Source organism: Canis aureus, unplaced genomic scaffold (genome assembly GCF_053574225.1).
Source record: "Canis aureus isolate CA01 unplaced genomic scaffold, VMU_Caureus_v.1.0 ptg000124l_RagTag, whole genome shotgun sequence".
Lineage (NCBI taxonomy): Eukaryota > Metazoa > Chordata > Mammalia > Carnivora > Canidae > Canis > Canis aureus.
Window position 1 is genome coordinate 226072 of NW_027554438.1, and position 144179 is coordinate 370250.

General features: G+C 38.5%; 1 pseudogene; it reads left to right on the forward strand.

Annotated features, from left to right (window-relative positions):
• The first annotated feature begins 3139 nt into the window (after positions 1-3139).
• Positions 3140-113673, forward strand: LOC144309593 (vimentin-like; annotated as a pseudogene).
• Positions 113674-144179: the final 30506 nt, after the last annotated feature.

A 144179-nucleotide genomic window follows, 5' to 3' on the forward strand; every position in this document is an offset into this window, starting at 1 on the left:
TGAGACAGAAGAATATTCAAGCTTCACCCTTCGCATTCATATCTTCATCCAAGTCCATTATACTTAAATGAAAAGGCCCCATTTCAGATTTGTGAGGATCTTCTGGGGCTTCTTTTACCTATCAGTAAAATTTTACTACAATGGTGGAGTTTTTTTTTTTTTTTAATAAAAAGAAGTTAGAAATAGAAATGATAGAGAAAAGTTTTCCCTCTCTGTCTAAACAAATGCATTTCTCTTAACAGCTCTCTTGAATCTTGGTGAAGATAGAGACTCTAGAGCGAGTAAAACTGCTACTCTTCCCAACACCTGCTCTCACTGTATGAGGACTAGGGATAATCAGAGAAGTAGATCTTAATGTGCATCACATGCTTCACTAGACTGGCATTGTTCCAGACAAATAAATTACTTGACTACAGAAGGTGCAGTTATAATGGAATTTCAACTAAACAATAACAATGATAATGGCAAAAAATAACAATATTAATAACTATGGATTTGTGGGCTTACTAAATTGTTCAGAAATGTGAGGTCCACAACTCTGATGTGTCTGCTGTCCAACGCTTGATTTGTGGTATAGATCTAAAACTTTTCCCTGGGTGGCTCAGTTGGTTAAGCATCTGCCTTTGGCTCAGGTCATGAGCCCAAGACCGTGGGATGGAGCCCATCAGGCTCTCTGCTCAGTGGGTAACCTATTTCTCCCTCTCCCTCTGCTTACCACTCCACCAATTTGTGCTCTGTCTCTGTGTCAAATAAGTAAATAAAATCTTTTAAAAACATTTTCCTGGGGGATCCCTGGGTGGGTTTTTTTTGTACAATATTTTCAATTTTATTATAAAAATTCCCACACAACAAAGATTGTCATAAGTCATTTCTTGGCTCTACTTGCATTCAGCACTTGCTCTTGAGCAGCTCTTTTTGCTTTTACCATCTCGACAAGTTCCTTATATCGCTTCATGCAGTCCTTCTTTGTTCTGCCAGGCACTGCTTCTGCTATTTTTTCCCATCTTTCAGGTGTGTTTACTGGGTACGTTTTTAAATCCTGTTCCAAAAGCTTCTGTTCTTCCGTTGTCCAAGGGGTGAAATCTGTGCACGGGCCTTCACATCGTTCTGAAGGTGTTGCATTGTCAGCTTGAGGCACCACTCCATGCTCTTTTTTAAATTTATCAAAAGCCTTTTTGTTTATGTCATCTTTTTGATGAGGATCAATTTTTGAAGACTCTTTGCTTTGCCAATAACATCTTTGGCAGTTCTCTTGACTCCAGAAGAAGAGTGTATATTCATATCATTAGCGATAACTTCCCATCTTGAATTTGTTCCCGCAGGGAAGAGGTTCACAGCTTTAATTAGTAATTGCAAATCATCTTCTGACCAGTTTTTACTGCCATTTCCACTTCCACCAGTTGATTTCTCTGCATTCTTGGATGCTTGTCGCATTTGAGCCTCAGCTTCCTCTTTCTCTTTTCTAAACTGCTCATTTATTTCTTCTACCTGTTTTTCCAGAGCAGCAGCCTTTCCTACTTCCTTTGTAGATGATGTGAGTGTTTCATTCAATCACTGTAAGCTTAGGCACTTAGCGCCTGCCTTCTGCCCAGGGCATGATCCTGGAGACCCGGGATGGAGTTCCACGTCAGGTCCCCTGCATGGAGCCTACTTCTTCCTCTGCCTGTGTCTCTGCTTCTCTCTCTCTCTCTCTCTCTGTCTCTCATGAATAAATAAATAAATCTTAAAAAAAACTTTTCCTTGAAAAATCATGTGAAATTTACACACAGAACCCAATTTTTTATTGTCCATTTGGTCAGGGACTAATTGCCATATTAGTCCCTCTAATATGGCTCATTAGCTATGAGCCATAGCTCTGTCAGCTATTTTTTTCTAATGTATATTGGTTTCTTATTTAATCAGACTTACACACTTTATTTCCATTGAATATGGAATTCTAATTCCTTATTATTTAACCTTAACTCAAATCTTACCCTCTCTTTTAATAAATTAGGACATACTAGTCTTGTAAAATATTATTTCTAATTATTGGTTAGTACCTTCCACTCTCTTCTTTCATCTGACAGGTGAGACATACAATCACTCAATCTTCATGCAAAGATATATGATGATATAATACAGATTTTACAGAATACTGTGTATGTTATTTCTATTACATAATTCCTTTTAGTGTTTCCATCCATCAAAATATAGCATTCATCTGAAATTTCTCTAATAATTTGTTTGCCTCTTATGTACAGAGATAGATAAATGAAGTAACTGTCTTACAACATGTAATAGGTTGACTTATTTATTTGTATGTGGGGATTTATACAGTGATTTGTCTCTAAAGAGCAAGTGAAATAATTTTTAAAAATGGAAAACATAAAAATTTTAATGTGAAGACTACAAGGAAGACTTTAATGAAGGAGAAGGCTGACTTTTCCTGATAATGACAACACAGACATTGTTAAATTTCTTTGCGAGGACAATGAGAAAAAAGTTAGGAGGGTGCTTTTATAAAGTCCTTGTTATTATTACTCAAGTCAATGAGCTGTTAAGTACAAGCTTCATTATGACCTATGTTCATCATCTTGATACTTAATAATGCACCAGATGCACTTTTCCTGCTTTGTCAATTGCCTGGTCTATCAGTCGACTGAGCGTTCCCTGCCAAATGCGACTGTCTTCCATCTCCAGAGGAGAGAGTTGGTTTACCCACATCTAGACTTCATCGTTTTCTTCCCAAAGTATTTTGTTCCCTGAGACAGGTTCCATCGGAAATTAGGTCAGAAATTTGTTGTTTACTCACCACATCTTAGGTCAGAAGAACAAAGGAAACAATATCTCATCTTGATAAATAATTGAGATATGTCAGATGACATACTAATTTTAAAAGTGTGTTAATCCCACTTAAAGATAGATGAGGAATTAATTTAAACGTGGGCTAACCGGCCTGCTCTGCACTGCATCCGGGTAGTGCCTTTGCTCTCAAGTTAACCCGATTGCGCAGAGGTGCCCTTGTTTCCTGACTTCATCCCCAAACCATCATGATTATTTCAGTTTACCTTCTCCTTTTCCCAGAACATCCTGTTTGCAGTCATGCAAAGGGAGTGTTTGGTGCGAAGACGCCTAATTCATAATTAGCATCGTCGTTATCATGGACATACTAGTAGGGGAATGCCTCTGCTGGAAGTCACCCACCAGGACCCACAAATCTGTGGCCCACACCCGGGCTGGCTGGGCTCAGAGGCAGGTGGATCGCCGCTCCTTCCAGACCCAAGCCCAGGGCGCTGGATGGTGATGCTTCACCCAGGGTGGGGGCAAAGTGCCCAGGGTAGCAGCACTTCTTATTTTTGGTGGAAACTGCCCCTCGCTCCTGCTCTCAGGACCTGGGGGTGTGCGCACTCATCGCGACTGTCCCTCTCTTAAGTGGGGCACTCCGCGCGCCCCCCACCCCCCGTCACCTCTGCGCGCCCCCCTGCAGCCCTTGCAGCGCCCAGGGCACCCCAGCGGCGGCCACTGAGCTTCAGGCAAGTTCACCAGTTGCCTCCGTCGCCGCCTGGGAATCTGGGGCCCCCAGCGACTGCGAGCCCCGGTCTCCCTGGGACCCGGCGAGGGCGCGCGGCCGCTGTGCCTGCCCCACCCGCCACCCCTGCGAGCGGGGAGGCCCGGAGAGGCGGGGGCGGCCAGCGGCTGGCCTGGGGCAGGAGCAGCGCCGCCCACAGCCCGGGGTCTGGAGCGCAGGGGAGGGGGAGCGGCTGGGGGCAGAGCTCTCCTCCTCGGGGGGGACCCCAGCCGGGTGCACAGCAGCACCAGCCAGCTGCCCAGACGCGCGGGGGTTCCTGGAGCGGGGCAGCCCCGGCGCCGGGGTGGGGGGGGGGGGGGACAGCTGCAGCGGGATCAGGCCTCCGTGGAAGCGTGGCTGGTGATCACCGGGACTTCGCCTTCTCTTACTTTGTTAGGAAAGCCACCAGGTAAGGAGGGGACCCCGGAGGACGCGACTCCGTGGCCGGTACAGTCGAGACGCCCAAGCGTGGGGTCCATCCCACTTGCTCACACTTAGATGCAACAGTGTACAGGCCGGACCCCTCCCTCCCCGCCCCACACCCCCGGCTGCCCTGGCGATGCCCGAGGGCGACTGTTCACAGACACCCGCCTTCAGAGGCCTTCCCCGGGCCCCCTCTAGCCTCCGGGGCCCCCTAAATCTTAGCGCCCCCCAAACCCTCCCCTGCAGCTCCTCCGGGAGCACCATGTCCAGCCTGGTCGCAGCGGCTCCGCTCCGCCCGGCCCCCCTCGCCGGCCCTCGCGGGGCGGGGAAGCCGGCGGGGGAGAGCGGAGGAGCCCGAGGCAGCAGCAGGCGGCGTCCTCCCGGGGTGAGTGCGGTCGCCTGTCGCCCCCCGCAGTCCCTCCCGGGCTCGCGCGCTTCCTTCCACTCTAGGCTGCGCCCAGGGCTCCGCGGCGCGCACGGAGGCGCTGGGGAGGGCGGCGGCGGCGGCCAGCGGGGGGCTGGCGGGTCCGGGCCTGGCCAAGCCCGAGGCCGGCTCCTCCCGGTCGGAGCCCAGCGCCCGGGCGGCGGCGGCGGAGGGCGGGTGCCCTTTGGAGACCGAACAAGGTAGTTCCCGAGCATCCCCCCCTTCCCACTTCCCTTGGGGGCGCGGGGCTGGGTGCGGGGTGGGGGCGTCGGGGTCAGCCGGGGTGGGGGGCTTCCCTGGAAGCGGACTGATAGGTTTCTCTGCCTTTATTCTCTTCGCGTAGTCGTACTTTGGGATCTTAGAAGCGGCTCTTGTTTTTTTGTTTGTTTGTTTTTTCACAAAAGGCTGTTTCTCCTAAAGAGTTGGTGTCGCTGTCGTCACTGTCGGGGTTTGGGGACAGAGCTGTTGTCTTAGGGCAAATCTTATCTCCAGGGTTTCGTTACTCCGCCCTCCTTGTAAAGTCTTTAAAAATGACTTTTTTTAAAGCTACGGTTATTATATTATAGTTGTTGACAATAGACCGACCACTTTCTTTAAACCGTATGTGTGTGTATATACTCTTATATACCTATCTGTAAGAGTTCATGTTGAGTAAAAGTCAGAAAATGAAAGTGTAAAATATTTAAAGAGTAGTACAGGCCATTAATTTTAAGAGTTAAAAAGCACCTAAAGCTGTCAGTTTAAAGAATATAATCTAAGAGCTGTGTGTAGTCAGGGGTTCTGGTTTGGGCTTATATTTGGTGGCATTAACTGGAGATTTAAGAGAGATTAGACAGTAGTTGATTATAAAAATTCCAGATTTCTTTTTTTTTTTTTTATGATAGGCACACAGAGAGAGAGGAGAGAGGCAGAGACACAGGCAGAGGGAGAAGCAGGCTCCATGCACCGGGAGCCTGATGTGGGACTCGATCCCGGGTCTCCAGGATCGCGCCCTGGGCCAAAGGCAGGCGCCAAACCGCTGCACCACCCAGGGATCCCCCAAATTCCAGATTTCTAAACCCAGTGTGATTCATATGGTTGTGGTAAAAACTTATTGCAGACATTTTTACTTTAGAGCTAGGATTTTTTTTTTAACTAGAAGCTCACATTACTTTGCTTTTTTCCCTTTTGTTACACGCTGTAAGTGTAAAGTGAGTCTGTGATTCAGGACCCCATGAAACAGATCGTTCTGTAGAAACATTTAACATTTTTAAAATTTAAAGTAAATTTGGATTCACTTAGATTGGGCATCTGTGCCTGTAAACAGGCATGTTGATGGAATATTTCTACCTTATTTGATTTAATTGTTGTCATTTGACATTCATGCATGCTTTTTTATCCTATCCCCAGACTGATCAAACATTGATCTGCCCTCACAAGTAGTCCCTGAACAGGATGAAGGTTTCTGGCATTCCTAAATTCTTCTTTAAATACCTGTGAAGGAAAAATAAATAAATAAATAAATAAATACCTGTGAAGGGGATCCCTGGGTGGCTCAGAGTTCAGTGCCTGCCTTTGGCCCAGGGCATGATCCTGGAGACCTAGAATGGAGTCCCAGGTCCGGCTCCCTACATGGAGCCTGCTTCTCCCTCTGCCTGTGTCTCTGCCTCTCTCTGCCCCTCTCTCTCTCTCTCTCTCTCTCTCTCTCTCTCTCTCTCTCTATATATATATATATATATATATATATATATATATAATGAATAAATAAATAAAATTAAAAAAATACCTGTGACAATTGGTTGACCTTGAAAGGAGTTCTGCTGCTATATTACATTGTTTGTTATAACTTATCTTCAAACACAGAGCTAAGCACCTAGTTAAAAGCTACAAGCTTGGGGCATAGATGCTTTTTAGAAATCGCAGCCTCTTTATGTGAATTTGAGTGTCAGTTGAAGAATTCATAACATAATATAGGCAGAAAAATTATTTTGAGACTTGTAAACTACAACGTATGGAAAATCCCACCCTCACTGTTCTACCTGCCTGTGTACATACCGTGTTAATTATTTGATATTTTGAAAAAAAAAGTCCCCCAAATCAATAACTTATTTTTGAAAAAAAAGTAAGTTTTTGATAGTAATGAAAAAACAAGATATTTTCTTATATTTATTTTTCTCAACTATTCAGCTATTTTTATAAATTATTCAGAAAATTACATCATATATAGTGTAGTTATTAGTCTAGAGAGCCTTAATGATTTTTCAGTACTAAATTGAGAGAAAACAAGCATTGAAAAGACCATTTTATTCCTTTAAGTGTTTCTGTACAGATATTAGTGCTTTTAAAACAGGAGCCTAAGAAGCAGCAGAGGCTAACATCTAGTTGTTCTGTACAAGCCTCTTGAATAATTTTTATTTTTACAAGAAATCACTTTTGAAGGTATACTCCGTTTAATAATGTTTGATTAACTTAAAAGTAATAACTATCATGTATTAAAGACTGTATTAGGCATAGAGTTTGTCTGAGACTCTATGCTGTCACTTTATATGCATCATTTCCTTTAATTTTTAAAAAATATTTATTTTATTTTACTTTATATTTTGTGACTTTTTATTTTCATAAATCTATTTTTTATTGGTGTTCAATTTGCCAACATATAGAATAACACCCAGTGCTCATCCCGTCAAGAGCCCCCCTCAGTGCCTGTCACTCAGTCACCCCACCCCCTGCCCAGCTCCCCTTCCACCACCCTTATTTCGTTTCCCAGAGTTAGGGGTCTCTCATGTTCTGTCTCCCTTTCTGATATTTCCCAATTATTTTTTCTCCTTTCCCCTTTATTCCCTTTCACTATTTTTTATATTCCCCAAATGAATGAGACCATATAATATTTGTCCTTCTCCGATTGACTCATTTCACTCAGCATAGTACCCTCCAGTTCCATCCACGTTGAAGCAAATGGTGGGTATTTGTCATTTCTAATGGCTGAGGAATATTCCATTGTATACATAGACCACATCTTCTTTATCCATTCATCTTTCGTTGGACACCGAGGCTCCTTCCACAGGTTGGCTATTGCGGACATTTCTGCTATAAACATGGGGGTGCGGGGATCCCAGGGTTTCACTGCATCTGTATGTTTCGGATAAATCCCCAGTAGTGCAATTGCTGGACCATAGGGCAGGTCTATTTTTAGCTCTTTGAGGAACCTCCACACAGTTTTCCAGAGTGGCTGCGCCAGTTCACATTCCCACCAAGAGTGTAAGAGGGTTCCCTTTTCTCCACATCCTCTCCAACATTTGTGGTTTCCTGCCTTGTTAATTTTCCCCATTCTCACTGGTGTGAGGTGGGATCTCATTGTGGTTTTGATTTGTATTTCCCTGATAGCCAGTGATGCAGAGCACTTTCTCATCTGCGTGTTGGCCATGTCTATGTCTTCCTCTGTGAGATTTCTCTTCATGTCTTTTGCCCATTTCATGATTGGATTGTTTGTTTCTTTGCTGTTGAGTTTAATAAGTTCTTTATAGATCTTGGAAACTAGCCCTTTATCTAATATATCATTTGCAAATATCTTCTCCCATTCTGTAGGTTGTGTTTTAGTTTTGTTTACTGTATCCTTTGCTGTGCAAAAGCTTCTTATCTTGATGTAGTCCCAATAGTTCATTTTTGCTTTTGTTTCTCTTGCAAAATAAAAGAAAGAGAAAGAGAAAAAAAGAAAAAAAAGAGAAAAAAAGAAAAGAAAAAAACTGGGGGGGGGGGGGGAACCAAACAAATCAAAAAACAAAAAAACAAGGGGGAGTATCCTCTGATTCTGTATACTGTAAATCCCTCGACTTCCCCTGGAACTTTCCAGTGCTGCTTAGTCAATAATCTGTTTTCCCCCTGTCCCTCTAGCTTGTCTTCTGGGGGAGGGGCCTGTTGTGCTGATTTTCAGGTGTTAGCACTTGGGGGAGCTACTCAGCCCCCTGCCTGCTGCAAGGTTCAGTGCAAGATGTTTAAACTGTTTGTCCGGTGAGGACCCTGTGAGGCTCAGTGGGGGTTGTTTACCCCGTGAGGCCCCAGGAGGAACAACCAGAGTAGCGGTGGCCAGCTCTGGAGCCCTAGAGTCAGCTCCCGCAGTAACCCCGGAGCTCTCTGTCTGCAGGGCCTGGATGCTCCAGGGGCGGGGCCGCTGATCTGCTCAGCTCTGGGCAGGAGCGTCCTTGCTGTCCTTGGCCCTCCCGGGTTCTGCCTGTCCTGGGGGGAGGCCGGATCCTGGGCTGTGTCCTTGGTGCCCTGGGCTCCCGGGCCTGCGCTGTTGGAATCCTGCTCCCCCCATGCAGCCCCCTCCATGCAGAGTCCCCGCCTGAGCCCCTCCAAGCTGCTCCCAGGTCCAGCCGTGTGTGCTGCAGCCCTTTAGGATGCTCAGCTGCAGACTGTGGTGAGCTCTCCTTGGGGCCCAGGTGTCTGTTAGTGCCTTTGGGAGCCTGAGGGCATCCCCGCCCTCCTGGGGTCCTGCTCTAACTCCCTGCGAGTGCCTTTCCACCCGGGAAGATTGGTGCAGCTCCTGCTTCTCCGGAACGGGACTCTCCTGTCCTGGGGACACTCGCCCCAGACTTAGCTGGGCTCCTCGCGGCCCCTCCCCCTTGGATGCCTTTTGTTTCTTTATTTCTTTTTTCCCCCGTCTTCCTACCTTGATATAAGCATGAACTCTTCTCACTGTAGCATTCCAGGTGTTCTCTCTTTAAATCTCAGGCCTAATTGGTAGATTTTGAGGATTATTTGTAGGTTATCTTGGTAATTTGGTGGGGAGAGGTGACTTGGGGACCCTACTCTTCCGCCATCTCACCCAGAATACTTTTCTGATGTTCTTTCAGCTACACATATTTAGGGCACTAATTACTTGTAATGAAAAACTGACTTAATTTTTCACATCAACCCTTTTAAGTTATTTAACTTCCTGTGTATTATATTCTGAATGCTGTTCAGTTAAAAAGACTGCAATCTGTAAAAATCTGTGTTTTCTATCTGCTTTTCCATCTAGAGATAGGGGATTCCATGAGTCGGGGTTATTGGATAATACCCCTGGGGAAGATATAAACAGATAGGCCTCAGTGATATGTGTATACGTGTTTATAAGCAGAAAATAGGCAAGAATTTTTAACAGAATCCTCTGAAAAATCTCTAGGGGTGGTGGAAGGGGAGGAGGCTGGGGGGTGGGGGTGAATGGGTGACGGGCACTGCGGCGGGCACTTGACGGGATGAGCACTGGGTGTTATTCTGTATGTTGGCAAATTCAACACCGATAAAAAATAAATTTATTATTAAAAAAAGAATCCTTTGAAAAATCAAAAGAAAAAGCCCTGTGTCCTTTGCTGAGAAACTAAATCTCTACTGTCCTAGTGATGATCTTTGTTGATTTCTAAAAATGTGTCTCTCTTGGGTTTAAATCTGAGAACGGTGTGCTGTCAGAATTGATTACGTGAGCAGACTTTTTTTGTGTGTGTGTGCTTCTAAAGATATCCCGAGGTCTGTTTAATTAGACACTGAAGGCAGAGGATCTGGCCTAACTTCAGTTAAAAACAAAGGAAAAAATGCCTGTAATTTAATATAAAAATATGATGCCTTCAGATACTCCAAAGATATCCCTACCTTAAATATTAGTGCTTAAAACTAGCTTCTTTTTCTTTTATTTTCCTTCCCCACCTTAGCTAACTTTTTTTGTTATGTAACTGGCTTAGGAGGTCTGTGCAAATCAAACAGGGTTTGGGATCGAGATGGTTTTTACTGCAAGATGAGAACATTCACTCATTACAGGCCCCCAGGCATGTGGAAGATGATCTTCAGTAGGACAGTAACCAATACACTTCATCTTCATGAAAATTCAAATAAAAATGATGCTATTTGGAAGACCAGTTTTGACAGGAAAAAATATATTTTGGCTGCAAAGGTTAGTTAGATGCTGGAAAATGATACTAAGAGGAATATCTTCCTTATTCCTTAGACTTTAAAAATGTTCAATTTATTGCCTCAGGGTTTGGTATCATTACAAAATATATAAATGGAGACTTTAATAGTAGCCATCTGTTTGGAGAGTTTTTACTTGGTTAGTCTGGAGAGAGGAAGGATGGCTTAGATTATCTTTGAATGTCTCTTTTCGATATTTCATGAGGGGAATGCTGTGGGTAGGGTGGGAAGATACAAATCACATGAGCAGATGTTCTAACAGCTTCACTGAAGTGTTGAAGACTGGGAAGGGGAACGAGGCACTTCAGAGTTGGAGGGAACAGGTAGCCTGCAGAGAGGAACTCAGAAGTCATTTGGTTCAGGGTGTTTTGAATAAAATAAATAGTGGTTCTGTTAATGGACAAAAGAAGTATCTCAGCCATGAATATGTAAGCAACTATATAGTACATTGCTGTCTTTGACCTTGTTGCTATGAGAATATAAGTAATCCTGAATCGATATGTAATTTGGATGTATTGAAAGTGACAGGTTTCATCAGAAGTTTAATATAAAATTAAATGGTGCTTGTCTCCTAAGCTGTGATGTGGTGTGAGATAGTTATAGACGACCAGAGTGCATACATCTAATGGGCCGGAAATAAGTCACTAATACTGAATACTTGGACCTAGTTGGAGGCAAAGGGCCTGGGGAAAAAGCTGAAATATACAAAGAGCAAACGATGCCCCTGGTCGAGTGTGCTTACTCTAATAAGTCTCAGAGAAATCTTTGTTATGATTCACATGTTTGAGGAAAGAATCGCAAATGTCAGACACATCTGATATATGTTGTACTTCCTACTGGGCGACAAATGTATGACTTAGAGGTAGTTTCTGTAAGTAGTGCTATCCTCTCCAACGGAGATATGTCACTGACAGAGCCATTGGTGTTTCCCTACATAAAATACGTTGGATTGTGTGGATTCCAGCAGTAGTGGTGTTCCGGATGAGAGTGTCTGTTTGTGTAAATGGAGGCCTCAGTCCTCGGATTCACCAGAAGATTTATGTGGGGATCTGCACTCCAATAAAGATAGCCAGAAAGAATGTAGTAAACGCAAAGCAGTTCATTAAAGCAAAAAATGTACACCTCAAGGTGGGAGAACAGGCAGGTTCTGAGAAGTGGGACTGGCCCCTAGGTTGTTCTGGGATTGGGTATTACTGGGCCTCGCTGGGCTGGGAGGAGCTGTGATCTGCAGTGAGGTGGTCTCTTAATGGAGGCTGCCTCCAGTCATTTGGGAAACGCCTCCCACAGGTTGGGAGTGAGAGTTTGACCCTCTGAGGTTTGGCAGCCTTCTCCATGGGGGGGGGATAGAGAGGTGTACCCATTATGCAAATACATTATAATGAGTCTAGGGGTTACCTTGGGGCAGGGGTGGAAGGGGAGAGAGCATGCTCTACACCCGAGGTATTTGATCTGCTCACCCCAAGGTCTTAGAAACTACAAAGGAGGCCATTGTCTTCCCAGGATTTTAATGTGTAGCTTATCAATCACCAGCCTTGCCTCCGCTCCTCTCTCCATCATTCCCCTTTAAAGACTGGGGACCGTGCCTTAAGGGTGTTCCTTCCACTGCTTCCGTCTCCCTTCTGCGAAACAGTCGCAGATGTTAAAATCTGATTCTAAGAAAATTTTTCTTTCAAGTATCTAATGGCATTGCTGCTCATTCTGCTTCATTTAGCTCTTTGTCAAGGTAAACAGTTTTGTTACTGTAGCTACAGAGGAACCAGGAAAGGAGACTTCATACCCAATTATCTAACGTGATTATTTAATGATTTATTCACTGTCCTTGAAGAAAAGTGAGTTGATGTCCTCTTTGAGGAGGGGTATAGAGAGTTCTTTCTATCTATCGCAGCAGTGTTTCTGGACACTTCTGACGTTACCCAGTGGGCAGTGAGGGGTAAGCAGCAACATAGCACAGTTTTCAAATGCCTCCCAAAGGAGATCTCAGTATGAGCTTTCCTAGTCAGAAGTTACAAATTCCCATGGCTTCTCACCTAAACATATGAGATATAGATAGTAGGTGTTTATAGTCCTGAGTTCTTCTTTTAGCAATTATAATATCAAAAATTAAATTTCTGCTTCTCATTGAGGTCTCACATTTTGTCAGCAAGATTTTTAAATGATTATTGAGGATCCTTTGGCATTTAAGAAAACAGGAATTGTTAGGGAAACATGGCAGTGAATGTATGAAGACAGAACAGGCAAACTGTATTTTTTCTGGACAATACATGCTAAAATCTTGACATATCAGTGTTTGGAGCTCAAGTAGCAGATGTTTCAATGTAACAGTTTTTTGGAGGTAACTTAACCTCTGCAGATGGCTTCCTAGTCTGTACATCAGTATGTGGCTGGACCTGTGCAGTCTGTTTGATGTCCATGCCCCTCATTTTCTTGGTTGCTTCTGTGCCACTCCCGGGGCCTTTCTAATTGCCTTCTATGTGCTGTTCTCTCTGGGTAGGAGCACTCTATCTCCAGCCCTTCACTGGCCACTGGCCGGTGCCTGCCTTCTATAGAGCTCCTCTCAGGTCAGAGAGGCTGTATCATCTCTTCTGAGATTGCTCAGCTCCCCTCACTCTGCCTCCTTCTACTCTGCTTGAGTTGTCTTCACAGCTCTTACCTTTACCTGAAGTTATATCCTATGCTTGTTTGTTCTTTTTTTTTTTCTTTTTTTCTTTTTTTTTTTATTGGTGTTCAATTTACTAACATACAGAATAACCCCCAGTGCCCGTCACCCATTCACTCCCACCCCCCGCCCTCCTCCCCTTCCAACACCCCTAGTTCGTTTCCCAGAGTTAGCAGTCTTTACGTTCTGTCTCCCTTTCTGATATTTCCCACACATTTCTTCCCCCTTCCCTTATATTCCCTTTCACTATTATTTATATTCCCCAAATGAATGAGAACATATAATGTTTGTCCTTCTCCGACTGGCTTACTTCACTCAGCATAATACCCTCCAGTTCCATCCACGTTGAAGCAAATGGTGGGTATTTGTCATTTCTAATAGCTGAGTAATATTCCATTGTATACATAAACCACATCTTCTTTATCCATTCATCTTTCGTTGGACACCGAGGTTCCTTCCACAGTTTGGCTATCGTGGCCATTGCTGCTATAAACATCGGGGTGCAGGTGTCCCGGCGTTTCACTGCATCTGTATCTTTGGGGTAAATCCCCAGCAGTGCAATTGCTGGGTCGTAGGGCAGGTCTATTTTTAACTGTTTGAGGAACCTCCACACAGTTTTCCAGAGTGGCTGCACCAGTTCACATTCCTACCAACAGTGTAAGAGGGTTCCCTTTTCTCCACATCCTCTCCAACATTTGTTGTTTCCTGCCTTGTTAATTTTCCCCATTCTCACTGGTGTGAGGTGGTATCTCATTGTGGTTTTGATTTGTATTTCCCTGATGGCAAGTGATGCAGAGCATTTTCTCATGTGCATGTTGGCCATGTCTATGTCTTCCTCTGTGAGATTTCTGTTCATGTCTTTTGCCCATTTCATGATTGGATTGTTTGTTTCTTTGGTGTTGAGTTTAAGAAGTTCTTTATAGATCTTGGAAACTAGCCCTTTATCTGATATGTCATTTGCAAATATCTTCTCCCATTCTGTAGGTTGTCTTTGAGTTTTGTTGACTGTATCCTTTGCTGTGCAAAAGCTTCTTATCTTGATGAAGTCCCAATAGTTCATTTTTGCTTTTGTTTCTTTTGCCTTCGTGGATGTATCTTGCAAGAAGTTACTATGGCCGAGTTCAAAAAGGGTGTTGCCTGTGTTCTTCTCTAGGATTTTGATGGACTCTTGTCTCACATTTAGATCTTTCATCCATTTTGAGTTTATCTTTGTGTATGGTGAAAGAGAGTGGTCTAGTTTCATTCTTCTGCATGTGGATGTCCAATTTTCCCAGCACCATTTATTGAAGAGACTGTCTTTCTTCCAATGTATAGTCTTTCCTCCTTTATCGAATATTAGTTGCCCATAAAGTTCAGGGTCTACTTCTGGATTCTCTATTCTGTTCCACTGATCTATGTGTCTGTTTTTGTGCCAGTACCACACTGTCTTGATGACCACAGCTTTGTAGTACAACCTGAAATCTGGCATTGTGATGCCCCCAGATATGGTTTTCTTTTTTAAAATTCCCCTGGCTATTCGGGGTCTTTTCTGATTCCACACGAATCTTAAAATAATTTGTTCTAACTCTCTGAAGAAAGTCCATGGTATTTTGATAGGGATTGCATTAAACGTGTATATTGCCCTGGGTAACATTGACATTTTCACAATATTAATTCTGCCAATCCATGAGCATGGAATATTTTTCCATCTCTTTGTGTCTTCCTCAATTTCTTTCAGAAGTGTTCTATAGTTTTGAGGGTATAGATCCTTTACATTTTTGGTTAGGTTTATTCCTAGGTATCTTATGCTTTTGGGTGCAATTGTAAATGGGATTGACTCCTTAATTTCTCTTTCTTCAGTCTCATTGTTAGTGTATAGAAATGCCACTGACTTCTGGGCATTGATTTTGTATCCTGCCACGCTACCGAATTGCTGTATGAGTTCTAGCAATCTTGGGGTGGAGACTTTTGGGTTTTCTATGTAGAGTATCATGTCATCGGCGAAGAGGGAGAGTTTGACTTCTTCTTTGCCAATTTGAATGCCTTTAATGCCTTTTTGTTGTCTGATTGCTGAGGCTAGGACTTCCAGTACTATGTTGAACAGCAGTGGTGAGAGTGGACATCCCTGTCTTGTTCCTGATCTTAGGGGAAAGGCTCCCAGTGCTTCCCCATTGAGGATGATATTTGCTGTGGGCTTTTCATAGATGGCTTTTAAGATGTCGAGGAATGTTCCCTCTATCCCTACACTCTGAAGAGTTTTGATCAGGAATGGATGCTGTATTTTGTCAAATGCTTTCTCTGCATCCAATGAGAGGATCATATGGTTCTTGGTTTTTCTCTTGCTGATATGATGAATCACATTGATTGTTTTACGGGTGTTGAACCAGCCTTGTGTCCCAGGGATAAATCCTACTTGGTCATGGTGAATAATTTTCTTAATGTACTGCTGGATCCTATTGGCCAGTATCTTGTTGAGAATTTTTGCATCCATGTTCATCAGGGATATTGGTCTGTAATTCTCCTTTTTGGTGGGGTCTTTGTCTGGTTTTGGAATTAGGGTGATGCTGGCCTCATAGAACGAATTTGGAAGTACTCCATCTCTTTCTATCTTTCCAAACAGCTTTAGTAGAATAGGTATGATTTCTTTAAATGTTTGATAGAATTCCCCTGGGAAGCCATCTGGCCCTGGACTCTTGTGTCTTGGGAGGTTTTTGATGACTGCTTCAATTTCCTCCCTGGTTATTGGCCTGTTCAGGTTTTCTATTTCTTCCTGTTCCAGTTTTGGTAGTTTGTGGCTTTCCAGGAATGCGTCCATTTCTTCTAGATTGCCTAATTTATTGGCGTATAGCTGTTCATAATATGTTTTTAAAATCGTTTGTATTTCCTTGGTGTTGGTAGTGATCTCTCCTTTCTCATTCATGATTTTATTAATTTGAGTCTTCTCTCTCTTCTTTTTAATAAGGCTGGCTAATGGTTTATCTATCTTGTTAATTCTTTCAAAGAACCAACTCCTGGTTTTGTTGATCTGTTCCACAGTTCTTCTGGTCTCGATTTCGTTGAGTTCTGCTCGAATCTTTATTAACTCCCTTCTTCTCTTGGGTGTAGGATCTATTTGCTGTTTTTTCTCTAGCTCCTTTATGTGTAAGGTTAGCTTTTGTATTTGAGTTCTTTCCAGTTTTTGAATGGATGCTTGTATTGCGATGTATTTCCCCCTTAGGACTGCTTTTGCTGCATCCCAAAGATTTTGAACGGTTGTATCTTCATTCTCATTAGTTTCCATGAATCTTTTTAATTCTTCCTTAATTTCCTGGTTGACCCTTTTATCTTTTAGCAGGATGGTCCTTAACCTCCACGTGTTTGAGGTCCTTCCAAACTTCTTGTTGTGATTTAGTTCTAATTTCAAGGCATTATGGTCTGAGAATATGCAGGGGACAATCCCAATCTTTTGGTATCGGTTCAGACCCGATTTGTGACCCAATATGTGGTCTATTCTGGAGAAAGTTCCATGTGCGCTTGAGAAGAATGTGTATTCAGTTGAGTTTGGATGTAAAGTTCTGTAGATATCTGTGAAATCCATCTGGTCCAGTGTATCATTTAAAGCTCTCGTTTCTTTGGAGATGTTGTGCTTGGAAGACCTATCGAGTATAGAAAGAGCTAGATTGAAGTCACCAAGTATAAGTGTATTATTATCTAAGTATTTCTTCACTTTGGTTAATAATTGATTTATATATTTGGCAGCTCCCACATTCGGAGCATATATATTGAGGATTGTTAAGTCCTCTTGTTGAATAGATCCTTTAAGTATGATATAGTGTCCCTCTTCATCTCTCACTACAGTCTTTGGGGTAAATTTTAGTTTATCTGATATAAGGATGGCTACCCCTGCTTTCTTTTGAGGACCATTCGAATGGTAAATGGTTCTCCAACCTTTTATTTTCAGGCTGTAGGTGTCCTTCTGTCTAAAATGAGTCTCCTGTAGACAGCAAATAGATGGGTCCTGCTTTTTTATCCAGTCTGAAACCCTGCGCCTTTTGATGGGGTCATTAAGCCCGTTCACATTCAGAGTTACTATTGAGAGATATGAGTTTAGTGTCATCATGTTATCTATTCAGTCCTTGTTTTTGTGGACTGTTCCACTGAACTTCTTCTTAAAGGGGAATTTTAAGAGTCCCCTTAAAATTTCTTGCAGAGCGGGTTTGGAGGTCACATATTCTTTTAGTTGCTGCCTGTCTTGGAAGGTCTTTATCTCTCCTTCCATTTTGAATGAGAGCCTTGCTGGATAAAGTATTCTTGGTTGCATGTTCTTTTCATTTAGGACCCTGAATATATCCTGCCAGCCCTTTCTGGCCTGCCAGGTCTCTGTGGAGAGGTCTGCTGTTACCCTAATACTCCTCCCCATAAAAGTCAGGGATTTCTTGTCTCTTGCTGCTTTAAGGATCATCTCTTTATCTTTGGAATTTGCAAGCTTCACTATTAAATGTCGAGGTGTTGAACGGTTTTTATTGATTTTAGGGGGGGATCTCTCTATTTCCTGGATCTGAATGCCTGTTTCCCTTCCCAGATTAGGAAAGTTTTCAGCTAGAATTTGTTCAAATACATATTCTGGCCCTCTGGCCCTTTCGGCGCCCTCGAGAACCCCAATTAAACGTAGGTTTTTCTTTCTCAGGCTGTCATTTATTTCCCTTAATCTATCCTCATGGTCTTTTAATTGTTTGTCTCTTTTTTCCTCAGTTTCCCTCTTTGCTATCAACTTGTCTTCTATGTAACTCACTCGTTCTTCCACCTCGTTAACCCTTGTCGTTAGGACTTCTAGTTTGGATTGCATCTCATTCAATTGATTTTTAATTTCTGCCTGATTAGCTCTAAACTCTGCAGTCATGAAGTCTCTTGAGTCCTTTATACTTTTTTCTAGAGCCACCAGTAGCTGTATAATAGTGCTTCTGAATTGGCTTTCTGACATTGAATTGTAATCCAGATTTTGTAACTCTGTGGGAGAGAGGACTGTTTCTGATTCTTTCTTTTGAGGTGAGGTTTTCCTTCTAGTCATTTTGCTCAGTGCAGAGAGGCCAAAAGTAAGTTGTATTGGGAAAAAGAGAGGAGAGAGAGAAGGAAAGAAAGGAGAAAGAGGAAAAAAAAGGGAAGAAAAAAAACGAAAAGAAAAAAAAAGAGAGGAAAAAGAGAAAGAAAAAGAAAGGAGAAAAGAAAGGGGGTGGGAGAAGGAAACAAATCAAAAAGCAAAACAAAAACAAAAAAACAAAAAAAAACAAAAAACAAAAAAAAAAAAAAAAAAAGAAGAACCACCGGGGGGTATCTTCTGATTCTGTGTACTTTGAAGTCCCTTGGCTTCTCCTGGAAGTTGTCAGTCTAGCTGGTGTTCTGGGGGAGGGGCCTGTTGTGCTGATTCTCAGGTGTTAGCAGTTGGTGGAGCTGCTGTGCCCCTGCCTGGTGCAGGGCTCAGTGGGGGTTGTTTACCCCGTGAGACCGCAGGAGGATCAGCCCCAGTGGCGGGGCCAGGTCTGGAAACCTGGATTCAGCTCCGGCAGGAACTCCGTCTGCAGCGCCTGGAGGCTCCGGGGCGGGGCCGCTGATCTGCTCAGCTGGGGCAGGAGCGTCCTTGCTGTCCTGGGCCCTCCCAGCCTCTGTCTGTCCCGGGGGAGGCCGGATCCTGGGCTGTGTCCCGGCGCCCTGTGCTCCGGAGCCTGCGCTGGTGGATTCGCGCTCCCGGGCCGCGCAACCCCCTCCGCGGAGCTGCCGCCCGAGCCCCTCCGAGCTGCTCCTGGAACCGCGCAGCCCCCTCCGCGGAGCCTCTTCCTCCGCCCGAGCCCCTCCGAGCTGCTCCGGGTCCCGCCGTGCGCGCTGCAGCCCTTAGGGAGCTCGGCGCACTCTCCTGGGCGCGCAGTTGCTGTTACTGTCCCGGGGAACCCGAGGGCATCCTCGCCCTCCTGGGTCCTGCTCCACCTCCCCGCGAGCCCCTTTCCGCCCGGGGAAGGTCGGTGCAGCTCCTGCTCCTCCGGGACGGGGCTCTCCTGTCCTGGGGACACTCGCCCCGGCCTCAGCCCGGCTCCTCGCGGGGCCCCTCCCCCTTGGAGGCCTTTGTTTCTTTACTTCTTTTTCCCCGTCTTCCTACCTTGATAGAAGCGCGAACTCTTCTCCCTGTAGCATTCCAGCTGGTCTCTCTTTAATTCTCAGGCCGAATTCATAGGTTTTCAGGATGATTGGAAGGTTTTCTAGGTAATTTGGTGGAGACAGGTGATTTGGGGACCCTACTCTTCCGCCATCTTGCTCCTCCCCCCTGCTTGTTTGTTCTTAAGTGCTGCAACGATGTCCAGTTCCAGCTGTCTTGTTCACTGAAAGATTCATAGTGCCTTAAGTTGTACCTGGCACATGGTAGGGACTCAATGAACTATGTCCAGTGAATGCATGATTGTCCAAATGAATCATTTGGAAATTCAGACCTTATTAGGCTGATGGTGCTTTATTTTATTAAATGAAGTTTTGGAGATGTAGAATTTGTTTATCCCCACCCCAGGTCTGCAAAGGTGAATTTATATTCTTATATTTGTGTTACTTGGTATTAGAGATCTGAAGTGCTGATCACTCACTCCTTTCCTCCTCCCCTGGATTCCAATGGAATTTAAACACATAGTGAGTTGGATGGAGATTGATATATGCATTATTAAACTGAGCACCGCCTGATAACCTACAGTGTGGGGGCCTTGGAGAAGCTCGATTTGAAGCAACTTGGTTTCCAGAATGTAAAATGAACTACCCACTCCTTTGGCAGTTACCTCTCTCCCTCCAACTGAATGTTGAGTGGGTCTGACCAGGAGGCCTTATGGCATGAAACAAAAGACAGAGGGCCCACTGACCTCAACAAGCCATGAGCAGGCCATGAAAAGACAAAATGGAACCTATTTTATTTATCTACTAGTTAGAAATATGAAAATGTGGCTCAGTGGATGTCAGATTCTACTGGTTTCATTAGCAAGTTCTCTTCACATGGAAGTGATTCAGGAAACAGGTGGAGAGTGAAATTGAAAGGATTACTCCAGCTCTGCCCCCCTCAACTGGGAACCAAGCAGTATCCCCTTTTCAGTGGGAAAAAGGGGACAGGTTGCAATTATGGTTGTCCCCTGGGTGATTGCAGTTGCGACACATATATTACAATATACGTACTTACAAATAATTTTAACCAGAAAAGAGCTATCAACTCTGAGAGTTGCTTGCAATTGTGAGTCATCTAGACATCTGCCAAATAAAATAGTAGGTTCTATTTGTACGTATGTTTAAGGGGAAGAATGGATGTTAATCCAGCATCTATTCAAAACCTGTCAATAAGAAATGTGTATCCTTTTGAGAAAATATCATATCCTACTCTTGATAGGTTTAGTATGACTAATACTAACTTCATGTACAAACTCGGGAGCTTTTTATGTTTCAGGTTCGTGGGAGTAAGGGAGAAGTTCTATACATTTTGGATGCTGCCAACCCTTGACACTCCAACTGGCTTCGCTTTGTTCATGAGGCACCATCTCAGGAGCAGAAAAACTTGGCTGCCATTCAAGTAAGCTTATTTGCTTATTTGTACTATGTACTGTGAGAGGAATGAACTAATTTATAACTGCACTCCCTGTTTTAAATTTATTCCCAATGACCTGCTTCAAATAACAGTAACTAACTCCTAAAGCAGAGAAATCTCATCTATTCAGCATATGCAGAAAAGGGTAAAATCTAGTTGTAAATTGACACCAGATTATTCTCTTTATGAGAATTCTTGAGGGAATGAATCACATGGTCTGATATTGTCCTTGGCAGATCTTGTTTTCAAGTACTTTTGATTCATTCAGTGAACATTTATTGATAGTTTCTTTATTTGATGGTTTATTTGGCTCATAGTACAATATTCTGTGTTATTATTTGGGAAAGGCTTGATGGAGAAATTTTACTTGGGTATACCCTCATTACTAGATTTTGAGCTTCTCGAGGACAGTGTATTAGCCAGGGTTTCCCAGAGAAATAGAACCGATAGGATCTATATATCTGTCTTTCTGTCTATCTATTTATATATCTCTCTATCTATCGAAAGGTTTATTCTAGGGAATTGGCTCACGTGGTTATGGAGGCTGGCCACGTCCAGAATATGCAGAACAAGTGTCCCACTTTGAGTCTAGAGGCCACGGGCTGATGTAGAAGAACCAGTGTCCCACTTTACACACTGTTAGGCTGGAAGAGCAGATATTCTAGTTTGAAGATCATCAAGCAGGAGAATCCTCTTATTTGGAGGAGGATCCCCCTGTTGTTCTGTTCAGGTCTTCAACTGATAGGATGAGGCTCACCCACACTGGAGGACAATTTGCATTAGTCAAACCCATCTATTTAAATGTTAATCTCATGCCAAAACACCCTCACAGAAACACCCAGAATGATGTTTGAACAACTATCTGGTGATCCTGTGGCCCAATCAAGTTAATACATAAAATTAACCATCCTCAGTAGGAACCGTATTTTATTGAATTCCATATCCCTGTATCCTAGCATAGTGCTACACATTACATTGGGCTCTGATAGAAACTGTGAGTTGAACGTAGCTGATTCCTCAGCAGAAATTCAGCCAAGATGAGAAAAAGTTAGGCAATAAGTTTTTAGAGGAGTCCTCTAATTAAAACTCCTTGATCAGATGGTTAACAGAACAAAGAAACATTGCAATTTATTGGGAAATTGGTTGATTGCATGTGAAAGCACAGCTCCTGGTACCTAAGCTGCAAAAAGAAAAAGCAAAGCAATGGTTGGCAGAAGGAGAGAAGGAAAAGAATAAGGGAACTAATATTTATTTTAGAATTTACCATGTGCGGGCAGCCCCAGTGGCTTAGCGGTTTAGCACTGCTTTCTGCCCAGGGCGTGATCCTGGGGACCCGGGATCGAGTCCCACGTCGAGCTCCCTGCATGGAGCCTGCTTCTCTCTCTGCCTCTCTGTCTCTCTCTCTAATAAATAAATAAATAATCTTAAAAACAAAGAATTTACCATGTGTATTGTTCTAGAAGCTTCATTGTACATCATGTCATTTACTCTGATCAGAAAGGCTGTAAGTTTAATAATTTGCTGAGAGTTATGCTGATTTCACTCAATTCTGAGTGTAAACCCCACACTCACAAGAGGGAAAATGCACAGAATTAGGTTTTAAAGTAACCAGAAAGGATAGTCATCTAGAATATTCCATTTCCTGATGTTATTAGCTAACCATATTTTTTCCATACAGATAAGCATTGGATAACCAAAGTAATTACTGTCTTTTTTTGGTCTGGATAAACGAGAGATGCCTCTTACAAAAGGCTAGATTGGGCTGTAAAAAAGAATCTTTTTTGCAGCTGGAGATATTCAAGCCACTTTTTAGGTTATTCATGATATACATTGATCCAACCACAAATTTCAACTGATCTTTTTAAATGTGTATACATTAATTTTTTTAAGCATTTTGTATTTTTTTATGGCTTCCTGATGCAGTCCTCTTACAGCACCTCCAGCGTGACCTCACAATTTTAATTTACAAACTCAGTTCAAGTGTCTCCTTGTGAATGTTACTGATATCAAAAAGCCTACATGTAGACTCATGGAATTTACTTTAAGCAAACCCACTGTTTTGAGTTCTTTCTTTATTATGTGTTTTAGAGAATGTTATTCTGTTTAAACTCCATTTTTTCCTTATGCTTAAATAGTAACTCTAACCTTTGCTCAGATGCCTTTTGTTTGTGACCTTTCTTCCTATTGGTGGTTATGTCTGTATCATCGATAACACTCTACGTTTGCCCAGACTCCCAAAGTATTGCCTGCTCAGCTTTGAGTTCCCTTTAACTGTATATTTTGCTTGCAATGATCCCTTTAGGTAATGGAATACTATGTCGGTAGGTGTTTATCTCTACCTTTTACCCACATCACTCCTCTAGGCCCTACTTATGTATTTCTTTATATGGAAACCACCTGCACGTCTCTCTTGTTTAGTAGCCAGTGTTGCAAAGACTCACACAGTTCTCCCGGTCATTCGGTCATTCAGTGTAGTACCTGTCTTCTGCTATGTCAGGTGCCCTTCCTTCCTTGAAATAGAGTAGGAATCTACAGAAGATGACTGTTGGCAACTTTGATACTCTCAGAAATTATTGTTTGATTTAAGAGGAGGCGAAGTGGGGGTGGGATTGGAATAGGATTCATAAACTAACTAGAAGATCTGTGAAGTTTCATATTCAAATTAATTAGAATCTGTTCAGAGGCCACTCTGAGAGTCTTTTGGTGCACAAGTGATGACAGTGTCTTTAATTCCTTTTAACGTTATTTTGACTTTTCCTTAGAGTGGGATTGAGCACACTCTGTGTTACTTGCCACAGAACACAGTATGGATCTTTGTTCGCTCCCTTGGTGGAACGTCTGTTTTACTTGAATGGTAGCTGGAGTAGCAGACTGTTCAGGGTTCAGAATCACATCTGGGCTGGGAGCAGAGGACATTATAGTTGGGTCACAAGGCTGATGTCAGCCTTCTGATTCGGTGGAATAATCTCCTGAGGGTTGCATTTCAGAAACATTGAGCTGGTAGGAGAAGACCATAATGTTTCCTGCATAACATTATGAATCACCTACATTCCAAATTGTATCTGAAATTTGGGGTATTCAGGAAATTTTTTATTTGACCTATATGTCCCAGGAGTGGAGTAAATGAGAAACATTTGTGGCTATGTGGCTTGCTTGGTGGAAAATGTCAATAGTTGGTCCAAATTTTTTGGACAAGGGATTAAGAATGTGAAGTCTGTTTTGGCAGAGAATTGGAACTCCTTTTTGGAGACTTAGTTTACTTGTAGTTTTGCAATTTATTTGATTTTGTAAGATTTGCTTTGGAAATGATGATTTAAATAAATGAATTATTGAAGGATCTTGTAAGCAAAAAATTCTTCCCACTTGCACACATTTCAGAACAATTCATTGAATTATAAGTTAAGACTTCTGAAAGGTATTTCCAACTGAACCAGAAAATTCTAAGTGTGAAAGATGTGGCTTAAAATGAACCAAAAGAATTCTTAGGCTCCATAAAAAATGGGTGATTCTTACTAATTATTAATTTCATTACACCAAAGGAAAAATGTAATATTTGAAGAAATATTTGACCTCCTCAGTATTTTACAGGCTTTTAAAAATTTCTGATCTTTTTTTTTTTTTTTCATCTCCACCAACTCCAACCTTGGTTTATTTTTATTTTTTTTAAATTTATTTTTTATTGGTGTTCAATTTACTAACATACAGAATAACCCCCAGTGCCCGTCACCCATTCGCTCCCACCCCCCACCCTTCTCCCCTTCTACCACCCCTAGGTCGTTTCCCAGAGTTAGCAGTCTTTACGTTCCGTCTCCCTTTCTGATATTTCCCACACATTTGACATGAACAGAAATCTCACAGAGGAAGACATAGACATGGACAACATGCACATGAGAAAATGCTCTGCATCACTTGCCATCAGGGAAATACAAATCAAAACCACAATGAGATACCACCTCACACCAGCGAGAATGGGGCAAATTAACAAGGCAGGAAACAACAAATGTTGGAGAGGATGCGGAGAAAAGGGAACCCTCTTACACTGTTGGTGGGAATGTGAACTGGTGCAGCCACTCTGGAAAACTGTGTGGAGGTTCCTCAAACAGTTAAAAATAGACCTGCCCTATGACCCAGCAATTGCACTGTTGGGGATTTACCCCAAAGATACAAATGCAATGAAACGCCAGGACACCTGCACCCCGATGCTTATAGCAGCAATGGCCACGATAGCCAAACTGTGGAAGGAGCCTCGGTGTCCAATGAAAAAATTTCTGATCTTTTCATAGAAAATTAGTTAAGTACAGAATTATGTCATTTAAAGTCAAGACTTTGAATTCTTGGAATATTTTAGATATAGTGCTACATCTCATGTTCTTAAGGACATAGTTCCAGGCATCCCTTCCCTGGGACTTTTTTGCAGTATATTATCAACATAAATGAAAAGGTGGCTTGGTGTTATAAGAAAAAGGAGCATATGGAAAAACATTTGGGTTTTTGGTACCCCACATGAGGGATGTCAGGTTGTGGTACACCACATGAGGGATGGACTGAATATGTTGAGAGAGCACTAGGTATTGAGCCAAACTTGTGATGTCAACAAAGTTTTGTCCCAATTCTGATGTCTGTTTAGTTTTCCCATTACCAGGAGAGCTATTTTATTACATATTATTTTCTATCCTTTCTCTGCCTTGTGCAAGGAAGGATAGTCTTAGGCAGTTTATCTTGGAGTCTTCTGGTGACACATGATATTTCAAAATGGAGGAGTCGAGAGATCAAATGTGGATTTCCTGTGAGAGAAGCAACTTGAATGTTTCTAAAGCACAGACAAGACTTTCTCCATTGTCATCAAGACACTGAGATCCACGGGCTTATTAAATGTTGTTGATGCAGCATTCATATCACAGGGGCTAGCAACCAAAAAGAAAATCAAATGGATTTTTCATTCATACCAAAAATTATAAAGACTTTTCTCTAATTCAGTTTCTTTTCTGTTTTTTTAATCAGATTTATATAAATGGTTTTTATAATTTTTCTAGACTGTGTTACAGAATATTAAGGAGCAGCTGTCTAATGATTTCTTTAGTAATACCATAATAATATCAGTTAAATTACTTGCAGATCTTTTAATGGATTATCTTATAGTAAAGTGCATATTTGTCTTTCATTAGGTAAAAGTTTAAAATAAGTACAATTACAAGCAGTTGGTCCTATGAAATTTTATGTACTAGCCCTACTGTGGCTACATATTCCTATGGAAAGTAAAATTATTATATTACTTATAAATATTTTAATTCAATTGTAGTTTATCAGCAAGTCAAATGACTATTTTTAGAAATATCCTTAAGCTGCATAGAGTGATAACTTTGAAATACATCAGTTAATCCTTAATAATGATGATGGTGATGGCAGCTAGCACAGAATACATACTATATGCCAAAAAGTGGTCATGTGTATTATGACTTTAATATGTACCATGAATATGTGAGGAAGGCGCTAGAATCGTCCCCTCCTTTGTCAGGTGAGGTTGCTGATACAGAGTCTAAGTAACTTGCCTGAGCCACATGGCCATTGAGTAGCTGGATAGGAACTGAGGCCAGGTGCTCTGTCTTCCCTGTCCACCGTGTAAACCTCTGTGCTCTAACACCTTAGAGTTAATTTGCAAAAGAGCAAACACAGATTTTAAAAGCCTTCCATGCTTCTGAATTTATTATTTAGGTATTTTTGAAACTACTCTACATTTGCAAAACAGTTTCGTTTAAGAATATACATATTTTAGAGTTATTTAGAACTTATGTTCCTTGATTTTTTTAAGTTCTCAAAACATCCTGAATTCATTCAAAAGCATTGCACCTTATTTTCTTTTATCCAAAAGTCATGCTTAGGCAATATGTGTTTTAGCCTCTTTTTCTCTTTGGTGAGGGAAATTAGCTTTGTTGGAGGATGAGGAAAAGTTAGAGTCAGTGGACAAAACAAACACTTGATATAGAAGTAGAAAGAATGCATAACTGAGCCCAGTTTGGATTCTGTTAAGAAAGGCAATTTAAATGCCTAATTTCTGGCCCTGACCCTTGTTGGCTGAACACTTCACTTGATGCATTCATTCAACTGATAGCTCTCGAGCATCTGCTGTGAGCCAGGGCCTATACTCAACACTGGATATATTATGTTCAAAAGATAATCTAGTCATTGTTTCCGTAGTGGTAAAAATAATCTTGGAACTCTTCCTTTTTATGTGAATTAATGATGATAATACCTACCTCATTGGATTTTGTGAAGATTAAATTAAATAAGATAACATAAGCAAAACGTCTGGCCCCTATGTGTGCCAATATAAGTTAGCAAGTATTTTTATCACAACTCTGCCATGTGTATAGTTTTTGTCTCTGTAGTTTTGTTTCTATATAAAACAGAGTAAAGTCTGTTTTATTTCTCTAACATCTCAAGGTAGCTGGTATAAATTCTAAGCATGCCAAAGACATTTTAGTAAATAATCACCACTCAAGGAACAACATGCTATGTGGATGACAGTCCTAACAGGCCTACTCCCAATTATGACAGCAGCAGCCTAGTGCCATGCTCCTGGGCTCCTCAGTTAGATGCACAGGGAAGCATGTGTTTGCTTAGGCCACTTGAATATTGTTTCCTGGGGCCATCGTACTGGCTATGGCTGGGTGGCCTGTCTTCTCTTTGGAAAGGTTACTAGGACTTTATAAATGTAAGACATTTCTTACATATGGTGGTTAGGCAGCTTTAGAGATAAGTTTAAGATCATTATTATGCTAAACTTCTTTCAGCTTTTTAAGAGAAGCAGGTTTTGTGCAAGCCGATTGTTTCTTAGTCAACGTTCTGCCTGCTGTCAGCTACCTTTCCAAATGGGGAATGCTGGATGTTAGTAGGTAGGGTCTTTAGAGATCACTTAAGGGAGCCTACACCTTCATAATTTGTAAGCTAGTAAATTCTACCGCTGAGGCATCAACCAAAGAGAAGCTAGAGTGTTTGTTTCCTAACCGAGCTGCGGCCTTTGTTAACAGGATTGGTGATACTGAAAGTATGAAATAGAATTTAAAATAGGAATTCTGTGAAATTCTTCTTTTGGGAGGAAAAGTGCTGAGTCTTCGATTTTATATTTAAATTTATTATTATTACTAATTTAAAATTAAATTCTATTTAATTTCTAATTTAACATTTTAAGTGAATTTGAAACAGAATTGTTTAAGATTTTCCCAATACCTCTAGAATAGAAATCCAGACTTAGTAATATATCCATGGGCTCACTAAGAGAAATGATTTACTTATATATGTGTTTTTGTCACTGAACTGAGTTCCTCAAGAACTGAACTGAGGAACATAGAACAGCTATGTTTATTTTCCCACTGCCCACCCTGGCAGTCGAGGCTCAGTGAATGCTGGGTGACCTGGCATCCTCCATTCCCTTTTGCTTCTCTCCTAATGCAGTACATCTAGTCCAGTGTGCCTTTTCATTTTTTTAATAAATTAATTTTTTATTGGAGTTCTATTTACCAACATACAGAATAACACCCAGTTCTCATCCTGTCAAGTGCTCCCCTCAGTGCCCCTCACCCACTCACCCGCACCCCCCACCCTCCTCCTGTTCCACCACCCCTAGTTCGTTTCCCAGAGTTAGCAGTCTTTACGTTCTGTCTCCCTTTCTGATATTTCCCACACATTTCTTCTCCCTTCCCTTATATTCCCTTTCACTATTATTTATATTCCCCAAATGAATGAGAACATATAATGTTTGTCCTTCTCCGACTGGCTTACTTCACTCAGCATAATACCCTCCAGTTCCATCCACGTTGAAGCAAATGGTGGGTATTTGTCGTTTCTAATGGCTGAGGAATATTCCATTGTATACATAAACCATATCTTCTTTATCCATTCATCTTTCGATGGACACCGAGGCTCCTTCCACAGTTTGGCTATCGTGGCCATTGCTGCTATAAACTTCGGGGTGCAAGTGTCCTGGCGTTTCATTGCATCTGAATCATTGGGGTAAATCCCCAACACTGCAATTGCTGGGTCATAGGGCAGGTCTATTTTTAGCTCTTTGAGGAACCTCCACACAGTTTTCCAGAATGGCTGCAACAGTTCACATTCCCACCAACAGTGTATGAGGGTTCCCTTTTCGCCACATCCTCTATAATATTCATTGTTTCCTGCCTTGTTAATTTTCCCCATTCTCACTGGTGTGAGGTGGTATCTCATCGTGGTTTTGATTTGTATTTTCCTGATGGCAAGTGATGCAAGGCATTTTCTCATGTGCATTTTGGCCATGTCTATGTCTTCCTCTGTGAGATTTCTGTTCATGTCTTTTGCCCATTTCATGATTGGATTGTTTGTTTCTTTGGTGTTGAGTTTAAGAAGTTCTTTATAGATCTTGGAAACTAGCCCTTTATCTGATATGTCATTTGCAAATATCTTCTCCCATTCTGTAGGTTGTCTTTGAGTTTTGTTGACTGTATCCTTTGCTGTGCAAAAGCTTCTTATCTTGATGAAGTCCCAATAGTTCATTTTTGCTTTTGTTTCTTTTGCCTTCGTGGATGTATCTTGCAAGAAGTTACTGTGACCGAGTTCAAAAAGGGTGTTGCCTGTGTTCTTCTCTAGGATTTTGATGGAATCTTGTCTCACATTTAGATCTTTCATCCATTTTGAGTTTATCTTTGTGTGTGGTGAAAGAGAGTGGTCTAGTTTCATTCTTCTGCATGTGGATGTCCAATTTTCCCAGCACCATGTATTGAAGAGACTGTCTTTCTTCCAATGGATCATCTTTCCTCCTTTATCGAATATTAGTTGACCATAAAGTTCAGGGTCCACTTCTGGGGTCTCTATTCTGTTCCATTGATCTATGTGTCTGTTTTTGTGCCAGTACCACACTGTCTTGATGACCACAGCTTTGTAGTACAACCTGAATTCTGGCATTGTGATGCCCGCAGATGTGGTTTTTTTTAATTCCCCTGGCTATTTGGGGTCTTTTCTGATTCCACACAAATCTTCAAATAAGTTGTTCCAACTCTCTGAAGAAAGTCCATGGTATTTTGATAGGGATTGCATTAAACGTGTAAATTGCCCTGGGTAACATTGACATTTTCACAATACTAATTCTTCCAATCCATGAGCATTGAATATTTTTCCATCTCTTTGTGTCTTCCTCAATTTCTTTCAGAAGTGTTCTATAGTTTTTAGGGTATAGATATTTTACCTCTTTGGTTAGGTTTATTCCTAGGTATCTGATGCTTTTGGGTGCAATTGTAAATGGGATTGACTCCTTAGTTTCTCTTTCTTCAGTCTCATTGTTAGTGTATAGAAATGCCCTTGATTTCTGGGCATTGATTTTGTATCCTGCCACGCTGCGAAATTGCTGTGTGAGTTCTAGCAATCTTGGGGTGGAGGCTTTTGGGTTTTCTATGTAGAGTATGATGTGTTTGGGGAAGAGGGAGAGTTTGACTTCTTCTTTGCCAATTTGAATGCCTTTAATGTCTTTTTGTTGTCTGATTGCTGAGGCTAGGACTTCCAATACTATGTTGAATAGCAGTGGTGAGAGTGGACATCCCTGTCTTGTTCCTGATCTTAGGGGAAAGGCTCCCAGTGCTTCCCCATTGAGAATGATATTTGCTGTGGGCTTTTCATAGATGGCTTTTAAGATGTCGAGGAAAGTTCCCTCTATCCCTACACTCTGAAGAGTTTTGATCAGGAATGGATGCTGTATTTTGTCAAATGCTTTCTCTGCATCTAATGAGAGGATCCTATGGTTCTTGGTTTTTCTCTTGCTGATATGATGAATCACATTGATTGCTTTATGAGTGTTTTTTTTTTTTTAATTTTTATTTTATTTATTTATGATAGTCACAGAGAGAGAGAGAGAGAGAGAGAGAGAGAGAGAGAGGCAGAGACATAAGCAGGCTCCATGCACCGGGAGCCCGATGTGGGACTCGATCCTGGGTCTCCAGGATCGCGCCCTGGGCCAAAGGCAGGCGCCAAACCGCTGCGCCACCCAGGGATCCCGCTTTATGAGTGTTGAACCAGCCTTCCGTCCCGGGGATGAATCCTACTTGGTCGTGGTGAATAATTTTCTTAATGTGCTGTTGGATCCTATTGGCTTATATCTTGTTGAGAATTTTTGCATCCATGTTCATCAGGGATATTGATATGTAATTCTCCTTTTTGGTGGGGTCTTTGTCTGGTTTTGGAATTAGGGTGATGCTGGCCTCATAGAACGAATTTGGAAGTACTCCATCTCTTTCTATCTTTCCAAACAGCTTTAGTAGAATAGGTATGATTTCTTTAAATGTTTGATAGAATTCCCCTGGGAAGCCATCTGGCCCTGGACTCTTGTGTCTTGGGAGGTTTTTGATGACTGCTTCAATTTCCTCCCTGGTTATTGGCCTGTTCAGGTTTTCTATTTCTTCCTGTTCCAGTTTTGGTAGTTTGTGGCTTTCCAGGAATGCGTCCATTTCTTCTAGATTGCCTAATTTATTGGCGTATAGCTGCTCATAATATGTTTTTAAAATTGTATTTCCTTGGTGTTGGTAGTGATCTCTCCTGTCTCATTCATAATTTTAGTAATTTGAGTCTTCTCTCTCTTCTTTTATAATAAGGTTGGCTAATGGTTTATCTATCTTATTAATTCTTTCAAAGGACCAACTCTTGGTTTTGTGGATCTCTTCCACAGTTCTTCTGGTCTCGATTTTGTTGGGTTCTGCTCAAATTTTAATTAACTCTCTTCTTCTGCTGGGTGTAGTATCTATCTGCTGTTTTTTCTCTAGCTCCTTTATGTGTAAAGTTAGCTTTTGTATTTGAGTTCTTTCCAGTTTTTGAATGGATGCTTGTATTGCGATGTATTTCTCCCTTAGGACTGCTTTTGCTGCATCCCAAAGATTTTGAACGGTTGTACCTTCATTCTCATTAGTTTCCATGAATCTTTTTAATTCTTCCTTAATTTCCTGGTTGACCCTTTCATCTTTTAGCAGGATGGTCCTTAACCTCCACGTGTTTGATGTCCTTCCAAACTTCTTGTTGTGATTTAGTTCTAATTTCAAGGCATTATGGTCTGAGAATATGCAGGGGACGATCCCAATCTTTTGGTATCAGTTGAGACCCGATTTGTGACCCAGTATGTGGTCTATTCTGGAGAAGGTTCCATGTGCACTTGAGAAGAATGTGTATTCAGTTGAGTTTGGATGTAAAGTTCTGTAGATATCTGTGAAATCCATCTGGTCCAGTGTATCTTTTAAAGCTCTCGTTTCTTTGGAGATGTTGTGCTTAGAAGACCTATCTAGTATAGAGAGAGCTACATTGAAGTCACCAAGTATACGTGTATTATTATCTAAGTATGTCTTCACTTTGGTTATTAATTGATTTAAATATTTGGCAGCTCCCACATTCTGGGCATATATATTGAGGATTGTGACGTCCTCTTGTTGGATAGATCCTTTAAGTATGAGATAGTGTCCCTCTTCATCTCTCACTACAGTCTTCGGGTTAAATTTTAGTTTATCTGATATGAGGATGGCTACCCCTGCTTTCTTTTGAGGACCATTTGAATGGTAAATGGTTCTCCAACCTTTTATTTTCAGGCTGTAGGTGTCCTTCTGTCTAAAATGAGTCTCGGGCAGCCTGGGTGGCTCAGCAGTTTGGCGCTGCCTTCGGCCCAGGGTGTGATCCTGGAGACCTGGGATCGAGTGCCACGTCTGGCTCCCTACATGGAGCCTGCTTCCTCTGCCTGTCTGTCTGTCTCTCTCTCTCTTTCTCTCTCTCTCTGCCTCTCTTCAATAAATAAATAAAAATCTTAAAAAATTATATAAAATAAAATAAAATAAAATAAAATAAAATAAAATAAAATAAGTCTCTTGCAGACAGCAAATAGATGGGTCCTGCTTTTTTATCCAGTCTGAAATACTGTTCCTTTTGATGGGGTCATTAAGCCTGTTCACCTTCAGAGTTACTATTGAAAGATATGAGTTTAGTGTCATCATGATATCTATTCTGTCCTTGTTTTTGTGGATTGTTCCACTGAACTTCTTCTTAAGGGGGAATTTTAAGAGTCCCCCTTAAAATTTCTTGCAGAGCTGGTTTGGAGGTCACATATTCTGTCAGTTCCTGCCTGTCTTGGAAGGTCTTTATCTCTCCTTTTATTCTGAATGAGAGCCTTCCTGGATAAAGTATTCTTGGTTGCATGTTCTTCTCATTTAGGACCCTGAATATATCCTGCCAGCCCTTTCTGGCCTGCCAGGTCTCTGTGGAGAGGTCTGCTGTTACCCTAATACTCCTCCCCATAAAAGTCAGGGATTTCTTGTCTCTTGCTGCTTTAAGGATCTTCTTTTTATCTTTGGAATTTGCAAGCTTAACTATTAGATGTCGAGGTATTGAACGGTTTTTATTGATTTTAGGGGGGGATATGTCTATTTCCTGGATCTGAATGCCTGTTTCCCTTCCCAGATTAGGAAAGTTTTCAGCTAGGATTTGTTCAAATACATATTCTGGCCCTCTGTTCCTTTCTGCACCCTCAGGAACCCCAATTAAACGTAGGTTTTTCTTCCTCAGGCTCTCGTTTATTTCTCTTAATTTTTTAATTGTTTGTCTCTTTTTTCCTCAGTTTCCCTCTTTGCCATCAACTTGTCTTCTATGTAACTCACTCGTTCTTCCACCTCGTTAACCCTCGTTGTTAGGACTTCTAGTTTGGATTGCATCTCATTCAATTGATTTTTAATTTCTGCCCGATTGGATCTAAATTCTGCAGTAATGAAGTCTCTTGAGTCTTTTATGCTTTTTCTAGAGCCACCAGCATCTTTATAATAGTGCTTCTGAATTGGCTTTCTGTTATTGAATTGTAATCCAGATTTTGTAACTCTGTGGGAGAAAGGACTGTTTCTGATTCTTTCTTTTGAGGTGAGGTTTTTCTTCTAGTCATTTTACTCAGTGCAGAGTGGCCAAAAACAAGTTGTATTGGAAAAAGGAGAAAAAGAGAGGAGAGAAAGAAGGAAATAAAAGAGAAAAAGAAAAAAGAAAAAAAGGGAGAAAAAAAGAGAAGAAAAAGAGAAAGAAAAAGAAAGAAAGAGAAAAAGAAGGGTGGGGGTAACAAACAAATCAAAAAGCAAAAACAAACAAACAAAAAACCCACAGGGGAGTATCTTCTGTTTCTGTATACTTTAAGTCCCTTGACTTCCCCTGGAACTTTTCCTTCTAGCTGGTCTTCTGGGGGAAGGGCCTGTTGTGATGATTTTCAGGTATTAGCACTTGGGGGAGCTGCTCTGCCCCTGCCTGGTCCAGGGCTCAGTGGGGTGTTGTTTATCCCGTGAGGCCCCAGGAGGAACAACCCCAGTGGCGGGGCCAGCTCTGGAGCCCTGGCTTCAGCCCCCGAAGTAACTACAGAGCTCTCGGTCTGCAGGGCCTGGATGCTCCGGGCAGGGCCGCTGAGCTGCTCAGCTCGGGTCAGGAGCGTCCTTGCTGTCTTGGGCCCTCCCAGCCTCTGCCTGTCCCGGGGGCAGGCCGGATCCTGGGCTGTGTCCCTAGCGCCCTGTGCTCTGGGGCCTGCACTATTGGATTCGCTCCGGCAGGGCAACCCCCTCTGCAGAGCCACTGCCCTAGCCCCGCAGAGCTGCTCCTGGAGCCGCGCAGTCCCCTCCGCAGGGAACCTCTTCCTCTGCCAGAGCAGCCTCAGAGCTGCTCCCGGGGCCACCCCTCCACGCGGAACCCCCACCCGAGCCCCTCTGAGCTGCTCTGTGTCCAGCCGTGCACGCTGCAGCCCTTTAGGGAGCTGGGCACACTCTCCTGGTCACTCAGGTGTCTGTTAGTGTCCCAGGGAGCCCGAGGGCATCCCCGCCCTCCTGGGGTCCTGCTCTAACTCCCTGCGAGGTCTTTCTGCCTGGAAAGGTTGGTGCAGCTCCTGCTTCTCCCGGACGGGGCTCTCCTGTCCTGGGGACACTCGCCCTGGCCTTAGCCCAGCTTCTTGCAGGGCCTCTCCCCCTTGGAGGCCTTTTGTTTCTTTATTTCTTTTTCCCCGTCTTCCTACCTTGATAGAAGCATGAACTCTTCTCACTGTAGCATTCCAGCTGGTCTCTCTTTAAATCTCAGGCCGAATTCATAGATTTTCAGGATGATTTGAATGTTATCTAGGTAATTTGGTGGGGACAGGTGATTTGGGGACCCTACTCTTCCACCTTCTTGCCCCTCCCTCAAAACGGTAGGGTCTTATTAACACCATCTTTTATTTTATTATTTTTTAAAGATTTTATTTATTCATGAGACACACACACACACACAGAGAGAGAGAGAGAGAGAGGCAGAGACACAGGCAGAGGGAGAAGCAGGAGCCATGCAGGGAGCCTGATGTGGGATTTAATCCCGGGACTCCAGGATCATGTCCAGGGCTGAAGGCAGGTGGTAGACCATTGAGCAACCCAGGGATTCCCCATACTACCTTTTAAAATGAATTATAAGCAGAGCTCTGATTAGTGATAATGTTCGTGTTTCCTCCTCCTGAAACAACTACTGCCATTGGGTCGGTAACCACAAAAATGTATAAAGAAATGAAGTACATTTTAATCTGAGAGAAGATACTACCATAGAGTTTCTCGGGGAGTATATTCCATGGATCTACTCAACAAACATAGGTTGAATGGCTACTAGACAGCTCTTTTTTAGGAATAAAGGATACAGAAAGGAGCAAAACAGATGAATAGCCTGTCCTCATGAAATTTATGTTCTAATAAGACCAGGAACATATAATATACATATATATATATATATATATATATATATATATATATATAGAGAGAGAGAGAGAGAGAGAGAGAGAGAGGGAGAGAGAGAGATCTAAATATATAATAAAATATATAAAATGTTAGTAGTAATATGTGTTACAAAGATGAAGAAAAAAGTATTGGGAATTTAGAGAGAGTGTGTTTGCAATTTTAAATATGGTGGTTAGGGAAAATCTCATTAATGTCACTAAGAAGACATTTCCGTAAAGATCTAAAGGAACTAAGGGAGCTAGTGATGATGCTATCTGGGGGAATAGCATTCCAGGCTGAGAATGTCAAATATATCGGCTCTGAAGTGGGAGTATACCACGCATGGTTACAGAACAGTAAAACGAGGATGATTGGACTTTTGTGTGGTGTGGTGAGTGAAAAAGGTGAGTGGTAGCAAGAAACACTAAAGTAATTAGGTTGCATGACATTGTAGAGGATCATACACCATTTTAAGGACTTTGGATTTTACTTTTAACAGAGAAATAAGATCTAACTTACAGACCCATTTTGACTGCTGTGTGGTGAAGATTGAAGAGGAGGAAAGACTAAGATCAAAAGATCAGTTGGAAAGCTGTCTAAGTAATCCAGATGAGAGGTTATGGCAGTTTGGACCTGAGGGATAGTTGTGGGCTTGAAAGGCTCTGGTTAGATTCTAGATATATTTCTGAAGATGGAACTAACAGGATTTGCTGATGAATTAGATGTATTGAGGAAGAAGGGTGAAGAACTCTACAATTTTTGTACGGAGGGCTTGGAAGGATGTGGTTGTTAATTGAAACAGGAAAGGCAGGTCATTTCTATTGTTTTTGTTGGAAGGAGTATAGAAGATACTGGACTCAGTTTTGAACATGCTAAATTTGAGACGTCTCATATATATATATGTCTATTATATGAATATGAATGTGAAGGTAAAAGGTTAAAGCTAGAGACATGATTTTTTTTTTTTTTTAAAGATTTTATTTATTTATGATAGTCACAGAGAGAGAGAGAGAGAGGCAGAGACACAGGCAGAGGGAGAAGCAGGCTCCATGCACCGGGAGCCTGACGTGGGATTCGATCCGGCGTCTCCAGGATCGTGCCCTGGGCCAAAGGCAGGCGCCAAACCGCTGCACCACCCAGGGATCCCTAGAGACATGATTTTGGAAGAGAATGTGGTATCTAAAGCCATGAGACTGGATGTAGTTATCAGGAGTAGATAAATTTAAGGACTGAGAAGTGTTTCAAGGGCATTTTAATATTAAGAGGTCAGGGAGAAGAGGAAAAAGTAGATTGAGAAAGAGGAGGGCCATGGCTTGCATCGTTCCTATCACCTTCTGCATCATCCATAAGTCTGAGAAGTTGTGGCATAGCCTCTTGAAGGCCTTGCTGAGGGGCCAGCTCAGAGCTGACATCTGAGGAGGGAGAGGAGCTGTTCTTCAGGATGCAGTCAAGGGTCTCTGCTCATCATCACTCCCACTGACTCTCTTAGGGGGAATTTATGCTTCCATCTCTACTACTTCAGGCTTCATGGTCCAGCAGTCTTGTTTCCTAAGAGGACATAATTCTAATAGAAGATATAATAAAGGTCTCGATAAACTTAAAGGTATGGCTGATGCTCTTGAAGTTTGGATTCTTTGTATCAGCAGGATCAGCAGCTGAAGGAAGTACTCATCATGACATCAGACAGCAGAAAAACCAGGATGGTATGGTGTTGTGATTCAATTGAATGTAGGGGTTCAATCAGGAGGAAGTTATCAACCACCAAATACTTACTTGTTATATCAGGGAAATGTAGCCTGAGAAGTTCACCCTGGACTTGGTAAAATGGAAGTTGCTGAGGGTCTTGCTAAGAGTAGTTTCAGTAGAATGGTAGATGGAAAATTCAATTTAATTTAATTTTATTGCATTCATGAAAAGGTGAAAGAAAAATCAGAGAAGGAGTAGAGACAATTCTTTAGAAGCCTCTACTCTAGAAAAGAAATAAATAGGTCACTTGAGGGAATAATGGGGTTGTGGTTGGAGGGAGACAGATGGAATCAAAATGGTAAAAGCATACTAATGAGAGATCATGTAAGGACAGAATAAATGCTGAGGACAGATTAGCCGAAGCAGCTTTCTTAGGTAAACAAGGAGGAATGGGATTTAGTGTTCCAACGGAAAGATTGGCCACAGGAGCACCAACAGTTCATCCATAGTCAGAGGAGAGGAGGCAGAGAATATGGGCACAAGTGAATGCAGAGCCATACGTAAAGGGAGGGCTGTAGGGAGTTCCGTGGCAAATTCTCAGTTAAATAGGTGGCAAGGTCATCAAGTGAGAGAGGATTGCAGTTGGGGATTTGAAGAAATCCAGCACTCTAGGCTGAGAACTTTTGGGGCTTTTTTCCCCTACTTTTTCATACTTGATTTTCAATTTATTTTTTTTTAAGCTTTATTTTTTTTTTAATTTATGATAGTCACATAGAGAGAGAGAGAGAGAGGCAGAGACACAGGCAGAGGGAGAAGCAGGCTCCATGCCGGGAGCCTGACGTGGGATTCGATCCTGGGTCTCCAGGATCGCGCCCTGGTCCAAAGGCAGGCACTAAACCGCTGCGCCACCCAGGGATCCCTGATTTTCAATTTATTGTGGAATTCTATGCCAAAGACATGGAGAAGCCAAGCATCATTCATCACCTACGTCACTACCTTGCTGGTTCCAGTTGCACCATTCCCTTCTTGGATTATTGCCGTCATTTCCCAATCAGTGTCTTGCTTTCACCCTTGGTTTCCCTATGGTCCATCCAGAAAAACAGCCAGTGAGACTCTTTAAAAACATGTGAGATGACATCCTTCTTCTGCTCAAAGCCTCGGCAGCTTCCCTTCATTCTCAGAATGTAAGCCCAAACCTTAGCATGAATTTACAAGGACTTCCATGGTTTTAGCCACTGCTTCCTCTGGGACATCATTTCCAATCACTCTACCTGTTGCTCACTGGACTCTAGTGTTTCTGGAACATGCCTGATGTGTTCCTCCCTTTGGGCATCTGCCCTGCCCAATCCTGTGCCTAGAAAGCACTCCCACAGATGCTTGCATGACTAGGCACCTGGCCTACTTACCAAAATTTGCAAATAACACCCTTTCAAAAGCACATGTTCCTTTTCCTCCTTTCTTTTCGTAATATTTGAAGCTTCCTAATATATTAAATCACTTACTCATTTTAAAAATTTCTTCCCATGTTAGAATATTAACTCTACGAGGGCGTAGATTTTTGTGTTACTTCTGGCTATACCACAGTTCTTAGAACAGTACCTGAAATTTAGGGAGCACTCAATAAATATTTTTTGAGTGAATGGATTAAGGAATGCAGCAGGATTAATTGACAGTGTTAAGGGCCCACTTGAGACTAGCAATCACACATTAAACCTCCACCACAGGGTTGTGTTGGTAGGATTAATTGATAAGATGCTTGGGGTTAGTGAAGGGGTTAGGAAGTCTTGAGCTAATTCCAAAGGCCTTGCAGGAATAACAAAAGCAATCATGGATAAATTAATTGCCTTATGAGTGTGGGTGTGGTAAACTTCTGAGATTTTCTTTTGCTCTGTATAGGTTTGGGGCTAGTGCCAAATTGCTTCTGAAGATAGCTTATTGATTTGAAGCTGTTGCAAATTATTAGCCTTTCTGGAACTTCTTAATGTGCTCATCTGCCTCTGAGTGAAATCAGCTGTTGGCAAATATTTTGCCAGAGTAGAAAGTTTTAAAGACGTTCGTATTGGAATATTCTGAAAACAAAACAGAACAATCATTTATTGCTCTAAAAAAACAACCTTTGTACTTTGTGTGTGTGTGTGTGTGTGTGTGTGTGTGTGTGTTTCATTTATGCTCCAATATTGAAAACACTATAGAGCCCATGGAATGGTTCCCTTAATACCATGTAGGGAGTTTCTGTACAGTCTCACTTCCTGGACATCAAGCTGACTGGATGACTCTATGGTGTCACTGTTGTCTACACGTCATTATATTCAAGAAAAAAAAAGATGAGTTCAGTTTAGACTATATATAGAATGAGGATATGATAGTACTTTCAGGTATAAATTTCAATACATTTTCTTTCTTTAAGAAAAGCAGATACATTTATTTCTCCTCTTCAACTCTCTCCTCTCTCTTTTACACATACATACACACACACACACACACAGAGTCATAACCACAAACTTTGCATTTTTCAGATGATTAGAAAATGTAGCTGGAGCAATTTGGACATCTTAACTCTCTTCAAGGTTGTTTGGCAGAGTGGGGTGTGTGTGTAATTCCCTCATAGTCAACCAGCAGACATAGAATCCTGGGGGTGATATGATGGAGGTAAACATTTGCTAAATGTTGGCCCATCCCTTTAAAAATTAGCTTTTTCCATTAAGTTAAAGTGTTAATTATAATAAAGTGATCTATACTAAAATTGAAAAATGTCATAGCAGAGAGTCAAATAGCTCATTAATTCCTTCAACTTTAGGCACCAGATGATATAACCAACAATATTTATTTAAAAAAAATCTTTCAAATAATGTAGTTTTATTTAAAAAAAGATTTTATTTATTTGAGAGAGAGAGAGTGTGTGTGTGTGTGTGTGTGTGTGTGCACTCACTGAGGTGGGGGGCAAAGGGAGAGGGAGAAGAGAATCTCTTAAGCAGACTCTATGCTGAGGAAGGAGCCCAATGTGGGGCTCAATCCCAGAACCCTGAAATCATGATCTGAGCTGAAACCAAGAATCAGCCACTTAACCGACTGCACTACCCAGGCACACCTGAAATAATGTAGTTTTAAAAACGAAGCACTAAATTAAAAAAAAAAATTAAATAGAATTACTTTTGGGGATGTTATTTTGTGGAAGATAGCATGATGTCATTTTTAATCACAGAAAAGATTTTTTCTCCTGCTGTTCATTTTAGTGGAGAGAAAATTAATTTATAATCCCTTTGCTGGTCATTGTTTTCATTAATTTAATTTCCTTTACATGTTGAGATCAGAGATGCTGAAAGAGATGTCAGTGACATCATCTTTAGTTGTGAAACCAGCCCAGTGGGGGCTTTGATTTTGTTTTAATTTAAAGAGAATTGTTGTAACAATTTTCCTGCACTAAATAATGGACTCTAGAAAATAAAGCAGAAATAGCATAATAAAGAAAAATAAAAGACAAATCTTAGGAAAAGATCATTTTAGAAACAATAGCTTTAGCTGTGGCATTGTTTTTTTACATGAATAGAAGTTGAATAGCCATCCTCAGGTAGTAATTCTTGGTATTCAGTTGTGTGAGAATCACCTGCACATTCGGGCAATGTGGAGGTTCTTTTGCCATTCTGGCAGAGGTTAGGATTCAGTGGGTATGGGATGTGGCCCAGGGATCTGCATTTTCACAAGGATTCCAGATGATTCTCATTCAAGTGATCAGTGTTTGATAACGGTGTTCTAAATGGTAAACTTTTCTTTTTTTTCTGTTCTTTCCAGCTAGGCCGTTAGGGTATCCTCACCTTCTAGCCTGATACTAACCAGGTTTTTTTTTTTTTTTTCAAAGAAACATGAGGAGCAGAGACAAATAAGCAATCCTTTTCTGTAAAGGCTCAAATGACAAATGTCTGGTTCGTGGAACATCTTACTGTGAATAACTTTAGTTCATCTTATAAATGTGTTGTGTTCTCATCGATAAATCTATACTGAAAGGTCAGGGGAGAGCAAGAGAACAAGAGGGCACTGGGTCCTTGAGGGCTGCGATGTTAGGAAAGGAGGAAGGACACAGGAAGAGAAGCCTGGGAACTAAAGAAACCTTCAAAGGCTTTACAAGCAAGCACAAATTGTATATTCAATATTCACTTAGGCAGGGGGTAAATAAAAGGTCCTCACTGAAGTATTTCTGGTCTCATAGCTGCTACAAACAGACTTTTCAAATTTTATGATTTCTTTGCTCATTGTGGTTGGTATTGTGTAAATTTGTATGACTTTACATAAAGTCTTCTCTTTGTATAAAGGAGTTTTGGTCTCAGATAATTCATTAATTTAGGATTCTTTGGATATACAACATACAAATAAACAAGAACCTGCCTACAGATTTCCTTCCTCCTTTCTTTCTCTCCCTCCCTTTCCTCTCAGTCTTCCTCCTCCTCCTTTCCCACCCTCCTCCTCCTCCTCTTGTCCTTCTCCATCATCTCTCCTCCCTTCCTCCTCCTCCTTTTTCTTCTGCTGCTGCTTCTACTTCTGCTTCTCCTTCTTCTCCTCCTTCTCTTCTTTCCCTCCCTCCTTCTCATACACACACACATTCAAGACATGTTTAATTAAGTAGTTTGCTTATTTCTGGCTTAGTAGTGAAAATTGGGCATCACTTTATGCTTTGTTATAATTGGTGAAAGACTCTGATTTCAGCATTTCTATAGAGGGAAAGAATTAGGTTGTTTCAAGGTGTTAGGAATAATACTATTGCAAATGGAGGCATGAAATCAGAATGAATAATTTAGCATTGGCAGAAGAGGAATTTTTCATTCTGATTTCATATGCAGAAAAGGGAAGTTGGAAATCAAAAGAAATATGGACTAGAGTGCCCAAACTTTTTTTACAAAGGCGAGTTGGTTAAAAAATAGAGTGATGTGCAATATTCCATCTTTCTGGTTTCATTTAGTATCCCATCCACTCTGAGCTTTTGAAAATTTAAACATCAACAAATGGCTTTATGACTTCAGTTTGAGAAGTGCTGGCAGGGATTGATTTGGTGTATAAATCTTGCCAAAATGTTCTGAGATCCTCTCTTTTGGCAGAAAGAACAATAGATGCAGGAATCTGATCGGGTATAATTGAAATCTGACTCCACTGTGATCGATGAGGGGGAAATATTCTTTCTATAAATTTTTTTAAAGATTTTATTTATTCATAGGGACACAGAGAGAGAATGAGAGGCAGAGACACAGGCAGAGGGAGAAGCAGGCTCCATTCAGGGAGCCTGACGTGGGACTCGATCCAGGGTCTCCAGGATCACTCCCTGGGCTGCAGGCGGCGCTAAACCGCTGCACCACTGGGGCTGCCCCTCTTTCTATAAATTAAACAAGTCCCTCAATATGTGAATTTGCAGAACCTATGGCACTGCTGCTGCTCTTACTTTGGCTGAAGGCTTTTAGTACAAAGTAGAGGAGAGTGTGTACCTTCTTATGAATCAAAGGTAGAATAACTATCTGTAAATATTGCTTGCCATTGTAGGAGGGATTGTGTTGCATATTTAAAATACACTAATTAGGGCCATGTGGGTGGCCCAGTGGGGTAAGCATCTGGCTCTTGATTTTGGCCCAGCTCATGATCTCAATGTCCTGGGACTGAGCCCCAAGTCACAAGCTCCATGCTAAGTGAGCCATCTGCTTGAGTATCCTCTCCTTCTTCCTCTGCCCCTCCCCTCTCTTTCCCTCTCTCTCTCTGTCTCTCTCAAATAAGTAAATCTTTAAAAATACATTAAATATTCAATAAATTAATAATATATATTTAAAAAATATTTTGTTTATTCATTTGAGAGAGAGAGAGCACAAGTGGGGGTGGTTTTAGAGGCAGAGGGAGAAGGAGAAACAGATTCCCCACTGAGTAGGGAACCCAGAGCGGGGCTCCATCCCAGGACCTGGAGAACATGACCTGAGCTAAAGGCAGATGCCTAACCATCTGATCTACCTACGTGCCCTTAATTAATAATATATCTTAATGTTACTTACCCAGAATTTTCATTTAGAATACTTTTTCTAGATCTTAAGATCTGTGTATAACCTAATGATTTTAGGATTGATTCTATTCATCTTGAGAGAAATACCTTCAGTGCTCTAGGTTGAGGATTTTATCAACTAAAGCTAGAAACTTCAAAAGATATGTATGAAATAAAGAAAATGCAGCAAAAATCGTTGAGTGATATCCTCACACAATTGCAAGCATATATTACTTGTTTTGATCAATATATATTGGTACCAATCATATAAGACATGAAAATTATTAGAAAAGTAACACTTAGCCAAGGTTCATTTGAAGTTTGAAACTAAAATTATGTCATATGATATGCAAGTTATTACCTACCAATGAAAACTACATTTTGCCTGGTTTATGTAATTTTTGGTACAATTTTTTCATGTCCATCTCTATCCATCATGAAACTGTTTCTATTCTCTTTCTTGCTTGCTTCCTTTTAGGAATTTATCAGAAAGTGGGTTTAATTAACATAGTTATGGAAAAGACAAACAAAATTTCCAAATCAAAATAGCTAAAAGGAATGAAACAAAAAGTTTCCATTTTGTATCTGAACAGTATTTATCTTAATGCTATTTATTTCATGATATATAATGAAATATATATTAGTATATATAATATAATATATATTATATATAGTATATAATAATAATAATTCATCTTTTGTGATTTTTTTGAATAAACATGCCTTACTTTGAATCACAAGAAATTGACTTTTATTTAGGTCAAAACAGTCAAATGTCAATAATTTCAAGGTATTTGATCTATAAATATGCCAAAGTTTCATTTTTTGTCTCATACCTATTTTTATTGGGTAATGGTTTTGGAGTATTGAGAAATCTTTGATTTCTTTGGTATGTGATATCATTTCTTATGCATAGTGTTTTATAAATTTCGGTTAATATGTGGGTCAGACCATTTATCCATTTTCAGACCATTATCCAATTCTCTGGTTTTATACTTATACTTTACAAGGATTTGCATTAATAATCAGTTGTGGTTTTATTATGATTTTTTTTCTGAATTTTCTCTGAAGGATCATTTATTGGAGGGGAGAGAAGGAGAATATGATCCAAAATTTAAAGAAATCTCAGAAAACAGGAAAAAGATTTATTAGATAATGTAGTAAAGTATGAATTTAAGGATTTTACAATTTCCCCAAACAAAAAAACTATTTCTATTGCCTGCTAGATTATGTTTCTTTAAAAATAGCAATTTTCCTGTCTTAAGCAACACTTAGGATCAATCATAGACATTACAGAATGGAAGGCAGATGTAGAGGTCACCATTTAAGCAAGTTTTACTTGACCTTTCCAAACTAATCTGTCTCTATCCTATTTCTAATAATCTCCAGGGATGGATATTTCAGAACCTCTTGCCGTAAAATGTTTCAATGCTTAAGAACTATGAGTATGGGACATTTTCTATAATTATTTATTTTATGATTATAAAAGTAGCATACGTTCATTTGATTTTTTGAATGTTACAGAAATTAATAAACAGTGAACACCCTTCCTTCACTCTCATAATCTTCTGTATACCTAAATAATTCCTCTTGATATCATATTCTTTAGTTCTGTATGTGTTGATAGAAAATATCTAGGAATATTTCCCATTTTATAGTTCCCTTCTTCATCCACCTAGGTAGGTGGATTAATTCACACTGAGAACATCTTGAAAAAAAATATTATATATATATATACACATACATATATGTATATATATCCTACACACACACACATATATATATATATATATATATATATATATATATATATTCAAGAATACTTGGGAAAATTACTAAGAGGCAATCATTCATATGTTGATTCACTTAGTAAATGGTAATTGAATAATTACCATGGTGCTAACACCATAGATATAAAAATGAATGCCATATTTTCTACCCTGGGTGAATTTACATTTTAGATAGAGAAGACTGGAATATGAACCAATAATTGCAGCATAATATGAGTAAATGAAAGAGTACAATGTGATGGAAGAGCACTTTGGGGTGGTGGGAGAAATAAAACACTGTGAGGTGTTCTTGGGAAGTCTTGGGAAGACTCCATAGATGAAGTGTCATTTGCATTCCCTTCTGTGCTTGGGACATATCATGCACACAGAATAGAGAGTAAGAGGAGATAAGGAAATTATTTTTGGTGAAGAAATCTTATTTATAAAGAAAAGTCATATGTCTGAATAATAGTCATGACAGAATTTTATAGATAGTAGAGCAAAAATTTTGATTTTTTTCCCTGAATTTCATCAGTCTAAATTGTTTCTAAGTTCTTTTGTCTTTATTTTTATTTTGAAACAGAATTGTTAAACAGCCTTATATTAATATTCCTCAAATGCTTAATGGAAAGCCAAAGAGATTTAATACTGTCTGTTAACTCCATTCTGAATTTTCCACTTTGTTCCTTGGCTTTGGTTTCCTATTCTATAAAATGATTAAGGTCGATTATATAATCTTGTTTTATTTCTCCTGACAAAAATATTCCAAACGTTTAGCTAGACATATAGTAAGACATTATATTAAATATTAGGATGATAAAAAACATCTTAGTATTCTTTTTTCCTTTTTCTTTGAAGTAGGCTCCCCCCACCAAAAAAAAAAATGTAGGCTCCACATTCAGCACAGAGCCCAACATAGGGCTTGAACTCATAACCCTGACTGAGATCAAGACCTGAGCTGAGACCAAGAACCAGATGCTTAACTAACTGAGCCACCCAGGTGCCCCACTATTCTTTCTTCTTGATGTTCTAAATTGAATATTGAGAGGAACAATGCCTTTGAGAGATGAAGTGGAAATGTTTTGGTAAATAGTACTAGGAACAATGATATATGATCCTTGCAGTCCTTAATAAAGAAAATGTTCAGCCTTACAGAGAAAGAGAGAGCTGGATATGAATATTCTTAAAGAAAAGCAACTTCAATATAGCGGGGCTATGTTCAAGTGTAGACAAGAAACATAAAATCAATCTACTGTGTGGGAGCTGTGGAGAGCTGTGTTCCGTTCCCAGTTTCTTCTTCGAAGTTATTTCAGATCCTAATTAAAAGTGTTTTTTATTTTTATTTAAATGTTCCACAGGGAAAGGCTTGTCACCTTTTAAAAATACTTTTGCAGAACAAAGTACCTCAATGTCATGACATAAGGATACAGGCAGGAAAAGACAAATGAGCTTTGGCAGTGTTTTCCCATGTGGATAAATCCAGAAGGAGAAGCTAATAAATCAGGAAGGGTCATTCCCTTGAAAAGAAACATTGTCCATTCCTGAATATTTAGGCTTAAAGAGATGGGATGCATTCTCAGTGTTCATTCTACCTTTCATCATTTCTACATCAAGGGGGATGGAGGGAGCTGAAGGCTAAACTAAGGCAAAGCACTAAAGCAGATTATGTTTAAATAATTTCAAATCAGAAAAAAGTTTCCATTTTTAGAACAATGTACAAATACAAAAGAGATAGCATTTGAAATAGGGAGTGGTTGGAAATGGATAAAAAATTGGTCAATGGTCAATGAAAAGTGAAGAAAATAGAAGTATATAATGTGTGTTAGAAACAGCAATTTGTTTTAAATCTTGAAATTTTCCATTTAAGAAAATGTCTTTAAGATACTTCAAGAGCTTTCAAGAGACCTTCAAGAAGTTTAGTCTAAATTTTCTACAATAAAGCAAAAAAGCAAAAAATGATTCCGATAATTTTTATAAACAAGCATACTTTGCAAAGATAGCTCATTTTTTGAGGAAATTATAATACTAATTCTCAAATTTAATTACAGCATTATTTTGTTACTTAAATAACAGTTGGTATAAAATATTTAGTATGTTTTTATATTTTTGGCATTCACTTTTTACTTCCTTAAAATTTTAATCTTTTAAAAAATATAAATATGTCATCTAGATTCTGTTTTATCAACAGTTATTCTTCTAAGAAATATCTTAGAGTTACTAGTATTCCTATATATTTTTCTTCATTTCTGGATATGAAAAAATAATTTTTAAGTGCCATTAGCTATAGTCAACTATACTCTTATAGAGAGTAATAATAAAAATGTACTGTATCTCACATATAAAGCTGCTGCTTAACCTTTTTAAAAAATTTTTCTTTCTCTTGCTCAAATGAAAGATAAAACTCAATATTATAGTTTAACTCCATGTAAGAGTTGCCTGCCTTGATTCTATTCATCTATTTTTCATTCTAGAACTAATAGATATTTTAACTATTTACTTTAAATGGCATTACTATTTTCCTTATTTTTTTATTCACTTACCATTTTTTAGGACATGCTCTAGTTGGTTACTCCAGTTATTTACTGTTGGTACTAACAAGGTCATGGGTTCAGGCCACATCTGGGCCTGTGAGAGTGATGGCATGCAAAGCTGGCCATCTGTTTTATAAATGCTTTATGTTAATCCCTATGTCAACAAGGCTAAGGCATAGGTATGGTGCAGCAAAATGCATCCTGCTACTGGAAAAACTCAAGTTTATTCTCTACAAGTGGAGACAAAAATATGACCGCTGGCTCAGAATGGAATGATAGACACTGTGGGGATCATGTCCTTCCTTCTCACCCCATTGTATGTTATAGCCAAATAATCAGATGATCAAAGGACCAGCATACTTCTGATAGAGAAACAAATGTCAAGAATCCTTCTAAAAATCCTTATTTTATTATGAAATATATATATAAGGCATACAAATATAAATATGTGAATAAGTAAATTATTATAATGTGATTTCCCATTCACTTCCCTCCGTCTTCACCAAAGTCAAGAACACTGTGAGCATGCCAGAAGCCATGGGATTATTGGTTATCATGCCTTCTTATGTCTGCTCATAATTTTTTCATGTATGCTTGTTTGCCAAAATAATATGATTTTGCTTTACTAGATTTTAAATTGTATATAAATAGAATCATGCTGTATGCATGTGTCATGTTTCTTTTGCCTACTATTATGTTTATTAGAGTCATACTTGTGTAGCTGTATTCTGTTTACTTTTGTTTTTCTGTGATATGCTTCCTTTTTTCTACCCATTCTACTATGGATGAAGTTATTAGGAACAACATTGTAAATGTTTCCTGAAAATCGTGGGTATCAGATGTCAAAGGAGTAGAAATTTATTGCCATGGAATATGTTCATATAGCTAGCAAGTGACCGCTTCAGGTTTGCTACCAGGTTCACTAGAGTCCCCTGCTACCCAATTCTATCCTACCTTAAGACTGATCATACATGAGTGTATATAAAGACAAACTACAAATACTGCCCTGCAACCTTTTTAATTTGGTGATAGCTAAACATATTTCTTAGTGGTAAAGATTAATATACAACATATATCTATGCAGGGATCTATTAGTCTTTATTTGCTAAATACATTGTATATTTAGGTTACTTTAAAATTACTTGTTAAATAGAAGTAAAGAGTTAAATATAAGTACAGAAAATTTAAAAAAATCTGAGCAAATTGTTAGATGTGAAATTGATAGGTTAAAGATGAAACAAGACTGTTAAAGTTTTCAGAAAAATAACACAATTTATTCATGAATAAATTACAAAATTGACCATTTTCTTTAAAAGGTCACCAATTTTAGTATTGTGTATAAATATTTTATACTCGCCAATTTTATGATAGAAAAGTATTTTATTTTTTTATTTATTTTTTTTGTTTTTTCTTTTTTTTTAATTTATTTTTTATTGGTGTTCAATTTACTAACATACAGAATAACCCCCAGTGCCCATCACCCATTCACTCCCACCCCCCGCCCTCCTCCCCTTCTACCACCCCTAGTTCGTTTCCTAGAGTTAGCAGTCTTTACGTTCTGTCTCCCTTTCTGATATTTCCCACACATTTCTTCTCCCTTCTCTTATATTCCCTTTGACTATTATTTATATTCCCCAAATGAATGAGAACATATAATGTTTGTCCTTCTCTGACTGACTTACTTCACTCAGCATAATACCCTCCAGTTCCATCCACGTTGAAGCAAATGGTGGGTATTTGTCATTTCTAATAGCTGAGTAATATTCCATTGTATACATAAACCACATCTAGAAAAGTATTTTATTAAGCATTTCTTTATCAATAATGAAGTTAAATAATTTTCTGCATACTATTTATTGCTTATTTCTTTGTAAATATATTCTTATACTTCCATTACTATTGGGAAGATGTATATCTTTCTTATTCCAGGTTTTGTAGAAACTTTTAACATAGCATATAGATATTTTGTCTGCTAAATATGTTGAAAACATGTTTTCTCAGTTTATCATTTACCTTAAAATGTTTTCCATTAAAAAAAAAAGATTTGTTTATTTATTTTGGGGAGAGAGAGTGCATGAGCAGGGGAAGAGCAGAGGGATAAGGAGAGAATCCTCAAATAGATTCCCCACTGAGCATGGAGATCAATGCTGGCTTGATCCCAGGATGTGGACAGCATGATCTGAGCAAAAATCAAGAGTTGGACACTTAACTGACTGAGCCACCCAGTTGCCCCAAATGTTTTCAATTTTTTGTGTTTTTCAGTATCTAGTGTTAAAATTATATGTAGTAAAGTCATTTTCCTTTCATTATCTTTGCTTTTAGCATAGGATCTCTAAGATTATCTGATCATTTGTCCATATATTTTTCTACCACTTTTTAATCTCTAATTCCCAGGCTGCCACATTACAAAAGTTTATAGGGCACCACTTGCATTGCATTGCATATTTATTGCTCTCAATTATTATTACTCTGTAATTTTTAGTAATGGATATAGTGAGTATTTGGATTATTTATTTTTTCCAAGTGGTTAAATAGTTGTCCAAAGACCAATAATTAAATAATCAATTATTTTCAACATTGATATTCTGTGACCTTTGTATCATATACTACCTTTGTTTCTGGACTTTTTATTTCATCTACTGATTTATCTATTTCTGATTTAGGAATATCTATTACCATCTGTTTGGACAAATTTCCTTAACTTTATTCTTTTTCAGTATTCTTCTCTTTTTATTAGTCATGCTTTAAAGTGACCTTTACAGTCATATTGTCAAGTTCTGAAATATTATCTCATGGGATACTGATTGGTAGCACATTAAATTTTCAGATACAATTTTTGGGAATTTACAGATTACAAAGTTGAGTGTTCCCAACCAAGATGTTAGTACTTTTATTTATTCAGTTTTTACAAATCTTGACACTGGGTATTTTATAATGAATATCAATGAGTTTTGGAAAAATGCTTAAGTGTTTACATATATTGAGAATAAAAATAAAGTTAACTATGTACTGTCGTTTATTTTGACTTAGAGCAAACAAAATGAAGAGAGGAGGAATCACTAACAAAATATACTTTGTTTTTTCCACCTAGGCGTTTTTCAGCAAAATTCTATTACAAAAAAAAAAAAAACAAAAACCTTTTACAGACAATTCCTGAAATATTGTGTGGCAAAACCATAGTAGAACAAAATATTAAGAAACACATTTTCTCTCCCGAATAGTTGATGAATAAGTGATTATTCTAATTGCAAATACTGTAATAAAGGAAGATAGATGTATGGGACTTGCTCTAATTTCCTAAAGATTAAAGATTAGAAACCGCTAGAGAGACAACATCAGCCAATACTTCATTATACCCAGCTGGTCTGCCTTCGTGTGTAACTTTGAACTAGAATAATGAGTGGTATACAAATATGCTCAAGCACACCAGGAAACGGCAAGGCTCAGCAGAATTGCAGATATCAGGAAAAGACCTGCTGAGATTTCAGATATTGGAATGACCAAGTCATACTGGAGAGCAACTATGTTAATACAGTTAAAGATAGGAAAGCCAGAGTATAGGAAACATTCATCTAAAGTATTCAAAATAATAGAAATTTAAGAATAAAAAAAATTTAACAAATCAAAGGGGCACCATGTGTAAAGTTTTCAGGGAAATAGCTGGAGCTTAGTTTTTGGGTGTGTTAACACTGAGATGTCTATTATACATTGGGGTGCAGATGTCAGGTAGAGAACTCTGAATGTGGAGTTCAGGAGAGAAGTCCAGTCTGGAGATAGATATTTTGGAGTTGGCATGGCAATATGTTTCTTTCCATCTACAATTAGAAATCAGTGTAAAATGGTGGAAAAGGCAGAGATTCATTTTATCTTAGAGTTATGATATTTTCCAGACAAAAAACTTAGAAAGAAAGGTATAAGTGTTAGGAATGTAGGAAGGAAGTGATTATAACCTGGTGATTTAGAAGAAATGTTGGCATGGTGTGTCCTCCAACACATTTATATCTTCATATGTAGTTTAAAATATGATGCTCAGAACTACAGTTATCTTGAGACAAAAAAAAAAAAATTTTTTTCTCAACCACTGACATCTTCCAAAACCGTAAAATAGAGGAACTAGCTTTAAACTCTACAGGTAACATTGGTTTAACTCTTTCAGATATTGTCACAGCTGTTAAAATAACTAAAAGACTACACAGTAAAAATAGAAAAGTTAGAGCAAGATCAAGAGAACTTCTGAGTCTTGATTAGTACCAGGGCCCTCCCTGCTCCTTTTCCTATTATTCTGTATAATCTTGTGCAAGTTGCTTAGTCTTTATGAGTCTTAATTTTTTCATTTCTAAAATAAGTGCATTGGGCTAGATAAAAGATTATAATATTTCTTACTAAATTACTTCAGTTAGAATGCATTAAGTATAAATAGCAATATAATTTGTTCACTTTTTCAGCAATGATAGGCCACTGCCAATTCAGAAACCATAAATAAGCTTTTACAAAATTTTTGAGGGTGGAATTAAAAAGCTGGTGGGTAATAATCATTCAAAAGACACCATCATCTCTTGGAGCCAAAATGTATTTATTAAATGTAAATTTTCCAAAATAAATCCCATTTTCTTTAAAAATAAGCACTAGACTTTTAGATCAGAAGGACATGGAAACTACATTTATCTGTTTCAACAAGTTATTTGACAACATCTTTTAGGACAAATTTTGCCCGTGAAGGATAAGAAATACAAATGTTCCATAGATGGTAATATGATTACACCAATTATTTGCTGATTGAAACCCCCAGGAATTCTGGTGGTACATTTTGCCTTCTTATTTCTTTATCACCTCTTGACCAACCCAATAAGAAACAAATGTTTGATGGGTACCATTTATACAACTTTATAGCGGTGCTGGGTGCAAAGAGAATGAATATATGTTAGTTCCTGTTATGAGGAACACATGGTTCAGTCTAGCTTTTTGACTCAGTACTTGCAGTCTGCATATTACTTTGGCTCTTGGAACCAGGATCTACTTATTCCACTAGATCCCTCTGCATTCTTTCTCTCTGACCACATTCTTTATTCCTATTTTAAGAAACCAAATACTGTGACGCCTGGGTGGCTCAGTGGTTTAGCTCCTGCCTTCCGCCCAGGGTGTGATCCTGGAGTCCCCAGATCGACTTCTGCATTGGGCTCCCAGCATGGAGCCTGCTTCTCCCTCTGCCTGTGTCTCTGCCTCTCTCTCTGTGTGTGTTTCTCATGAATAAAAAAAAATCTTAAAAATAAAAAGAAACCAAATACTTATTCAAGTCAGCAGCAAATAGATACATTATTTGAAAATTAATTACTAAAAAGAGCACAATGGGAATTCTGATTTGAGGCGAGATGGATGAAGTATATTCTGTCTTATATACCCTATAGAATGGAATTCACTTGAGGTGTTTGAAAAATAAGTAGTGGCTGGTGGACAGGGGAAGAAGATCAGAATTCAAGGTACACCAGATTGGCAAAGGGTTTCCCATTTTCCTCCGATGTACCCTGGCCTGAATGTAAGGCAGCTCAAACACCAGAAGAGGGCAGCAAGGTGCAGACAGAGTTCCAGGAGAAACCCTCTTATTCTGTCTGAGGAGTGGAATAAAGGGGTCTAAATACTGAGAGTTGGGGGAGTCCCTTATGTTTCTCTTTTCTCAGTTCTCCCATTCTCTAGCTACCAGACAAACTTACAGTGACTGTGGAATGAGCAGCACCAATGAGTGGCAATAGGAGCCTGGAGGTATTGAAAATTCAAAGGGAGGGGCCCCTGGGTGGCTAAGCAACTAGTCATATGTCTTTGGCTTCAGGTCATGATCCAAGGGTCCAAAGATTGAGTCTTGCATTGGGCTCCTGCTCTGCAGGGAGTCTGCTTCTCCCTCTGCCTCTCTTTCTCTCTCTCCCTCTCCCAATGTCTGTCTCTAATGAATAAATAAATAAAATCTTAAAAAAACAAGAAAATTCAAAGGGAAGAAGGTCTTCCTCTCTAATTGAAGGAGTTGAGATTCCAAGAAGGTGGAGTGAACCCCTATTGCTTTTCTTCCTTCTGACCCACTGCCCATCATTCCTGAATGTGCACACAGTCAGAGACAGAGTATAGCAGAGTGGAGTCTAACTAAAATCTCAGCTTTCTGGTAAAGGACCAAAATGCAAAACTTTGAAGGGGGAGACTATAAAATCATTATAAACCCTTGGGTATGCTCCTGAGCTCTGAAACTGTGGATCTGTTTCTAAACACATAACAAAAGATGCTGAGAACTAATGGATGGACTACCAGTGACCACCCCATGCCAAAGTAAGTGGCTCATGTATGGGACAGGTATGGGCCATGCTAAAAAGGTTGGAAAATGAAACTGACATTAAACTATTTGTTCATATATTTGTTTTCTTATTTAGTATCCCTATCTCCTCCTACTCTCATCTGTTTGTTGCTGAATTTGTTGATTTTATTTACCTTATTTACCTACAATGCTTACTGTAAAACAGACACTTGGGGCACCTGGGTGGCTCAGTCAGTTGGGTGTCAGACTCTTGATTTCAGCTCAGGTCATAATCCCAGGGTCGTGAGATCAAGCCCCAAGATGGGCTCTGTGCTCAGTGGGGAGTCTTCTTGACATCCTCTCTCCCTCATGCACTCTCTCTCTCTCAAATAAATAAATAAATAAATAAATAAATTCTTTAAGCACAAGACACTCATTTGCTAAGTACATTTATGTTTAGTGGCTGAATTAACTGATATTTTAGTAAGGCTGATGCTAACACATTTGTATCAAGTGGATTGGAATGTGATGCCTTAGTAGCTAATATCTTATGAAGACTTGCTAAAATTTCAAATGCTGTTCTAACATTTTCTATGTTTTCCTTCATATAATCATAACAATTACATGAGGGAAGTACTATTCTTACACTTCGTTTATAGGTGAGGAAAAGAATCATAAGAAGAACATAATTTGCCCAAAGTTACACACATATATTAAGTGGTGGACCTGTGAAGTAAAATAAGGAAATGTGATTTAAGAACACACCCTGATGATACCTGCCCTGCTTCTGCCTAGAGGCAAAGTGATATTGCGATGCTCTATCAATATTCTAGCCATGCCTTGAGGAGGACTGTAACTTAGAAAAGAAAGGAATATGTATGATTTAATAGATTAAAGTGTTGATGACCGACTGGTTGTGGAACATAGGAAATGGAGGTTAAAGAGTATCTCTGACTTGGAGAGCAACGATAGCACTCTTTATTTACTATTTCTGTAAAAAGCAAAGAGAAGAGGGAAAACAGGGTTTAGGGGTGGGATGTGTACCTAAAAATGACTAGTGGGTGATTTGATGGGAATAAATTTTAAATTTTGGAATCATTAATACACAGTATCATGTTGTTTGATTGAAATGTTTCTATGCTTCACATTTTCATAATTTTGAATTTAGGGTACATTTTAATATTGAGGTTACATGTATCTTTTGCTGATGTTGCGCCTGACAATGGAAGATCTTTGGAAATACATATTGTGTGGAAAGAGAGAGAGAGAGTAGAGAAAGAAAAAAAATTAAGGATTGAATCCTAAAATCTAGGATGTAAGAGGAGAGGACTTAAGAGTCACAAGGAGACATAGAGGAGAGTGAGATTCCAGCCTTCTCTGGTACCACTTGAGTGAGTTAACTGATTTCCTTCTGGCCAACTATACTCATCACCCAGTCCAGAGAAACTAACACCACATATAAACTGCCTCACGACAGATTTTTTTCCCTTTTTCATCAGTGAAAGTTTAAACGATGAGGCAAAAGTTTGTGAAATAACTACAATGTTCTCTCTCCTCCAACCCTTAACACCCAGAAACATTCCCTGCTTTGTCTTATGTACAACAGCATAGGTAAAAAAGAGCTGGGGTATCATTCCTCAAAGGGGGCATTAGTCCCAGGTCAACCCCCAATACACTTAGTCCTTCTGGAAATCATTAAGATTTCTACATTGGTGAGTTTTGCCTTTCTAGGTCTGATTAATCTCTTGCTGGGCATTAAACATTTTAGTAGAGCTAAATTTAAGGCTTACTTCCTGACTATTCCTGGGCTACGCTCCTTTCTTAGGTGAAAACTCTAATGTCATTTAGGCCCTAGGCTTACCTGTCCTTTTCTGTTGCTACTGAGCCTCTTGGAAAAAATAATAATAAAATTTCTCATGCATTTTTCATCACCACAGAGCCAAGATAAAAAGCTGTGAGCTTTAAAAGTTTGGACATTCTTTGAACCATGTGAAACAGGTATCTTTGGTCAAAACTGAGGGCAAAAAAGGTTCCAAAAAGAGGGTCAGATTAAAGAGGAGAGAAAGATGTAATAAGATTTAACTTTTCTTGAGAACTTCAAGAGGGAAATTAATACTTAAGGGAAAATGCTAAATGTATTAAGAGAAAAGAAATTAACTTGAAGAATTTCTCCCAAGTTTAAAAGATTTCAGGAGAAGATTAATTAAATGTTTATAAGAATGGCTAAAAACAGTTTTGAACTACCAAAAGTTGTTTTTTCAAAGTTTCCCAACATCTATTTTCTGGTAATGGGATAATTAAAATGTCAACCAAAAATGGGTACAATTCAATTATAGCCATATACTATGCAATTAAAAATGCCTCACAGCAAATAAACTTGTGGTTATTATTATGGGGGGAGATTTTATTAGGTTAAGAAAAGTATTGTCATATTTGATTAAGGTGATGCAGTAATGTCACCTTAATTCCCATAAATCAAATAAGAAGCCCAGAAAGTGAACTTTCAAAAACATTTAAAAATTTTCAGCCTGAAGGAAAATAGATAAAGGCATATTCTATTGCTTTAGCAATCTTAGAATGGTAATTACCCTCCCAATAGGTGAGTGACTAGGAACATTTGGCAGACCACAGGAGTTTAATGCTTATAAAATGGCCTTTTTTTCAGATTAATAGCAGGTGTGTAGTGTTGGTTACCTCATTTTCACTCTCATTAGGCAGAAAGTACAGTAATGTTAGATTATTCAAAACTAGTCTCCAGATTTTTCTGTTCTCTGCGTTGGTAGATTTATAGATAATATCTATTAAATTTTTAATTAGCATTTATATATAACACAGAAAAGAAATATTAAATAAAAACATATATCTCTTGATTCAAGCTGGAGTTTTATTTCTGATATGATGTGCAAAATCTAACCATTATTCTCATTATATTTTTAATGCACACGTGACACTTGTAATGGAAAAGAATTATGCAGTGAAATCTTTCACAAAATGAAGGGGACTTGCCTAGTAAATATTACCTCAATTTACTTAGTTGCTTAGGAGAAAATCTAGGAGCCATCCTTTATTTTTCATATCTGATATTCAATCCATTATCAAATATTGTTCACTCTGTTTTAAATATTTGATGCCTGGGGCACCTGGGCGTCCCAGTGGGTTAAGCATCTGCTTTTGGGTCATGTCATGATCCCAGGGTCCTGTCAGGCTCCCATCTTAGTGAGGAGTTTGATGGCCTGGCTCTCCCTCTTCCTCTGAACCTAACTTCTGTTCATGCTATCTCAAAAATAAAGAAATAAAATCCTTAAAAAATAAATTAAATAAATAAAAATTTAACCCTCAACGGACCTTTACTGACCGCTTCCTCTATTGCTGGTCTAAGCCAGCAGGTCCATTTTGTCTAGCTCTGGACCTCTCAGTAGACTCCTATACACACCTCCATTTTTGCCTCTACATTCTGTTTTGCACTCAGCAGTCATACAATTCCGTAAAATTAAACCAGATAACATCATTCTGCTGTTTACAGATCTGCCATAGTCTCTCAATGCACAGAGAATAAAATTCAGCATCCTCCCTGTGGCCTGCAAGGTTTCTGTACTCAAGCCTTTGGCATTTTCTCAGACTCATACATGTCTCTCTAGCCACACTGGCCAACTCTTCCCAGCTTCAGAGTCCTCTGCCCAGATCATTTCCCTTCAGGCCTTTCCATGTCTGCTACTTTATATCATTCTGGGAGTTCTTACCTTCCGAGAACATTCCAGGCAGTCTCCCAGCTTAAGTCCTGTATACTGGCTCTCTTTCCCCAGATTATTTCCCTGCTTCATAGCATTTCCCCTGAGGGCTATCTGGCCATTCTATTTAACATTGCCAATTCGTCTATCTTCTGGAAATAGTAAAATACAGTACTATCTATTGTTACTGTATTCAGTTGTTGATCCAAAAGAATTTTTTAAAGGCAAATATAAGATTGAAGAGATTATTTGGGTATTTCAAGCAAAACACTGATGTTATTTCTATCATTCCATGTTAGTATATAACTCTCACTTTCAAATTAATATCAACATATTTTTGGTAATTCAATCTTTTTGTAGTTAATTATAGCAATTTTTAAAATATTTTTTGTCTATTTTTCCTTACTAAATGAGTATATCGAAAAGATATTTCATGTATCCTTTTATTCCTTGATATTGTTTTCATAGTTTATGTCTATTTTCCTCAAAAATTGGAAATCATCTAATTTATTTGAACCCTTTCCTTCTTCCTGAAAGTTTTTTTAGATGTGGGGCACCTGGGTGGCTCAGTTAAGCATCTGCTTTCAGATCAAGTCATGATCTCAAGGTCCTGGGATGGAGCCCTGATTGAGCTCCCTGCTCAGTGAGGAGTCTGCTTCCTCCTGTCCCTCTACCCCTACCCCACCCTGTTCCTGCTTGCTCTCTTTCTCTCTCTCTCTCTCTCTCTCTCTCTCTCAGGTAAATAAATAAATAAAATCTTTTTAAAAATTTTAGGATGTAGCTGATTAAAAAAAAGATGATGTTCCATATATATGCTAATAGTTATTACTAAAATAATCATAAAATTATTAAATAATCAAAATAATAGCAATTATTAAAAATATTAAAATAAATTAATAAAGGAAAATGCCAATAAACTTGAAATAGTTTGATGAACACTTTCAAGAGCCTTTAAAGAAACTATTTAATAGTATTATCCTCATTTGTACTGGGAATTATTCTGCTTTGTTACAAAGAATTTTGTATAGTACCTTCTTTTTTTAAGATTTTTAAAATTTATTCATAGAGACAGAGAGGGAGAGAGAGAGAGGCAGAAACACAGGCAGAGGGAGAAGCAGGCATCATACAGAGAGCCCGACATGGGACTCGATCCAGGGTCTCCAGGATCACGCCCTGGGCTGCAGGTTCACTAAACCGCTGCGACACTGGGGCTGCCCTGTATAGTACCTTGTATTTATTGTTGCACAATAGACTTCTATTTGATTAATTTAGTTTAAATAAATAAAGCATATTAGTCAATTATCATCTTTAATAATTATGTCTATCTAGTGGGTTATATGGCAAAAAAAAAAACTGCCTAAAATGTTGCATAAATCTAGAAAGTATTGTATGGCTCTTGGTAAAGATCAGTCAGAGAAATAGCTTTTCCACCAGAATTAATTCACCTCTTTTTTTTTGAAAGTACATTTCCAAATTTTAGTTTGGTGCATAGTCACTCAGGAAGGGCCAGCAAGACTCACTTATATCCAGATATGGCCCTATGACTAATTTATACCTGAAGGAATGTGAGCCAAAATATTATGTGGCTATTTTAGTTCATGTCCTTAAAAGGAATAGATATATACTGAACTTATTTTTCACTCCTTCCCCACTACATTATGAATATGTTGGAAGATCTTGAGAAACCACAGTGGGTGTAGAGATCCTACCAGTCCTGAACTGCAAGCCTCCAGACTATTTTCCAAGACAGTAAACAAGGTTTTCTGTTTTATGTTGAAGCTCTAATTTCAGGATCATTTTTTAAAAACATTTTATTTTTTTTATTTGAGAGAGAGATGGAGAGAAAATTTGAGAGGGAGGGAGGGGCAGAGGGAGAAGCAGACTCCCCGCAAAGCAGAGAGCCCCTATGGGGGACCCAGGATCATGACCTATGTGGAAGGCAGACATTTAACTAACTGAGCCACGCAGGCACCCCAGGAATCATTTAATTATAGTAGTACAGAGTTAATTAATAAAACGAGAGGATACGAGGGGAGGGGCAAGAGAGCGAAAGAGTAGAGTCCCCAAGTCACCTGTCCCCACCAAATTACTCAGATAACCTTCAAATCATCCTGAAAATCTATGAATTCGGCCTGAGATTTGAAGAGAGAACAGCTGGAATGCTACAGTGAGAAGAGTTCGCGCTTCTATCAAGGTAGGAAGACGGGGAAAAAGAAATAAGGAAACAAAAGGTATCCAAGGGGGAGGGGCCTGCAAGGAGCTGGGCTAAGGCCTGGGCGAGTGTCCCCAGGACAGGAGAGCCCCGGCTGGGAGAAGCAGGAGCTTCCCCAATCTTGCTGGGCAGAAAGGTGCTCTCAGGGAGTTAGAGCAGGACGCCAGGAGGGCGGGGATGCCCTCAGGCTTCCTGGGACACTAACAGACACCTGCGCCCTGGGAGAGCCCCACAACCCAGGCCGAGCTCCCTAAAGGGCTGCAGGGCACGCTCAGCTGGACCCGGGAGCAGCTCGGAGGGGCTCGGGCGGCTGCTCTGCGTGGAGGGGGCTGCGCGGCGGGAGCCCAGGGCACCGGGGACACAGCCCAGGATCCAACGTCCCCCCGGGACAGGCAGAGGCCAGGAGGGCCCAGGACAACAAGGATGCTCCTGCCCCGGAGCTCAGCAGATCAGCAGCCCCGCCCCCAGAGCCTCCAGGCCCCTGTAGACTGAGAGCTCTAGAGTTACTGCGGGAGCTGACTCCAGGGCTCCAGAGCTGGCTGCCGCCACTGTGGTTGTTCCTTCTGGGGCCTCACGGTGCAAACAGCCCCCACTGAGCCCTGCACCAGGTAGGGGGCAGAGCAGCTCCCCCAAGTGCTAACACCTGACAATCAGCACAACAGTCCCCTCCCCCAGAAGACCAGCTAGATGGACAAGTTCCAGGGGAAGTCAAGGGACTTAAAGTATACAGAATCAGAAGATACTCCCGCGTGTTTTTTTTTTCTTTTTGATTTCTGTATCCTTCCCCCACCCTTTTTCCTTTCTTTTACTTTCTCTTTTTCTTCTTTTTTCTTTTATTCTTCCTTTTTTTCTTCTTCCTTTTTCTATTTTCTTTCCTTCTTTCTCTCCTCTCATTTTCTCCTTTTCCCAATACAACATGTTTTTGGCCACTCTGCACTGAGCAAAATGACTAGAAGGAAAACCTCACCTCAGAAGAAAGAATCAGAAACAGTCTCTCTCCCACAGAGTTACAAAATCTGTATTACAATTCAATGCCACAAAACCAATTCAGAAGCACTATTATAGCTACTGGTGGGTCTAGAAAAAAGCATAAAGAACTCAAGAGACTTCATGACTGCAGAATTTAGATCTAATCAAGCAGAAATTAAAAATCAATTGAATGAGATGCAATCCAAACTAGAAGCCCTAACGACGAGGGTCAACAAGGTGGAAGAACGAGTGGGTGACATAGAAGACAAGTGGATGGCAAAGAGGGAAACTGAGGAAAAAAGAGACACAAAATTAAAAGACCATGAAGATAGATTAAAGGAAATAAATGACAGCCTGAGGAAGAAAAACCTACATTTAATTGGGGTTCCCAAGGGCACCGAAAGGGACAGAGGTCCAGAATATGTATTTGAACAAATCATAGCTGAAAACTTTCCTAATCTGGGAAGGGAAACAGGCATTCAGATCCAGGAGATTGAGAGATCCCCCCCTAAAATCAATAAAAACCGTTCAACACCTCAACATTTAATAGTGAAGCTTGCAAATTCCAAAGATAAAGAGAAGATCCTTAAAGCAGCAAAAGACAAGAAATCCCTGACTTTTATGGGGAGGAGTATTAGGGTAATAGCAGACCTCTCCACAGAGACCTGGCAGGACAGAAAGGGCTGGCAGGATATATTCAGGGTCCTAAATGAGGAAAACATGCAACCAAGAATACTTTATCCAGCAAGGTTCCCATTCAGGATGGAAGGAGAGATAAAGAGCTTCCAAGACAGGCAGGAGCTGAAAGAATATGTGATGTCCAAACCAGCTCTGCAAGAAATTTTAAGGGGGACTCTCACAATTCCCCTTTAAGTAGAAGTCCAATGGAACAATCCACAAAAGCAATGACTGAATAAATATCACGATGACACTAAACTCCTATCTTTCAATAGTAACTGAATGTGAACAAGCTTAATGACCCCATCAAAAGGTGCAGGGTTTCAGACTGGAAAAAAAGCAGGACCCATCTATTTGCCCCGAATATGGGAGCTGCCAAATATATCAATCAATTAATAACCAAAGTTAAGCCATACTTAGATAAAAATACACTTATACTTGGTGACTTCAATCGAGCGCTTTCTACACTCGATAGGACTTCTAAACACAACATCTCCAAAGAAACGAGAGCTTTAAATGATACACTGGACCAGATGGATTTCACAGAAATCTACAGAACTTTACATCTAAACTCAGCTGAATACACATTCTTCTCAAGTCCACATGGAACTTTCTCTAGAATAGACCACATACTGGGTCACAAATCGGGTCTGAACCAATACCAAAAGATTAGGAACGTCCCCTGCATATTCTCAGACCATAATGCCTTGAAATTAGAACTAAATCACAACAAGAAGTTTGGAAGGACCTCAAACACGTGGAGGTTAAGGACCATCCTGCTAAAGGATGAAAGGATCAACCAGGAAATTAAGGAAGAATTAAAAAGATTCATGGAAACTAATGAGAATGAAGGTACAACCATTCAAAATCGATGGGATGCAGCAAAAGCAGTCCTAAGGGGGAAATACATCGCAATACAAGCATCCATTCAAAAACTGGAAAGAACTCAAGTAAAAAAGCTAACCTTACACCTACAGGAGCTAGAGAAAAAACAGCAAATAGATCCTACACCCAGCAGGAGAAGAGACTTAATAAAGATTCGAGCAGAACTCAACGAAATAGAGACCAGAAGAATGGTGGAACAGATCAACAAAACCAGGAGTTGTTTCTTTGAAAGAATTAATGATAGATAAACCATTAGCCAGCCTTATTAAAAAGAATAGAGTGAAGACTCAAATTAAGAAAATCATGAATGAGAAAGGAGAGATCACGACCAACACCAAGGAAATACAAACGATTTTAAAAACATATTATGAACAGCTATAGGCCAATAAATTAGGCAATCTAGAAGAAATGGACGCATTCCTGGAAAGCCACAAACTACCAAAACTGGAACAGGAAGAAATAGAATACCTGAACAGGCAAATAACCAGGGAGGAAATTGAAGCAGTCATCAAAAACCTCCCAAGACACAAAAGTCCAGGGCCCGATGGCTTCCCTGGGGAATTCTATAAAACGTTTAAAGAAGAAACCATACCTATTCTGCTAAAGATGTTTGGAAAGATAGAAAGAGATGGAGTACTTCCAAATTTATTCTATAAGGCCAGCATCACCTTAATTCCAAAACCAAAGACCCCACCAGAAAGGAGAATTATAGATCAATATCCCTGATGAACATGGATGCACAAATTCTCAACAAGACACTAGCAAACAGGATCCAATAGTACGTTAAGAAAATTATTCACCATGACCAAAAAGGATTTATCCCAGGGACACAAGACTGGTTCAACACTCGTAAAACATACAATGTGATTCATTATATCAGCAAGAGAAAACCAAGAACCATAGGATCCTCTCATTAGATGCAGAGAAAGCATTTGACAAAATACAGCATCCATTCCTGATCAAAACTCTTCAGAGTGTAGGGATAGAGGGAACTTTCCTCGACATCTTAAAAGCCATCTATGAAAAGCCCACAGCAAATATCATTCTCAATGGGGAAGCACTGGGAGCCTTTCCCCTAAGATCAGGAACAAGACAGGGATGTCCACTCTCACCACTGCTATTCAACATAGTATTGGAAGTCCTAGCCTCAGCAATCAGACAACAAAAAGACATTAAAGGCATTCAAATTGGCAAAGAAGAAGTCAAACTCTCCCTCTTCCCCAAACACATCATACTCTACATAGAAAACCCAAAAGCCTCCACCCCAAGATTGCTAGAACTCACACAGCAATTTCGCAGCGTGGCAGGATACAAAATCAATGCCCAGAAATCAAGGGCATTTCTATACACTAACAATGAGACTGAAGAAAGAGAAATTAAGGAGTCAATCCCATTTACAATTGCACCCAAAAGCATCAGATACCTAGGAATAAACCTAACCAAAGAGGTAAAGAATCTATACCCTAAAAACTACAGGACACTTCTGAAAGAAATTGAGGAAGACACAAAGAAATGGAAAAATATTCCATGCTCATGGATTGGCAGAATTAATGTTGTGAAAACGTCAACGTTACCCAAGGCAATTTACACGTTTAATGCAATCCCTATCAAAATACCATGGACTTTCTTCAGAGAGTTGAAACAAATTATTTTAAGATTTGTGTGGAATCAGAAAAGACCCCGAATAGCCAGGGGAATTTTAGAATAACATAAGAAAAAAAATAGTATCATAGACAAGGACACTTAATAGCTACTAACACATAATAAAAAGTGTAGTCATAAAAATAGAACCCAAGTGGATAAATGAATTAATAGAATATAATGATAATTCTGAAACAAACAAATGTGAATGTGGGACCTTGACATATATGGAGAAATACAAAGTCAAACATTTAGCTTATAATTTATATCTTCAACTCCAGTTGTTAAATACCTAAATTTGAACAACAAAACCATAAAGTTAATAGAATCAAATAGGAAAATATCTATGTGATTCTAGAATATGGAAAGATTTTTTAAAAAGACTCTAAAAATGCAATCTGAATGTGAAACATTGATGGATCTTATTACATCAGATGTAAGGGTTTCCATTCCAAAAAAGGCATTTAGTTAACATGTGTGTGACACAGCAGAAGATATTTAAAATGTCTAGATTTGACAGGACATTAATAATTATGTGAAATTCCTGTGAACTACCAAGAAAATACATTACAACTACTAGATGTTTTCTATGTATGTAATATATAAAAAGAGATAAATGAGTACACTTAAAAATTATCATTAAATAAGTATCACAGGATGATTTCTAAAACAATAACATTTATGTGAATTAAAATAAGCAAAATCAATAGTATGTATTTCAGAAGTATATAAAATAATAAAATGCATACCTGTGGGAAAAGGAAAGATTATAGTGATCTCTGCTGAAGGGGAACAATATAATGAAAAAAAGTAAAAAGATATCGTTTCCATGGTCTGAGGGAGACAGTGTTTCTTGAAAAGAGAAATATAATTAACTCTGTTCTCTGCATCAGGATGCAACAGAAAAGTGAACTGAATACCCAAAATCAGGTAATAAAACAAAGTCAGATGAATTAATTTTATGTGAATTTAAAGATATTTACTTACATGAAAAGTCATATAGTGAACAAAATACTCTGACAAAAATGGGAGGTGAATAAAAAAGAAATTATGCAAAATACTGGATACTCCATAAAACTAAACATAAAATGAATCAGTATTAATGCCAAAAACCTAAATATTCCAGTAAAAAAACAAAGATTACCAGTATTCTTTAAGACATCTGTTACAGAGATGCATTTTATATATTTACTTTTTTTCAATAAAATTCAAGTTTACAGAATAGACAAAGCCATAACAGGAATTATAAAATAAATCTGGTACATCTGTATAATTACCACATGCAAAAACATTTAAAGAAAACAAAAAAAAGTTTTTGATGAAGAGAATTTAGGTACTATTAAATATAAAATGTTAAAATAACCATAAAGAGGAGTTTGTAAATCTCTATACTCTATACTAATAGCATCAAAACATACAAAATGAGAATTTTGATAGAAGTTGTGAAAATGATTACATACTGATTTTTACACTTGATAATCAGAGAAAAAAATTGGAATATAGACTACTTGCATATCACTTAGCAGATTCAATATCAATGGCATGTATAGAAAACACATCCACAAATCAAAATCAATCAGATATGTACTATACCAGCATTCATAGAATATTTATTAAAAGTAACTCCGTGTATATACACAAAATAAATTTCAAGTCTCAAAGTACAGTCTATTCTCATTATTTATCGTGCTCATGTTCTATAAACGTTTGCAGATACTGAATTAGTGAATACTAAACAGTTGCTCCTACAGGAAACAGAGGTGGGTTCATGTCAACCTCCGGTTACAAATTTTTGTCAACTGAGCAAGACACAACCTTGTTTTATGTGTGTTTCTTTAGAAAGAAAAACTTGTTTAATATATGTTATTGATTTATTGATATTGAACTCACATCCAAATGCTGCATAACCTGTGCATGAATGGAGCTTATGTAGCACATATTTCATCCATAAGGCATGTCACAGTCTTGTGCTCAGGACCACTAGACACTTCAGCAGTATATTTGGGGGCCATTTTAAGTGAAATCACCAACAAAAAGCACAGAAATGCAAAACATGTGCCCCTAAGTAAATCACAAGAAAGACATGTATTAACAGTATAAGACCTGAAACAGAAAACCAGCGCGTATCCCTGGTCAGTCTCAATTAGGAATGTGCACATTTGTAGACTCAAATTTTTCCCACTCTGCACACATCCATGAGCGACTGTGAAAGAACCATGAGTATTGATTTGGCAAGTAAACAAATATGCAAACACAGAATCTGCTAATAAAGATTATTGCTATAATTTAGATATGTGGTCTGAACATAATGGACTTAATCAAACCATAAATAAAAATATAGATAAATCATGGCTTCAAGAAATAATGAATATTAGAACATCCTTAAAACTAAAAAAAAGAAAAATAATAATTATGTATCATTTACCTTGCAGGATGACTTTATAGCAGGACTCAGAGGGACACATAAATTTAAGTACTTATTTTGGGAAAGAAAAAAGGCTAAAAGTGAAGGGATTAAAGATAGAATTTTATTTTTTTTAATTTTTTTAATTTATTTATGATAGTCACAGAGAGAGAGAGAGAGAGAGAGAGAGAGGAAGAGATCCTGGGCCTCTGGGATCGCGCCCTGGGCCAAAGGCAGGCACCAAACCACTGCGCCACCCAGGGATCCCCTAGAATTTTAATTATTTTTCAAATAATGGGAAAAAATGAATATGAAGGGAAGGGAAACAAGAGCAAAAATTAATGAATTAGAAAAAAAGATAAAATAAGTTTGAAAAACAAAAGGTTAGTTTTTAGACTAATTACATAAAGTATTATTATCTTTATCACATTACATTTGAAAATGCACCTTCAGTGGATAAATTCATAAGGAAATAATACTGCCACCAAAGGGATTAACAAAAATGGGATAAATACATAATATTAAATAAACTGAATCCACAATAAAACAACTCACAATAAAATACCATTCACAAACTGATTTGCCAAACACTGAAAATGCAAGAAATGTGTAATTCCAGTCTCACCCACAATAGTCCAGAGATATACCCCTTAAAAGAGGACTCACTTCTCAATTCTTTGTGATGAAAGAATTTCAAAACTAGGCATAATGTAAATTTTTAAAAAATCAGTTGTAAATGTCAATGTCAAAAGATTAGCAAGTCGTTTTAGGTAATAACATATATGGTGCAGCAAGTGTATTTTGAATTTATCCCAGGAATTCAAGATACATTTAATTTAGTCATTTTTCTCTACCTGACAAAAATATGGTTAAGAAGAGCTCCAAGTTTTATATATCCTGCAATTCCTACCTTTAGAAAGGGGTTTATATAGCTAACACTGCACGGCATTCTTATAGGTCTTGATAGATGGAAATAAATCTCTGTAGATGTGCATTTAAGAAGCACAGATAATGTTGCTCTTTGTAGACTCTCCCTTCATTAAGAACTGCTTCCTTCTCTGGGGCCCCTGGGGGGCCTAGGGCGTGACGCCGGGGTCCTGGGATCAAATCCCACATCAGGCTCCCTGCGTGGAGCCTGCTTCTCCCTCTGTCTGTGTCTCTGCCTGTCTCTGTGTCTCTCATGAATGAATGAATGAATGAATGAATGAATGAATGAATACATCTTTAAAAAAAGTCTTCCATCTAGATTTTTGTAACTAAAATCAGAACTACATATAGAATAAAGATACACTATCTCTGCCAACCTACATTTGTTCAATCATGTAATTCTAACAAATGAAACTAGAAGCATCTTTTGGAAACTAAACTTTCATAAGTAAAAGAACTTTTGCTTTGGGATTTAGTTTCTGATACATGAGGCAGCAGCACAACTAATTGGAAAAAGAAAGCTCACCAGACCAGACAATATCTGGATCATGGATTATATTTTTGGGGAAAAAAAGTAATTCTTACCTCCTACTATTAAACAAAATTAATGGTGGATGAAATACACATATAAACAAACATTTTAAATAAGAAGAAAATACAGGTAAATTTCAAGCTGATAGCTTATAGATATTTTTAAACATATAAGAACAATTAAAGAAATGAAGACATTGTTTACATTTACAAGATAATTTTACTGGATCAAATAACCTAAACAATTTCCAAGTCGATTAGGTAGACTGTAAGGAATATCAACAACAAATATTGTAGACTAAGATTTAATATTTTCAGTATATTGGGGATCACACCATAATAGAAAACTATCAAATTCTGTTAGAAAAAATAAGCAAAAGAATTTATACAGAAATTTCATCCAGAAGTCTGTCCAACTTCATCAATAATCCAACAAATCAAGTAAGAACATGATATGGTTTTTGGATTCTCCATTTAATAAAACCGTAATTATAAAATAATAGTACCAGGCTGGAAAGGTGTGGTGAATGAGAACATATAGAGAGGGTATTACAAAGTATAAAACTTCTGAAAACCAAATCACATTAGAGGATTTAAAAAACTCTTAATTTTTGACTTAGTATTACCAGTTGTGAGCATAGATTTCAAGTGGTGGTAAGATCACAAATTTATTATAGAACACAAGTGTTCATTGATGACAAAGACTGTGACATAGGAAATTGGAGAAAATCTAAGTGTCCAATAACATGGGGATGGATAAATAAAGCACATCTAGTTTTTAATAAGGACATTAAGTTAAGTTTTAGGAATATTAAACTCCAATTATGTTACTGCATTCGTATCAATGTTTATCTTTCCAAAAAAGACAAATTCCCTAGAATGTTATACATATTAGTCAATACATCTTCTTCTTTAAGGCAATTTTCTGAATTACTGTATATTTTTATTTGGAACAAAGGGATAAAATTTAATGTGTTAAATTATTTTGGATAATTTCATAGTCAACAGTAGACTGATAATAGTGTGTGCTTTCAGTGTAGACACATTTTCTGATCAAATGAAGTGTAATTTATTATAATTGCTCTTGATTTTTTAAGTAAAAGAAGAAATGAGTGTACTTCACTATAAATCATATAATTCTGTATAACTGATATATGTCATTAAATTGTTCCACACACTTCTTAATCAATACTGTATACACAGCTATAATTTTTGAAATTTTTTTCTTAATACATCAATTCTCCTAGGAATTTGTCTTATAAATAGTCTACATTTACCTAACAGCTACAGTTATTCACCTGATTAGTTAATAAAGAAACATTAGAACAAAGATTTTAATAATTGAAGGTATTTTACAGTTATCTAGATATAAGGGCTTATTACATTTTATAATTTGATATTTTGGAATCTTATGAGATAGGAAATAAAATATTACATCCAAAATTTTTTTATTAAATGAACAAAAGTCCATGTATATAAATTGGCTAATGCTACCTGACTAAATAGTTGTAAAATAAGTTTAAGTTGCGTGTCCTTTTCCTGGCCACAGAAATATGTGTGAAATTGGAACAGTACTAATTCTGCAAAATTTTACTATTGGTGGTCACCAACTGCAAACGATAATATGAACGAAATCACTGGGTAAACATGAGTCCTGTTGTAGATACGGGATGGCCACTGAAAGCTTTTAAAGGAAAAGCAAAGAAATGATGTAGAGCTCTGGGTCCACACTCACTTTCACTTGTTTTTCCTGCAAGATACAGCGAAAGCAGCATCACCTACAGTCAGGAAGGAAAGTTATTTAGGTACTACTTGTTTTCTAAATAGAGCAAGCGAGCACACCTGGGCGGGGAGGAGGGGCAGAGGGAGAGAGAATCTTCAGCAGGCTCCACACCCAGTGGGAGCCCCTTGGGGGGGGCTCAGGCCCAGGACCCTGGGATCACAACCGGAGCCGAAATTAAGTCAGATGCTCAACCAACTGAGCCACCCAGGCACCCCTACGTACTGTTAATATTAGCATTTTACAGACTTAAAATGGAGTATTCTTGTAAGTGGGTGGCTCAGTTTTTAAGGTTTCAAGTCACTGTTTAGTATATTGTTGTATAAGATGTAGAGATAATGACTCAACTGATTTATAACCAAATTGGCCATTTTCTCTTAATTCTTATTTCTCTTAACTCTCCAGATTTACTGTTTGTCCATGTATTTAACAAGTGTATCCTCTTCACCTTATTTTCCATTTAATTGTCTACATTCAGGTATTTTTCATAGTATTCCTGCCTTTTTTATTTTTTTGCCTTTCTTTTTTTAAATTTATTTATGATAGAGAGAGAGAGAGAGAGAGAGAGAGGCAGAGACACAGGCAGAGGGAGAAGTAGGCTCCATTCACCGGGAGCCCAACATGGGATTCGATCCCGGGTCTCCAGGATCACACCCTGGGCCAAAGGCAGGCGCCAAACCACTGTGCCACCCAGGGATCCCTTTTTTTGCCTTTCTGAGTCTTACCTTTCTTACCTTCAAATGCACACCACAAAAGACGTGCTGCGTGCACGGAGTAGGAAATCTACCTTGGTCCTACTTGCATGTTCTTAATTTAATCATTGTGCTCATTCTCTAAGCTTCTATTTCTGGCTTTTGAGGGAGCGCGATCCAATTCCAACCCACTTGCCGCCTGAACTCCTGAAGGTATACACGCATGCAGTTTAAGTCGCTGTGCTAGAACAACACTGCTGACTTCACAGAAGGAAAGAGAAAACCTACTTTGATTAAGCCCAGTGTGGGGGACAAATGCCATCACTCAGGCTAGCTAGGGCATGCAACTGAAGTGTCTACCTAGGGGGGTAAACGGGGATGCAACATCATCTGGGGATTAGTGACATGGAGGTAGTGAATCCACAGATGTAAAAGCAACTCCTTATACTCTGTAGAAGCTAAAGGGAGGATGCCAAGGAAGATCCCACACCAATAAGTGTCACAGAGGTGGGTAGCCACCGCCCAAACCCCCACCTTTGTGCGTGCATGCACAAAATGTTTTTCCTAATGCATACAGCAAGGAAAATGTTCAATCAGGAAAGTCTGCACAAGGAGAGTGGATTTCTATCCCATGGAAGGATATTTACAACAGCCTCTGGGAAACCCCAGTGCAGATGAAAAGTGTGGTTCAAGGTCAGTGCTACTGGAAGGTACCAAGTGTTAGAAGCCACAGGACTCGCAGAGAAAAGACAATGGGGACCCCACTCTGCAGAGATCGTTTATTCAACCCTATTTAATCTTAAGCAAACTTAACTGCTTGTGGCGATTTTGGCCTGATTTTTAGACCTCTACTGAAGGAGGATTTTGCCATTTTAAAAGTGGTGACTTCGCCTTTTAAAGGGGCTTTCTATAGAGTAGGATTGGCTTTTCCTGAAGTGGATCCAGGAGAAAAATGTGTTTCGTGTTATTAGTAGAGGACGCGGAGAAGGGTGTGGGGAGCAGAGTTGAGAGAGGGCGAGACTGGCTGTAGCTGCCATAGCATCCAGCGTCAGAAAGACTGTTCCTTTCCTCCTTGATGGAATGACCCTCAGGACTGGGTCTTGTCCCCGCATTTAGTTTTATTATCCAAGTCTCAGTAATTCTTTCTGTGGGACTAATTCAAAGCAACCCAATTCCTTGCCTAATGCATTCCTCAAGAGAGCTCTGTGTAGGCCGTTTCCTAGTGTATTTTGAATCAGCCATGACCCTGGGATGATCTTCATGGTCATTTCATTCCCAGGGTGAGGAGATCTGAGTGCTCCAGCTCCTTCCCCAGGGAGCTGAAAACCATAGGTGCCATTGGAGACCCTTACCATTAAAATGTGTATCTGTAATTATATCCAAAATCATCATTTTATTCCAGACTTATATCCCTAGAAATGACAGAGAATCACCAAACTCACAGTCTACCAGAAGTCACACACTGGGAATGCAGTTAAGTTAACATGGATCTGTATCTTCCAGATTTATGTGGACCATATGCGTGTGAGGATGAGGGATGGGAGAGGTCTTTGGAAGCCTCAGCTGCTCCCCACCGCTACTTCTGGAACCTCTTGTCCGATGTGGAGAGGAGCGTCTCTGAGCTGCCCCTTATCCCATCTTCCTGATTCTGTATTATTGAGTGAGCTTCTTAAACATGTACCAGGTCCTTCACAGATGGCTTGCGCTCTTCTTTGACAAACTTTACACAGTTTGGGAGGCAGCAGTTTTTCTGTTTGCAGCACTTGGACTTCAATAGTAATCTTGTTGACTCTGTGAGGTCTGCTCTTCTCACTGCCAGGAATCATTTCTATAGTTGCTCCCCAAATAGCAGCCCCCCCCAAGTAGCCTCTCTCTGTCCCTCCCTCCCTTTCTCCCTCTCTCCCTCCTTCTCTTTCTCTCCTTTCTGTTTTCATGCTGTCAGCTTGGTCCGTGTTTTTCTCTAGTGGTAGTTTGAAGTTTCCTGTCGAACTTTTCCAGCCATAGAAATGTTGCCTGGTGGATGCTGCTTGAAATATCTCCACCATAGGGAAGAAGTGATTGGCATTAGGACAGTGAACAGAGAAAATCTCCTAATGTGAACAACACCACCCTAGCCCTGTGTATGGTATTCAAGGCATAACCTTCCCTGGAGGGCACTGGAGATTGGGGTCACTGCCAACAGGAGGCTTAATTTGCCTTTCCACTTCTTAAGGTAATATACCTGATTTATGAGGACACAAATTTCTGCCACACAGTGATACCTACCTGAATAGACTGCAGTTTTATTAGAATCTCTTACGTTCCATTGGTATTTTTTATAAGGTGAATCCTAGCCACCGTATTTAGTCTACATAGATCACACCTGCTCTTCTTGATAGGAATGGGGACTTTGTTCTGGACACTGATGCACATATAATGCTCTTTCTTGCTAAGTACTCTAAAAAATAGGCACTTCTGCTATTGTCGGCTGTGTAGGTTTCTACTGGACCAAGTGTCTTTGGAGAGTGACTTTTTCAAATTTGGTGCCGTTTCTGAAGGTGTATCCTAGTTAGTACCAGGAAACTCCGGAGGACTAATTACACTTAAAACATTCCCCTTCTGATCTTTCTTCGGGAAGAAAAATAATAGTTTTGTTGTATTACCATGGCACAATGGTTAACTTGTCCAACTCATAGCAACAATGATATTCTAGTTGGTTCTAAGAGGTATGAATTGCGACAAAATAGCTCCTATGACTAGCATATGTGTGTGGTGGTTAAAGATATTAAGATGTCACAGGACTAGAAGTAGTCATTGGTTATCCTATGTTGTTTTATTGTTTGTCAGATACCACATGGCCTTTCCCCGACCAGTCTGTTTTCTTTGCAATTATTGACTAAAGAAAGGTAAATACATTTGTGCAATTTTAAACTCAAGTGGATGTAATGGAAACTAATGGCTCCCACAGAGTAGATGTGGTTAAGATATAAATCGTTGTTAGAGACAATATTGGTCGTTATTCTTCATATCTGAATACCAACCCAGGCCCTCTATATGTATATGAATATGTATAATGTTATCACATATAGTGAGTATACATATATACGTATATAAATATACATATACATGTATAAATATATATATGTATTTATTAATGTCCATAATTCTAAAAAGGGCACCAGAGAGCAGAGAGGAGATAATGGACTTATATATTTCATATTTATTTTAAATAAATTATTAATTTTTTGCTTGTGCAGTACATCTCTTGGTAGTCCTTTGTCTTCTTATGAAATCTCTAAATTATTCTATTTTCCATGTAAGTAGCTGGCCATTTATTTCACATAAATTATACTCAAATTAATATTCTCAAACAGTTTAAGTCTGCCTTTATTTTATAATCAGCAGAAAAATCTTTCTTTGAATGTTAGGTTGTGTTGCCAGATATAGTTTTGATTGAGAAAGATGTAGATCTTTTTCTTCTCCAAGAATCCACAGGCTATGCAATCAGTACATAAGTAGTATAAGAAGTAAAGACTAATAAAAATCATAAAAATATGCAGATAAAGTTCTGCAGCAGTTCTGAAGAAATTAGAGTGGGCTAAATAGAGGAGTTGGCATCTGACATAGACCAAAGTTAATGTATTGACCTAGAAGCATGAAGAGCATAGACAGAGAAAGGAACCTGACCAAATTCATAGCAATAAGATTTCACAAAGAGTTTGGTGAAATAGAGAGCCTCCCAAGCTCTGAGTGGAATGTTGACACTTAACCCTTTCAGACTTAGCCTTCCAGATGTTAACTACCTTGTATTTGGCATTAAATTGGATCCACAGTGGCTGGTAGGTATAATGAAAGAAGTCACATTCAATGAAAAGGTATCTGTCTGCTTGTTTTGCACACACAGGCCTCTGCTAGGTGCTACAGGAATATCCATAAATATTTATTTTCTATATGCTCCATAATTATGTTATGAAATCAGCATTGCTAAGGCCAGGATCAAAATCTGCTGGCTAACAGTATTTTTACTCCTGGGTTAGTTCTATTTATGGACTGTGGGTTGAGGAGATATACTGTGATGTCATTTCCAACGTACATAGAAAAGGAGAATGTAGTTGTAACAGAATGGGATGATACACATCGCTCTACCTGGTAAAATGGGCCAAAGCCTAGCCACTGACTACAGATCCCCAGGGGACTGCGGTTGAGACACCTGGCGGATGGCTCCCACAATATGCTTCCTCCTCTGCCTGTGAGTACATCACTCAAAAGATTTTATGTGTGGAGCTACTAACCATAAAAGGAAAGAATGTAATTTTAGCCGTGACATTTCTCCAGAAAATTAATTTTTTCTTAGTCTATCAAACGACCTATGATAGGATATTCAAATTCAACTTTTCAGTTTTCTCCCAAGTTTCATCTCAGCTGCAGAAAAGATGACTCTGAGATTCCTGTCTATGGTTATTTCTTGGACAAGTTTGGGTCTGAGACATTCTGGACCTCAGTAATGAGTGAACGGAAGGCCTAGTTTCACCCCAGACACATGAAATATTGAAGCTGGAGCAACAGGAATTTCTAGATGGCTCCTATAGATGCTCTGACCATCTGTATCTGAAGGCATCCCTCTTCTCCCCAGCTGCACCACCTATTTGGTATAGACTTCTGTCCCCACCTGTGTGAACTCAGTGCAGAGGTGGAGCCTGAGCCTGAAGACAGCGATACAGAGGCATGTTTCCCAGGGAATTCAATGCAGTTCCTGCTGACCCCTGAGTGGAGGACCTGCCACCAGCATGAGTAAGCTGAGAAACCAGAGGAGAGAAATTAAAGTCTTAAAACTTTAAAAGACAGGCTTCTGTGTAATATAATTTAGCCATTTTAGGGTCCGAACAAGAAATCGGTGCATCTGATTGATTTATCTTACCCTTGAAACCTGCCCAGATGTGGCATCCAGGTGATTTAGTGCCTTGTGTTTGGTTAGTACAGCAGGCATAGGAATCTAGCCATGGAAACATGGAGAATTGGAAAATCAAGCTGCCCAGGGGAAATGGTGTTATAGTATGTATGTGAATGCAATTCAGGTAATTTTCCTTAAGATAATAATGGGGAGGTTCCTATTTCTACTAATATGTTCAAGTCTTTTCTATTAGAATGTAGATTTGATGAGGAATGAAGCTATGTCCTCCTTGCCCTGTAACTCCTACCCACAGGAGAGTGGTTTTCTAGACCAGCAGGATCAGTATCACCTGGGAAATTGTTAGAAACTTGTTAGGATCCGAAGTACAAATTTTCATGCCCTTCTCCTTATCTATCATATCACAAACTCTGGAAGTGGGGATACAACAATTTGTGTTATAATAAGCCTGCCAGGGGATTCTGATGCAAGATATTCCTGGCACATAGTAGACATATATCAAGATGTGCTAAAGGATGAAGCAGTAATAACATAAGAGAGTAAACATTTCTGTTTTGTAAAAACATATGCAAAACACTGATGAAAGGTGTTTCTCTTACAGCATGAATTTTTATAATGTAAATAAAGAATAACTGGACTGGTTTATTAAGAAACACAGTTTTCACTACATGCAGAAATGCTGGTATAAATTTCACAGCAATCAGGAGTTACCTCTAACCCTGTGTTACCAGTGAAGATCTGTTTCTCAGGGCAAGGATGTAGTTGCTTTATACCTGGCCATTGAGCTTTTGTTTTATCCTTTCATATATTAGTGGTTGTTGCCAGCTATAATTTATTCTGATTTCGCATGTGGGTATATTAACTTCAAAAAATAGTTTGCAATTCTTAAGCAAAGGCAAAGTTCATGAACATTTGTGTGACTGATGGGTCCAGCTGGTGATAGAAGAACAGACTGTCCCACCTCTTGGTGATCACTAGCAAACTTGTTCATTCTTTAGATGCTGCTCGGTAATCAACTGTGTATTTTTGTCAGTCTGCAAGGAAACTATCAACTAACTCAGAAAGATAAGTATCTTTCTTATCACTGTAATTGCAATTAGAAAATGAGTTTGCCATATTTGACACTCTAGACCTCTACCATCACTTCTCCCCTTCCCATTTAAATAATGGATTCAACAACATAATTGGATAGTATAATTTTTTAGGAGCTAAATTCTTAAGTTATAAGAACAAAGTAGCATGTAATATTCTAAATAGGATGTACAGTCTACAAATATCAGTGACAGAAATCTTGAAATAAATCATAGCTGATGGCAAAACCATACATCTCCTGTAACTTTTCCTAATAGAGTCAAGAATCTGATTTGTTGAAACTATTAGGTATTCCTTAATTATTCAGCTCAGTGAACAGAGCTGAGCAAAATATACCAAACATAATCTGTTAGCTAAGTCAGGATTTAGACACTTGAAAATAGATTATGTTTGTATTCCAAATCAGATCATGTATTTATTCAGAGCATGTGATGTACAGATTACCATGTTAATGTGCTGGTGGGAAATATAATGAGTATCAGAAACCTTTTCTGACCCGAAGAATTGGCACAAAACATAGACTCAAATACACTGAGAGTTCTAACATCCTATGCATTGCTAATATAGGACATTTCTAATTTTTAAGTCTATATAGGCAATTCAATTTAGTTATTTAACACTCAACATGTATGGGTTGAACTCATGACCCCAAGATCGAGAGTCACAGGCTCCATGGCCTGAGCCAGTCAGGTGCCCCAAGGCAATTATATTTTTCTTTCAGGAAGGAAGGTTTATTTATGTATAAGTTCAATATGTCCATAACAGTTGCCATGCCAGTAAATACAATATATTAAATTGAGCTATATGAAATTGTCTTTTGGTAGGTCAAAATCATAGAATATTAGCAATTTCATATGGCTCAATATAACATTGTTTTAAAAGATGGCTTTACATTTTTTGAAATATATGCTTTATGTGCTTTATGTTTGACTAATGTTGCCATGAATTCTCTCTGTGGATGACTTTCAGAAGTCTGCATAATTTCTGTTTACTTGCATTCCTCATCCTATAATGTACTTTGAAAACATATGAGTGAACATTTGAGGAAGATTTTTAGTGTCTTGTTGTATCACAAATTAATACTATTGAGTGGCTTTGAAGGGTTATTTAAGCTTCAAAAATATATAGTCCTGGGACGTCTGGGTGGCTCAGCAGTTGAGCATCTGCCTTCAGCTCAGGGAGTGATCCCGGGGTCCCAGGGTCGAGTCCCACATTGGGCTCCCCACAGGGAGCTTGCTTCTCACTCTGCCTGTGTCTCTGCCTCTCTCTGTGTCTCTCTTGATAAATAAATAGATATTAAAAAAATATATATATAGTCCAGTAAGAGAGTAGTTTATCAAATAAGAGGAGCCCAGCACAGAGGAGACATTTCATATTGCTTAACATTCAAATTTTACCTATATGTTATTAAATTGATGTGAACAATTTAAGAAATGGTCTTATACTCATTTTTACAGTAAAGTAATTATTCAATTATGTTAAATTTGACTTTGAATTTCACATATTGCCATTTTATTTTAGTACCTCTTTAATCACTGTTTTGTGAATTGAATAAATTAAAATATGCAATTGAGTTTTTAGAAATATTAGCAACTTATTTTAACATTCAACTTGATGACATCATCAGTGGAAGATGAGATTTGAGACTTTTGCTTTTGAGAATCTAAATGATCATTTAGATTCTTTATTTTGTAAAAGAAAAAAAATAAAAGTGAATAGTGCAGAGATTGAGATTACAACACAAACCTCCCCACATCTACTCCAAAGAAAGTTCCATTAATTCAGATTTTAGAAAAAGATAATAAATTTCTTTATAGTTACATTTTATTTTTTTAGTTTTTTTAATAATAAATTTATTTTTTATTGGTGTTCAATTTGCCAACATACAGAATAACATTTTAAAATCCAGCATAAAGTTTAATGACCATTTTAACTACATTTTCAATGCTTTATTTAGTTTATTCAATTTCATATAATGCTTCTCTGCATTGAAAACCTCTTTTCTTTACAATCTCTGCTAACTTCCATTTCTCTAAAATAAATTCCAAATTATTTAGCTTCATATTCAAGATCCTTCAACATCCAGACCCCATCTATCTTGCAACATTGCTATATAGAACTTTCATTTCATTCAAATTTGTTTTTTGATATTAAATCAGCAAATAACCACAATGAGGTACCACTTCACACGCATTAGTGTGACTACTGTTGGTAAAACAGAAAGTAACAAGTGTTGATGAGGAAGTGAGAAAATTGGAAATAGTGAGCATGTGAAGTGGCGCAGCTGCTGTAGAAAACAGTATGGCAGTTCTTCAAAAAATTAAAAGTGGAATTACTGTATGAGCCAGCAGTTTCACTTCTGGATGATATATATCCAAAAGAATTGAAAGCAGAGTCTCAAAGAGACATTTGTATGCCTGTGTTCATAGCATCTTTATTTACAACAGCCAAAAGGTGGAAGCAACTCCCATCTATTTACAGGTGAATGAATAAACAAAACATGGTTTTTACAAATAATCAAATGTTACTAATCCTTTAAAAGGGGGATGATGACATCCTCTATAATGGATGAACCTTGAAGATATTATGTTATCACAAAAACACAAGCACTGCATCACTCCCCTCCCAGGAGACACCTAGCATAGTCAAATTCATAGAGGCAGAAAATAGCATAGTGGTTCCAGGAGCTGAGGGAAGGTGGGGATGGGGAGTTGTTTGATGGGTACAGAGTTTTAGCTTCACAAGATGAAAAATTTTGAAGTTCTGTGTCACGATGTCAAGGTACTTAAAACCACTTACCCATACACTTCAAAGAGTTGAGATGGTTAACTTTATCTCATGCATTTTTTACCACCATTTTAAAAAATCAAGTGAATAGATAATTTTTAATGTTCCAATAATAATAATAATAATAATAATAATAATAATAATAATATTCCTATATCTAAAGTAAGTCCTTAGAAAGTGGTTTCCGGGATCCCTGGGTGGCGCAGCGGTTTGGCGCCTGCCTTTGGCCCGGGGCGTGATCCTGAAGACCCAGGATCGAATCCCACATCGGGCTCCCGGTGCATGGAGCCTGCTTCTCCCTCTGCCTGTGTCTCTGCCTCTCTCTCTCTCTGTGTGACTATCATAAATAAATAAGAAAAATGTTTGAAAGTGGTTTCCAATCACTGTGTTGTACACCTAAAATTAATGTGTCAACTATACTTCAGTAAAATAAAATATAAAAATTAAAAATTAGGGGATCCCTGGGTGGCTCAGCGGTTTAGCACCTGCCTTAGCCCAGGGCCTGATCCTGGAGTCCCAGGATCGAGTCCCACATCAGGCTCCCTGCATGGAGCCTGCTTCTCCCTCTGCCTGTGTCTCTGCCTCTCTCTCTCTCTCTCTGTCCCTGATGGATAAATAAATAAAATCTTTAAGAAAAAATTAGGGACACCTAGGTGGTTCAGCAGTTGGGCGTCTACCTTTGGCTCAAAGTGTGACCCTGGGATCCTGGGATCGAGTCCCACATCGGGCTCCCTGCATGGAGCCTGCTTCTCCCTCTGCCTGTGTCTCTGCCTTTCTCTCTGTGTCTCTTATGAATAAATAACTAAAATATTAAAAAATAAATATGAAAATTAAAAATTAAATACCAAAGGGATGGCTACTAAAATTAGTATGTCAGTTATATAATGTATAAAAGTCAGAGATTTCTTGTCTCTTGCTGTTTTAAGGATCTTCTCTTTATCTTTGGAATTTGCAAGCTTAACTATTAAATGTCAAGGTTTTGAATGGTTTTTATTGATTTGAGGGGGGGGAATCTATCTATCTCTTTGATCTGAATTCCTGTTTCCCTTCCCAGATTAGGAAAGTTTTCAGCTATGATTTGTTCAAATACATATTCTGGACATAGTCCCTTTCGGCACCCTCGGGAACCCCAATTAAACGTAGGTTTTTCTTCCTCAGGCTGTCATTTATTTCCCTTAATCTATCCTCATGGTCTTTTATTTCTCTTTTTTCCTCAGTTTCCCTCTTTGCCATCCACTTGTCTTCTGTCACTCACTCGTTCTTCCCCCTCATTCACCCTCGTCGTTAGGACTTCTAGTTTGGATTGCATCTCATTCAATTGATTTTTAATTTCTGCCTGATTAGATCTAAAGTCTGCAGTCTTGAAGTCTCTTGAGTACTTTATGCTTTTTTTCTAGAACCACCAGTATCTTTATAATAGTGCTTCTGAATTGGCTTTCTGACATTGAATTGTAATCCAAATCATGTAACTCTGTGGGAGAGAGACTGTTTCTGATTCTTTCTTTTGAGGTGAGGTTTTCCTTCTAGTCATTTTTCTGAGTGCAGAGTGGCCAAAAACAAGTTGTATTGGGAAAAGGAGAAAAAGAGAGGAGAGAAAGAAGAAAGAAAAGAGAAAAAGAAAAAAGGAAAAAAAAGAAAAGAAAAGAGAAGAAAAAGAGAAAGAAAAAGAAATAAAGGGAAAAAAGGGGTGGGGGGCAGCAAACAAATCAAAAAGAAAAAAAAAACACGGTGGAGTATCTTCTGATTCTGTATTCTTTAAGTCCCTTGACTTCCCCTGGAACGTGGCCATCTAGCTGGTCTTCTGGGGGAGCGGCCTGTTGTGCTGATTTTCAGGTATTAGCACTTGGGGGAGCTGCTGTGTCACCTGCCTGGTGCAGGGCTCAGTGGGGATGTTTACCCCGTGAGGCCCCAGGAGGGACAAGTGCAGTGGCAGAGGCCAGCTCTGGAGCCCTGGAGTCAGCTCCCGCAGTAACTAGGGAGCTCTGCGTCTGCAGGGCCTGGATGCTCCGGGCGGGGCTGCTGATCTGCTTATCTCGGGGCAGGAGCGTCCTTGCTGTCCTGGGCTCTCCTGGCCTCTGCCTGTCCTGGGGGGAGGCCGGATCCTGGGCTGTGTCCCCGGCGCCCTGTGTTCCTGGGCCTGCGCTGTTGGAATTGCGATCCTGGCCCCGCAGCCCCCTCTCCGCAGAGCCGCCTGAGCCACCTCCGCGCTGCTCCCGGGTCCAGCCGTGCGCGTGCAGCAGCCCTTTAGGGAGCTCGGCGCACTCTCCCGGGGCGCAGGTGTCTGTTAGTGTCCCAGGGAGCCTGAGGGCACCTCCGCCCTCCTGGGGTCCTGCTCCACCTCCCTGTGAGCCATTTCCACCCGGGAAGGTTGGTGCAGCTCCTGCTTCTCCGGGACGGGGCTCTCCTGTCCTGGGGACACTCGCCCCGGCCTCAGCCCGGCTCCTCGTGGGGCCCCGCCCCCCTGGAGGCCTTTGTTTCTTTATTTCGTTTTTCTCGTCTTCCTACCTTGATAGAAGCGTGAACTCTTCTCACTGTAGCATTCCAGCTGTTCTCTGTTTAAAGCTCAGGCCGCATTCGTAGATTATCAGGATGATTTGAAGCTTATCTAGGTAATTTGGTGGGGACAGGTGACGTGGGGACCCTACTCTTCTGCCATCTTGCCCCTCCTCAATCCTCATAAAGTTTCTATGATTAAGCATGGTAATGTACATAATTTAACAGTAAGTATGCAGTGCTAGCTGTTATTACCATTATTATTATTATAATTATTACTGAAGGATTCTTAATTCCTAAAACATTTAATTACAATAAATTCATGACCTTATATTGAAACTTAAACTGAGGTGTGTATGACACACAATAGATATATATAATGTTTCACTTTTGGGCAAATTTTTAAAACATCTGTACTAACATTCTAATGCTCTAATGAATGCTGTATTTACAACCGCAAGACAAGAAAATAGATGCCAATCTGTTCAACAGACTTCATCATTCTTCAACAGATATTTTATTGTATAAATTTTGGGTTTTTGTTGAGTGTGGTTTGGGGCAAATCATAAGATGGGTAAAGGAAATAAAGAACTAAAATTCATTTTTAAATGCTCATTTGCTTAAAGTAATTACTGCACTAATATGCTTTAAGTCTTAGATTAAAAATACATGCTTTAACTCTTAAAAGTATAAATGTACTCATTTATGTCTCTGGGCAATTTATACCTCCTGCATTCTCATTACACAGGTGACAATGTTCTGATCTCTTATGTGTATTTCCAGACATATTTTAGGCATATATAAACAAATGCATTTTCCTTCCTTTTCATACAAATGCAAGCATACAAAACACTCTTACCTTCTCATTTTTTTTTTCACCAAAAGCTGTATAGTGTGTTGATGTCTATATCAGCACTTAGTAAGCTTGTAAACTCTATGACTTATACAGCTTTCCTGGATGGATATATCTAACCAATGTCATCAGACAGACCACAGCTCATGGACAGTTTCGTTAACAGCTGTAACTTCTTGTTATAAACGTACTGAATAAATAGTATTGTCCAATTTAAATCAGTTAGTATGTATGTAGTATACTGGATGATAATTCCAAGGAAAGGAATTGGTAGGTCAAGGATAATGCATGGTAATTAATTTTTAAAAGAAATTTTACATTTATTTTTGAATATTAATACAGGCATTTAGCACATAACTCAAAAGGAAAAAAATGAATGGTAAAAATAAGACTCTCTCATACCATTTTCCTATATTCATCCAGTTTGTTGGACTAGAGATAATCAGGCTTACCCGCTTTATGTCTAAATATCCTTCCAGAGACAGGTAATGTGTACATGTGTACGGAGAAGAATCCCTCTTTTTCAGGCAAGTGTTGTTTTCTGTAGCAAAACAGCTTATGACATCAGAAGACTCTTGCCTAGATGTTTGTTTAAACAGAGATACTGGGCTCGAGGGTAACTGTTCACCCAGGATTGCACATCATGTGGCCTTACCATTCAGTCTCAGCCATCGTAGTCCTTATCAGGAAAAGTGATGCTTCCTGGGAATCTCACTATAGGGCACCATTTTCCCTGAATGAAGAAGGGATAGTGATGAATTCTGTACCTCCTCACCAAGGATTTTCAAACCTCCTGCCATCCGCCTCTACGCTTGGCATGCAACGTGCATTCTGGGATTCCTCTTCATCATAATTAGAGACATTGCTTTCACTACTCCTCTAAATCTTTTATTTCATGTGTCTTGGCCATCCTCTTTCTTAGTTCTGTGTCTAGTGTGTTACATCTCCTAGTAGCTTCCTAAAGAAACGTTAAGGGGGTGGCTATTTTTTTAAGTCTTGTACGTTAGCACATCTCTTTAGCTAATTCTCTCAGCTGGTTTTTCTGGATATAGACTTCCGAAGCAGTTTTTCAGCTTTCTGATTGCCAATGTTGCTAATGAAAAATTCAGACATTCTGATTCTTCATTCTTTGTTTATGAAATTTTTGTCACTCTCCCCCACCATGGCAACTTCTGGGATCTTCTTTTTTTTGCCTCTACTGTCCTAAAATATCAGAATGCATTACTGGTCTGGCTCACCCATCCTACTGGGTACTTGGAAGGTCCTGTTAATTTGGAATTCGATTCTCTTTAATACTAGTAAATGCTCTTAAATTATATTGCATCATATAATATTCCATTTGTTAAATTATGTTATACATGTTTATTGTGTATAATACATACAGTGATGATGTATGTAGTTTATACTAAATGTGATGTGACATTTATAAATCAGCATGTAAGTTATTATTTTTTTTTTTCAAAATGAACAAGAGTACTATTAAAGAGTGTTTGCAGTCAGTTCAGGAAATCACATATATGCTACTTGCAGAAGAGTTACACCCACAGTAATGATGTCCTCTAAACAATATAAATATATTTTTATATTTTCAAAATATTTTGGCAACAAATGACTAAATTTGACACACCATATTTTATCATTCATCTCTCACACACATACATACAGATACATATCTATAATATTCTACTACTCTATTGCAGAGACTATTCTAGAAATATAATTATTGGTAGGTAACAATATTTTTAAAAGAATTAATTCAAGTTCCAAATGTCAAAGTTCACTAACACCTTATTCTTAAAACAGAAATTTATATTGTTTTCTTAAATATTTTACAATCATTTCTGATGTTAAATAAAATAGCTTTTGCTTTTCTATGCTCAAAAATATATAGGGTTATATATAACCTGGATTTAATATACTAATGCAGATTTATAAAATCATAGCATATAATAGCTATGGCCTATAATAAATGTGTAAATATTCATTTTGGATTTTCAGCCCATTATTTCCCCAGATCATCTACCTTCTTACCATAACAAAATTGTTCAGTGTACAAATATTAAGACTGAATTTATGTGATATTATCAATAAGAACGTTCCATCAAGTGCCATACCCCACTGAGGAGTAGAAGTAGACCTCCACTAATAATCTCCCTTTATTGGACAAAATGTCATCATTATATTACATCTCATTATATTTGAAACATATATTTAATTTTCATTTTTAAAAAGCTTAAACACAATTGTACTACATTTCTTTCTTTTATTACTGTTGCTTTTCATTATTGAAATAATTTGAGAACTAGCATTGGCATTATGCTAAATTATCATTCAAGATTTGTGTTGTTTTGCTTTGTTTTCAGCATGCAGTGACCTGGAGTTCAGGGAATTGGCAAACAGATTGCGGGACTGGTTCAAGGCCCTTCATGAAAATGGAAGCCAAAACAAGATGACAAAAGCATTACTGAGGCCTGAGAGAAGCAGTAAGATTTGTAAATATGACATGTGCCATTGTCTTTGACATGGAACTTCATTTCCAATGAATCACTTAGATCAAAACACATATTTCAAAATTTTTTCTTTGCTAGGTGCTGAACAAAAATCAGAACATTGCTATTACTTCCAAGCACACTCATAGTATTTTGCAAGGAAATAAAACATTTGTGACAACTCTGATTGGTTAAAAAAAAAGACATATCCCCTCAGAGACGACATTAACTTCCAGTTGAAGTGAAAGAATAGGAATATTTTTCAGTTTTGATAGCAGTGGTAAAGAATAAAACAACACTAGAGATAAAGGTAAGATTGTTCGAGTGCTTGAGATTTTTACAGACACAATTAGTCCCCCCTCCACACACACAGGCCACCCTTTATGTGATGACTCTGCAGGCATTTCTACTTTGACCCAAAAAGCCAGTAGACAAGAGTTCTTTCAACAACAGAGTGCAAATCAAATTCATTTTTAAAAGAAGAAAATAAGCTATATGAAGATTATATGAATCTTTTATCATCTGTATAATTTCCTCAGTGTTTTCTAATTCCTTAGAAGTAGGAAATGGTGATTGAAGTAAATCACTTGTTATGAAAATTGTATGAACTTTAATTCTATATTTTTCATTTATAAAAATGTTATTACACATTCAATACATGTAAAAGAAAGATATTGAAATATGAGCTTAATCTGAGGAGGCTTCAAAGATTGAATATTTGCTCTGAAATATAAGAAGAGGTGGTGGGGCAATAATTAGAAGCAGCATCTTTTAGTTGACCAAGTCCCAAGTGTGCCCCCTTCTTTGCTTATTGTGACATGACCCATTCACTCTACTTTGCAATCCTCAAATAGCACTTTCTTTTTTTATTATATTTTATTTACTTATTCCTGAGAGACACACAGACAGAGGCAGAGACACAGGCAGAGGGAGAAGCAGGCTCCATGCAGGGAGCCCTATGCGGGACTCGATCCCAGGACCCCAGGGGTCACGCCCTGAGCCACAGACAGACGCCCAACCACTGTGCTACCCAGGGGTCCCCTCAATAGCACTTTCTAACAAAATCACCTCATAGATGGTCATGGTTATCCATTCTCTATGGTCTCCAAATACCTCACTTTTTTTTTGTCTTCTCATCCAGGGATTTTCTAAAATCCCAACCTTTTGTATTTATGAATCTGATATATGTTCTTAACTAATTTAATAGTTCTTTTTAACTAAACTAATTCAGCTACCGTGATAGACATAATAATTATCTTTGAACATGTGATGACGATGTATATATGTTTCTTCTCATGAGCTTCAGAAAGAGATTATAGTATTCCCCTACCCTGTAGGAGTGTTTCTCAGGTGTGTCTCAGGTGTGTCTTTGGAATCATTGATTACATTTATACCAGATGCTAATTTTTTGGATACCTTGAGTATAGGTAAAATGACTAACCTTACTTAATAGAAACAACAGAGTATGTTTGTCTCTGCATTCATAAAGCAAACACATCTGGGGTCGTGTAAAAGTTTGTTCCAGACCCTTACATATCGATCTTTAAAAATTAATGTCTACACCTACCCTACCAATTCTCAGACTTGAATATTTGTATTTCTTGATCTCAAATTTCTCCTTTAAACTTAAGACTAGTGATCTCTCCCATATTTGGAGGTGGATAGAAGGAGAGCTCCTAGAACACTCAGCACAGTGCCTGGTTAATTGTACACAGTCATAAATACCATTTTTCTTTCTGGCTTCTTGTTTCAAGAAATGAGGCACTCTTGATATAGTGGGTTATTTACAAGAAACTTGTAGGTAGCTGAATATCTTTGGAAAGTAAATGAAAAACTGGACATAGGATTATTTTTACTACTTGAAATGGTCAGAGGCCAACTAGGAGTAAGAGATGAAATCCATTCAGAGATCAGACAAATCACTAGAAGAAAAATGGAGGACTGCCTCAATTCCTCAGAATTGGACATCATCCGAGTGTATTCTTTCCTGACTCAAATCATACTTAATCTGTGAACCAACCCATGGTATTATATTCTATTTCCTTCATATTTTTATTTTTCCTTCACAGCATTTCTCAGTATCTACTGCAGTAGTAATCTACATGTTTATTTGGATTCTCTCTCTCTCTCTCTCTCTCTCTCCCCTCCCCCTCTCTCTTTCACACACACACACACACACACACACACACTAGATGACAGAAATCTTTACTGACCATTGTACTATAGGAGTAGAGTGGTTTGGTACATAGCACTGCTAAATAAAAACAAATACTAGTATTAATGGAAGAAACAAAGAAACCATCAAATTCTGCATTACCTGGATGTACCACAATTTAATCAGCTTTCCTCTTAAGAATGATTGTTTATTGTTTCCATTATTTTCTCCATGACGACCAATTCTGCAGCTGATTGTTGTGCTTTTATTTCTAAGAAAGATTCCAAGAAGTGCAAGTGATGGGTCAACATGTGCATGCAGTTCAAATGCTAAATGATAATAGATGTTGCAGGTTGCTTTGCAAAAAAAAAAAATCTTAAGGTATTTCTAAGATTAGGGTAACTCACAACATGTGAGTTACCTTTTGTCTTCATCCCTGGCAGCAACAATATTAACCATTCTTTTTAACGTTTCCATTCTGGTGAGCATGCTGTTATAGTTCATTATTAATCCCATTTGCATTCCCTTGATTAGTAGTGAATTTGAACATAAAATATTAGTGGAGGAGAACTTTCATACAGCAAAACGATATAAAATGACTCATTCAGCTCAGGCTACTCTAATAAAATACTATAGACTAGGTGGATTAAACAGTTGACATTTCAAGAATTCTGGAGGCTGGGGAAGTCCTACATCATGGTGCTGGCAGATTGGATTCTGGATTCTTTTCTCATGGTGGAATCAGAAAAAGATCTCTCTAGGGCCTCTTCTTATGAAGGCACCAATCCCCTCACGTAGGCTCCACCTTCATGACCAACTGCCCCCAAAGGCCCATCTCCAAATGCCATCCAGCTAGGGGGTAGGACTTCATCGTATGCATTTTGGGAGGACACGATTCAGTACAGAGCACCAAACAAAACAGCACACATACACCTGGAAAACCACTTGTTATGTCAACTTACAAGTTCCATTTTAAGAAAGGAAAGGTATATTGATGACTTCCATTATAATTGTTTTTAATCATTCCTTCTAGTATTTTGGGGAGTTTTTGCTATATGTGCTTGCTACTCTATTTCTTAAATATATAGATTTATTTATGTTCTATCCATTAATAAATTATGCTTATCACTTTATTTTATGATACTATATTCTACTTACTGCTTTTTTGCACAGATTTCACCTAATCTGATAGTAATATTATCACTCCTACATTTAATTTTATTGCATTTGCCCAATATATTTGGCAACATTTTTTGTCAATCTTTCTTTATTACTTAGAACTAAATGTCTTTCTTGTAAGCATCCATAATTGAGCTGTGAGTTTTCAATATGACGGTAAGAAAACTGAGTGACTTTTATAATCAAGATATAACAATAAAGTCAACAAAAAGCACAGAAAAAAAAGCACAGAAAAATATTCTGATAAAACACAGAATGTTTGCCATAGATTACCCAGAAGACAAAGAAAACCTTGTTATCACAATTTCTGCTTAAGAAAAGACCAATAATCTAAGAGAAAATTGTCATTTTAAAAGAGAAACAAAATTTTAGTTTTACATCTGTATAATATTTGATAATAATTTTAATTTTTTATATAATAAATCTTTCAAATATTAGTGAGTCCTGACTATGAAAATAGTTTCAAGGATCCTTTTATAATTTTTTGTATTCATATACCATTTGGTCTTATGCATTTTTGTAACAGTAAGTCATTTTATTTTAGAATAAAACTATGTTTTTTAACAAAGTCATATCTTTCATACCTTGCATATCAAGTTGCTTATATCATTATTTTTTCCTACTAGAGTATCACTTATATAGATATTATCATTTGAAATTACAGTAATTTTTATTTTATATAGAAAACTATGAAGTAGGGGATCCCTGGGTGGCGCAGCGGTTTGGTGCCTGCCTTTGGCCCAGGGCGCGATCCTGGAGACCCGGGATCGAATCCCACGTCGGGCTCCTGGTGCATGGAGCCTGCTTCTCCCTCCACTTATGTCTCTGCCTCTCCTTCTCTCTCTCTTTGTGTGACTATCATAAATAAATAAAAATTAAAAAAAAAGAAAACTATGAAGTAGATAATTTTGAACTGTCATGCATTAGTATTTTGCAGATTAAGAGGATTTATAAATATATATTTTATGCTTTTTATACCCATATCATTTTTTATATGTAGCTTTTTAAGTTGCAAAAATGAACATGTTTATTAACATACCCAAATATATAAAAATGAAACTACAAAATTAGTTTGAATCATAAAAATTAGAGGCAAACAGTACATAAATTTAAATTTCTCTAGTAGATGTAATGCTAACTTATTGAATCAATATACCTATTTCAATTTAAGACAAATATGTTCCAGTAGAATATAAATGTATGCTTACATTATATGTAATGCTGATAACTCTGAAGATACAGTTTTTTTATTAATTTTTAAAGGTTTTTTATTTATTCATGAGAGACAGAGAGAGCGAGAGAGAGGCAGAGACACAGGCAGAGTGAGAAGCAGGCTCCCTATGGGAAGCCCAATATGGGACTCGATCCCAGGACCCTGGGATCAGCAGCTGAGCCACCCAGGCATCCCAGTTTTTTTTATTAAAAAATATTAAACTAGTTTCTTGTACAAAAGTTTATTTATACAATGCTGATTGAATTTTTAAATTTTTAAATTTTTTTAAGTTGACCTACAATGTTATGTTATTTTCAGGTGTACAACATAGTGATTCAACTTCTTTATACATGACATTAGGTTCCCCAGAAATGTACCTACCATGTGTCCCAAACATCACTATTAAATTACTACCGACTATATTCCATATGTTGTATCTCTCATTCCCATGACTTGTTTATTCCATAACTGGAAGCCTGTACTTCCCATTTTCCTTTAGCCATTTTGTCCAGCCCATCACCTCCCAGTCCTCTGACAACCATTGGCTTTTCTGTATTTTTAGATCTGGTTCTACTTTTTGTTTATTTCATTCTTTAGATTCCATAAGTAAGTGAAATCATGTAGTATTTTTCTTACTCTGTCTGACTCATTTCACTTAGTATAACATCCTTTATATCATCCATGGCTATATGATATTTATATTATATATATCATATAATTTATAAATATATATTTATATTATATATAATTTATAAATATTAAATGTATACATTACATTTTCCTTAGCCTTTTGTCTATTGATGAACATAGGTTGCTTACATATCTTGGCTCTTGTAGATAATGCTACAGTAAATATAAGGGTGCATCTATCTGTTTGAACTGATGTTTTGTTTTGTTTTTTAAAGATTTTATTTTCTCCCTCTGCCTGTGTCTCTGTCTCTCTCTCTCTCTTTCTCTCTCTCTCTGTGACTATCATAAATAAATAAAAATTTTAAAAAAATTTAAAAATGGATCCCTGGGTGGCGCAGTAGTGCAATTGTTTGGCGCCTGCCTTTGGACCAGGGCACGATCCTGGAGACCCGGGATCAAATCCCACATCAGGCTCCCGGTGCATGGAACCTGCTTCTCCCTCTGCCTGTGTCTCTGCCTCTCTCTCTCTCTCTCTCTCTCTCTCTGTCTCTGACTATCATAAATAAATAAAAATGAAAAAAATTAAAGATTTTATTTATTTATTCATGAGAGACACAGAACTGGGCTAAAAGCAGACACTTAACCTCTGAGCCACCCAGGGTCCTGAACTGATGTTTTGTATACTTTGGGTAAATACCTTTGTGAAATTATTGGATCATGTGGTACTTTTATTTTTATTTTTTTTAGGAATGTCCATGCTGGTTTCCACAGTGATGTTAGCAATTTACATTCTTGCCAATAGTGTACAAGAGTTCTTTTTGTCTACATCCTCACTAACACTTGTTGTTTCTTGCCTTATTTTAGCTGTACTGACAGGTATGAGGTGACATCTCATTGTGGTTTTGATTTGCATTTCCTTGATGATGAGTGATGTTGAGCATTTCTTGTATATTTATGGGCCATCTGTATGTCTTATTTGGAAAAAATGTCTATTCATGTCCTTTGCCCATTTTTTTAAAAATCAGACTGCTTGTTTTTTTTTTCTGATATTGAGTTGCATAAGTTCTTTGTGTATTTTGGATATTAGCCCTCTATTAGATAGGTCATTTGCAATTATCTTCTCCTATTCAGTAGGTCACCTTTTTTGTTGATGGTTTCCTTCACTGTGCAAAAGTGTTTTATTTTGATGTAGTCTCAATAGATTATTTTTGCCTCTGTTTTCCATGTCTTAGAAGACATATCTATAGAGTGTTGCTATGGCCAATGTCAGAGAAATTACTACCAATGTTGTCTTCGAGGATTTTCAGGTTTCATGGTTTCATATCTTTAATCCATTTTGAGTTCATTTTTTGTATATGATGTTAAAAAGTGATCCAGTTTCATTCTTATGCATGTAGTTCTATAGTTTTCCCAGTACCACTTATTGAAGAAATGGTCTTTTTAAAACATTAAGTTCATTAGAAGGTTTTTTTATTTCTAAAAATTTTAGTAATATATAATTTATATAAGCACTTACTATTCCTAAGCTAATCACAATACACATTTCTTAAGTGATTTTATAACCTAATTTGAGAATACCATCTGAAGATAGGGGAAAAATACACATACACACCCCTGCACATTCATGCATACACATAAAGATTGTGTTTACAGAGGATGGAATAGATTGTAGTTATAGTTAAATATGAGACCAATGCTCTACAAAGTATTTTGCAATTTGTCGAGATATCAGAAGGAAATAGTCCTTGGAGAAGCAGGCTCCATGCATCCATTAATCTGTTGATGGACATCTGGGCTCATCCATTCTTCTTTATCCATTCCTCTGTTGATGGACATCTGGGCTCTTTCCATGGTTTGCTCTTGTGGACACTGCTGTTATAAATGTAGGAGTGCAGGTGCCCCTTTGAAACATTATTTTTGTATCCTTTGGGTAAATATTTAGTAGTGCAATTGCTAGGTCATAGTGTAGTTCTATCTTTAACCTTTTGAGGAACCTCCATACTCTTTGCCAAAATGGCTGCATGAGGTTGCATTCCACCAACAGTGTATAAGGATTCCCCTTTCTCTGAATCCTTGCCAACATCTATTGTATCCTGAGTTGTTAATTTTAGCCATCTGACAGGTGTGAGGTGGAAACTCAGTGCAGTTTTGATTTTATTTCCTTAATGATTAGTGATGTTGAGATTTTTTTCATGTGTCTGTTGGCCATTTGTATGTCTTCTGTGGAGAAATGGCTGTTCATGCCTTTGGCCCATTTCTTAACTGGATTTTTTGTGTTTTGGGTATTGAGTTTGATAAGTTCTTTATCGATCTTGGATACTAGCCCTTTAATCTGATGTGTCATTTGCAAATACCTTCTCCCATGCCATAAGATGCCTTTTAATTTTGTTGATTGTTCCCCTTGCTGTGCAGCAGCTTTTTATCTTGATGAAATCCCAATTTCCTCATCTCTCCATCCATCTTTTGTTTCCCTTGACTTTAGAGACATGCTTGCAAGAAGTTGCTTCGGCACAGGTCACAGAGGCTGCTGCCTGTGTTCTACTCTAGGATTCTGATGGTTTCCTATCTGACATTTAGGTCTTTCATCCATTTTGAGTTTATTTTTATGTATGCTGTAAGAAAATGTTCCAGTTTCATTCTTTTGCATGTTGCGGCCCAATTTTCCCAACACCGTTTGTTGAAAAGACTGTCTTTTTTTTTCTATTGGATATTCTTTCCCACTTTGTTAAAGATTAGTGACTATAGAATTGAGGGTCCATTTCTGGGTTCTCTATTCTGTTCCATTGATCCATGTGTCTATTTTTGTACCAGTACCATATTGTCTTGATGATTGAAGCTTTTTAATACAGCTTGAATTCTGGAATTATAATGCCTCCAGATTTGGTCTTCTTTTTCAACATTGCTTTGGCTATTCAGAGTCTTTTCTGCTTCCATACAAATGTTAGAATTGTTTGTTCCAGCTCCGTGAAAAATGCTGACGTTATTTTGATGGAGATTACATTGAATGTGTAGATGATTTGAGTAAGATATACATTTTAACAATATTTGTTCTTCCAATCCATAAGTACAGAATGTTATTCTATTTCTTCATCTCTTTCTAAATTTCTTTCATAAGTGCCCTATAGTTTTCATAGCACACCTGTTTGGATAGGTTTATTCCTAGGTATCTTATGGTCTTTGGTGCAGGAAGGAATAGAAAATATGAACAGACTCATAACTGGAAAAGAAATTGCATGAGTAATAAAAAATCTCCCAACATATGAGAATCTATGGCTGAATGGCTTCCTTGGGGAATTCTTCTAAAAATTTCAATAAATAATACCAGCCACTGTGGAAAACAATATGAAGGTTCCTCAAAAAGATAAAAATAAAACTATCCTGAGACCCAACAATTGCACTATTAGATATTTATCCAAACGATACAAAAATAGTAATTTGAAGGGGTTCATGCACCCCAATATTTATAGCAGCAATGTCCACAATAACCAAACTATGGAGAGAGCTCAGATGTCTATCAACAGATGAATGGATAAAAAAGATGTGAGATTCCTATCTATCTAATCTATCTATAATGGAATCAAAAAGAATGAAATCTTGCCATTTGTAATGACATGGATGGAACTAGAGGTTATTATGGCGAGCAAAATAAGTCAGTCAGAGAAAGATAAGTACCACAATTTCACATATGATTTAATTCATATGTGGAATTTAAGAAACAAAAGAAAAAAACAGATGACTATAGGGGAAGGGAAGGAAAAATAAAATAAGATAACACAAAGAGGGAGTCAAACCATAAGAGACTCTTGATTATAAGGAACAAAGACTGCACCAAAAAGGAGAATTATAGACCAATATCTCTGATGAACATCGACATGAAAATTCTCAACAAAATACTCCCTAATAGAATCCAACAATACATTAAAAGGATTATTCACCAGGACTAAATGGGATTCATTCCTGGGATACAGGCATGTTTTAATATTCAAATATCAAGCAATGTGATATACCACGTTAATAAATGAAGAGTAAGAATCATATGATCTTCTCAAAAGATGAAGAAAAAAAAGCATTTGACAAAATATATCATCCTTTCTTGATAAAAACCCTCAAGAATGTAGGGTAGAAGGAACATGCCTTAACATCATAAAGCCCGTATATGAAAGACCCTAGATAATATCATTCTCAATGGGGAAAACCTGAGAGCCTTTTCCCTAAGGTCAGGAACATGATGGGGTGTCCACTCTCCCCACTGTTGTTTGACATAGGATCAGAAGTCCTAGCCTCAGTAATGAGACAACAACAAGAAATAAAAGGCATCGAAATTGACAAGGAAGAAGTTAAACTTTGACTCTGCAGAAAAGTCTTTCTTTTACAGGAAGGAGTAAGCAGGCCAGCAATACCTTTGTGGATGAGGAGGCCAAAGGTGTTGTGTAAGCAGGCAGCAGAATTTGGGCACTTTAACAGGGAATAATGTTCCCCTGCTCAGCAGATTCTCAGTAAATCAAGTCAGAAAAGAGTTTGTGTATCTTAGCGCTTTAGTTCTTGCTCAAGCATGTGGAAAAGCCAGAGTTTAGGTGTCTGGGGAAAAAGAAAAGCGTGGCTAATGTTTGGTCAAGCCAAAGTTCAGTGGCTGAGTAATGGGCAATTGTGAGCATTTGGTCAAACTTTATTCCTAACTATAAGTGATTCATTTATCTACCAAGCGAGGATATGAGACTCTTAAGCTTCTGATTTCACTCATGATTTCAATCTTTTTATATCTTTGGTCTGTATTTTGATACATTCCTTGCACTTGATTCTCTAGACCATTAATTTGATGCTCCACAGTGGCAATTCTCTCTATAATTCACCCACGGGATTACTTGTCTGGGAAATCATGTTTTTCCATCTAGAAAGTATTATTGTACCTTTTTTATGTGTGTACTCAAATACTTGTGTGTGTGTGTGTGTGTGTGTGTTAAATTTAAGTAGACTGTCTCTTCCCTTATTTATTCCATTCAACATGAAACTAATTTTTCTCTCTCTGGCTACTTGAGCCCTTTAGATATGTGGTGCTTTCTCTGTGTTTATTCACTGAGCCTCAGTCTATTTGATGATATCTCTTTATTGGCGATAATATCACATGGGATGGAAAAGTCTCACACGGGCTTAGCCTCAAAGCATCAGGAAGGCCACTGGTTGCCTGAGCTGTGGAGGAAATCACCGTATTCCTGTATCTCTTACTGTCCTGGCCTCTTTTATGAAATCAAGCTCCCAATATAGTGAGTCGATATTGAATACTGACTGACCTTCTCCCCAGGAGTCTATAGATTCCTGTGAGTCAGGCTAATTTTAGGAGCTCTCACTTCCTGTCCTCTGCCCTTGACCCACAATCTGTACTCCATCACCCACCTGACCCCTCAGGAGAGAGAGCTTGATAGCAATTTGCACTCATTTGCTTTTAGACTCTAACACTCATTTGACTGGAGAGGGTGATAGTGGATTGAAGTTGATCACGGAGAAGGAGCTTGCTGCATTGGTTGGTCAGAACACCGTTCTTGTGCTTCATCAACCAACTTCAAATCTAATACAGAAAGTGACAGATCTGAAGAACAACTTAGAGAAAAATGCTTTTTATATTTAAATATCAAAGTGGCAATGCTAGGAGAAATACCTAAGGGAGGGCCACAATGTGTATTTTTCTGATTGTGCAAAGAAGGATGCTTAAATACTAATATTGTTTAATGTATTACCTTTGAGACAGATGATTTGGCTTTGATGGATTTGTATATTTATGACATTTAAATTGCTAAAATTTTCAAAAAATGGTCAGTTTTTGCTTTACTGTCTGGAAATATCATAGTTTTCTTTCTATATTATTAGATTATTTGTGAATAGGATATGTAGTTCTTTACAAATTAATTATCAAAAAATACATCTGCTTGATTTAACTTATAGACCACCATACAGTAGAAGTTAATGAATGAGTTCAAGATGTTAGTCTGAGTTGCACAGAGCTGGTTGGCATGCAGGAAGAGAGTGGAGAAAGGATGTTAGTCTAGAGCTTCTTCGCCAGTACTTTCTGTCCTTAAATAGTCTGACAGATTCAGCGTTCTACTCACTTCATACAAAGCCTTAGATTTGTGCTACTTCCAACCAACCACATAGAGTGATAAAGGCTCATAGGAACAACACAGAAAAATCTGGCTCCAAATATTGTCTAAAAGAAGAACCATTGCCTTATCAGACAATGTTGCACATGAATGTAATATGTTAGGTTCAACCAAATGGAATGACCAATTGTGGAATCAGAAAACAATATTCTCAAAGGATCAACTTATAAAATAAAAATCATCTGAAAAATTCGCTACTTTATTTTTTACTCGTATCTCTCATCATCACTTTTTATAGGTAGGTTAATCTGTATACTTTAATAATCTAAATTATTCTCTCTCCCCAAGTAATGCAAACCTTTCACCTGTTTAATTCTTCTGCAGAGTTATAATGAGCAAAAATATAAATTAAACCACAATATCTTGTGTTTTCTTTTATCATAGTCTCATAACCCAGCCCCATTATATATGAAATGCATAGCTGCTAATGATCCTGAAGCTGAATTCACAATGTGTAATATGTTCTCTAGCTTCATTTTTTTCCTATTTAGAAGCCAGATTGCTAAGAACAATTAGTACAGATTGCTCTTGTGGCCTAGCCACTGCCTGCTGACCTCTATGTGGGTTCTAGGAGGTGTTACAGGACTTTTGATTAATGCACTTCCTCATAATAAAGTACTTGCTTCATACTTACTGTTTTTTGGGGGGAAATCCAAGAACACTCTTCACCCTGTTATCTGTACCTTCTCACTTCATTCTGCTTATTGCTTAAATATCTGGCATCAGAGGTTCTCCTTTCTACCATGTATGAAATTGTAACACCAGCATGAGTATTTGCCTGAGTGTTATGCTGCTTTGCTTTTCTTTACAGCAAATGCATTTATTCCAAAGGAAACTTAAGTTCTATGAGGCCAGGGATCATTTGCTATGGAACCTCCAGTTAGTAAAAACAGCCCTGGCACACCATAGGGGCTCAGTGACTAATACAGTAGCTCGTCACTGCTTTCCTACCGCTGAACGACACCCAGGTTCCAGGAGGACACATGTTTGACAGTAGAAGGACTGAGAGTCAAGGGTCGATGAAACATAAATGGATACTCTGCTTCTTTTTATAAGGCAATAAGCTTTCAATATATACCATGGCTTCATTAAAGAAGGGAAACTTGCTAGCCTCATACACTAGCCATCCGATTAGTAGTATCATATTTTTATGTTAAACATCTTTAAAAAATAAACATCTTATTACACTGTCAGAAATATTTTTCACAATGGTGAAATATAATAGGTTTTTTTTTTCCCTTAGAGGTTATTTTAGTAGTTGTTCTCAATTCTCTAACACAGTAGGGTACTAACCTGCGTTTTTGACTGACCAAATTTTATTACAGCCGTTATCTAAAACATAGTATTGCCATTCCCTAAGAAGAATTGTTTATCTGAATCTTGGATAGTGTCAATTTTCATAGTTAAAATGTTTTCGGTTGACGGGGAAGATCAATAATGCTATTGCTTTTTAAGAAATTAAGCAAACTGGTAAAGTTTGCCATTATTTTTAACAACCTACATCTCCTTTATATACAAACTCATGTGTCTTGGGGTACCCAGGTGGCTGAGTCAGTTAAGCCTCAGGCTCTTGATCTCAGCTCAATTCTTGATCTCAGGGTTGGGAGTTCAAGCCCAGCTCTGGGCTCCAAGCTGGGTACAGAGACTACTAAAAGAAATTTTAAAAATTTACAAAGTCAGGTTTCTATGGGTCTATCTTGTTTGGCTCTATTTTAGAGCTATCGTTGGCCAATGATCCATTATAGAAGATCAACTAAGATGGTAAAAACTTAAAAGTTGTTATATAAAGAGAAGCTGAAGGAAATCAAGCCATTTTGTCTCTAATTCTATGATCTTTATACCATTAATATAACTCTTTGAGTTTTTTTCAATAAGTGTATGTTGTACATAATGTAGTCTCTACACTGGATATATTTTGTTTTATTAGTTATATCTCCAAAAGTTTAAGAACAGAAATACAATATAGTTTTTTTTTTAATTTATTTATGATAGTCACAGAGAGAGAGAGAGGCAGAGACATAGGCAGAGGGAGAAGCAGGATCCATGCACCGGGAGCCTGATGTGGGATTCGATCCCGGGTCTCCAGGATCGCGCCCTGGGCCAAAGGCAGGCGCCAAACCGCTGCGCCACCCAGGGATCCCTAGTTTTCTTTTTAAAAATGGTTACAATTGAGTACATGTGTATGTGGGGAAGGATATCCTTCTCTGAAAGAGCCACTGTATTAATTTTATTTTTGTCGATTTGTAAAGCATCAAGACATCAGAAACACATGCAAAATCTTCAGATTAACAGGTTAACTCAGATTAAGAGAATGCCTCATGTTTGCATTCCTAGGTACCAAATGCTCTGCTCAGTCATAAAAAATGACAATACTTAAACCCCCAGGGTAAATGAATTCATTTGAAATTCTTACAGAGACTTTGTTCACTTTATGTCATGCTGTCTTCACATTCAGAGGAAGATTGAATTTGAAATCAGATGACTTGTAAACAATACTCATTTTAATGCAGTTAGGAGCTGTTTAGGTACATCCTGTAACTTTATCTTTGAAAACAAAGATTTGTAAAGCTGGTAGATGAATTTTCTTGACTTATTTCATTTTAAAAATAAATTTAGTTATTGGTGTTCAATTTGCCAAAATACAGAATAACACTCAGTGCTCATCCCGTCAAGTGCCCCCCTCAGTGCCCATCACCTATTCACCCCCAACCCCCACCCTCCTCCCCTTCCACCACCCCTAGTTTATTTCCCAGAGTTAGGAGTCTTTATGCTCTGTCTCGCTTTCTGATATTTCCTACCCATTTCTTCTCCCTTCCTTTCTATTCCCTTTCACTATTATTTATATTCCCCAAATGAATGAGACCATATAATTCTTGTCCTTCTCCGATTGACTTACTTCACTCAGCATAATACGCTCCAGTTCCATCCACGTTGAAGCAAATAGTGGGTATTTGTCGTTTCTAATGGCTGAGGAATATTCCATTGTATACATAAACCACATCTTCTTTTTCCATTCATCTTTCGATGGACACCGAGGCTCCTTCCACAGTTTGGCCATTGGGACATTGGTGCTAGAAACATGGGGGTGCAGGTGTCCCGGCATTTCATTGCATCTGCATCTTTGGGGTAAATCTCCAACAGTGCAATTGCTGGGTCATAGGGCAGGTCGATTTTTAACTCTTTGAGGAACTTCCACACAGTTTTCCAGAGTGGCTGCACCAGTTCACATTCCCACCAACAGTGCAAGAGGGTTCCCTTTTCTCTGCATCCTCTCCAACACTTGTGGTTTCCTGCCTTGTTAATTTTCCCCATTCTCACTGGTGTGAGGTGGTATCTCATGGTGGTTTGGATTTGTATTTCCCTGAAGGCAAGTGATGCAGAGGATTTTCTCATGTGCGTGTTGGCCATGTCTACATCTTCCTCTGTGAGATTTCTGTTCCGGTCTTGTGCCCAATTCATGATAAGATTGTTTCTTTGGTGTTGAGTTTAATAAATTCTTTATAGATCTTGGAAACTAGCCCTTTATCTGATATGTCATTTGCAAATATCTTCTCCCATTCTGTAGGTTGTCTTTTAGTTTTGTTGACTGTATCCTTTGCTGTGCAAAAGCTTCTAATCTTGATGAAGTCCCAATAGTTCGTTTTTGTTTCTGTTTCCTTTGCCTTCATGGATGTACCTTGCAAAAAGTTACTGTGGCCAAAAAAAAAAAAAAAGAAGAAGTTACTGTGGCCAAGTTCAAAAAGGGTGTTGCCTGTGTTCTCTAGGATTCTGATGGAATCTTGTCTCACATTTAGATCTTTCATCCATTTTGAGTTTATCTTTGTGTATGGTGAAAGAGAGTGGTCTAGTTTCATTCTTCTGCATGTGGATGTCCAATTTTCCAGCACCATTTATTGAAGAGACTGTCTTTCTTCCAGTGGATAGTCTTTCCTACTTTATCGAACATTAGTTGACCATAAAGTTCAGGGTCCACTTCTGGGTTCTCTATTCTGTTCCATTGATCTATGTGTCTGTGTTTGTGCCACTACCACACTGTCTTGATGACCACAGCTTTGTAGTACAACCTGAAATCTGGCATTGTGATGCCCCCAGATATGGTTTTCTTTTTTAAAATTCCCCTGGCTATTCAGGGTCTTTTCTGATTCCACACAAATCTTAAAATAATTTGTTCTAACTCTCTGAAGAAAGTGCATGGTATTTTCATAGGGATTGCATTAAACATGTACATTGCTCTGGGTAACATTGACATTTTCACAATCTTAATTCTGCCAATCCATGAGCATGGAATATTTTTCCATCTCTTTGTGTCTTCCTCAATTTCTTTCAGAAGTGTTCTATAGTTTTAGGGTATAGATCCTTTACCTCTTTGATTAGGTTTATTCCTAGGTATCTGATGCTTTTGGGTGCAATTGTAAATGGGATGGACTCCTTAATTTCTCTTTCTTCAGTCTCATTGTTAGTGTATAGAAATGCCATTGATTTCTGGGCATTGATTTTGTATCCTGCCATGCTGCGAAATTTCTGTATGAGTTCTAGCAATCTTGGGGTGGAGGCTTTTGGGTTTTCTATGTAGAGTATCATGTCATTGGCAAACAGGGAGAGTTTGACTTCTTCTTTGTCAATTTGAATGCCTCTAATGTCTTTTTCCTGTCTGATTGCTGAGGCTAGGACTTCCAATACTATGTTGAATAGCAGTGGTGAGAGTGGACATCCCTGTCTTGTTCCTGATCTTAGGGGAAAGGCTCCCAGTGCTTCCCCATTGAGAGTGATATTTGCCGTGGGCTTTTCCTACATGGCTTTTAGATGATGAGGAATGTTCCCTCTATCCCTACACTCTGAAGAGTTTTGATCAGAAATGGATGCTGTATTTTGTCAAATACTTTTTCTGTATTTAATGAGAGGATCCTACTGTTTTGGTTTTTCTCTTGCTGATACGATGAATCACATTGATTGTTTTAGGAGTGTTGAACCAGCCTTGTGTCCAGGGATAAACCCTACTTGGTCATGGTGAGTAATTTTCTTAATGTACTCCTGTATCCTATTGGCTAGCATCTTGTTGGGAATTTTTGCATCCATGTTCATCAGGGATATTGGTCTATAATTCCCCTGTTTGTTGGGGTCTTTGTCTGGTTTTCGAATGAAGGTGATGCTGGCCTCATAGAACGAGTTTGGAAGTATTCCATCTCTTTCTGTCTTTCCAAACAGCATTAGTAGAATAGGTATGGTTTCTTCTTTAAACGTTTTATAGAATTCCCCTGGGAAGCCATCTGGCCCTGGACTTGTGTGTCTTGGGAGGTTTTTGATGACTGCTTCAATTTCCTTCCTGGTTATTGGCCTGCTCAGGTATTGTATTTCTTCCTGTTCAGTTTTGATAGTTTGTGGCTTTCCAGAAATGCGTCCATTTCTTCTACATTGCCTACTTTATTGGCGTATAGCTGTTCATAATATGTTTTTAAAATCGTTTGTAATTCCTTGGTGTTGGTAGTGATCTCTCCTTTCTCATTCATGATTTTCTTAATTTGAGTCTTCTCTCTCTTCTTTTTAACAAGGCTGGATAATGGCTTATCTATCTTTTTAATTCTTTCAAAAAACCAACTCCTGGTTTTGTTGATCTGTTCCACAGTTCTTCTGGTCTTGATTTCATTGAGTTCTGCTCAAATCTTTATTAACTCTCTTCTTCTGCTGGGTATGGGATCTCTTTTCAGTTTTTTCTCTAGCTCCTTTAGGTGTAAGGTTAGCTTTTGTATTTGAGTTCTTTCCAATTTTTGGATGGATGCTTGTATTGTGATGTATTTCCCCCTCTGGACTGTTTTTGCTGTATCCCAAAGAGTTTGAACGGTTGTATCTTCATTCTCATTAGTTTCCATGAATCTTTTTAATTCTTCCTTAATTTCCTGGTTCACCCTTTCATCGTTTAGCAAGATGATCCTTAACCTCCATGTGTTTGAAGTCCTTCCAAACTTCTTGGTGTGATTTAGTTCTAATTTCAAGGCATTGTGATCTGAGAATATGCAGCGGATGATCCCAATCTTTTGGTATTTGATAAGACCTGATTTGTGACCCAGTATGTGGTCTATTCTGGAGAAAGTTCCATGTGTACTTGAGAAGAATGTGTATTCAGTTGAGTTTGGCTGTAAAGTTCTGTAGATTTCTGTGAAATCCATCTGGTTCAGTGTATCATTTAAAGATCTTGTTTCTCTGGGTATGTTGTGCTAAAAAACCTATCGATTGTAAAAAGCACTAGATTGAAGTCACCAAGTGTAAGTGTATTATTATCTAAGTATGTCTTATCTTTGGTTATTAATTGATTGATATATTTGGCAGCTCCCACATTCGGGTTATATACATTGATGATTGTTAAGTCCTCTTCTTGGATAAATCATTTAATATGATATAGTGTCCCTCTTCATCTCTCACTACAGTCTTTGGGATAAAATTTAGTTTATCTGATATAAGGATGGCTACCCCTGCTTCTCTTGAGGGCCATTTGAATGGTAAATGGTAATCCAACCTTTTATTTTCAGGTTGTAGGTGTCCTTATGTCTAAAATGAGTCTCTTGTAGACAGCAAATAGATGGGTCCTGCTTTTTTATCCAGTCTGAAACCCTGCTCCTTTTGATGAATTAAGACCATTCATGTTCAGAGTTACTATTGAAAGATATGAATTTAGTGTCATCATGATACATATTCAGTCCCTGTTTTTGTGGCTTGTTACATTGGACTTCTTAAACAGGAATTTTAAGAGTCCCCCTTAAAATTTCTTGCAGAGCTGCTTTAGTGTTCACATAGTCTATCAGGTCCTGTGTGTCTTAGAAGATCTTTATCTCTCCTTTTATTCTGAATGAGAGCCTTGCTGGATAAAGTATTCTTGGCTGCATATTCTCATTTAGGACTCTGAATGTATCCTGACAGCCCTTTCTGGCCTGCCATGTCTCTGTGGAGAGGTCTGCTGTTAGTCTAATATTTCTCTCCATTAACGTTAGAGATTTCTTATCTCTTGCTGGTTTAAGGATCTTCTCTCTATCTTTGGAATTTGCAAGCTTAACTATTAAATGTCGAGGTGTTGAACGGTTTTTATTGATATTTAGAGGGGATCTCTCTATTTCCGAGATCTGAATGCCTGTTTTACTTCTCAGATTAGGAAAGTTTGCATCTGTGGTTTGTTCAAGCACATATTCTGGCCCTCTGGCCTTTTCGGCGCCCTCAGGAACCCCAATTACATGTAGATTTTTCTTCCTCATGCTGTCACTTATTTCCCTTAATCTATCCTCATGATCTTTTGTTTGTCTCTTTTTTCCTCAGTTTCCCTCTTTGACATCACCTTTTCTTCTTTGTCACTCACTCCTTCTTCTACCTCGTTCACCCTCGTCGTTAGGAACTCTAGTTTGGATTGCATCTCATTTAATTGATTTTTAATTTATGCCTGATTAGATCTAAATTCTGCAGTCATGAAGTCTCTTGAGTCTTTTATGCTTTTTTCTAGAGCCACCAGTAACTTTATAATAGTGCTTCTGAATTGGATTTCTGACATTGAATTGTAATCCAAATTTTGTAATTCTGTGGGAGAGAGGGCTGTTTCTGATTCTTTCTTTTGAGGTGAGGTTTTCCTTCTTATCATTTTTCTCAGTGCAGAGTGGCCAAAAACAAGTTGAATTGAGAAAAGGAGAAAAATAGAGAAGAGAAACAAGAAAAGAAAAAGAAAAAAAGGAGAAAAAAAGCAAAATAAAGCAGAGAAGAGAAAAAAAGAAAAAAGGGGGGGAGCAAACAGAAATCGAAAGACAAAAAACAAGGGGGAGTATCATCTGATTCTGTATACTGTAGATTCCTCGATTTCCCCTGAAACCTTCCTGTGCTGCTTGGTCAATAATTTGTTTTTCCCCTCTCGGTCTAGCTGTTCTTCTGGGGGAAGGGCCTGCTGTGCTGATTCTCAGGTGTCAGCGCTTGGGGGAGCTGCTCAGCCCCCGGCCTGGTGCAGGGCTCAGTAACATTTGTTTAACCTTTTTATGTGGTGAGGCCACTGTGAGGCTCGGTGGGGGTTGTTTACCCGGAGAGGCCCCTGGAGTAACAACCACAGTGGCGGCGGCCAGCTCTGGAGCCTTGGAGTCAGCTCCCGCAGCAACTCCGGAGCTCTCTGTCTACAGGGGCCTGGAGGCTCCAGGGGCGGGGACACTGATCTTCTCAGCTCGGGGCCACCTGGTGGCAGGAGTGTCCTTGCTGTCCTGGGCCCTCCTGGCCTCTGCCTGTCCCGGGGGGGAAGCCGGATATTGGGCTGTGTCCCCGGCGCCCTGGGCTCCCGGGGCCTGTGCTGTTGGAAATGCGCCCCTGGCTGCGCAGCGCCCTCCGCTCAGAGCCGCCGCAGGAGGCGCTGGAGCTGCTCCCGGGTCTAGCGGTCGGGCGCTGCAGCCCTTTAGGGAGCTCGGCCACGGGGTGTGGGTGCTCTCACCGGGGGGCAGGTGTCTGTTAGTGCCCCTGGGAGCCTGATGGCATCCGCGCCCCTCCTGGGGTCCTGCTCCAACTCCCTGAGAGTGCCTTTCTGTCCGGAAGATTGGTGAAGCCCCTGCTTCTCCAGGCGGGGCTTTCCTGGGGCTTTCTTGTCCTGGGGGCACTCGCCCTGGCCTCAGCCCGGCTCCTCACGGGGCCCCTTCCCCTTGGATGCTTTTTGTTTCTTTATTTCTTTTTTCCCCATCCTCCTACCTTGATACAAGTGTGAACTCTTCTGACTGTAGCATTCCAGCCGTTCTTTCTTTAAATCTCAGGCTGAATTCATAGGTTTTCATAATGATTTGAGGGTTATTTAGGCAATATGGTGGGGACAGGTGACTTGGGGACCCTACTCTTCCGCCATCTTGCTGGGCTCCCTGTGCCAATTTTTAAAAATAATTTTACCTATTTTTTTTAACTTAGGAGACCAACAGCCTATAAACTAAAATAGCCCATGCCCACTTTCTTTAAAAAATAAAATAATGGTTGGAGTTAATCACTCCAAACTATGCACTTCTTCTGACTCATCCTCTTATGATACTCTTTTACCCATATTAAACAAATGAGAAACTTTGCAAAGGGGAGATAGGAAAATATTTTAAAAGCCTTGAGTTAATGGATTTCTGGATTTCAAGGATAATGACATCTCAGTCTCTTAGGATATTTTTTTTTCATTGAAAGCTACTGTAGATAGTTTAATGAGTTAAAAGAAAAAAATAACTATTTTTCATTTATTTAACTCTAGGAGTTGATTGGTTATTTCTTTGACGTTAGGCTTTTGAGATTAAAAAATCACACAAATATTAAGATATTAAATACATAAAAACTTTATACAATTAGACTTAAACTTCAAATCCAAAATATATACTAAAAATGTTGAAGATATATTAAAGGATTCTTAACATGGGGGAAATCACGTAGTAAAATCCTCTCTTTCAAACCTACAGAGTATGACCTGGGATATTTTATTAAATAGCGAGAATCTTTTACTGTTAATCAAATGCATCTTCACAAGTGTAGTGATTTTTTTAAAGCATCTGTTGGTCTTTTTAAGAGATACTTGAATCTGAAAGTAGTTTGCTACATCAGTTTACTGAAAATAAACTACACCAAATGTGCTAGAAATGAATAGACAAGAGCAAGATGTTTGTGACCAAAATGAATTGATGTCAATGATAACTGAAGGTACTAAAAAAAAAGAAAATGTATATGTTGAAACTTGTAGGTTTTCATTTTAATCATTCAGCACCACCTGACTGAAGTGAATAAAGACAGGAAAAAATAATTTACTGTCACTTCAAAGAAATATGATTTTGGTGCAAGGAAAGAAATATGGCTGACACATTAAGAGTAGTTATTATGAAAAACAATATGGTCAAATTGCAGTTTGCCCATAATTCAGCCAACTTCCTTCTTTCATCATAAGATTTGCATTCTTTGAAGTTGTAGCTTCACAGAACGATGAAGTCTTTTCATTATTCATCTTTGTCACTGTCTCAGAGTTAAAAGGCTTGTTGGTGACAAAAAGCCAATTAATCACATGTACAGTGACAACCATGATCGTAATAAAACATTCTTAGAAAACATGCCCTTTCCTTTACATCAAAACCTGTTGAATGTGCTCTTCCATTCCCTGAAGCTGTGAAGATAGATTATTGTTTTTCAGAGAGATATAAAGAGTACAGACCTAATAGTTGCTGTGATGATGATAGAAATGGACCAAAGTCAGGATTTTTATATTCTATTAGTTTTGACGGTAATTCTTTCTGTTACCTATTTCATCATTTGAAAAGGATGAGGTAATTCATTCTGTAGTAATTTATCCATTAAATCACATTCTAAAGTTCTGGATTGTTCCCTATGTGCCTAGAACAAGAAATTCAAATGAAGACAAAATCTGGACAAAGGCTGAATTTATTCATTAGCTAATGTTTGAAACTAATTTTAGTGAAGAGATAGGAACTTAATTATATCATCCTAATCACATTCAACAAAACCTTCAAAAATTCATATGGCACGGTCTAACTGACAAAGTTTTTAAGGGATGTGTCATTCAGTCATGAAAGACAATTGCCTTTTTATTTTATATGGTCAGATTAAGAAATAGGTTTTATTGGTTGTACAGTTCTTTTTTAGTCAAATATAATTTCTACTTAGTGAATTTAGAGTAAATCTTTTATAACTACAGTCATTGACTTTTTGAAATTAAAAGACTTTTAGAATTTTGTTAGTGCAGGGACTCTTTACTTCTTGTATGCCCAAATGCTTTGGCAGTCTGAAGAAGCCCATGGCTCAACTCCTACAACCATTATATTATGATGTAAAAATAACCTTAACTTCTATAGGTAACAAAGTGAGAGGTAGTATTACTACTAATATACATTTGTTGCTTACAACCATAATTGAAGGAAATGTTAAATTTTAGTGAGGTATGAGTGAGAATAAAAAATGTACTATTTTTCTGCCCAAGTTCACAGACTCTGTCAAATCTATTCAGATGCCCGGGGGTGGGGGTGGGGGGGTGGGGGGCAGTGGTCCTTGGACCTCAGATGAATTGTTGGTCTGTATAATTATCCATTGTCCTGATGAGGAAACACGTCTTTAAGACATTTGTGACAATTTGTACAGGCAGGTGGTGAGTGAAGAGCTAGACCCTGATTCTCCAGATGGTTTTCCCCACACTCTCAGAGCATCACATCTACCTCAGCATGAAGTGTTACAGAGTTTTATTTCATTCTATTTTAAACTAGATATTTTCAAAGTTCTAATTTGTAAAAGACAACCATTTTACAGATGGTTGTAGGAGACTTTGGAGAAAGAAAGTTTAGTACAATCACTTTACTTTGTTCCTCAGCACTCATGATGGGAAATCTGAGTAGCTGCGTAGGTTCACAGTGAAGATGAGTAACACAAGCCCTTTTGTAGCACTGACTATTCTTGTTTCTGTTTCTCATGGCTGGGGATTCTCTCTGCATAGGTCACTGTTTTCATTTTTGGGGTGGTCAGGGTTATAAAATGGCTAACACATCCATCATCTTATTCCAGGAGATGGTTGCCATCAAGAACCATTAGTCATATACTTTTGCTGAGATTTTCAACCATAAACTGATGAATATACATTCCTTCTCTTTGCAGAAGCCACAGACACTAAGATTGAACTCCAGAGAGTAGATGTGAATTTATCAGATGGCATGTTTGTCAATGCATTTACTATGCAGGTTGATTAGCAGGGGAAAAAATAGACATCATCTTTTAACATTTTCTGGGTTATATTTGCAATTTACAGCAATTGCTAAAAGTAACAAGTCTTCAAAATTTGAAAAAAAATGAGAGGACAATTTTTAAAGTTAAGGAGTGCTGAGAGAGAACTAGCAGAACTAACAGATGTTGCAGTGACATGATCTGTCAAAAAAGATTGTATTGGATTTTCAGAAAGCAGCACAAATAAAAGTTGAAAGTAAATAGACCTGTTATACTTTTGATTAGTTTGCCCAAATATGTACTTCTATAGAGACAGGGACCATGTAGCTTCCATATATTTAATATTCTCCATCATACCTGGCCAAGAGGAGTTCTATTTGCAGCATGCAGCAAATGCTTAGTGTAATGGAAAACCTTGGAATGCTGAGCTGAAAGAGACCTCAGGAATCATGTAATCCAAGCTCCTTTATACTGGGTGAAAAAGCATCTGTAATTTAGTGTTTGAAGTGCCCTTTGCTCAGAAGATTATTTAAATAGGTATTAAGATTGAATTATTAGGCCAACAAAGAAGATTTCTCACCATTTACTATAAAAAGCATCTGATGAATTTTAGGGATGCTATTTTAAGCTACATTTTTTGGTGTTATCCACTATCCATATATTAAGTTTCAAAACAACTCTAAATTAGATAGTATTACTGTCATTCTCAGACAAGGAAACTAATACAAGAAAAGGCTAATCAAATAACCCAAGGTCAAAAAGGTAGCAATTGGCAGGTCCAGGATTCAAGCTAACAATATCCACTTTGAAAGACCATTATGTTAAAAGGGGGAGAAAGAGGAGGGGAAAAATCAAGGCTGGTAGATGAAGGAATGAATATGAATAAGGGCACATACCGATCATGAGGCAGCTCTAGCAAGTTACACTGGATTCCTATATTCTACACAAAAGAGATATAATATAAGCACGTACATATTTGACTAATATGTCTGCAGTGGGGGTAGGGGGACAAGTGCCTCAGGGGAAATGAGAGGGAAGGAGGATCTTACCAATTTTTTTCTAGTGATTCATAGGTAAGTCTTACATTTATTGTTTTCATTTCATATATGGGTTCCTTTTCCCGTATTATGTGACAGATAATGTAAGGCTATATTTTATTTAGAGGATTTCTATTTCATAAGATGCTGAACTAGGAGAACTTTAGTAAGTTTCTTATAGGAAGTTACATACTTGAAATTCTTAAGACCTATTACATCAGACAAAAAAACAGTTAAAATTGTGTTTAATTTACTTATATTTTTTTGTATTAAATGGAATTTTCTGGATTATGATAGATAAATATTATCTTTAAATGAGCTGTTTATTAAAATAATTTACCAAGTAACATCTCCATTCCCAAACTACACATAATTTATGTAACATCTTTTGAAGGTACTCACGGTCAACTCCACTTGAGTCACTCACAGTAAACACTTTTTGAGTTGGAGACATGTTGATGATGAACAATGTACTTTTTATATTAAGACCAGTTTGCTATTTCTCTTGGGAGGCTGGATTAGAGGAGGAATGATGCCTGTCCTCTACTTGGGAAGAACATATTTTTAATTCCTCTAAACTTCCTATATTGGGATTCATCAATATGAATCATGAAAGAAATTTTGGCTCAAGCGAGGCTAGTGCCAGTGCCAAGATTTTAAAATACATTCTGTGGATCATAGCCAAAAATGTAATCATGTTCAGGATTTAGAAATTAGAACACTAGCTGATAGGTCAGGTGCCAGATCATAAAACACAGTGTGCTTAGAAGAAAGAATATTTTGGACATTTTTGTGATGGCCCAAATATAACTGATAGAGAGATCCAGTCCAAATGAATGGCTGATTAACTTTTCTACTCACTTTAACAAATTTACGAGACCTTTGAAGTTTAGCGTTAATATAATGCTTCATCAGGCTCAGTGAGACAAAAGCTTAATGTTGAGATTTCTCATTTACTGTTGGTTGCTTATATACAGAAGTTCCAAACAATTTTCTTCCTTATGGAACCTAGATTTTGGTCATGAATTTGGGGGGGGGGGGGGTCAAGTATTTCAGAGGAACTGGACACCTCCAAAGTTCCAGGCTGGAGATCCCTTTGCCCTTGGCTGGTTTGATTATCCTCATTATTCTCATGTGACTCTGTTCTAGCCAATGAGCTGTGAAGAGGTTTCTGTTAAATATCTTTTGGGAAAGGAAAATAAGTAGTATATATTATATTGAAGATAACTACTTCTTCCTGACCATGGAAGCTATTCTATGAAGATGAGGTGCTTGACATTGGTATAGCCATCTTGTCACCATGAAGTAACAAACTTGTAAAAAACCAAGACAGTGAGGTGTCAGAGCTTAAATATGACCCTTGGTGAACTATTTCTGTGCTAAGTTTAATACGCTAAAATAGCCCTATCTCCTCACTCCTTGATATGTGAGATAAATTTGCATTATTAATGTCAACCTTCAGAGTTAACGTGGTTAATATCATTGCAACTGGAAACATTCTAACTGAAACATTCCACTGAAACATTCATCACCTGCTACTCTGGGGCTCCTGAGAGTTATAGCATAAGAAGTTCTCTAGTTACAGGTACATTTTTTATTCTGTCCCAGAATTCATGCTGCTTTTCCTACCTAGTTTTGGCCTCCTAGACTAAAACATAAAGGTCCGCTTTATTGCTCTTCATAGATCATTTCCTACTTCACTCCAGTTCCTCAAGCTTAGATAATGTAATTAATTCATTCATAGAATTATTTACTGGATACACATTCAATAGCAAGCTCTGAACTAAATAAGATGATGGGGATAAAAATGAAAAAGATGCCACTTCTATTATGAAGGACTCACTCTACTGTAGACACAAATGATTAGTCCATCTTATGAACAATCTGTCCTAGAGGGATACACTGAACATTTGTAAGTACTAAGTGTATAGAGAACAGGAACTTCAGATTGGGTGGGGGGGAATTCTGGAAAAGCCTTCTTGCCAATAGCACCCAAGACAAAAGCCCATGGGAGCACATTATTAATATAGATCAAGCATTGAGTATCTTCTTTCTTTCTGCCTCATCTTTAGATTGTCCCAGAATCAAATGTGCTTCCAAACTGAAGGCCATCAATAACAATACAAACCACTATTTTAAAGATTTTATTTATTTATTTATTTATTTATTTATTTATTTATTTATTTATGTATGTTTTAGAGAGAGCACATGAGAGCGAGATTGGGTTTGGGAGAAGAGAGGAAGGACAAGCAGGTTTGGCATTGAGTGCTTAGCTTGACTTGGGGCTCGATATCAGGACCCCAAGATCGTGACCTGAGCTGAAATTAAGACTTAGATGCTCACTGGGTGTTATGCTATATGTTGGCAAATTGCACTCCAGTAAAAAAAAAAAAAAAAAAAAAGAGTTGGATGCTCAGCTGACTGAGCCTCCGAGGCACCCCCAATACAAACCACTCTCTCTCCCTTTTTAAAAGTTATTTATTTATTTATTTATTTATTTGAGAGACAAAGAGAGAGACAGAGACACAAGCAGGAGGAATGCCAGGCAGAGGGAGAGAGAACAGCAGGCTCCCCATGGAGCAGGGAGCCCAATGAAGAACTTGATCCCAGGACCCTGGGATCATCATCTGAGCCAAAGACAGAGGCTTAAGTGACTGAGCCACTCAGGCACCCGAGTACAAACACTCTTACTCAAAAAAGAAATCTAGCTATTGCACTTGGGGATGTTATACTTGTCCAATTGTTCAGTGTGAGTGTAAATGGAGCTTCTTTCTCCAAACAGGCTTATGTAGGCTTTATGGAATCTGGTTGATAGAATTAGATTAGAAGGTATGGATAAAGGAATAGGCGAGACTTCTGACCACTCTAGTAAGGGGAAATAATATTATAATATAATGATTAACTACCTTCCCCAGTTTTTAAGTACTGAGAACACTGCTTACTTTAGAAATTTATTTTGCTTTTGGAGTCATCTCATGTAAGCACTGTACATGTAACTGTTCAGGATTATCGTAAGGAATGATGGTTTATCTCTCTCAGTCTAGTAAAAGAGCGATGAAATGTATTTATCTATTTTGAAACATCTATGCCACTTGTACAAATATTTGCTGATGTCCAAATGTATCACTTTTTTCTAAAACTTACCATAGTTATATTTCTGAAATTAGAACTATCACATCAAGGTGAGAATTCTTGCACTGAACTATAGGTACAAATTTCCATGACCCACAAATGATCTTCCAACACCAGCTCATCAAGAATAAGCTCAAGAGCTCTGCCCGCACCCCCGCGCCCTCGCTCGCCGGGCCTCCCTGAGCCGGGCCGCGCCGCCGCAGCCGCGCAGCCCACCGCCGCCCTCCGCAGCCACGGCCACCGGGTTTGTGTCCTCGTCCTCCTACCGCAGGATGTGCGGCGGCCGGCCCGGGAGCCGCCGAGCTCCGCGCGGAGCTACGCGGCCGCGTCCCCCCGCACCTACAGCCTGGGCGGCGCGCCGCGCCCCGGCACCAGCCGCAGCCTCTAGGCCTCGTCCCGCGGCGCGTCCGCCACGCGCTCCTCCGCGCTGGCCTGCGGAGCAGTGTGCCTGGCGTGCGTCTGCTGCAGGACTCGGCGCGCTTCTCGCTGGCCGCCGCCATCAACACCGAGTTCAAGCCCACGCGCACCACGAGAAGCTGCAGCTGCAGGAGCTGAATGACTGCTTCGCCAACTGCATCGACAAGGTGCGCTTCCTGGAGCAGCAGAACAGGATCCTGCTGGCCGAGCTCGAGCAGCTCCGGGGCCAGGGCAAGTCGCGCCTGGGGGACGTCTACGAGGAGGAGCTGCGGGAGCTGCGCCGGCGGGTGGACCAGCTCACCAACCACAAGGCCTGCGTCGAGGTGGAGCGCCACGACCCGGTCGAGGACATCATGCGGCTCCGGGAGAAGTTGCAAGAGGAGATGCTTCAGAGAGAGGAAGCCGAGAGCACCCTGCAGTCTTCCCGACAGGCTGGTGCCAACGCTTCTTTGGCGCGTCTTGACCTTGAGCGGAAAGTGGAATCCTTGCAAGAAGAGATTGCCTTTTTGAAGAAACTACATGATGAGGAAATCCAGGAGCTGCAGGCCCAGATTCAGGACCAGCACGTCCAAATCGATATGGATGTTTCCAAGCCTGACCTCACGGCTGCCCTACGTGATGTACGCCAGCAATATGACAGCGTGGCTGCCAAGAACCTTCAGGAGGGCGCGGAATGGTACAGGCCCGAGGTTGCCGACCTCTCTGAGCCTGCGAGCCGGAACAACGATGCCCTGCACCAGGCGAAGCAGGAGTCAACTGAGTACCGGAGCCAGGTGCAGTCCCTCACCTGCGAAGTGGATGCACTCAAAGGGACTAATGAGTCTCTGGAACGCCAGATGCGTGAAATGGAAGAGAACTTGGCCGCCGAAGCTGCTAACCACCAAGACACTATTGGCCGCCTCCAGGATGAGATTCAGAACATGAAGGAAGAAATGGCTCCTCACCTTCGGGAGTACCAGGACCTGCCGAATGTTAAGATGCTCTCCACATTGAGATTGCCACGTACAGGAAGCTGCTGGAAGGCGAGGAGAGCAGGATTGCTCTGCCTCTTCCAAACTTTTCTTCCCTGAACCTGAGGGAAACCAACCTGGATTCACTCCCTCTGGTTGACATTCACTCAAAGAGAACGCTTCTGATTAAGAGGTTGAGACTAGGGATGGACAGGTTATCAACGAAACTTGTCAGCATCATGATGACCTTGAGTGAAGCTTGCACAGATTCGGTGCAGCAATTATTACCCGCTAGAATTTCAAAAAAAAAAAATCCATATCTTAAAGGAACAGCTTTCAAGTGCCTCTCTGCAGTTTTTCAGGAGCGCGAGATAGATTTGGAATTAGGAGTAACTTCTAGTTCTTAAGAACCAACACTCTTAAAAGATTTAGGAGAAAGTTTACAACATAATCTAGTTTACAAAGAAAACTTTTGCTAGAATACTTTTTAAGAAGTATTTTTGAAAACCATTAAAACTGCTTTTTTCCAACAAGTATCTGACCCACTTGTTTCTGCTTCAATAAATCTTTGGAAAACAAAACAAAACAAAAAAAGAATAAGCTCAAGAAATGAGTGGTATAAGTTTTTTAATTTCAAAAGTGGTAATATTGTAATGCAAACTCACAAAGGAGCTAAGAGAAAATTCTTTTTTCAAAAATCAATTTCTTTAGCATATATAATTTGGAAAGAAAAAAAGCTTTATACTATGGTTATCAATATGCTCCATCAGGAATTCCCACTCAAAGTTCATATAAGTATTAAGTTTAGCTTCATTGCTAATTAGATCAGTGAATTTGGGAATGTTTTGAGAAATGCTTATCAGAGCTTTTAAACACTCATATATTTTAGAGTAGATGAAATGTTAATAATGAGAATTTTTCATTATTTGTTTCTTTACGTTGTAAGTTGACAAAATACAGATGAAGAGGTTAAGAACTGTATTTAGTGAAGTCTTCATGAATGTTATTTTAAAAAGCATGGCCACTATCAAACCACAGGCATTCTTGCATTCAACTAAAGTAGAACATTTCATCAGTAGCAGCCTTTTATGTATAGTTGAGTAACCCAGGAAGGCTAAGGAAACGATTTTTTTTTCAGCCTACAATGGTTATTTATTTTATAAAAAAGTTTTTTGAAACGTGTCTTAATGGCATAAAACTATTGTTAAGTATGGGGTTCCAGAAATTCTATATTTTCCATGATTTTAAAGACATTTCTAAGACTGAAGTTTTCCAGCACAGTCCATCCTTTAATACTTTCTCTCTGGTGATTTTAAAAAGGGAAGCCATTACTTGGGGACCTTCCATGAGAATCATTACGTAAGATGAATAAAAACACATTTAAAATGTTCTTTACCTCAAATCCTAACCAATATAAACTAATAAAGATAGACTACAAAAGACCAGAGGGAGTTTATTTTTTAAGTTTAATTATTTTTTAATTTTTTAAAGATTTATTTATTTATTTTTAGAGAAAGAGGGAGAGAGCAGGGAGAGGAATAGAGGGTGAGGGAAAGAGAGAATTCCAAGAGGACTCCCCTCTGAGCAGAGCCCAATATGGGACTCAATCTCACCACCCTGAAATTATGACCTGAGCTGAAATCAGAAGACAGACGCTTAACTGAGTGAGCCACCCAGATGCCCCCAAAGGGAGTTTTTCATAAGGATCAAGTAATAACTCCTTGCAACTTGGAAGCACTGGTATATTTGTTTGATCTGAGAGGTTTTGTTCTGCATTGTGACCTAAGCATATTGTTGGATTTTTACCAACTTTAGAAACATTGTAATAGGTCCCTAGAATTTAAATATTGCTTTGTGTTCTTCCTGGAAAGAAAAGATTCTTGAGAAAGGCTTGATAGTTGAAGGATGCATGCTTACTAAGTAGAAGACAAAGAAAAAGAAGAGTAAATGATCAACAGAAGTACTGCTGAAAGATAAATAACAAGGTAGAACTTAGAACATTAAAACTGGGAAAAATTAAGTAGGAAAGCCTTAGTGATAAACACCCTAATATAAGAATGGGAAAAAATAAAACAAGACATAATCAGAGAGAGAGAGACAAATCATAAAAGACTCTTAATCATAGGAAACAAATGGAGGGTCCCTAGAGGAGGGGGGGGAGGGTAACTGAGTGATGGACATGAAGTAGGGCATGTGATGTAATGAGAACTGGGTGTTATATAAGACTGATGAATCACTGATCTCTACATCTGAAACCAATAATACATTATATGTTAATTAGTTGAATTTAAATAAAATTTTAAAAATACACCTTCTGGAATAAATAAAATGAAAAAGGAAAAGAATGGGAATATAAATAAAATTTATATCCACAGCTCAAACCCAGTAACTCAGTTGAGAAATAAGGAGTACTAGAATAAATGGAATTCACCTAAATCTTAACAGAATAATATAGGCCTCAGAGAGACACTGTGGAGCAGGTAGGTATAAAAGCATAATTGATTCTCCTCATGAGACTCTCTTCTGAGCATTCTCAACTGCCATATTTGTGAATGAGAAGAGCTTCCTAAATGTGTGGACTTGGCCCCGCTCTCCAGTATGTGTATTGGCATGGTTTATGAGATTACATAAACTTATGAGAATATACAATATGAAAATGCATCACTATTTCCATGCTACCCATCCTAAGAGATCTTGGTATGACGTCAACAATGTCTTCAGTCAAATTAGTATCTGTTGAGTGTTAATTATTTACTAAGCATTTCACTAGGCCCTAGGGGTTTGGTGATGAGCCAAAATAGACAGGAGTCTTGCCTTCCTAGACTTCACAAGTGAATGGGAGGAGCCAAGAGTAAAATTATCACTGAAATCTATCATTTAAAATCATAGTGTGCATGATAAAGGAAGAGTACAAGGAACAAAGGAAAGGGTTCTGATCAAAGTTTCAGGTCTGGGACCTCATTGAGAATGCATGAGTTGAAAAAAAATTTTTAAAAAAGAAGAATATAAGTTTAACTAGGTGAATGTTTGCAAGAATGTTCCAAGACAGAGGTATCAGCATGCTCAAAATCCCTGGGTGACGGGCACTGAGGGGGGCACTTGACGGGATGAGCACTGGGTGTTATTCTGTATGTTGGTAAATTGAACACCAATAAAAATAAATTTATTATAAAAAATAAAGTATAAAATAGGAAGTATAAAAAAATAAGGCCTTTGATAAAGCAGATATTTTGAGAATGTGAAAGTAGACCAGCATGCTTGTATTCAGAGAGCTTGCATTAAGAGCAGCATGGTGAAAGATCGTGTGTCCTTTTGTCAGCAAAGAAGCAGTAACTGGTAAAAACTGATGGGATTGAACACAAGGGGCCTCCAGCTAAGGAAGACCAAAGGGTCTCTATGAGTAGGCTCTCCCTGGAGGGTCCTAGAAGAGTAGATCTAGGAAGACAAAAGCTGTCCTCTTTTCTAACTTATGGACATACCCATTTAGCAGAGAGCCACTGCAGATATGTAGTTCTCACAAGCTGCCCATACAGAAAATCCATTCTAACTTTATTCCAGGGAGAACCTTCTGGCACAAACAGACTAGAATAATAAAATAAGGCCTTTGATTCTTCAAACACAATATTTTGGGGTGAATATGATAAAATAAATCTGGATTTGGCAGGGTCTGAGCATGGCTATTTTACTCTGAGATTAGAGTACCGTGAGCATTTCCCTCCTTCCCCAACTGGTATGCCATCGGCAGTTGCAAGAGACTGGACTGAATGAAGGACAAACCAGACCCTAAACCAAACACAAAAAGAGATGCATCAGTGAGATTTGAGGAGGAAAAAAGTGCCATATGGAACAAAACAAAAATAAAAAATGAACACAATGGGAATCATCAGAGGAGAGAGAAGACCCAAGGCCGGGGGATTTCCCCTTTAGATAACAGAAAGGGTTTTCCCAAGACTCACAACCACTGCTTCTCAAGGTGTGGTCCTTGAACCAGCAGCAACTGCATCCCTGGGGAACTTGTCAGTTCCATGAAGTCTCAGACCCTATCCCAATCTTATTAAATCAGAAACCCTGGGGGTTGTACCCAGCAATCTGATGCATGCAATAGCTTGAGAACCACTGTTCTAGATATAAAGTCTTACTACCCTTGAAGACCAATAATAGGTTGAAACTGTAACACATTACCATCTGCTGTGGATTCTGTGTTGGGTGGAATAATAATGCAAATCTAAAATAAAAGTCATTTATTTCTGGATTCCATTTGCCTGGCTAACCAGTTGTCAGGAAAAACATTAACTTATACATCATGCCTCTTTTTCATGACAAGTTCTGAGTTTCAAAATGTATCTGCTTATTTGGCATATTTAGCACATATTTTATGTTAGATTTATAAGCATCACATGAGAGGCAAAATAATAATATGTAATAGGTGAATTACTGTTCCTCTGAAAATATTTTTGTTTGGTAATTCCATTTGGCACAGAAAGGATTCTACTTGAATTTAAAAGGCAATCAGATAACTATGAGGAAGGTTAAATAATTGAATGAAATTATTAGAAAATTCTAAAGTGTACTCCTATTATTAATATTTCAGAATTTACTTGCACAAAGTCTGTCTGCCTATATCATTCTGATAAGTAATGGATCATGAACACACATGTGCAGATTCCTGGAGCTAAATCTCCTACTTCAAAGAAGACTCGGTGACCTTTTCTAAATGGTTTAGTGGCTCTATACCAGGATAGCAGGAGATCAGAACTTAAATCCAACAGGATATTATTGATATTAGAGTGAAGAAAAAAATAGAAAGGTTCATTCAGAAATCTGGGACTTGATCTACTCTCTTCCTTGGGTAAAATATAACTTTGATGAAATTTTTTTTTAACTTTGATGAAATTTATATCTATTAATCACTAAGAAGCAAGACTTGCTACCAATTAGTCAGACAAATCTCATGCAAATCTCACTGAACGACAGTACCAATCCAAATCCTTCCAGTGTGGTTTCAGGATTTCCAAGTCACATGACCTGGGTTTCCATATCACAGTTTCCTACTTATATCACCTTAAGAAATTACTTAACGTCTCAGTCTTTTTCCTCTCTTATCTTCAAAATGGGTAAAGCATCACTACCTACCATGTAAGACTTTTGTGAATATGAAGTGACATAATACATGTGAAGTGTCCACCACTGAGTTCATTAAATGCTTTTATTATCATTGCAGTAATAACAAATTTAATATTTTATTTTGGAAATGAAACTCATGCAATTACATAGTGTTAAATTAGTCCTTGGCAACCCAACCGGTAAGGGACTTATCTAAGCAGTACTACCTAAATACCTTTGACATGTGATTCATAGCTCATTTTCAAGTTTAACACATCGATTTGGTACAAGGACTATCATGGATTTGCATGGTAATATTATATGAGATGGATTTAGGCAAGCCATTGGGGATAATCCAAGCAAGTTACCAGCAGCTGATAGATGATTTCTGCACATGAAGCTGTGTTTGCTCTGGTCTTCCTGCCTTCTGGTAGCAGAAAAATATCATATTAACTTTATCCTTCTGGTGTCCACCTGGCCCTCCACTCCTAGAGCTTGAGTTCCAGTGATGACGCCCTTTGATCTTTCCACTTTTAATGTCCATCTGCTGCGTGACTTTCCCTTCCAGCCTGAAGCACAGATCTATGAGAAAGAACAACTCCTTGTTTAACATGAAAAACTGATTATTTCTACTAAATAATGTTTAAAAATAGACATGGTCTAATACTTTCAATAGATCTGGAGTAGATTCACTAAAACTTCAAAAATCTATTTGTTCTCTTGCCGATGCTTGACCCATCAAGAAAAATGAAGCAGTATACTCCTCCATTTGTCACTGCCTATGCTTTTAAAATAAAAATAAATTTAGAATGCCACAATTAATCCCCAGGTCTCAATATTTTTTTAAACAGGGGAAAAAGAGATGACTTGTGGATTTGGAATAAGAGCGGTTATGTAAAAATAGAGTTAGAAGGAAAACTGAAAATATGTGAATGACCAGATAAAAGAGTAATGAGAAAAAGTGTTTCTGATGGCTCTCCTTCTCAATTCAGCCAAAGGGGAAAAGCAGTTTGTGGTGGTAAATATTGCAGGCAGGATAGCAGCGTGTGTAGCTACGCACATCGGGCATGCAGGGGTCCAAGTGGAATTTGCCATCACTCCAAGAAACCGTCAGATGTTGTCTTTTTAAATGGAGAATGGTGTGAGGACTAGTGGAATTTGGTGTTAGATGTCAAGCGTACAACATGTTCATTTAACTCAGGGTTGCAGTCAGAGTCACTGCTTGACATCTTTTTGAGTTAATTTTACTCAATAAAAATGTTTCATGAAGATGAGACAAAAACCAATTTCTTGCTCTCCCTTCAGAATCCTTGCAGGGAACAATTGGGGGGAAAAAAGGCTGTTTCTAGTATACACTGCTGAAAAACTTATTTAACTTTAGTTACAGAGAGAGCAATGCTTTTTTGATTTGAAAGCAATAAAAAGAGTATCAGAAAGAGTATTGATCACAGATTTATTTTTACTTTTTATTTTTTTCTTAGTTATTTTTAAAGCAGACGCCCAAGAACCAATTTATTTTTGACACAAACACAGGCCATTCTTGGCAACAGTTAGTGTCTTCTGGCTTTTTTAATCCCATTTTGGGTAACTGCTGTCCCCCCTCCTCTCAAATTTCATGGCACCTACCTTTAATTCCGTTCTCAGAGACTTCTACTGTTAGATATACTTAGTTTTATAACCTTGAATCCCTGCAGGGAGAAAATATAGTACCAAAAACAACTACAATAATGAACATTTGTTGTCATTGTAGGAAGCTCGGTAACTGTGTGTTAGCAACTTGAAAATATCTCTTTAATTTTTTCTCCTTCATACATTAAATCAGAGTCCTGCTTATTGGATGCTTGTGGGGTCACTTGCTCTTGGTTTTCAAGAAAATCAGGAATGAACAAAAAAATCTCTGATAGCTGAGAATTTGATTAAGATTATTGACAGCTCTCCGTGTGGCATGAGTAGGACTGTGCATACTCGCATCTGAACTCCCAGAAGCTATGTGCCATATATGCCAAGTTCCCTTGCCTTTCTCAGACTTTTTTTTTCACTAGGCTGAAGGGACATCTCTATGAGTCTTCTTGTGTGGTCTTGTGGTTTGATAGTGACATGGACACTGTGCTTTCTCTCTGAAGACTGTCAGCCCTTTTAACATTGAACTACATGTCTGTGGTTCTGCTAAGGATTACATTGGTCACCTTTTCCCCCCTAAAAACAGAAATTGATTCTTAACCACAGTGGTGTGTATGTGTGTATGTGTGTGTGCCTGTATATGTGTGCTTAAGGGATATTTAGAAATGTGTAAACTCTGGAAAAAGTTTTCTATCCTGTCAATACCATTTATCTTCATTTCTATTCTGATTATTTCTTCTTTAAAAAATAACCTTATTGGGCATTTCCTCTAACTTAAGAAAGTGATTTGTGTCCATTATTAAAAATCTGACATTTACACGCACACAGAAAACCTCAATTACTGCAATTAAATTTTAATGTTAATTACTAATTACTAATGCTAAATTTTAAATTACTCAGATATTTTATTTAAGGAGGTATGTATATGTATTTATATATTCTTATATGTCACTAATACTGCCCTTCAAAATTATTTCATGTGTAAATTCATCATGTTATACTGATATATTAATGCAATATTTTATCAAAGTTATACATGTACATGGTTTTAAAAAGCTATTTCCAATGCTTGTAAAAAAAGAAAAAAACATGAATTTATGCTATTCTTGATTTTCTAGTAAATATCATTTACTGACTTCCTACAGTGGAAAGATAGATACAATCAGCTACACACACACACACACACACACACACCCCTATCTACTCTATCCAAACTTTAAATATAATTACATTATAATTTTTGGTGGCTCTCTTAAGACTATGTAAATATTTTCACTGTTTGGGATGCCAAACAGGGTTGGCATCTGTGATTGAGCATCTGCCTTTGTCTCAGAGAGTGATTCCAAGGGTGCCAGAAACGTGTCTCACATCAGGCTCCCTGCATAGAGTCTGCTTCTCCCTCTGCCTCTGTCTCTGCCTCTATCTGTGTTTCTTGTGAATTAATAAATAAAATATTTAAAACATATTTTCACCATTGTATAATGCAGAATATTATGTTAACATTTCCTATCTTGTTCAATTTCTTGTTGTTATATCCATTGTAGATAAGGGTAATAATAATCACTTCCTTTCTCACTTACTTAGTTTCTATGTTTTTATCACTAATTTATCACCAAAAATGTTATAATTATAATCTTCTTTTTACTGAGGGAAGTGAATGTTAATCTCGATAAAATTGAGGTTCAAGTAAAACTTTTATGAGGTCTGTGGCTGAGTTCCTGGGCCTCGCAGTAGTACATCAAGGTACTGGCAGTATCCTCTAGTATTTGGGTTATCCATTCATCTTTAGTCTTTGTCCGTGGAGATCTGCTACACTATCATTCCTCATTCCTCTCTGCATGACCTCTTCAGGTCCAATGAATCATTTACTCTGCCACTTTTATTCTGAGGCACTGAGAGTCATTCTTCTGCTTTGATCCACACTGGGACCCTCAAAAAGTTGTGAAAGGCTGTCCATTCTTTTATTTTTCTGGACATGTTTTGCATCTAGAACCTATCTAGGGTCACTTATTGAAGTGATCACATGGTTGTTCTTCTTTATCCTATTAAGGTGGTGAAATTCAATGATTAATATTTATTTTTATGATTAATATTTAAATTCAAAGCCAATCTTGAATTCCTAGGATAAGCCCTACTTGGAAATATTGTATTTTTGATTTACTAATTTGATTTACTAATATTTTGCTAAGAATGTTTGCATCTGTATTCATGAAGTACATTGGTCTGTAATTCTATTATTTGGAATATATTTATCTGATTTGGCCTGTACTTCTATTATTTGTAATATACTTATCTGATTTGGCATCTTAAGGTTTAAGTATAAGTCAGTTGAAAAATATACTCTCTTCTATTTCTTGAAGAGCACATTCAAGATTGGTAGGGTTCCTTTCACGTACAGTTGATTGAATTCACCAGTGAAATCATTTAGACTTGAAATTTTGGGGGGAGAAAAACCTAAATAACAAATTTAATATTTTTTTGCAATATATGAGACTCTTCCTATTTTCTATTTCTTCCGTATTGATTTTGTTCATTTGCATCTTTCATACGATTTTTCCATTTTGGGTATGTTGCAAAATTCATTACTCTAAAGTTGTTCATAATATTCCCTTACCTTTTTTAATGATTAATAAGATCCCTTACTTATTCTGGATATTAGTAATATTTTTATTTTGAAATTTAACAGTTACATTATTTTTCAAAGAACAAACTTTGATTTATTGATTTTCTCTGTCTATTTTTTTTGTTTTATTGATAGCTGCCTTCAATGTTATTTTCTTTTTTGCACTTATTTTTGGGTTTAAATTGCCAGAGTTTTATTTGTCTTTTACTTCTTAAGATAGAAATACATACAATTATTTTACACTGTCATTCTTTCAACATAACCATTTGAAATTACAACTTTTTAAAAATATTGCTTTAGGGGATCCCTGGGTGGCGCAGCAGTTTGGCACCTGCCTTTGGCTCAGGGCGTGATCCTGGAGACCTGGGATCGAATCCCACGTCGGGCTCCCGGTGCATGGAGCCTGCTTCTCTCTCTGTCTGTGTCTCTGCCTCTCTCTCTCTCTCTGTGACTATCGTAAATAAATAAATAAAATTTAAAAAAAAATATTGCTTTAGCTGTATCTCATATATTTTGTTAAATGCTTTCATTATCATTTAGCAATCATTAGTTCAAAATATGTTCTAATTACTCGTAAGATTTCTTTGTTGCATGGGTTCTTCGGAAATGTGTTGTTTAAACATATTTGGAGATTTTATAGATAATTTATTGTTTTTAGTTTCTAATTAATTACATTGTAGGTGGAAGTCATATTCTTCCATTCTTTGAAATGTACTGAGACATGTTTATAAGCTATAATATGGTCTGTCTTGGTGAATGCTCCTTGTTTATTTGGGAATGCTACAATAAGTACCTATCTATAGTCTATGAATATCAATTAGGTAAAATTCATTGATAGCAATTTTCAAATCTATTTCTATGCCATTATCTTTGCTGTATTCTATGGTTTAGAAGCAAATCACACACATATTCAAAGAAAAGAGTTCACACAGGGTGTGAGACCAAGGGGACAAGAATCATAGGACTACTTTAGGAGTCTGTTTACCACAATCTAAATTTAAATATTTTTCTTGTAAATATTACATGTTTGGTTTTCTGTTTTTATTAAGCCTAGAAATCTCTACCTTTTAGCCCATTTATATTTAATGTGATTTCTTTCTTTCTTTCTTTCTTTCTTTCTTTCTTTCTTTCTTTCTTTCTTTCTTTCTTTCTTTCTTTCTTTTTCTTCCATTCCTAGAATCATTTAGGTGAATCAAGGAACTTTTTTTTGTATTTAGTTTTATGTGTCATGTTGACTTTTATTTTTTTTTAATTTTATTTATTTATTCATGAGATACACAGAGACAGGTAAAGACACAGGCAGAGGGAGAAGCAGGCTCCATGCAGGGAACCTGACGTGGGACTTGATCCTGGGTCTCTAGGATCACGCCCCGGGCCAAAGGCAGTGCTAAACCACTGAGCCATCTTGGCTGCCCACAATATATATTTTTAACTTATAACAGATTACCTTCAAATAATATAGTATTTAGAGTTCAAATAATATATTCTGTATTATATATAGTCATATATAATGTACCATATATTATATACTATATTATATACTTCAAATTATATACTACTTTTATATTATCACACAACCATTGTAAGAATTTTATAAGTTTATTACATTTGCTTTCCTATACTTTTTTCTTGTCCTATATTTTAATTCTATGTACCCAAAATCATTCACAAATGCAGTTCCTTCATCACAACCACAGATTTCAAATGGCATTTTTGAAATGCTGCTTTGCATTCTGTGAGAATTAGTGTACCTTGAAAGATTTTTTTTTCAGATTTCTTGCCTAGCCCTCTTCTTTCTGCAGGCTGCTATATTTCTCTTGTGAAATATCTTGTGTACCTCATGGAGCAATGTTTTATTTCCCTGCTCTATTTCCAATCATTGAAAAACAAATTCTATTTGTTTGACCTTATTCTTTATGCCTACAATAGCCTCCATACCTACAACAAACCTATCACTGGAAATTCAACATACTTAGTTTTAATGAGCGAATATAGACAGATGGTTCTTGGGCAGTTATTTAGATGTCATACGAATTATTTCTTATTTAATGTACAATCATATTCCAAATGTTATCAGTAGTGTACATGCCCCCAAATGGGCATATACATATAATGACATTGGTTCTCTTTTGTTCTTGAATCTGTTTCAGATTCCAGAAAATAGAAATGTGAAAAGGACTCTATCATCTCCATTTTGCAAAAGAATTGTGTAGAATAGAAGTAGAAACCGGCCGGCTGTTTTAATATTGATTATCTACACCCAGCTGTAATTTTTGCATCTCCTCTTGAGCCTGACCTAGTTGTCCCCAGGTATCGCTCTGCTGGTGAAAGAGGACACGTCTCTTAGATCAGGCTGTTACATAGTGAAATAATCACCAACAGATGGTGATAATCTGTTAACAGTCTAATGGAGATCCCTGAAGATATGCTGGGAAATGAAGTTTTCACTAAGGACACTTGCTACTAAAGTACAAAGTGAATAAACGGAAGATCTGGTACAGCTGGAAGGGAAGCTGCTTCTGATTAGAGGAGAGGAATACACAGCCAGTTTAAGTTCCAGTGGCAAAAATCACTCTACATCAATTTCTGTATCTACGCTTGACTTTTAGCCTTGTTGACTATTCGATCATTTACCCCGCTGTTTCCTGAGCATTGGATGTAGTTAGTGACAGCTGTTGGGTCAAAGACACCTAACACATGTGGACACATAGGCCTTAGCCTATCTAAGAGAATTCATGCTCTGTACTTTTGGAGCAAGGGTCAGGACTGCTCAGATTTATTTCTTTGCTCATTCTTTTTTGTAATATTTTATTTATTTATTCATGACAGACATAGAGAGAGAGAGGCAGAGACACAGGCAGAGGGAAAAGCAGGCTCCATGCAGGGAGACTGACATGGGACTTGATCCCGGATCTCCAGGATCACACCCTGGGCGGAAGACGGGTCTAACCCTCTGGGCTACCGCGACTGCCTTTCTTTGCTCATTCTTATGGTAAGATATATAGCGTGGGTGTTATTAAGGTATGGGAGATGTTTAAAGAGGCTTTTTATTTGTGTGATTGAACTTAGCTACTATCTGTTACAAACATTAGTAAATGTCACTTAATTAAAAACATCATGAACTAAAAATGGTGTATATAAACTTGCTACTCAAAGTATAGTCTGTAGACCCACATTGTCAGCACTCTCCAAGAATTCATTAAAAATGCAGAATTTCAGCCCGACCTCTGACTAACTAGATTGAAATCTGCATATTTTCAAGATTTGCAGTCATGGTTGCCTGGGTGGCTCAGTGAGTGAGGGTCTGCCTTTGGCTCAAGGTGTGATCCTGCAGTCCTGGGATGGAGTCCCACATCGTGCTCCCTGCATGGAGCCTACTTCACCCTCTGCCTCTGTCTCTGCCTCTCTCTCTCTGCGTCTCTCATGAATAAACGAATAAAAAAAAGTTCTGTGGTCACACCTATTCACATTAAATTTTGAGAAGCCTAGGTGGGGCAAGATGGCGGAAGAGTAGGGTCCCCAAGTCACCTGTTCCCACCAAATTACATAGATAACCTTCAAATCATCCTGAAAACCTATGAATTCAGCCTGAGATTTAAAGAGAGAACAGCTGGAATGCTACAGTGAGAAGAGTTCACGCTTCTATCAAGGTAGGAAGAAGGGGCACTTGATGGGATGAGCACTGGGTGTTGTTCTGTATGTTGGCAAATTGAATACCAACAAAAAATAAATTTACTATTTGAAAAAAAGGTAGGAAGATGGGGGAACAAAAAAATAAAGAAACAAAAGGCGTCCAAGGGGTGGGGCCCCCACGAGGAGCCCGACTAAGGCTGGGATGGGTGCCCCCAGGACCGGAAGGCCCCAGGAAAGCCCCGTCCTGGAGGAGCAGGAGCTTCACCAATCTTCCTGGACTGAAAGGAGCTCGCAGGGAGTTGGAGAAGGATCCCAGGAGGGGCAGGGATACCCTCAGGCTCTCAGGGACACTAACAGAGCACCTGAGCCCCCGGGAGAGCACCCACACCCCTGGCTGAGCTCCCTAAACGGCTGCAGCGTGTGCCTGGCTGGACCCGGGAGCAGCTCAGAGGGGCTCGGTCAGAGGCTGCCAGCGGAGGGGGCTGCGGGCCAGGAGCGCAATTCCCGCAGCACAGGCCTGGGAGCCTATGGTGCCGAGGACATGGCGCAGGATCCGGCACTCCCCCCCCCCCTCGGAATAGGCAAAGGCTGGGAGGGCCTAGGACAGCGAGGATGCTCCTGCCGCCGGGTGGTGCCAAGCTGGGCAGATCAGCATCCACGCCCCGAGAGCCTCCAGGACCCTGGAGACTGAGAGCTCTGGAGTTTCTGCTGGAGCTGACTCCAGGGCTCCAGAGCTGGCTGCCGCCGCTGCTGCTGTTCCTCCTGGGGCCTCATGGGGTAAACAACCCCCACTGAGCCTCACAGTGGCCTCACCAGATAAACAGCTTAAACATCTTTCACTGAGCCCTTGTACGAGGCAGGGGGCTGAGCAGCTCCCCCAAGTGCTAACACCTGAAAATCAGCACAGCAGGCCCCTCCCCCAGAAGACCAGGTAGAGAGACAGGGGAAAAACAGATTATTGACCAAGCAGCACTGGAAAGTTCCAGGGGAAGTTGAGGGATTTACAGCATACAGAATCAGAGGATACTCCCCCTTGATTTTTGTTTTTTGATTTCTGTTTGCTTCCTGCCCCCTTTTTATCCTTTTTTTTCTTTTCTTCTCTTTTTTCTCTTTTTTCTCTTTTTCTTTTCTTCTTTATCTTCTCTCTTTTTCTCCTTTTCCCAATACAACTTGTATTTGACCACTCTGCACTGAGCAAAATGACTAGAAGAAAAACCTCACCTCAAAAGAAAGAATCAGAAACAGTCCTCTCTCCCACAGAGTTACAAAATCTGGATTACAATTCAATGTCAGAATGCCAATTCAGAAGCACCATTATAAAGCTACAGGTGGTTCTAGAAGAAGCATAAAGGACTCAAGAGACTTCATGACTGCAGAATTTAGATCTAATCCGGCAGAAATTAAAAATAAATTAAATCAGATGCAATCCAAATTAAGGTCCTAATGACAAGGGTTAACAAGGTGGAAGAACGAGTGACTGACATAGAAAACAAGTTGATGACAAAGAGGGAAGCTGAGGAAAAAAGAGACAAACAAAAACAAAAGACAAAAAAATCTATCATGAGGATAGATTAAGGGAAATAAGTGACAGCCTAAGGAAGAAAAATATACATTTGTTTGGGGTTCCCGAGGGCGCCAAAAGGGACCGAGGTCCAGAATATGTATTTGAACAAATCATAGCTGAAAAAAGAGAGAGGCAGAGACAGAGGCAGAGGAAGAAGCAGTCTCCATGCAGGGAACCTGATGTGGGATTCGATCCTGGGTCTCTAGGATCACGCCTGGGCCAAAGGCAGCAGGAAACCACTGAGCAACCTGGCTGCACACAATATATATTTTTAACTTATAACAGATTACCTTCAAATAATATACTATTTAGAGTTCAAATAATATATTCTGTATTATATATAGTCACATATAATGTGCCATATATTATATACTGTATTATATACTTCAAATTATATACTACTTTTATATTATCTCACAACCACTTTAAGAATTTTGTTTATTACATTTCCTTTCCTATACTTTTTGTTTTTCTTGTCCTATATTTTAATTCTATGTACCCAAAATCTTTCACAAATGCAGTTCCTTCATCACAACCACAGATTTCAAATGGCATTTTTGAAATGCTGCTTTGCATTCTGTGAGAATTAGTGTCCCGTGAAAGATTTTTTTCAGATTTCTTGCCTTTCCTTCTTCTTTCTGCACACTCCTATATTTCACTTGTGAAATATCTTGTGCACCTCGTGGAGGAATGTTTTATTTCCCTGCTCTATTTCCAATCATTGAAAAACAAATTCTATTTGTTTGACCTTAAGAGAACATTGGGGGGGGGGGCGGTTCATGACTCCTTTGTATCTGGAACTTCCAGGAATTTCAGTCTCTCAATCTGGTTCTTACACTTCTGTTAGAAGTTCTACTAGTTTCTCCATACTCTCACTTATGATTGACTTCTCTGATTTTATTGTTGCATGTCTAACGATGATTTAAGCTGTTGTCCTCTCTTTTTTTAAAAAAAGAGTTGATTGCTTTCTGGAAATCAGCACAATTAGCTTTCTTTGCATCCCAAACTAGCTGATAATTTAGCAATATGTCTTATTTTGTGGATTATCTCATTTTGCATTTTAGGATGTGAGCAATTGTCTCTTGGGACTTTCTATATCTTAAATGGAAAAAAAAAAGAAGTCCCAAAACAGACTTTTTGAGTAAAATAAAGCCAGAACTTTTTTTCCTTAATCTACATTCATCCTTATTATAATTTCCCATGGACAAAACCAAGGAAGTAAAAGCAACATGTATTAATGTTTCAAAAGTATTATTCTAGAAAATGCTTTTTTCTAATTTGTAAAGTCTTTTTAGAGAATATAAACTTTACAATTATTTCAATGAAAAAGAAAATTTCTGGACTTGTTATAAAGAAGACAAGTGGTAGCAAGTACAATTTAGATTTCTGAGAGATTGTGTCAAAACACTAAAAATGTGACATTGTTTTTTTTCAATTAATAAAGTCAATAAAGGTTTTTTCAGCTAATAAAGTCACAAACCAGAGTTCCTGGGGTCAGTCAGTTAAGCGTCTACCTTTGGCTCAGGTCATGATCCCAGGGTCCTGGGAGGGAGCCCATATCAGGCTCCCTGCTCAGTGGAATGTCTGCTTTTCCTGCACCTCCCCCCTGCTTTCTCACTCTCTCTCAAATAAATAAATCTTAAAAAAATAGTCACAAACAGTGCTTAGTAAGAATATGTATATTTCTTATAAAAAGTCTTAATAAAGTATGTGAAATATCTGTTTAATAATTACATTGACTAAGCTGAGAAATATTTATCTGAACATTTGGTTTTTAATACTTCACTGAATAACCAGAGGAAAAATAACTATGTCCCTAAATATATATAATAATTCCTCCCATTTCAAGAAAGGAAACTAATATTTCCTTTTGAGCTATGTTCACATAAGTTGAATGACTGAAAAAAAAAGTTGAATGACTGGATTTTTTTTATACTTTAAGCTATGATGGCTCCCATATGTGATTCTTTGTTACTTGCATGGGTGATAAGCCATGAAGATCACTGCAGTTAAAAATAATATCATATAATATAGCAAATATTATTTGGACTCATTTTGTAATTATTAAAGACCACTGATGATTTAACACATAAAGAAATTGAGCCTGAAAACTGCCTACCTCCCATAAATTCATTTCGCTTTTTAACTCTATTTTACTATTGTCATCATTCAGAACAAAATCAGACTCTAATTTTTATATGTTGAAGAAAACTTGAAGCAAAGTAAAGTTTGGGACAATTACTTTTTAGATTATGTTTGGTATCCATTTATTTTATTTTATTTTATTTTATTTTATTTTGGAGAAAAAGAACATCTAATTTCTCATGTGATAAAATTTAAATATATATTTTCCACTCCATTTCTTGTTTTTTAAGATTTTACTTATTTATTTGAAAGAGAGAGAACATGAGAAGGGGAAGGAGCAGAGGAAGAAAACTTCCCACTGAGCATTGAGCTTGACAAGGGACTTGATCCCAGGACCCTGAGATCATGATCTGAGCCAAAGTCAGCCACTTAACCCATGGAGCCATTCAGGCACCCCTCACTACTCCCTTTCTAATGACTTCACATTGAACAACAATTATCTTAAGATTAGAAATTAGAAACAACGTGTTTCAAAGGATGCTTATATTTTTCTACTAATTCAAAGAGAAAAGTAAATGTAAAAATATTCAGGGCAAATCACTATTTTCTTCTGATATCTGGAGGCTCTTTCACACCAAAAAGTGGCACTCAAAAATGCCTCAAGGAAAGAGTATCCACTATTATCATTATAATAGCATTCCAAAAGGAACACGAGATTCGTGTGCCTAAGCAACCTCAGTAAATGAGCTCCATTAATTCATTTCATCCTGTTTATAGAAAAATTTACTTAAGAAATCTTTCACTTCCCTGAAAATGTTTATTCTCGCTTTAATTTTGTCATTTTGCAAGCCTAAGGTAAAGAAACATTTCAAACTATAATGTTAGTTCTACTTCTTAGAAGTCTCATATATGAATTTTTCAGTTATAATCAGATTGAAATATGCTCATATTCTGCTCTACATATAGCCTTATGTATGACTTATGTATAGGTTATGTACATGTGTATGTATATGTATATGTAGAGCTTATGTAGCCTTATGTATAGCTTCCTTTTCCTTGCCCACTCTGAATCATGGGCTGTAAAGACAGCTATGTGGCCACATTCTCTCAAAACTTCAACTTCTCTGATATGCTTACCAACAAACAGTGTAGTGGATGGCTGCTATACCTCTAAAGAATTCACCTAAATGTTTGCCAAACATAGTTTTTCTCTTCACGGATAGTCCATTATCACTTTCAGGAACCACACCAATAGGTAGTAATCTTCTTTTCCCTGATAATTCATTTCATTTTATTTTTTTCTTAAGGATTCATTTATTTTAGAGACAGAATGGGGGAGAGGCAGAGGGAGAGAGAGAGAATCCTAAGCAGACTTCCTGTTAAGCGGGCAGAGCCCAACGCAGGGTGGAGTCTAATGCAGGGCTCCACATGGGGCTCAGTCTCATGAACCCGAGATCACGACCTGAGCTGAAACCAAGAGTCAGTCACTTAATGGATTAAGCCTTCCAGGCACTCCTGATAATCCTTTTCATTTTAATAACTATATTGTCTGATATTAATGTAGCTGCTACAATTTCTTTTAGTTAATATTTACATATATGTATATCTATCTATCATCTATCTATCTTTGTTCAGTCTTTCCCTTTTCAAAACATCTGTTTTTATCTTAAAAGGGTATCTTAGAAATGACATATAGCTATATTTTTTCCCAATATGCAGTTGACCTTTGAACAACACAGGTTTGGCCTGCACATGTCCACCTACAGAATTTTTTATATAAATACAGTATAATACAATAAATGTATTTCCTCTTCCTTATAATTTTTTAAATAGCATTTTCTTTTCTCTAGCTTACTTTATTGTAAGAATATAGTCTATAATACAAGTACCATACAGAATAGAGGTTTATTAACTATGTAATCAGTAAGGCTTCCAGTCAACAGTGCACTATTCATACTTAACAGTTTGAGGGAGTCAAAAGTTAAACCTGGATTTTGACTGCAAGGGGGTTGCTGCCCTAACCTCTAATGTGTTTAATGGGCAACTGTGTATCTCAATTTACCTGATGAGTTTGGTCCATTTACATTTATTATTTCTATTGACATTTATTATTTCTAATATATTTGGAATTAAATCTAGCCCCTTTTGTGCTTTCTTTGTTCTATTTTCTTGTGCACTTCATCTCTTTCTTCTTGCTTTTTCATATTAAATGCTTCAGTGCTGTTTTGTCTGTACTCTTTTAGACTGTACTCAGTCTTGAAATTTTAACAATACACATTTCATTTACTAAAATCAAAAATTAATCAATGTCTCTACTCTTTTTCTAAAGAAATAAGAAGCACTTTAATTCCAGTCACCTTCCTTCAATGTGCATGTTAATTGCTTTTAAACATTTTAATTGTATAGAGATTTAACTGCATCCTTTCTTGGATGTTATTATTTTTGCTGTATACAGCAAATTTTGTTCATATTTATTCTACATTTGATTCTTTAATCACCATTCTTTATAGGACTTCATATTTTCTCTGGGTTTGTTTTCTGTGTTCTTGAAGTAAATAACAAGCATCTCTGCTTTTGTTCATATGAAAAATGTCTATGTTATCCTTGATCTTGAAATGTCATTTAGTTGGCTATAAATTATAAATCTATATTTTTCAATCTCAGCAGAGATCAGATTTTTATTATTTTTTATTACTTCAAATTATTTGTTTATTTACTTTGTCAATTGACTTTTTTTTTGTCAATTGACTTTTTCACTAAGATATAGACCCTGAAAGTTTCTAAATTTCATGTGGTAGTCTAAGTTTCATTCTCTACCATATTTTTTCTCCCCTTCCCAAATATGGGCATTGAAACTAAAACTTGAGGTGTGAAGTATCTGTAGTATATCCTGGCTTCATTCTATCGTGTCATTTTGGTTCAGTTCACTTTTCAGTTCTGGCTTCTGTGGGTTAACTCTACATATTGTGAGCACAGTCTTGCATTTTAAAAATGTTTTATCTCCTTCAGAATGTTTAGTGATTTTAATGGGATGATTTTTTTCATGCAATAAATGTTATATTGCCTGTTTCAAAACCATTTTAATGTTTACCTCTTTCTTATTTCCTCTGTTATTAAGCTTGGATTCCATAACCCATAATGATGACCACTCCTTGCACACACCCTTGATTTCTTTGCTCCCCTTTCCTTCCATCATGCTGGAGTGGCAAAACCACAGACTCAGTTACACAAATCCCATCTGCTTCATAGGCATTATATTGTGCTGGGTGGGGTGTGCTTTACATTTAAGACAGCAAACCTTAAGTAATTCACCAGTGCTGCATAATCTTTCTACCTTTCTACAGCCAATTGTTTGTTCTATTCTCTAGGAAGACACATTCATGCATTTTTTAAATTGCCATCAACACAGAGTTAGTGACTCTACCTCTTCTTTCATTGAACAAAAAGACAGCAAAAAAAGAGAAACAAAACAAAAACAAGACAAAACAAAACCAAAAACACAATGACTTCATCTTTCCCATCACCATATCTTCTGATGTTCCTCCATCTTTGGCTTTCCACACTGTCTTCCCCTCCATCAGAGTGGCACAGGGACCTGTGTGTGCTCCTGTCATGTAACAATTCTTTCTTTAGGGATCCCTGGGTGGCGCAGCGGTTTGGCACCTGCCTTTGGCCCGGGGCGCAATCCTGGAGACTCGGGATCGAATCCCACGTCGGGCTCCCAGTGCATGGAGCCTGTTTCTCCCTCTGCCTGTGTCTCTGCCTCTCTCTGTGTGTGACTATCATAAATAAATAGAAAAATTAAAAATTAAAAACAATTCTTTCTTTATACATTGGATCCATCTCCCTCACATGCTCAAAGCCTGCTCCTGCAATCATCTCTCTCCCACAGCAGTAATAGTCTCTTTTCCCTTTCCCAACAGCATATAAAGAAATTGTGATAGTTCTCTGCTTAATGTCACTGTGACAACTCCCTAGCATAGCATTGTTAAATGAGATACAGAGCCATAGGGTATACTGAGACATGAACATGTCCCACAGTTCCTGGCCTCAGACATCTGTGAGTAGTGAAGGAGGAACAAAGTCTGAAAATCTTAAATAATGTTTGTTTTTTCTTTTTTTAATTTTTGAAATAATTACAGACTTGCAGAAAAGAATAATCTTTTCAAATATGGAACTGAGACAATTGGATATCCACAAAATAAAAACAACTATTTTTATTTTTTTATTTTTATTTTTTAAAAACAACTATTTTTAGAAAGGAGCTTAGTTCCTTATTCATTGAGCTATCTTGGTACCTTCATTGCAAATCAATTGATATTATGTGTAAGAATTTGTTTTGGACTTTCAGTTACATTTCATTGATCTGTATGGCCATACTATACTCCCATAATGTAATTACTATGACTTTATGGTAAGTTTTAAAATTGGATAATATAGGGTACCTGGTGGGCAGCCCCGGTGGCCCAGCAGTTTAGGGCTGCCTTCAGCCCAAGGCGTGATCCTGGAGAGCCAGGATCGAGTCCCATGTCAGGCTCCCTACATGGATCCTGCTTCTCTCTCTGCCTGTATCTCTGCCTCTCTGTGTGTCTGTCATGAATAAATAAATAAAATCTTTCAAAAATATGGAGTACCTGGTGGCTCAGTGGGTTAAGCATCTGCCTTCAACTCAGGTCATGATCCTGGGGTCCTGGGATCCAGCCCTGGGTGGGTCTCCCTGCTCATTGGGGAGTCTGCTTCTCCATCTCTTCCCTGCTTGTGCTATCTCACTCACTATCTCTCTCTTTTATATCTCATATAAAGTCTTAAAAAATAAAAGTGAGTTGTGTAAGTCCTCCAATTCTGTTATTTTTTTCGTTTATATTTCCAGACATATTAGAATCAGTATGTCCATTTTGACAACAAAATCTGCTAACATTTTGATAGTGTTTATATTAAACTTACACACAAAATCAGGTAGAATTGCCATCTTTATAATATTGAGTATTTCAATTCATGAATAAATATTATTTCTTTATCTATTTTGATATTCTTTATCTCCACAATGTTTTGTAGTTTTTTTGTTGTTGTTTTGTAGTTTTGAGTATAAAAGTGCTACACTTCTTTTGTTATACCCATCCCTAAGTTCTTGCAGATGGTATTGTAAATGGAATTATTTTCTTAAGTTTATTTTAAGGTTTTTCATTCTAGCATATAGAAATAAAATAATTTTTGTATGTTGATCATGCATCCTGGAGCCTTGCTATATCTATTTCTTTTTTGTTAATTCCTCAAAAGTTTCACTAATAGGATCAAGTTATCTGCAAATAAAGTTTTTCTTCTCTCTTGTCCTTAATTTCTTTTTTCTTTTTCCTTTCTTTTCATCATTTTCCTCTTTTCTTCCTATTTTTTTAAAGTTCTTTTCTTACCCTTCTGATTTTATTATATTTTTATTTTATATTTTAAAATATTTTATTTATTCACGAGAGAGAGAGAGACAGAGACAGAGACAGAGAGAGGCAGAGACACAGGCAGAGGGAGAAGCAGGCTCCATGCAGGGAGCCCGACGTGCGACTCGATTCCTGGTCTCCAGGATCACGCCCTGGGCTGCAGGCGGCGCTAAACCACTGAGCCACCCAGGCTGACCTTCTTCCTATCTTTTTTAATTGCACTACTTGTGTTTGAATCCTGGCTTCACCACAACTAAGAATTTGTGGTAAGGTTCCTTTATCTCTTGGACTCTCAACTTCTCCATCTGTAATATGAGGTCAGTTAGTATCTACCTTAACGTGTTGTTTTGCAGATCAAATGGTTAAACACACATAAAATGTTAGAATAGTATGTATGGCATTCTGTACCTTCTCAACAAATAGTAGTTGCTATTATTTAACTGCAGACAAGTTTTAGTTGTGTCTATAGTCAATAAGAATTACTTTTCTGAATTCTTTGAAATGCCTCTGGCATCAGTGCTATAATCTTCAGGTTAGCCATGCTCACCACTTCTCTGAGGATAGCCTTCAGCCTTCAGCCTACTGCCACAGTAGGTATATCTGAGACCAATGTTTTTTTCAGCTATACCTATTATATCCATCATCTCAGAAAAAGTCAACAGAAACTGCTAGCCAAATGGAATTTTTTTCAAATATAATTTCTTAAGAATATTTCTAGTGTATAATGATTTAAAAAATCTTTTCTAAATGAAGAAAGTCTGTGAATAAACTTTGAGAAGAAAAAACTTGAAGTTTGCCTAGAACATTCAATAAATTTTGATTCTTCATAATAGCAATAAAATCAACACATTAAAAATACAAATGCATTGCACAGATTATGGAAAAGAATGGACATTACATGATGGTATATTAATTGATGTTTGCATATATTTACTTAAGAAGTCTTAATTTTAGTGAGGAAGAAAAAAATCTAAGATTATACCAAAAATTTGGCTCAGTTTTTTTAAAAAAATTAGTTAATTTCATGTACATATACATATATATGTAAAATTATTTCATGTTGTTTGTAAATAACATAAGACCACAGCACTTATTGCAATTTTGAAAATTCATTAAAAGTGTTCATTTATGCCCAACAATGATGTTACAGTGAGTTTTAATCAATTGTGTATACATAGTTTATTTTCTAAGAATTAAGTGTTACCTGATGTCTATTGAGTGAAAGAAAGCTTATAAGATAGGGTTTGGCTCATTGTCTTCTTTTGAAGAAAACCCACTTAACTGAAATATAACACCAATTATGTAATTTTGCACAATTGAGACACTGGGAAACACTGCATACTAAAGCCCACTGCAAAGATTGACAAAGTTCATTAGCATATGAAAAATAAATTTCCTTGGCAAAATGATTGCATTATGTATATGTTTAAAAAAAGAGTAGATTTTCTTGTTGAAATGTCTGGAAATATAATTGTGGATCATATTGTTTTAAGTGGCCATCTACTCTGCTGGATCATGCAGCTCATCTCTGGCTTGAAATACTTCACAAAATTAGTAACTGAGTCTGGATTCCTGCTATGACTTGCTGAACATAAGTTCAAACATAACTGTTGAAATTGACTAATAGGAACTACTAATCATATAGTAAAGTGAGCTCAGCTCAAGTAAACAAATATACATAGTTACCAAAAAAATAGTTACTAAAGCAGTGTAGCTGATGTATTTCCCACTCTTCCTGTTTCCATAAAGAGAGGAAATTTTCCAATCTCTTTCTTGGAGGAAAAACATGTGAAAGGAATCTATTCAGCTTCTCCCTGCTTTCTTGTTCATTTTTCACCAAGAGAGGAAGAATGGTTTATCTCTTTGATCAGTTTGAAAGAAAAAGCTGAGCATGCTCAGCGAAGCCCAATCCACAGTCCCCTCATGTCTCTGATCTGCCTGCTTGCAGATGTGATTAACTCCTTTTAGGGCTGATGCATATACAAACCGCATTACTGCAAAAAACTGCCAGCGGTATCTGGAGGCCTTCCGTAGACAGCACGTAGGGACAATAAGCAACAACTATGTGACTCCCTGTGGCTAATCTTGGCCTGTCCTGGTAGGTGCAACATTGAGAGAAGGAGACACAGCTTCTAAATCAAAATAGTTAATAAATATAAGGATAATCATATCAGAACCCATGCCTTCTGATTCTACTGATTTCCACTTCATTGTATGCATGGTCTGTTTTCCTGAATGTATTCAAATTGTGTCTAACTTCTAATGATTCTTGCATAAAAACGAGTGGAACACTAGGAAAGCTCCTAATGTTCTGTGTACATAGATTATATGAACCAAAATCAGAGATAATCTTGCATGGCATAAATCCATAATGAATAACTGTTCTAGCAGCAGAAAGTATACAGAAGTACACTTGATAGATGCCAAGTACTATGTAAATGTAAGACATTTTTTGTTGTTATTCATTGTTTATAAAATTATTTGGATCCTTTTCCATTCAAAATACCTTCTTAAAAACTGTTGCTTTGAGCTTGCACCTCAAGAGGATTTTATACACTGACAAAAATCACCAGCCTGGCCTGTGTGAGGTTGCTGCAATTGTGCCACATGGACTCCCGGCCAGATTGCACTGAATTGGTTCCTTCACTCAGGAACCTATACATGCTTCCAGGGCCCTAATTTTCTGGCTCAGCTCAGGTTCAAAGATGTGTCAGACAACAATATTTGGCAATTCTAGGGCAGGAAAGGCCCCAAACTAAACTGAATTGAGAAATCTCACAGGGTTTCTATGCCAGGACTTGCTGGAAAGGGAACAATATTTAAAAGAAGAAGCAGGGGATCCCTGGGTGGCGCAGCGGTTTGGCGCCTGCCTTTGGCTCAGGGCGCGATCCTGGAGACCCAGGATCGAATCCCACGTCGGGCTCCCGGTGCATGGAGCCTGCTTCTCCCTCTGCCTATGTCTCTGTGCCTCTCTCTCTCTCTCTCTCTCTCTCTGTGTAACTATCATAAATAAAAATTTTAAAAAAATAAAAATAAAATAAAAATAAAAGAAGAAGCAGGAATGCATCCTTCACTGCCTGAGACAAACTTGGACCTTTTCCTCCTCCCCTGCCCCCCCCCCACACTCTTTCAACATTAATGCATTATTTAATAATTAATACTCTTTCTGGGGATCATGAGCAGCCTAACAAGAATAATGCAAGAAAGAAAAGGGACTGAACACTAGCCCATGTAAGATTATTCTAGCAATATGTTAAGAAATACCTTTTTTTCTAATATACAGATTACATTAAACAGTTAAAGAGAGCTTGAGCTAAGATGTATTTAAACAGCCAGTTTGCTTTATACCAAAAGTAAGTTTGAAATACTCTTTTAAGTTTTGTTTACAGAATTCCTAGACTGTATGTTTCCTCATATACATCTCTTGATGCCTTGGATTGAAACACTATCTGGCTAATAATACTGAGTAGCCCCATGTGGGAAATAACCTAATGAACCTTCCTCTGGAACAGAAGACAACAAATAATGCAAGATGTGACTTTCAACCAATTAGTGGTGGCACTGCCAGATACTGAGGAACCTGCTAGGGAACTAAGCTCAACCTCATCCAGCTGTGTGTGTGTGGTGGGAACTGGTTTGGGGTGTGGATGAAAGACATTCCTGCCTTTATTTGTAACTTTATTAATGTTTGTTTACTGGATGCAGAGCCTATATGTCCACATTTCTATCTAGGAAGCAAATTGCGACAAAGCACACAATAGATTTGAGGAACCCGATCTATATTGATAAATTCTCTCATAAAATTGCTCCAGTACAAATCATGTACCATGTTAAAATATTCCATGCCATCTCAGGTATACAGCAAATGAGGTGTCTGAGGCCTGCCCATCTGCTTCTGAAGCGGAGGTGATGCCTTTAAGGAGGCTGCTGGTTAGCAGGGCAAAAGAAAAAATGGCATCACTACCTGGAACAATGGTCATCAGATGCGACAGTATGAGCTCTCTAGTTTCCTAAAATCACATATCACTGATTATGCTCACGGCTGTTATTAATGCTTGCATGCTTGTCAAGACCCTACACACCCAGACAATATACTCACATGCCACTTCATGTGGCCTTTTATCTAAATTCCTGTGCCTTTCAATGACCACTCTCTCTCCTGCTGCAATGGGTTCTACTGCCAATTCCTCGTTGCAGGTACCTGTTAATTTTTTCACCTTTCTTGTGAGTCTTATCTGACAGAGGTCTTCCAAAAGGCAAAAAACCATCATTTTACTTGCATGTAGCTCCACAAGAGCAGGCGTCTTAGTTTTTTCATTGATGTAATCCCAAGTACGTGACATATTGTAGGTGTCCAATAAATACTTCTGGCTTCTGTTGAATCATTCATGATATGTATTGTTTATTCTCATGACTTCACTTTTTTCAGTACTCTAAAGTTTTATGCAGTCGAGTTTTGATTGATCCTTTTCTTCACCTGGCTCATTCTCTGCTTCCCCCTTGGTATACCTAACACATTACCGTATGGTGGAGGCCCATCCGAATTCAAGTTCACTCATACACCTTTGATCTGTTAAGAATGAGTAGCCAGCCTGGATGGCACTAACAATAACTTCCTTACTTTATTTATGCATTTATTTATTTGAAAGGAGGGAGAGAGGGAGAAAAAAAAGCATGAGGGGGAAGGGGCAGAGAGAGAGGGAGAAGCAGACTCCCCCTCACCAAAGCAGAAAGTCCAATGAGAGGCTCTGATCCCAGGACCTGAGATCGTGACCTGAGTCAAAGGCAGAGGCTTAATCAACTGGGCCACCCAGGCACCCCAACAGTAATTATATTTAAAGAGACCAACCATTATACTATTTCTACAAATATTTTCTCATGACAAAGCAGTTTTTCAAATAAAATAAATGGACATTCATAACTAGGAGAATGGTAGTAGTCATCTAGTTCAAAACTTTTTTCAGATGAAAAAATCAGGTAGAGGTAGCTTTAAACAATGATTTAGGTCATACCACTGCTAGTAATCATTCAATAAATAATTGTTGCTTAATGATTCTAGAGATAGAAAAGCACTTCGTCTTTTTTTTTATATCGACAAATTCCAAAAAATTTATGAAAACCTATCCTAAATAATTTATATGTATCTTTTTATAGTTTAGCCCAGGAATGCCAAGAAATAAGAGATTTATATTATCTGCCTGTTATATGTTATACACATTAAGAGTTGAGTTCAGAAAAATTCAGCAACAAACCTCTCAGCTCCTGACATTGTAGCTCTGGCTTCCAAGGGCTTCAGGCTGTTTCTCTTCTACCCAGGGAGACAAATGGTTATTAAACATCTGCAATTAATTGTAACATGATGATAGTAAACCTCAAATTTTCAAAATTGTACCTTAAATGTTTAGCTTGGTAAGAATTTGCCTCAATCAAATAGCACCACATTTGGCTAGCAGCAAGAACAGGAAAATTAAGTTGAGGGCAATTAAATATTTATTTAAAAATACTTCCCGTGCACTAAATTTTATGTAAGATTCTGAAAGAATATAAAGATGAACAAGTGAAACTCTCTGTTTCAGGAAGCTTAGAATTTATTTAGCACAGATAAAGAATACCCACAATCACAGTATAAAACAGAAAATTTAGAGATACACCCTGAGTGCTTCTAATTTTACAGTGAACTAAGAATGTGTGTATGATAGGTCTGGGCAGAACAGAAGCTGAGAAAGGAGAAGTGGAGGGGAAGCCTCGTTCATTACAAGGGAAGACTGAGAGGTAACACATCACTTCTGCTCACATTGTGTTGGCAAGAACTTAGATGGCCACTCCTCACTAGGGGGGATCCTAAATGTGCCTGACTAAAACTCAAGGAATGGAGTTTTTAGTTGAATTTTAACTTAAATGTTTTCTGCATCACTGAGATTATCAAATACATTTTTAAATGTGTTGCTGCAATGAATTGTATTAATAGATAGCTAGAGAAATTTTGCATACCTGAAATAAATGCTGTGTGATAAGAACATTATCTCTTATTTAAATTTCTGGATTTGGTTTGCTAATTATTTTAGAGTTTTGGATCTGTCCTTATGTTTCTGATCAGTTAGATATATATATTTTTTTCACACTGACTGCAGTAAACTTTCATTTTTAACTTCTAGACTACTTCTCTTTCTCCTTAATATTCTCCAAATTGTCCAAAGTCCCATATGATCTTCCACTTAGAAAATCTACACCTATTAGAGGGAGAACATGCTTCCCAAAATCTGATCTTGGTTGACAAGAGCTGGGAATCTGATGTGGAGAGCGGTATCACCAGAGCTCAGGACGCACCATAGAATCAACGAAAAAAATATAAAGGTCACATTCCACAAAAGAATAGAGGAGAAAAGAATGAGATTGCCCATTTGGAACACGTGAGTTCTCAGGGCTGGCAACTTCACTACAGTGACTCCCTGGTCTAGCTGCTTCTAGTTTCTGGCCTTTGAGAAATTCTCTCACTTGCCTTCAGCAATGCATTAAAGGGGTGTTGGGTTTTATTCAAAATATTACACAAATATATTATACATTGTTGTCATATATGCTATGCCAAGAACCTGTTTACTTTATATCTATTCCACTCCACTGCCAGAAAAAGTTTACCATTCACTTTTCCACTGTGAACTTGATGTTATTACCAAATCCATACACCTGAGAGGGAGGTGGGGCAAGATGGCAGAAGAGTACGGTCCCCAAGTCACCTGTCCCCACCACATTACCTAGATAAGCTTCAAACCATCCTGAAAACCTACAAATTCGGCCTGAGATTTAAAGAGAGAACAGCTGGAATGCTACAGTGAGAAGAGTTCATGCTTCTATCAAGGTAGGAGGACGGGGAACAAAGAAATAAAGAAACAAAAGGCATCCAAGGTGGAGGGGCCCTGCGAGGAGCCCCGCTAAGGCCTGACGAGTGCCCCCAGGGCAGGAGAGCCCCTTCCCCAGAAGCAGGAGCTTCACCAATCTCCCAGGGCGGAAAGGCACTCACAGGAGTTGGAGCAGGATCCCAGGAGGGGCGGGGGTACCCTCAGGCTCCCTGGGACACTAGCAGACACCTGCGCCTGGGGGAGAGCGCCACACCCCGCCGCCGAGCTCCCTAAAGGGCTGCAGCGCGCCGGCTGGACCCGCAGCAGCTCGGAGGGGCTGGGGCGGCGGCTCCGCAGAGGGGGCTGCACCGCCGGGAGCGCGAATCCAACAGCGCAGGCCCCGGAGCACAGGGCGCTGGGGACACAGCGCAGGATCCGGCCTCCCCCGGGACAGTCAGAAGCCAGGAGGGCCCAGGACAGCAAGGACATTCCTACCCCTGGCGCCCGGAGCTGAGCAGATCAGCGGCCCCGCCCCCAGAGCATCCAGGCCCCTGGAGACTGGGAGCTCCGGAGTTACTGCGGGAGCTGACTCCAGGGCTCCAGAGCTGGCCGCCACCACTGTTGCTGTTCCTCCTGGGGCCTCACGGGGTAAACAACCCCCACTGAGCCTCACAGTGGCCTCACCTGATAAACAGCTTAAACATCTTTCACTGAGCCCTGCAGGAGGCAGGGGGCTGAGCAGCTCCCCCAAGTGCTGACACCTGAGAATCAGCACAACAGGCCCCTCCCCCAGAAGACCAGCTAGAGGGACAGGGGAAAAACAAATTATTGACCAGTTAGCACTGGAAAGTTCCAGGGGAAGTCGAGGGATTTACAGTATACAGAATCAGAGGATATTCCCTCTTGTTTTTTGATTTCTGTTTGCTTCCCCCCCTTTTTTTCTTTTCTTCTCTCTTTTTTTCTTTTTCTTTCTTTTTTCCCCTTTTTTTCCTTTTTCTTTTCTTCTTTCTCTTCTCTCTTTTTCTCCTTTTCCCAATACAACTTGTTTTTGGTCACTCTGGACTGAGCAAATTGACTAGAAGGAAAACTTCACCTCCAAAGAAAGAATCAGAAACAGTCCTCTCTCCCACAGAGTTACAAAATTTGGATTACGATTCAATGTCAGAAAGCCAATTCAGAAGCACTACTATAAAGCTACTGGTGGCTCTAGCAAAAAGCATAAAGGACTCAAGAGACTTCACCAAATCCACCTGAGCATCCTAACATGGTCTCATCTATCGTAGTTGACCACTCACTCCCACCTTATCATTCTCCAATCTTTAAAAAAATATATTTTATTTATTTATTCATGAGAGAAGAGAGAGAGGGAGAGAGAGAGGTAGAGACACAGGCAGAGGGAGAAGCAAGATCCATGCAGGGAGCTCAACGTGGGACTTGATCCCGGGACTCCAGGATCACGTCCTGGGCTGAACACCGGCACTTTAACTGCTGAGCCACCCAGGTGTCCCAACATTGTCCAGTCCTAACTTGCAAGCCATCACACTCTATGGCGTTTCTTGTACCTCAATTATTACTCTTCTTCCATATCTTTGGCTGTCTCCTCTTTCTCAATCTCATTTCTAAATTTTGGAATGCCCCATTGTTGGTTCCTGAGATTCTTCTCATTGTACCTTCTTTCCTGAGGAGATCTTATTCATTCTGAAGGTAAATGCAATCTAAGTTTACACCTCCCGAGCTCCAGGCCCATTTTACCTTGCCCATGTAATCCAGACTGTTGGGTCCCAATTAAATGTATCTTCAAAATATTTTCTCTCTCCAGAGTCTCTCTTCTCAATAAATCACTCCATCAAGTACCCAGCTACGAAAGGAAAACATATATGAATAAGTCTTCTTTCCTTTCTTTTCCTTATCTCTCGTCTTGAATCCATTGAAAAGTTGACTCAAGTTAAATCAATCACCCTGCTTAAAAATCCTTCCAAGAATTTTCTTAGCACCTGTAAGAAAATCCAACATTGTAGCAGAGTCAAGGAGGCTTTTCAGGTGAGATAGGCCATCTTCTCCAGGCTCCTGTCATGGCACACCTCCCTGCTAGACTCCAGCTGTGCAAAAATCCTTAGTTCCAGACAGCCTTTTTCCTGCTGTGGGC